This window comes from Thermothelomyces thermophilus, chromosome 7, assembly GCF_000226095.1.
Source record: "Thermothelomyces thermophilus ATCC 42464 chromosome 7, complete sequence".
Taxonomy (NCBI): domain Eukaryota; kingdom Fungi; phylum Ascomycota; class Sordariomycetes; order Sordariales; family Chaetomiaceae; genus Thermothelomyces; species Thermothelomyces thermophilus.
In genome coordinates, this window is record NC_016478.1 from 213995 (window position 1) to 357506 (window position 143512).

The 143512-nt window shown below is 42.8% G+C and overlaps 15 protein-coding genes across 15 annotated transcripts; 9 read left to right on the forward strand and 6 right to left on the reverse strand.

Annotated features, from left to right (window-relative positions):
• Nucleotides 1–1359: 1359 nt before the first annotated feature.
• MYCTH_15682 (uncharacterized protein) lies at nt 1360–1938 on the reverse strand (the record flags this gene model as incomplete). Its single annotated transcript, XM_003666473.1, has 2 exons — nt 1360–1608; nt 1702–1938. Coding segments are annotated over 2 exons (486 nt in total), but the record flags the coding sequence as incomplete, so codon positions are not given.
• Nucleotides 1939–3025: 1087 nt separating this feature from the next.
• MYCTH_97124 (uncharacterized protein) lies at nt 3026–3823 on the forward strand (the record flags this gene model as incomplete). Its single annotated transcript, XM_003666474.1, has 2 exons — nt 3026–3300; nt 3646–3823. The coding sequence occupies 2 exons, from the start codon at nt 3026–3028 to the stop codon at nt 3821–3823; spliced, it is 453 nt and encodes a 150-aa protein (XP_003666522.1).
• A 952-nt stretch (nt 3824–4775) lies between these two features.
• On the forward strand, nt 4776–5539 carry MYCTH_2311272 (uncharacterized protein). Its single transcript, XM_003666475.1, has one exon. The coding sequence runs from the start codon at nt 5009–5011 to the stop codon at nt 5462–5464; it is 456 nt and encodes a 151-aa protein (XP_003666523.1). The 5' UTR covers nt 4776–5008; the 3' UTR covers nt 5465–5539.
• An 81-nt stretch (nt 5540–5620) lies between these two features.
• Nucleotides 5621–7300, reverse strand: MYCTH_112699 (acyltransferase). Its single transcript, XM_003666476.1, has one exon. The coding sequence runs from the start codon at nt 7170–7172 to the stop codon at nt 5724–5726; it is 1449 nt and encodes a 482-aa protein (XP_003666524.1). The 5' UTR covers nt 7173–7300; the 3' UTR covers nt 5621–5723.
• Nucleotides 7301–10104: 2804 nt separating this feature from the next.
• On the forward strand, nt 10105–11875 carry MYCTH_2311275 (uncharacterized protein). The gene is made up of 4 exons (XM_003666477.1): nt 10105–10163; nt 10253–10360; nt 10448–10842; nt 10930–11875. The coding sequence occupies exons 1-4, from the start codon at nt 10146–10148 to the stop codon at nt 11474–11476; spliced, it is 1068 nt and encodes a 355-aa protein (XP_003666525.1). The 5' UTR covers nt 10105–10145; the 3' UTR covers nt 11477–11875.
• Nucleotides 11876–13632: 1757 nt separating this feature from the next.
• MYCTH_97120 (uncharacterized protein) lies at nt 13633–14482 on the forward strand (the record flags this gene model as incomplete). Its single annotated transcript, XM_003666478.1, has 4 exons — nt 13633–13664; nt 13706–13761; nt 13867–13968; nt 14175–14482. The coding sequence occupies 4 exons, from the start codon at nt 13633–13635 to the stop codon at nt 14480–14482; spliced, it is 498 nt and encodes a 165-aa protein (XP_003666526.1).
• Nucleotides 14483–14757: 275 nt separating this feature from the next.
• MYCTH_85595 (polyketide synthase) lies at nt 14758–23567 on the forward strand (the record flags this gene model as incomplete). Its single annotated transcript, XM_003666479.1, has 12 exons — nt 14758–14940; nt 15023–15170; nt 15226–15497; nt 15577–15919; nt 15993–16083; nt 16159–16229; nt 16308–16393; nt 16470–17082; nt 17182–17332; nt 17443–18416; nt 18516–22174; nt 22265–23567. The coding sequence occupies 12 exons, from the start codon at nt 14758–14760 to the stop codon at nt 23444–23446; spliced, it is 7773 nt and encodes a 2590-aa protein (XP_003666527.1). The 3' UTR covers nt 23447–23567.
• Nucleotides 23568–24930: 1363 nt separating this feature from the next.
• Nucleotides 24931–27396, forward strand: MYCTH_2311279 (uncharacterized protein). The gene is made up of 4 exons (XM_003666480.1): nt 24931–25478; nt 25554–26151; nt 26212–27051; nt 27114–27396. Exons 1-4 carry the CDS (start codon nt 25116–25118, stop codon nt 27167–27169), a joined length of 1857 nt encoding a protein of 618 aa, XP_003666528.1. The 5' UTR covers nt 24931–25115; the 3' UTR covers nt 27170–27396.
• Nucleotides 27397–28795: 1399 nt separating this feature from the next.
• Nucleotides 28796–30282, reverse strand: MYCTH_2311282 (uncharacterized protein). The gene has a single exon (XM_003666481.1). The coding sequence runs from the start codon at nt 30018–30020 to the stop codon at nt 28917–28919; it is 1104 nt and encodes a 367-aa protein (XP_003666529.1). The 5' UTR covers nt 30021–30282; the 3' UTR covers nt 28796–28916.
• Nucleotides 30283–33204: 2922 nt separating this feature from the next.
• MYCTH_2071628 (uncharacterized protein) lies at nt 33205–34726 on the forward strand (the record flags this gene model as incomplete). Its single annotated transcript, XM_003666482.1, has 5 exons — nt 33205–33621; nt 33864–34060; nt 34151–34366; nt 34437–34615; nt 34683–34726. 5 exons carry the CDS (start codon nt 33205–33207, stop codon nt 34724–34726), a joined length of 1053 nt encoding a protein of 350 aa, XP_003666530.1.
• Nucleotides 34727–36366: 1640 nt separating this feature from the next.
• On the reverse strand, nt 36367–40352 carry MYCTH_2311285 (uncharacterized protein). Its single transcript, XM_003666483.1, has one exon. It carries the CDS (start codon nt 39609–39611, stop codon nt 36444–36446), a length of 3168 nt encoding a protein of 1055 aa, XP_003666531.1. The 5' UTR covers nt 39612–40352; the 3' UTR covers nt 36367–36443.
• Nucleotides 40353–41583: 1231 nt separating this feature from the next.
• MYCTH_2084256 (uncharacterized protein) lies at nt 41584–43490 on the forward strand. Its single transcript, XM_003666484.1, has 2 exons — nt 41584–41987; nt 42061–43490. The coding sequence occupies exons 1-2, from the start codon at nt 41753–41755 to the stop codon at nt 42993–42995; spliced, it is 1170 nt and encodes a 389-aa protein (XP_003666532.1). The 5' UTR covers nt 41584–41752; the 3' UTR covers nt 42996–43490.
• A 1282-nt stretch (nt 43491–44772) lies between these two features.
• MYCTH_2311288 (uncharacterized protein) lies at nt 44773–47153 on the reverse strand. Its single transcript, XM_003666485.1, has one exon. The coding sequence runs from the start codon at nt 46835–46837 to the stop codon at nt 44867–44869; it is 1971 nt and encodes a 656-aa protein (XP_003666533.1). The 5' UTR covers nt 46838–47153; the 3' UTR covers nt 44773–44866.
• A 2224-nt stretch (nt 47154–49377) lies between these two features.
• MYCTH_2311289 (uncharacterized protein) lies at nt 49378–50333 on the reverse strand. Its single transcript, XM_003666486.1, has 2 exons — nt 50162–50333; nt 49378–50073 (listed from the first exon to the last, which is right to left on the reverse strand). Exons 1-2 carry the CDS (start codon nt 50176–50178, stop codon nt 49614–49616), a joined length of 477 nt encoding a protein of 158 aa, XP_003666534.1. The 5' UTR covers nt 50179–50333; the 3' UTR covers nt 49378–49613.
• Nucleotides 50334–50654: 321 nt separating this feature from the next.
• Nucleotides 50655–57450, forward strand: MYCTH_109377 (uncharacterized protein; the record flags this gene model as incomplete). Its single annotated transcript, XM_003666487.1, has 6 exons — nt 50655–50696; nt 50731–50872; nt 51015–51057; nt 51175–51259; nt 51630–56759; nt 56822–57450. 6 exons carry the CDS (start codon nt 50655–50657, stop codon nt 57032–57034), a joined length of 5655 nt encoding a protein of 1884 aa, XP_003666535.1. The 3' UTR covers nt 57035–57450.
• Between the last annotated feature and the right edge of the window lie 86062 nt (nt 57451–143512).

Here is a 143512-nt window from a genome sequence, read left to right on the forward strand (position 1 = left end):
TATAGTTACTATAAGGCTAGTATATTATAATATAGGTAATTAATATATATATCTTTATATTTATAAGAACTATAGGTATAATAATAGTAATAGGAGCTAGTACTAAAATAATTATAATATTTACTGAAAGAACGTCTTACTAGAGCTAACTATATATATATTCCATAAGGCACCTTATAAAGCTTATTAGCTTTAATATTACTATATTTAATTAGCTTAAATAATCTAGATACAATTAATAGAGCGCTAGAAACTATAATAGAGTCGCTATTAAATTAACTAGAAGAAGCCGAACTATATAAACCTACTTAAATTGCCGGAATCACTAGAAAACTATAAAACTAATAATAAAATCAATCAAATAGAGACAATAGGAATACTTATAGTCTAAAAGCTTTAATATATTTACACTTTCGAGGTATTATAGGAGTAAGAGTTAACCTACTAGTAGTTATAGTATTTATAGTAGGTATACCTAATAAGTTATCTATTAATTTAAGTATAAAAGGCATTATCCTATTATTACTATAATTAAAACTAGTAATATTATTATTATTATGGTTATAATAGCTATATTTAATCTATAGCTTTAAAGGAATCGCTCTACTATACTTAACTCTTTTAGACTTCTAAATACAGAAGGTAGGCCCTTAAAGGAGCTATCAAGGTAAGAGCGACAAAGGATATAATACTAAGAATAGTATTACTACAAAGTGTAGTTAAACGACTACCGTGTTTAACTAGGGGGTGTGTCGGAAGCTGTAGAGCTTCTAAACGTATTAGCTATATATTTGCTATAGCTGTATAAGGCTGTTTAACGCTTTGGCTAGTCCCTTTGTCTATAAATACTACTCTTTTTGTCTCCTTTGTAGATAGTTTTAACAAGGCACTCTTTTCCTTCGTATAGCTACCTACTGTAGACTGCTTTTAACGCTCCCGGAAGCTCATCACTGCGTTTGGCAAGCCTTCATGAAGAGGGCCCCGTTGGGAAACTCCCCTGGAGGAGAACCCTGCTCATTTGCCTGATGTAGCCTTCGCAGGCTCCCTCACTGGGCCCTCTAGCGTGGGCTAGTTGGTTGTGACTTGTTCTTCGACGTGTCCCCTGCCCACTTCCCCTTCCTCCTCCTACTCCTTATCGGCCAGTTGGTATCTGCAGAACCAGAGTCACCCTCGTTTTTCCCCTCGCAATCTTCCCTTTTTCCTCTCCCCACCCTCCTTTCCCGCCTCCTCCTCCACCGCCGCCGCCGCCTCTTTCGCCTCGCAACTTTCCCGGCACCGTCCGTTCTCACTGATCTGTTGTGTCTCGTCATGCACTTGACTCGCTAAAGAGGCCTCACTTTTACTTGGAGGACGTATCCTGCGCTTGACGAAGGCTCTGTGCAGGCTATGAAGGCACTCCGATGGGAAGTCACAGTGGAGCGAGCAGCTATACTGCCCCGAGACGTACATATTCTCCTTGCGGCGCCTCACTTGCTTCACCGTGGCCCTGGAGAGTGGTTGCCAGGCAGCGCTCCGCGAATCGCAGTCGTTACCCGAGCGGCTTTCCGTGTTTACTAAACCCCACGTTGCAAAGGTGTCATGGTCGATCGTCCCGTCATCGGAACCTCTCTTCCTCTTCCCAGAGCCATTGATACTTTCACGCCCTGGGCCTGCCATGTTGGCCAAGTCCGAGAGCGTGTGAGCATCCCGAGTGGCTGCGACAAAGCGGCGGTATGAGCCCCAGACCGCCCAGCCAGTGTAGTCAAACTCGGTGCTACAGTATGATGAATCTCTCCCCTTCTGCTTCTGCCGCCGCGTTTCTGGTTGTGATTTCTCAAGTGTCGTTGGTGTGCAGAGATAGTGGCTGCAACCCAGGCACCGCCGAGTGGCAGCTAGGGGATACTTAGATCCGCACTTGTGGCACGCCCATGTCCATGGATATGGGATCAAGGGCGGCGGTAACAAATTCGAGAAGACGGATGGAAATGCAAGGTGGGTTTCGTGGGTTGTCGATTGCGTGGAGTATTGTTGTGTTGAGGCTGCTGAGAGTGTGTCGCGGCCCTCGTTAGAATGATGCACGGCGTTGGATTCTGTCACAAGCATAGCCGAGCGGCTCCCGGTATCACCCTGGTGTTCTTGCTCTGGCCGGGGACTTTTCGACATGTATCTGCCGCCCATGGTTCTCTGAGCATAACCGAACACGAGTCGAAGTCAATGAGTAGAATCGACAGCGAGGATACACAATAAAGGTCGTGTGTATGTCCCCGGAGTGCCTGCGGCATTGACATTGAGCCCGAAAGCGAGGCCTGGTTTCAGCCTATTAAGTACACAAGATCTTACTAGAGTCATTGTGAGAATATAGAACAGGTCAATGGAAACAGTAATACTCTTTGTTCCAAGGAAAGAAATCTGCCCATTGTCCCCGTTCTTTTTTGTTGCCAGATCAAAATAGCACCGGTAATCCTCGGGCACATTAAGACAAAGCGTTTCTTAAGGAGAAAGGGAGCCTTTATATCGGGCACAACATTGTTCCAGGCGTCACCGAACCCAGCGACCTCGATCTAGCCACCCACCCACTTCACCATCCATTTAGGTCCGAGGTCAAGACATTCCCGGTTAGAGTTGTCGACCGATCTCGAATAGTATCAGCATTGAGGCGAAACCGAAGCGTACCTGGGGTAGGTACCCAAGCAATGTCCGTTGGGAACAATAACAGTAGCCATTGAATGCCTGCTGAAGCTCTTGGCACCTTGATGCTCGATTAAAGTACCCGAGTTTTTGCAGGATACGGCATGTCTAATTAAGTTAACTCCGTAATACCTTGTGACATGTCATGAAAAGGCTAGCGGAACCCAATAGTATGTAAATATTATTCGCTGATTCCTTCCGTGTCCCACCATCGAGAATCTAAATACTTGATCTACTGCAGTGCAAGATTCGGCGTGCACTTGGTTGCTGGTTAATTATGTGGTGGTATGCAAGTTGGCGGGTTGGCCGGTGGCCGCTTCACCCCGCGTCCCGACCGGCTTGAGGAATGCTAACAAGAATGCAGGATCTCATTCTGCTTGTCTTCAACCTCGGTATCTTGACCAGGGTCCTCACGCTGATGTTCACCAACGTGTCGGCCCCTGGTTGTGCCGAGCTCGGATGCACGTCCTTCGCCGACATTATCGGAATCCTCTTGGCCATATTTGGGGGCATTTTTATGATGCTCGGTTACGGCCGGACCCGTGAATGTGGCACCGATGACTGCGATGCTCTCCGCTCCTACCCGGCAGGCCCAGCCCGAGACACGGCCTCGTTCTTGCTGTATGCTGCTTCGTGAGTCATATCCTTGTGGTTTTACTTTACTTCAGCCCATGTCCACTCCATCCGCTAATCCTTCAGTAGATGCTTGACTTTCCTTTCAGCAGTCCATGGTTTGGTCCGCTGCTATATGCAACGGGAGCATCAGAGATCCTAATCCATCGGGAGTCTTGATTGTTCTGTAAGCTAGTCATACCAATAGCTTTCTCCACCGATAAGGTAATAATACTACTAGGAGTACTGGTTATTCGTGTGGCCTTTCACTCTGCCGACTCTGAAGTCTGAAAGGAAAACTCTAACATAGTTAACGCATCTTGCTCCCTGTCATATTCCTAGCTGGGTGCTGTCTGTGCCTATTAGTGGCCACGAAACCACCACTCCCCCGGTATCAGTGCCGACACGGCCCTATGGTACGCCCTTCGATACCACCAACAACTTGGTTGCGGTCAAGGCAATCACCGTCTGGGTCGACAGTGGACATGGAAACTACGGTAAAGGGACCGGATTAAGTCCATTTAGGTCGAGTAGACTCCTATGAAGGGAGATGAGACGGGCAGCCCTTGCTAGTAGCTCTTACTCGGTCAGCTTTGACGAAAATGATGAAATGGCCTCGCCTTTTCCATGAACAGGTGACAGTGCGGATAAAGGTGAGCTGAAGATGACAGCGAGTCTCACGCTTGCTAAACGGGGAAGGACTACAACACCTAGGTACCTAGGGAAGGAGCGGGACAGAACAGAAGATTAACAACGTAGGCAATGGCATGCTCCTTGGCTTGATTGGAAGCTACACTAACTTCAAGTTCTGAGTATGAACTCCCTTCCCTCGGAGCGGGACTGGAGGAAGATTGGGATTGAGGTCAAAGATTCTTTATAACTCCGAGTCTCGATAGTCCCACTTAACAAAGACTGAAAACACACATCTGCTATAGGACACTGAGGTAGTAGCCGTGTGCTCCGTTCCCGCTGTGGGTGTCAAAGTTCGGGACTTGTTGCAACTTAGCATGCCCAGCACAGAGTGACCAGGAGAAGGGTTCCGAACTCATCCCGTTGTTGTTGTTCAGTCTTCACGGGACCCAGGTATCTTCCCGCTTTCCCGTCCCATGCTATCTCTCCGCGCATCAACTCTATGCAGCATGCACTGAGCGATGCCTCCACGGCGTGGAGCTCTCTTATCATACGCGCGGTTGCCGCGCTCGGTGATAGGTCCGGCATGCTTGAGTGCATTGCCGATGGCCACTAAGAACTTGAAAGAGGAACGGACCTTGAAGGGAAGGGACCCGTCCCAGGCATGCTGCGCGGGCCCCTCGACTGCCGCCAAGCTGCCGAAGTGGTACAGGGTATTCCTCCTACCCCTCAATGCAACCACATTCCGCCCTGAACCACCGGCACTTTACTAGTTAGTATAGGTAAGTTTCTTCCCCAAGACAGGTACTAACAAGGGTCCCTGCCTATAACACCACATTAAGAAACAAAAGCGTAGAAAACAATACTAGCGCTAGGATTTTACTTGGTACTTTGTAACAAATGCCTGGGAAGCTTGGGAGTTTTTCCGTGTCGCCCCGGTCGGTACCTGCCTAGGGGGAAAAAACTTTGGCTTGCAACCATAGTAAACGGCCAGCCTTCTCCTATTACTCCTATACTAGCACTTACTCTCCACCGACACACCCACTCCACAATCACCCGAACCAGAACTCCTCATCCGCTCTTAAAGCAAGCACGGACAATGGCATCCCCCCCGCCCGAGGTCGCGGAGCGCATCCGCCACAAAAAGGTGCAGTACACCCGTTTCGCCGACACCAAGCAGTGGAGCAAGTTCGACACCATCTTCGTGCCGGACGCGACCTTCAAGTTCGTCGACGAGGACGGCAAAGTGGTCACCACGCCGGACGGGGCCGTCCCGTACGAGTGGACGTCGCGCGAGTCGTGGGTGGCCTTCTTCGAGGCGGCCTTCGCAAGCCTGCAGGTCATCCACCTCGTCGGCCCCGGGGAGTTCGAGCTGGTCGGGCCGGGCGAGGTCAAGGCCGTGTTCACGGTCATCTACCACGATGCACCCAAGGGGAAAGGGACGGGGCCGCGTGAGACGGGCGGGGGGCATTACTACGAGACGTGGGTGCGCCAGGGCGGGGATTGGTTCTGTAAGGATTTGTTCATGCAGAGGATTTACCACCACGTCGTGTAGAAATGGTGGGTTGCGTTAGGTCTTCCTTAGCGGGATGCAGGTAGTACATACAATACCAGCTTGTTGATGTGTTTTTTTTTGGGGGGGGGGGGGGGGAGGTGGCAGTATGATAGGCACGGTCCATGTTGTCATGGGATGAGAAAGGAGAAGAGAGGAGGTATTTAAAAAAGTAATATCGTCAAATTCATCAACTCATAGCGTCCTTATCTACACGGCAACTCTCTCTCTCCACAACATCCCAATCCAACTGAACAAGTTATTATGCACCCACCTTGCCGGCGTCCTCGGCGTCGATGCCCCTGTACTCGAAGTATTTCTTGAACTCGGCGTCGTTGATGAGGTCCTGAGCGAGACGCTTCTCGTAGGCGATGGAGAACTCCGGGCCCTCGTTGGAATCCGGGTTGTTGTTGCGGGGCGGGTAGATGATGATGACACCCTCGGTAACGCGGTCCAGCAGGTGGCGGTACGTCAGGGGCGTGGCAAAGCCAAAGTCGGCCGAGACAATATTGGCGTCGCGGTGGTCGGTCTGCAGGATGGACATGGGCGGGTGCGAATCGATGCGGATGTTGAGGCTGGTCTTGTCGCGCACCATGGCCACGGCGTCGAGCGTCTTGTCCAGGTTCTCTTGCGTCACGCTGTTGGTCAACTGCCGGATGTACGAGGCGAGCTTCGACAAGGGCGCGTGGAGGATGTCGTCCACGGTGAGCTGCGGCACGGGCGCCGTGTTGGACAGGGCCGCATACATGACGTTGTGCTGGATGCGCGGGTGCACCTTGGGGCTGTGCATGCGCCGGCGCATGTCGACGGCCTCGGCCCAGAAGATGTGCGACGCCGGGTCGGGCTTGAAGACGGGGACGCGCAGCCGCGTCAGCGTGCGCCAGATGAAGGCCGAGAAGGCGTCATACGTGGAAATCCACGAGCCGTCGTCGGGTGCGGCCAGCTTCTTGAGCTCGGCGGCCTTGCTCTTGGGCAGGTGGAAGAGCAGCGACTGGCCAACCTTGTGGTCAGGATGGCGTTCGGCCGGCGCCGGGCCGTCTACCTTGACCTCCTCCGGCACCTCCTTCTTGGTAAGGCGCGAGAGGTCGAGACAGGCAGGGTCCCAGGCCGGGAAGGCCGTCTTGGTGAGCGCGGCGCGGCAGTTCTCGGCCAGCTGGTGCGTGAAGCCGGCCCAGCCCATCACGTCGTTGGCGTAATGGTGATGGTGCATGTTGAAGACGAGCCCGCCGCGCACAAAGTTGGCCTTGAACGCCGACACGACGGGCCGGTTGTCGGGATGCGCCTCGGCCTTCTCGCCGTACGTCATCGGCGGCACGCTCCAGGTGTCGAGGTCGCCCAGCGTCACCGCGCTGTAGTTGGTCCGCTCGATGTCGTCGATGGACGGGTACTTGGCGGCATCCTCGGGTGCATCCAGCCACTGCACGATGAAGCGCACCGTGCTGTCCTTCTTCTTGACGAACGAGTGGCCGCCCCCGGGATCCTTCTCGATGGTGCCGACATAGTGACGAGCCTGGCTGAGCGTCCGCTCGAGTCCCTCCTTCAGGGTGGCTGCCGCCTTCTCCTTATCCGCGTCATCGAGTCGGAAAAAGAGGGCGTAGTTGTTGTATGTGCACGCTGTCAGATAGTCGAGCGTCGTCACCTTGAACCGCTCCTCCTCCGGGTCGTTCTCCCAGCCAAATGGCCGGAGCTGATAGACGTCGGTGCGGGGCATGGTTTAAACGTCTGTTGTCAGGTAACCAACCAAACCAGGTCTGATGAGCGAAATCGGGTATCGATGTGTTCCTTGTTGATGAGATGCGCTGTGCTTGGGGGTCACACCGTCACTTGGGTGATGGGCGTCTGGGAGATAACGTTTAAGCTTCTCGCTGGTGAACTCTTGATGAACTCCCGGTGCTCCCTGTCCCTTCATCAATAAGATGTTCGCTCTCATCGGCGCTCCTCATCTCCTCCGTCACCTCCTCCGCAATCGCATGAATTTGGAAGGGGGGGGATCAGCGGGTCTTCGAAAAGCAAAGCCGAGGGGCTGGAAATCCCCCTGTCGAGCTGCCATCAGCGCAGGCAAAAACCGCACCATCCTGTGCATTGGCGTCGCGGGCATAGACCCCAGCGTTACCATAGGATTGCGCGAAGAAGGAGAAATACTACACTACCGTCCACTGCAGTGCAGTAGGTCGTGCAGGGGAGGAAGGACAACAAGTGGCTGATAGGCTAAATCGGCCACCGCACAATGCCACAAACCCCTAAAATTATGCGAGGGTCGGCGTCGGCGGTCGCTGGCAGAGTCTGGCACGTGAAGAATGGGAGGTGGTATTTCTCCTTCTTGGCATGCTTGTGACTGGCGAGGAGCAGTCGGGACAACACGAGAGCCGAGACTCAGCGGCCCGTGAGAGTCCGAAAGCCCCTATTCCATTTCATCTGACTGCCTGGCCAGAGGCGCTCCATGAAGTTGTACATACATACATAGTTACTGTGTAGTTCGTCCCGTGTACGCCATCCTCCTGCTGCTGACACGACAGTCCGGCCTATGTACACCTGGTGCACTTATTAAGATAGAGTCACTGGTGAGTTGCCGCTTCAGAGACTTGGTGAGTCGTCTGCTCGCAGCTCACCTCCACTGCCTCGACTGCCTATCATGTTGTCCAGTCGTGCAGTGAAAGCGTCGAGGCTTCGAGGCAGGGGCAGGCTCCACATAAGCTCCAGACAGGGTGGGACGGTGGACCAGTGCCTGTCATCTCTTCGCTAGTGCCTGTCTTTACATAGTAAGGCCAGGGTCAGCAGCAATTCATTCATCAAGCAGCATCACACCGAAGAGCCAGCTTCTTCACCAGGAAGTCTCGTAGATCAATTGAATTTTCTTGCAATTGCTGTGTTCTTTATCATCTCGTCTTGAACTAGTCCTTATACCCGTTCACCTGTTTCTGGGTGCATCTACCTTATGTAGGACTGCTCGAAAGCCCTGTGGAAGCGCCGAGCCAACAAGTAGTTACTCGGGAACTTATTCCCGCACCGTTAGCCCCGGGCCGTTCCCAGCCATCCGTTGTCGTCGTTCGACATTAACTAGCCGACCCTCCAATCGGAGCCTTCCGCGCAACCTACTCGCGCCCACTCGTGATACTACACTACTGTCTTTTGCGGGGCATGCCCCGACCCAACTCTTCTCGTGTGCTGTGGTATGGTAGCTCAGAGGGTAGGTACCAGTACGACGCCACCTCGAGGGCTACGCGGCAACCCAAAAGTTCCGCCACTCACATTTGACCTGCGTCTCCCGATCTGAAACCTTCTGACGTGCTTCCATCGCGAACCGAAAACATGGCTCTCAACCGCTTCTAAACCAGTCCCTTACTGTATTATACAGTTAAAGCGGATAATCCATAATTCAACACAGTCTCAGCAGTATTAACGTTAGAGCTACGGCACACTAGAAGTTTCATCAGCCCAAGAAGGCCCGTTTTCCTTATCTTACTTGAGGTAACTAACTATCGGTATCGAACTCCCAGACAAACTAGGGTTAGATTGTCCGCTTCGTACCTCATTGCGTGATTGGGAGCCCCGGACATTCAGAAACCTTAACTACTGTGTAACTGGCTTGTTTGTTTGGAGACGAAGCATTCCTTGCATATCCAAGGGGATGGTAGGTGCGTTGATCGTTTCTCCAAAAGTGAAGCTCTTCGTTGAAGGATTCGTTGAAGGATTTCACCCCCTGGCTCGCCTGGACCGCTCCCCGTCCCGCTGGCCAGTTGTGGTCAGTCCCGACCGAGGGGCGACCGAGGTGTGCGTTCGTACTGTGTAACTTCGCAGTAACAACCCCAAACCGGAAACAGGACAGGATCGACAGGACAAGACGGATTAACCGGGAGGCATTCCGCATTGAACAGAGGCTCGAAGATCAAACGGTTTCGTGCCGAGAAGCTGCATTCATCGAGAGATTGAGAGAGCGTGAGGGTGGTCTAATAGTTAGGATCTGTACCCTGCATTTTCGAGTCGTTTTCGCTTCTGTGGGGTGACATCCCAGGTCGCAGGACAGGCAGTTATCTGTTGTGATGCAACGTCATGAAAGATTGCAAGGAAATCTGAGGTGGCATGTACGAACTGTAATCCGTACAGTACATATCATGAAGAATTAAGGGGAGGGGGGGGGGGGGCAGCTCCGAGGGTGCTTTGTTGGGAACATGCAAATTTTACTCTACTTTTTCTCAGACTTTGGATATAGTTATAGATCATTCTCGACTAGCCTTCCCATCTACTCCCTTGAACCTGGTTCTCGCCTCAGACTGCCGATGGGCGCTGCCCTTTATCACAGAGATCCCGGGTGTTGAAGTTGGCCGTGTAGTGTTTGCATCTCCGCAGGACGGGCTGTACCAGCAACACCAAGCACACCACACACACATACACACACACACACCTAAGCCGCCGCCATGGATCTCGACGGACCGGCCCTCGCGCCACCAGACGGCATCGTCCCTAACTTCGACAACCCGCCCAACCAGAACGGGCTCGCCCAGGGCGTGCTCGGCGCCACCGTCGCGATCGCCACGGTCTCACTGGTCCTGCGACTCTACGGCCGGTTCTACCTTTTGAGAAAGGTCTCTCCCGAGGATGGTATGCGATCTACTCTTTTGCCACTCATGCAGCCGGCACAAGATGGAAAGTTCACCTTAGCTAACGCAAGACATTTGATGCAGTCATGGTCATACTCGCATATGTTCGTTCAACAACAACTGTGTTCTGGAGTTTGCTATTCCGGCAGTGGTCATTCTGACAATTTTTACCTTTGTTTTCCGTCGTCCTTAGGGTGCCTTCTGTGGCGCAGTAAACTCCACGTTTGCGTTCGTCGACACTCCGGGGTATTTTGTGCACCAATGGGATATCCGCCTGCGAGATCTCATCCCCACGAGTTATGTAAGTGAGAGCGTGGGAAACGAGAGAGAGAGACGGAGAGAGAGAGAGGCGGAAGACAGATGACTGACAGCTTGACGGCCACAACAGCACGTCCTCGTCTTCGGCGTCTGCTACTCCTTTGTGCTGCCACTGCTCAAGGTGGCCATTCTGATCGATTGGTGCCGCATGTTCGTCCCGCACGGCTCGTCGACCAGGAATGCCTTCTGGTGGGGCTGCGTGGTGATCAGCTTCGTGCAGATCGGCGCCGCCGTTGCGACCATCATCGCCCTGAACCTCCAGTGCATCCCGCACCAGGCCATCTGGGACTTCACGATTCCGAACGCCAAGTGCTTCAAGTTATATCACCTGCAGGTGTCCTCGGCCACCATCCAGCTCGTGTCCGACGTTGCCATCTTCCTGCTGCCGCAGCGTGTCATCTGGAAGCTAAAGATGTCTTGGAGGAAGAGGATGGGTGTTTCGGTGATTTTTGGTCTTGGTTTGCTGTGAGTACCACCCACTGTACCCTTGGCACTTTGCTCGGTGCTGCCGCTGGGTTGTTGCTAATCACTGCTTTTCTTCCATGCAACCAGGGCCTGCGTTTCGGCCGCTTTCCGTCTCGCGACAACCATTGCATACGGCGAGGCGCTGGATGCCATCTACGCACTCGGTCCCTTGGTGTTCTGGGCCACGGCGGAGATGGCCTGCGGTTTCTTCATCGTCTGCATCCCTTGCTTGCCCAAGATCCTACAACAGACCGGCGTCCTCCGCAAGATGAAGAAGGCTCTGGGCATGTCGACGGGCCCGACGGCCAACTCGGCACAGGCTGGCTACCACACGGGGGGCAAGTCCGGGAATCGAAGCCGGGGGCCCAAGGTAACGAGCAGCTCTGCACAGGACTCGTACTACAAGCTGGAGGAGGACGGTATGGCCATGAAGGATCTCAAGTCCGAATCGACGGAGCACCTGCGCGAGGACCAGCAGGGCGGCAAGCTAGGCGCCCCCCGTGGTGCCGCCGCCATCACCCGCACAACGCACATCATGGTCACCGAGGACCAGCGTTCGACGAGCGACGGAGGTAGCAACCCGGACATGAACATGTACAACCAGCAGAAGGCGCCGTGGGGTGGCTACCGGTGAGACAGGAACGGACCCACGAAGACGCCGCGTGTCGATGGGCCGACCTGCTTGTCAACCTTGGCGCTGGGGGAACGCGAACCCATGGAATGCTTGGCAGTGGTGATTTTGTTTGTGGACGACACGACAGGGCCCTATTGTCCCAACTCACCAACAAGGCACCTGTTTGTCGGTTTGTCGTCTCGTCTTGTACAGTACACTAACGTTAATATCCCTGTCTATTCGATCGGCTCGAATTACCTGGCTCCCGGAGTTATGGAAGGGGACAGAAGGACAGAGCTCCCTGGGCTGGTAAAAAGTACTGTAGCTTATATTCATTTGTTAGCCATACCGGATATGGCTGAAGGCTTGCTGCGTATAATGACATGATCCAAGATAATCAATGGGAACTGATTCTCCTCGAGCCCCGCCGTACCCAAGACCGTCGCGATGCTGACTTCTCAGATTCCCATCACGTTACGGTGGTGCCACTCGAAAGAAGCGAGGAACCGAAAGAAGCGAGGCGGGGTGCCATCCCTGCTTCACCGCGGCAGGGGGGGAGAAGGAGGGGTTCCAGGGGCCCAAAACCTTCCGTGAGTTCTGATACGAAGGATCGCACCAATCCGCCGGAGTACGAATAATTAGGTACTGTGTTCGGCAGTTGCAGCTCGTCCTCCCAATCTTACGGATACCACCTACCTTATAGCATACACAGTTCAATCGAGCGAAAATGCCCAAAGAGGCCTGGTTTGCGAAGGTACGCAGCAAGAGATGCAGGCTTCGGTGAGCCAGGTCAGAGATGACTGCCTATCTCTGTCCTGCAGCAGACCGTCATGGTTCATAACGGTAAATAAAGGCTGCCCGCCCGAGTCCCGGCGACGCTACTTTTAGCCGACCAATCAGATACTGCTTTGCGGGTCTGAGCCATCTTGGAGCTTCGAGAGCATGTTGGAGAAGGCAGATGTGGCTGATCACCATTGAATTGTGTGTCTCGGCGAGTATATACTATAGTGTACAAGATGAGGGAGCCAAGCTATGGAGAAGTGAGCTGTGTGTGAGAGGGCTTAATAAACCGAACGGTTATTAGGTAGACCGTGGCACAGCCGCGCAGGGACCACGAACGCCTTTTATGTCAAACACTGCGGTTCCGGTATCCGTATTGTTGGATGTTCGTCTATTCGAAAGTGGAGGTTTTAACTTTTAAGGTTCCGCTTATTGTGGCACGGGAAACGTGACTAAGGATCCCAGGATCTCATAGTGTTTCTGATTTTAGACATAACCCACTAAAATCAGTGGTGGGATTCTGCGCCGTGTATCGAACTCTGCGCTACCAGATCACGCAGATTTACTTTTCAACATAAAAGTGGACTAACGGCCTAGGGATAACCCAACACCGTTCCCAGGGTGTGGACAGTGGGTGCAATATAGAAAGTCAAAGTCCAGGTCCATGGGCGCGAAGCTCCAAGCCGTTAGTCCATTTCCATTTTGGTGGGAAATCAACGGTAGTTATTTAGCTACGAGCTACTAGGTAATTCATCTCAACTCGATGATGTAACGAGCAATCGTCCCTAATCCGCGCCTAGCCGCAGACTCGTGGGAACAGCTGTATGGTCACATACCTGATAGTTCGAAACCACTTACCAACTGACCTTCATGACAATGCCTGATTGTTATCAGTACGATAGTCTCCACTCTCCAGTCAGATGGTTCAGGGTCACTGTTTGGGCCGCGAGATGGGAATGGAAACATAGATGGCCGAAGGAAGAGCTTGCTCCAGATATACTGGAGCCTTCGTTCCTGAGTGAGACGGGGAAGAGAGACAGAAACTATATTAATTAGTAGTAACGTAGCTCATAGACCGACGCCAACATCCCTTAATCAAAGCAAAGCTCTTCCGTGCAAGCTCATCCAGCCGGACTCGTTCGATCTTCCTTATACAATCCTACCAGTAAGTTCCAAGCTCTCGGCCCGGTCATCTAACCATCTTCTTGCTCACCGACTTTCGCCATGTGCACACTGAACGTTGTGGAATACGCAAAGACTGGGGAGTGCGAGGTGGCAGTTGAGCTTTGTACTAAGTCACAGCTTTTCAACTCAGGCGTGCTCTGTAAAAAGGCGCGGGAGGATATAAGATTCTAACTACATACAAGGCGAAGTACAAGGACAAATATAGGCAGATCATGGCCGGAGGCTCGAGGAAGTCGATGACCAAGTAAAGTAGCGGTAGCGATGTGAATGAGGACAGCGGTGTAGGCGGGTCCTGCCGCAAAAACCAACGTTGGGTATTTACGTCCGTGTGCGTGTACGAAGTATGTGTGTGCAATACGGAGTACGTACTCCGTAGGTAGTTACGGAATCGTACGAAACTCAAGCTTCTCCACCGCCAGACATTGCAAGATTGATCAGGTGAACAGGTCTGTGGCCCAAGTGGATGGCCGGGGATGGTCTCTGGAAGGAACAGAACCCGGGCTCGCTTGGAACCTATTGTGCCGCGTTCCCCCGCGACGCCCCTGTCGGTGAGTGATTTTGCGAGCTCAGTAATGTAACACTTGGCCGCGGACTTTTTTACTCCATTACTGCACGGCTCGTGACTCGTTACTTGACAGAGACGACGCAGAGGCTGGGACCCCAAACAAGGGAAGCTCTGTTCTAATATGCTACATACCTGGTAAACACAGGTACGGACCTAGTAGTACATAGTACGTATGTACGTATGTACTAGTGACAAATGTCCGGAACACAGACCAACAAGGCCAGGACAATGGCACACGGAACCCTCGCTCGATCGATGGCCCACATAGGCCTACAGAAAAGGAGAGGATCTGCAGGTACCAAGAGGCCGATTACGACAGAATCGATATGCTGGGGGCCAGACTGGGACCGGGACAGTGGAAGCGAGTTTCCGACCGTCCGCGTCATCCAATTACAGCGAGGAAGGGCTCCGACACCGCGGACAGGGTAAAGTCTACCGGGGAAAGAATGTTGGAAGGTGACAACGCGCGAGCATCTACACCTCCTCCAGGATTCTGAATCCTAGCGTTGGTACGTGGGTCCTGCGCCAAAAAAGCCACTGGCGGCAAGTACCGCGCTAGGATTCAGAATCCTGGAGGAGGTGTAGTGTATGGTATGTCGAGATCATGCTACACCGTACTAGGTAGTTGCGGTAAGCAAGAAGCTTAATAAAGTAGGAAGGGTTGGAGAAGACTGCACCTCGCCGCGCGGACTCGTACTTTACTCTGTTTGTACTAATTACTAGTACTAGTACTCTCCAACTAAGAACCCCTAATAAACCAAGCCTCTTCAAGATGGATGAAGCAAAGTACAGCGGCAGAGTGGGAGACCAGCCAGACGACATCGCCATCGTGGGCTACGCTTTTAGACTGCCCCAGGATGTGGATGACGATTTCACCTTCTGGGACGTGCTGCAGAAGCGACGCAATCTGAGAACGGACTGGCCGGCATCCCGCATCAACGCCGATGCATTCAAAGTGAGAAGCCCCCCAACGGGGTTGGGTTCGCTTTTCATATCCCGGAGCCCCAAAAAGTGCTAACATCTCATCACGACTGCAGTTCCACCATGGCAAAGGCGCGCATTTTATCAATGAGGACTTGGCCGCTTTTGATGCTCCCTTCTTCTCGCTCACGGCCAAGGAGGCCGCGGCCATGGATCCGATGCAGCGCTGGACCCTGGAAACCTCATATCGGGCTTTTGAGAACGGTGAGGGTGAGCTTTGAATCATCACCAGAACTAGATCACTGATACTGGACCTTAGCTGGAATGCCGGCAGAGGCCCTCAGAGGCTCCCGCACTGCCGTGTTTTCGGCCTCGATGCTGGAGGACTACGCAAGGATGACGGCCATGGACCCGGACAACACGGAGAGAACAGCCGTGACGGGCAGCACTGTTGCGTGCGTCATTCCGAATCGTGTCAGCTGGTATTTCGACCTGCGCGGTCCCAGTATCCATGTGAACACGGCTTGCTCCAGCGCGCTGTCTGCAGTAGATATGGCTTGTAAGAATCTGCAAGCAGGAGATTCCTCGTGTGTAAGTGCCCCCGTCTTCTGGCTTTTGTCTCTTCGCTGCATGCCCATGCTGAACTGAATGGTACTAATCTTGGCCGAAGGCGCTCGTAACCGGGGCGAACCTGCTCCTCGACCCCGGCGTATTCCAGGTCCTGTCGAACGGCGGCTTTCTGTCTCCGGACGGCGTATGCCATAGTTTTGACCACCACGCCAACGGGTACGCCAGGGGCGAGGGATTCGTTGCTTTGGTGCTCAAACCGGTGACCGCAGCCGTAAGAGACGGCGACGTGGTCCGCGCCGTCATCCGGGCTGTTGGCTCAAATCAAGACGGCAACACGCCCGTGCTCACGCAGCCTAGTGCCCAGGCTCAAGAGGACTTGATACGGCATGTCTACGCGCGAGCCGCTCTGCCGTTTGATCAGACGCGCTACGTCGAAGCCCATGGTGAATAAAAATGCCTCGTCTTCTGTCAACTGTTTGCTTTCGGTCCCTGGCTAATAGAGAGGAATCAACGCAGGGACGGGAACTCGAGTCGGTGATCCCATCGAGGTCCGAGCCATTGGCCGGGTGTTCCGAGACTTCCGCTCAGCGGAAGAGCCCATGTTTGTGTGAGTCTTCAGCATTCATCCCCAATTTCCGTGCATGTTTCCCTGTTCTTCCCCAGCTAAATAATAGCTCTGCAGCGGGTCCGTGAAAGCAAACGTCGGACATCTAGAAGGCGCCAGCGCCTTGGCCAGCATTGTGAAGGCCATTCGTAAGTGCCCCTTTACAAGCTATCTCTAAGCTCTAACAAGGTACCTCGGGCGACGGTAGGCTGACCTTTATCCCGTAGTGATTCTCGAAAAGGGAATCATCCCTGGGCAGCCGCTCCTCGAGAAGCTCAACCCAGACATTGACGCTGACATGCACCACATCATGGTATGTATTACTTGATTCTTCCTTTTTATCCTCATGCATCCAGGCTTCAATGGGCTGACTGCATCACCACTACCAGGTCCCCTTGGAAGACACAGTGTGGCCAAGCCCGGGGCTTCGTCGGATATCGGTCAACTCGTTTGGTTTTGGAGGATCCAACTCCCACGCCATCCTGGACGACGCATTGCACTACATGCAGGAAAGGGGCCTCCGTGGGAATCATTGCACTGTTTCCGATCCTCTCGTCTCCAACAACACAGATGTGCAGGCGCGCGCTGTCAACGGAGTAAACGGAGAAGCCACCAGGTTCCCGAAACTTCTGGTGTGGAGCGCCGCTGACGAGGGGGCACTCAACCGCATGATCCAGGCATACGAGTCCTATTACGAGGACAGAGTCGCTGGTGACCCCAGCCAGCTCGACAGACTGGCCTTCACCCTGGCAGCACGACGGAGCCGCATGCTGTGGAGGGCCTTTTCCATTGTTAACGATGGCGCAGAGACGACGAGCCTGACACGGCCCAGCAAAGCCACCCGGAGTTCGGCTGAGGTCGGCCTGGCATGGGTCTTCACCGGACAGGGCGCACAGTACGCGCATATGGGTTATGATCTTTGCCGGTATTCCGTCTTCCGCCGGACGCTGGAGCAAGTCGACGGCATATACCGCGGCTTGGGCGCGGAATGGTCATTGTTCGGTAAGAGAAGAGACCCGAAGCAACATTGCTTTACTTGACACTAGCAGTACCAGTAGTCGCGGTTGAGCTCCGAGACTGTAGACTAACTTGCGATGACAGACGAGCTGCGTAGCTCCGAGAACATTGATAAGCCTGAATACAGCCAACCGTTGACCACGGCGGTACAGGTGGCGCTTGTCGAGTTGCTGAGGAGCTTTGGCGTCAGCCCTAAGGCTGTCGTCGGTCACTCCTCCGGGGAAGTTGCGGCCGCGTGAGTACTAACTAGCCCTGAGCCCCTGAACTCCTGTGTGCCATGTACCCTTGAGGTCATCGGCGTGTCTACGAGCGGAACTAGCTGACTGCTTTCCCACATCTACACAGCTATGCCATTGGCGCCTTATCTCTGCCATCGGCCTGCAAAGTTGCCTTCTTCCGCGGACTGCTGGCCGGAAAGTTGCGCGCCGCAAGCGCCTGTACCCCTCAGGCCATGATATCCGTAAACCTCTCAGAGGCCCAGGTTCCAGATTACCTCTCCAAGACTGAGTTGTCAACGGAAAATGCGCTGTCATCGGTATGCGTCGCCTGCGTCAACAGCCCGCTCAACTGTACCTTGTCGGGCCCGGAGGCAGCCATCGACGCGATCAAGGCGCAAGCCGACAGGGACGGCATCTTCGCACAAAAGCTTCGGACTGCGGTTGCTTACCACTCGCCATCCATGCTTGCCATTGCAGGCGAGTATCTGACATTGATGGGACATCTCGAGGGCGCTGCGGCCTCGAAAGTCTCCGGTGGGATCACAATGATGTCCTCGGTCACTGGGAAGGAGGTCCGGCCGACCGAATTGGCCAAGCCACAGTACTGGGTCAGCAATATGGTGTCGACGGTCCGCTTCTCCGACGCAGTGCGCGCACTTCTCGACAAATTCGATTCAACCATCACGGACTTAGTCGAGGTCGGCCCACACCCAGCACTGCGCCGCCCCGCACGAGACACGGTGGGCAAGGAGCAGCAGATCCGGTATGCCGGTGTCTTGGACCGGTCCCGTCCAGCAACCGAGACCATGCTGGAGCTCGTCGGCCAGCTCTTTTCCTTGGGGCACGCCGTGTCCATACCCTCAGTCAACCACGAGAAAGCCAAGCCGGCTCCCCGGCCCCTCGTCGACTGTCCCGCGTACCCATTCGACCATTCCCATCGCTACTGGGCCGAGTCGCGTCTTAGCCGGGACTTCAGGCTGCGAGGGACGGTTCAGGGCGAGACACTGGGAATGCGCGCGTCAGACTGGAACCCGTTGGCGCCAAGGTGGAGGAATTTCCTCAGCGTTGAGTCCTCGCCTTGGCTGGGACACCATAAAGTATGTGTAACAGAGGTGCACATGTGTGCATATGTGACTCGCCGTGCGATGTGCGTAGTACTAACAGACGGATTCTAGATCAGCGACACGGTGCTTTACCCAGCTGCCGGCATGCTCATCATGGCCATCGAGGCGGCGCAGCAGCAGACGGCTCACGGTGACCGCACAGTGATGGGTTACCAGCTAGAACAGGCCAACTTCCTGAACCCGATCATTGTGCCAGAAGCGTGGGAGGACAGGATAGAGACGCAAGTGCAGCTGCAGCCGGCGAGGAAGAAGGAGAACAGCTTCGATGTCTCCATATTCTCATACTCCTCCCGCGGCGGGCAGTGGTCCGAGTGCTTCCATGCCCGGATCACAGTGGAGTACCAAGGCGAAGGGGCCGAGGGAGAGCACAAACGTGTCGCCGATGAAGCCGCGCGGACCCGCCAGGCGGACGCCGAGAGACGTTGCAGGCTGCCCCTCGACCCGGAAGTCTTTTACCGTGACGCGTCGGAACACGGGCTGCAATACGGAGACTGGTTTCAGCTGCTCCGGGAGATCCGCTGGGACGGCCGGAAGACTGCCGTGGCGCGAGTCGACTTGTCGAGACAGAGATACCGGAGCGAGAGCCTGGTGCACCCGGCCCTGCTCGACACAGCCTTCCACGTGCTGCGCGCCAGTGCGGGCCAGCAGCCAGCCGCCAACGTCCCTGTTCGTCTGGAAAAGGCGTGGTTTTCGGCCACGGGCTGGCAGCATCCCGGCAATGGTGAACTTAGGTGGTTGGCCACTTCCAGTCGTGCGATCCGTGACACTGACAGGCCTAACCGCCTTGGTGAAGATGGCACTCTCCAAGCGCTCGCAGCGGATGGGACCGTCCTATGCACCATCAAGACGGCCGTGACAGCGCCCGTCTCCAAGACTGCAGAAGGGGAGAAAGGAAACAAGGAGAAGAAGCTCCTGTACAGCATGGAATGGAAGCCACAGCTGAGCCTGCTCGAGCCGGAGCAGCTGGCACGCGTGTGTCACGTCCATTTCTCCGCGCGGGACGAGACGGCGATCGTGAGCAACCACGCCAAGCTGTGTGCCGCTCTGGACCTCGCCGCCGTGCGCACTCTCAAGCACATGGACCGCTCGAAGATACCAAAGAACCACCTCCTCCGGCACGTCGATTGGATGGAACACCACGTGGCCACCCTGCCCGCGGCGCGGAGGCAAGAAGGGGAGACCATCAGCGACGCCGACCTGGAGACACGTCTGCGCGAGGTCGAGGAAGTGCTTCCTGCGTGGAAGCTGTACACGGCGTGTGCGCGGCAGCTGGGCAGCATCCTGGCCGGAGAGGCGGACCCGCTGCAGGTTGTTTTCGAGTCGGAGCTGGCCAACGTGTTCTACGCCAACCTGTTCCTGAACCTGTGCGCCGACGGGCGGCTTGCCGCATTCTTGGAACTCGCATCCCACGAGAACCCGGCCATGCGCATCCTCGAAGTCGGAGCCGGCACGGGCGGCATGACCGGCCACGTCCTGAACGCGCTGCAGGCCCGCGAAGCCCGCACGGGGGCGCCCAGCTTTGCCGAGTACAGGTACACGGACATCTCGCCCGTCTTCTTTGAGCGGGCCCGCAACCGCTGGCCGGATCTGCACCAACAGGGCCGCATGACCTTCCAGGCGCTCGATCTGGATCGGCCGGTCGACACTCAGGGCCTCGAGGCAGGTTCCTACGATATGATTATTGCCGCCAGCGTGCTGCATGCCACTCCGTACCTGGAGGCCACCCTGCGCAACGTGCGTACCGCGCTGAAGCCCGGCGGCCGTCTCGTGCTGGTCGAGGTCATCAACCCCGCCGATGTGGCCACCAACTTCATGGCCGGCCTGGTGCCCGGTTGGTGGGTTGCCCAGGAGGAATGGCGACCGCACTCTGCGGCGATCACCGAGCCCATGTGGGACAAGCTGCTCCGCGCCAACGGCTTCTCCGGGAATGACATGCTGCTGCGGGATTACGAGAGCGAAGAGTGCCACATCATGAGCGTCATTGTGTCCACGGCGCGGGAGCCGGCCAAGATGCAGAACGGTGTGTCAGAGTCAGAGTCTGATAAGCCCAAGCGCCGTGTTGTCCTCGTCGTGGATGAAACGCCGTCGGACCAGCAAATGCAGCTCGCGGGTCTCGTGGGCGGCCTGCTCGGCCCCGGCTCCGGCTCCGGGTGGCAGACGCCCACAGTTTGCCCATTCGCCCGCGACGAACTCTCTCGTGCACTCACGGGTCTAACAGAAGACGACGTCGTGATCTGTCTCGTCGAGGTCGACAACAGACCGCTGCTTGCCAATCTCTCGGAGCAAAGCTACGCGTGTCTGCAACAGCTCGTCAAGGGCGCCCCGAGACTGCTATGGGCGACGGCACCGAGTGCGGCTGACGATCCGCTGGCGGCCCACTACGGTGCTGTGCAGGGCTTTCTGCGCTCCATCCGGGCCGAGCAGTCGAGCAGCCGGTTGGTGAGTGTGGCGATCGAGGACTGCAGCGATGACGCGACGTGTGCGGATTTGATTGCCCGGGCATTCCGGGCCGCATTCGAGCCCTCGCCACCGTTGGGCGTGGCATCGAAAGAAGTCGAGTATGTCGTGCGCGACGGTCTGCTGATGACGGGTCGGGCTGTCGAGAACGTGGCTGGGAACGAGGCCCTGCGATCCCTCTTACAGCCGCACACCCAGAAGGTTGCGTGGGCAGACGCCCCGGCATTGCAGCTCCCAATGCACACCTCTGGTAACGACGAGCTCCTGTCGTTTGTCCAGGATATCACACATGACCCCGAGGCGGAGATCGGCCCCGACGAGGTCGAGATGGAAGCTAAAGCGTGGAGTCTCAGTCAAGACAGCCTTGATAACGTAGTCGCAACCCGGATCTCGGACGACGACTCCCTCGGAACCGACGAGCGAATGCCGCGGTCTGGCACCGGCTGCGCCGGCATCATCACGCGGGTGGGCCGCAACGTCGACAAGTCCCTCCTCCGGCCAGGCCAACGCGTCTGCATGCTGCTTCCACCGGGCGAAGGGATGCGCAAGTACACACGCGCCCACCACACGGCCGTTACCAAGCTGCCGCCTGCTGGCAACCTCTCGTTTGAAATCGGCGCAGCCTCCCTGGTCCCGGCCATGACCGCGTACCACGCCCTCATCGACGTCGCACGCCTGAGGCCGGGCATGACGGTGTTGATCCACCACGCAGCCGGCGCCACGGCACAGATGGCTGTGCGTATGGCAAGAGCCCACGGTGCCAGCCGCGTTCTTGCTACTGCGTCATCGCCCAAGGAGAAGCAGTTTGTGCTCGACACCTTGGGTCTCCCAGCCGAAGACATCTTTCTCGCCCGCCCGGCTGCGGCATTCGCATCTGGAGTGAGAGCCGCAACACAAGGAGCAGGTGTTGACGTCGTCTTCAATAACGCCTTCCTCGGCGATGACGCGCTGCTAGCTTCGTGCGAGTGCTTGGCACGGGGCGGCTGCTTCGTGGAGGCTGGCCGCGCCAACCTTGACTCGGGCACGGCACTGCCCATGTCGGTGTTCGCCAAGAATATCTCTCTTTCAGCTGCCCACTTGAGCGACTTGAGCCACGATGCTGTTGCTGGGCTCGCCGCGAGGGTCATGGAGCTTTTGGACCAGGGCAGTGTCCAGCCGCCCCAGCCGCTGCGCGTGTTTGACGTGTCTCAGGCCAACGAGGCTGTCAAGCATGTCAAGACTACTGAGGCGCTGGGGGAGTGTGTCGTCATCCGCCCAAGAGATCAGGACATGGTTTCGGTGAGTCTTTTCCGTGTCTTGCTATTCTGCACAGGCATCAGTGCATTGTGAACACGCTACTAACCAGCTTAATCTTCGCTTTGACAATAGTACCACGAAAAGGAAGAGCGGAACTGGATGTTCGACCAGCGGGGGTCGTACCTCATCGCGGGAGGATCCGGCGGCCTGGGTCGGGCAATCGTCCGATGGATGGCGGACCGCGGAGCCAAGCACATCATCATAGCGTCCAGATCCGGGGCCACGTCGGAGGCTGCTCGCGACCTGCTGGCTGATCTCGGAGCTAGGGGTGTCAACGTGGTGGCAATGCAGTGCGACGTCTCCTCCGAATCAAGCCTCGCAGGCATGCTCGAGGAGTGCACTCGCCGCAGCATGCCGCCGATCAGGGGCTGCATCAACGCAGCCATGGTCCTCCAGGACGCCATCTTCCAGGACAGCATGACCTTCGCCCAGTGGGATCTCACCATGCGCAGCAAGGTGCAAAGTTCGTACAACTTGCACCGCCTCCTGCCGCAAGAGCTCGACTTCTTCGTCCTCCTCTCCTCCCTTGCCGGAGTGGTTGGGCAGATGGGCAGCGCCAACTACGCCGCCGGCTGCGCGTTCCAGGACGCACTCGCCCGGCATCGCCTCGCCCACGGCCAGCGCGGCCTCTCGCTAGACATCGGCTGGATGAAGAACATCGGCATCATCGCCGAGACGAGCGCATACCAACGCCAGCGCCAGCGGCTCGAAGACATGCAGCCTATCGACGCCGGCGAGCTCCTCGCAGTACTAACGCTAGCCCTGGACCCGGCCCTCCCGCTTCCGATGCCACTCCACGCCCAGCCGGGGCAGCTTCTTTTCGGGCTGCGGACGCCGGCCGATCTGTTGGCTCAGGGGCGTGCGGTGCCTGCCCTGCTGGAACGCCCGCTGTTCGCCGCCTTTTCTCACCACTCGACTTCCGTTACGGCGGAGTCTTCCCCGTCTTCCGTCAATGCGAGTGCGCCCGATGACAGCGTGCTCTTCCGCCAGGCGGCAGTCGGGTCGCGCGAGCGCTCGATGATTGTGCGGCGGGCCTTGGCCAGCAAGCTCGCCCGCGCCATGTTGATCGCACCCGAAGATGTAGAGCCGACCAAGCCGCTGTCAGCATATGGTGTCGACTCGCTTATGGCCGTCGAGCTGCGGAATTGGTTCGGAAAGGAGTTCGGTGCCAACGTGGCTGTCTTTGACATTATGGGAGGAGTGCCCATCGCAAAGATTGCGGAGACGGTTGCTGCGAAGAGCACTTTGAAGTAGGATAGACTGTGGTAGATTAGGGACAGTGTTGAATTGGGATTGCGCGCAGACTGTCAGGACTCTGAGTCGATGAGCCACAGCGACGCCGACCTCGGGAAGTGGACAGGAATAGATTTCCATCAAACATCCAACAGGGAAGCAGTGATTCAAGAGCGTTGACAAAGCAACGAGTGCACCGATTGAGCCCCGGGACAAAAGCTGAAAGGACGGTGATGGTGCTTGGCCTTTGCTAGTTGGAATGGGAAGAACGATCCCTGATCCGGAAACTTGCACCCAAACCGCTCCGTCTTAGCGGGCTTTTCCCGACCGTTCCGAATTTAAAATCGTACTGTCAATCCTTCTTCAGCAGGTACTGTATCCGTACACGAACCCTTCGTGCTTGGCGCTGCAAGTTGCAACTTCTGAAGGAACTTGGACTCGAAGGAAACAGAAAAGAATGTCACGAGGATGCGTCAGGTAAGAACTCTGGCGCAGTAGCTTGCAGAGGTCGGGTCGGATCAAATAGTAACCAACCTCAGCTGTTACAATCGATTTCTACAAACGCAGTCACATGTTGTTTAAAACTGAAAAAAGAAACTGCGGCTTACCACCGAAACATCGGGCACAAAAAGACTCTCGAACTGAGGAACTGTTTAAAAAAAAAAAAAAAAAAGGCGAAGCTCCTCCAAGAGTCGGTAACCAGCTTCCATCCGAATCAGTTGGGGCAACTATCCGCGGTGACGGGTGTCTCCTGTACGCGCATCATTCCCCGTTAACGTTACCCCTTTAGAAGCGCTCATCATCGGAATATGAACCACACTCCTTCCCCTGTCTTGGGCACGCTTAAACAAGGGTCAAAGTACCCGCGACGTAGTCATGGGGCAAGACCAACCCGCATTAGGAGTCATAGCACCAATTCTCAGCTGTTGCAGCGTGATCCTGCCCCAGGGATTCCCACAACGTAACGCGTTTGTCCGTTTTTCGAGCGGATCGAGCCTGTTTCGGTCTGGGGGAAGCAGCAACGGGCACCCCCTTCGGGTCGCGCGTTCGGGGCGAGAATCAACAAGGTGGATCTCGTACACAAAAAAAGAGGTAGCGCTAGCATCTGACCGCCTCCCGCTTCAGCTCTGTCGGAAGCGCACCTACCAACCAATTCCACTTCCTGGACCGCGCCCGCAATTGCCTCCTCTCCCAAAACCTAAGCCCTCCATTCCCCCATTCTCCCCATCGCCCGAACCCCTGGGCCCAATACGCACCATCTTCACGACATCCATGAATTTGAGGACGACGTGATGACATAGAACAGTTTGATACGGCCATTCAGCTTCCGTTTTCCCCTGTCTCCGCCTCCTGGAGACGCCCCTGGTGCTGCGCTGTGGAGAGCTTTTTGTTCCTCTTTTTTTTTAACTCCATCACGTCTGCAACCTTTCCTGCATTGTCAAAAAACCACGCCTCTCCCCACTCGAGAAATCTGCACCTCAATCTTTTGCATCGAGACGCGGCAGCCGACACCAGAACCCGGATTTCTGAGACGCACGGCCTTGGCTTGAAGCTGCAGCTGGCTTCTGCCTGACCCTCTCTCAACTCGGGTTCGAACTTCAGACGAGTCCGGCACGGCGCCTGTCCCTGTTTAGCTGGGCCTCGAATGCAAGCGACCGCGAGCCTCAGCTAAGCGAAGGAAAACAAAAACATGAATCAGCAACCGGATCTCTACTTCCCCGCCTATGCGATGAGCGCCTCAAACCGTTCTCCCCGTTCCTCCAGGCCGGGATACAACACCACTACCGGTCATCCCGGCATCAACCGTTTGGAGCAGCGGCAGATGGATCCCGCTAGCCAAGCGCCTACGGGCCTCTTTTCGACGGACGATCGGTTCGGCTCGTACGACAGCAACGCCTTCAGGCACAACCGGCTACAGCCCTCTCCGGGCTTTGCCGCGGACAACTTTGTGGGAAATTCCCAAGCATGGGCCTACAACTCCGGCGCAAGCACCGTGACTGGGGCGCTAGGCGAGGGGAGGCTCCGTGCAGGCGCTCGTCGAGCACTTCCCCAAGTTAGTCTTCCATAACCCGTTCCTCTCTGAACCCCAGATGGGACGCAGCCGCTTGCTAACACCGTTACCACCTAGGAGTGGACTATGCCCGAGCAACCTGGTCTTGGAAGCCAGTCGCTTCCCCCCGTTCCTTCGAGCCAGTATCCTACCGTGGGTAGTTTCAACCCCAGCATGGGCCTCATGAACGGCGACGGAGGGTTTCATCCCGAACGGCATGGCTACACGTCCAACATGTACGATCCTCGCCCTGAACCAAAAACGCTGGGCAGCGACTTGATTCCGACCGCCATCGTCATCAAGAACATCCCGTTCAACGTGAGGAAGGAGATGCTGACCAGCATCATGTCCGAGCTGGGGCTGCCGCAACCGTACGCATTCAATTATCATTTCGACAACGGAATTTTTCGCGGCCTTGCCTTTGCCAACTTCCAGAGCCCGATCGACACGCAAACCGTTATTGAGCAGCTGAACGGATACGAGGTGCAGGGCAGGAAGCTGCGGGTTGAGTATAAAAAGATGCTGCCTGAGCATGAAAGAGAGAGGATCGAGCGGGAGAAGCGGGAAAAGCGCGGCCAGCTTGAGGAGCAGCATCAGCCGCTGCCTCTACACTCTCAATCCTCAATGCATTCGCTGAATGCCGCACAAACCTCACGGTCGCGAAACTCGCCGCTGCGTAAGTATTCTAGAGAAGCGCCTGCGAGTGGGGCGGATACTGACCATCGCGCGGCCACAGGGGACGTGGATTTGAACAATCCAGATACGCTCAGCTTCTACACTGAGTTAATGCTGTTCAAAAACGATCCAAACCGCGAAATCATTGTCTTCCCAAGCACCATCACTCCCCAGCAGCGGCGCACCGTTCACATTCTGGCCCACAACATGGGCCTTGAGCATCGGTCCGTGGGCGAGGGACAGCACAGGCAGATCCATGTCCTTAAGGATACAGGTGCCGCGCCAGCCATTCACATGCCTCCAGGTGTCTCTGCCGATGCTCACCGTCGGGGTCTGAGCCGCGCCGCCACCATCGACTTCGCCGAGACGCGCAGTAATGCACCTGGACAATACAACACTCTCGGAAGGCAAGGCCGTCACGGTCCGACTCTGGAGATTCCCGACAGTCCCGACGGCGGTCTGAATGCGTTGCGCGGCGTCAAGTCGTTTGCTGATCTTCGATCTTACACACCGAGCCCTTCCTTGTCCACCGCGTCGGGATACCCTCAAGGAAGCAGTGTACACGCCCCGAATGTGGCTCAGTATGGCGAGTACAGCGCCAGCCTCGGTCAGCCCAGTGCCCTCACGACCCCGACGACTCCAGGCACCGCATCCAATAACGATCCATCCATGCTGATCAATGAGCTCGGCTCGCTGAACCTTAACGAAGGGCCCTTCAATGGCAACCGGCTTCGGCCTCGCGAGACCCCGGGCGCGATCGGAAGCCAACGCCCCGGCTTGAACGGCACTAGCACGCGCAGCGTGCCTGAACGTCAGCCCCACGGGCCTGGCAGTGAATGGGGCGAGAAGATTGGCTTTGGGGGCCGAGGCCGAACAAATGGTCATATGCAGCGAAGCAGTGGTGAGTTGGCCAAGTATACTCACCGATGCTCAGGAAGCTTGCAGACTGACCATAGCATGTAGACTCGTCTGACAACGGCGTGCGTACCACGCCCTCTTCGGCATCGAGGTTCCAGTAGTGTGGATTTCCGTCGTATCCCATGCTGCAGCAACCATATCCGGTGACACCGACCCCGAATCCGCAAGAGCCCCCAGGTCCGGGTTCTTTCGGCCCTGCGTCAGCATGCTCGCACTTGTTCGTCACCCTCCTTCGCGCAATCCCGAGATGACTACACACAACCTCCCGCGACCGGAGCCGTATGCACACGACGCGTAAGAGGGGTCGTGGTACAGTCGAACGGCATTCTGTCACGCCTACCTCGACTTTTCCACCGCACTCTTCCTAGGTTCCAAAACATACCTAAAATGCATTGTAATATCTCTTTTCTTTTTTTTTTCTCTTTTTCTGTTGTTGCTGTTGTTGAAAAGAAGCGATCGGCGCTTTTACTTCCTGCCCCCGGCCGTTTTTTTCTCGTTCTCAGGCCGGGGTCCTCCTTGTCCTGTTGGTTCAGACATACGAGAGTCGATCGACAATGGGGGGAACGCATCGCTGTGCCCTCGGCGCACTTTGCCTACTCCAGTTCACCGAAATCTATCGGTCACTTTTTCCTTGGGTGAAGATCTTTACCCTCGATGATGACGACGGGATGCAGCTAAAAGAGATGGATGGAGATAAAGAAGTTGGGTATACAAGATTCGCTAAACCTCGCATGGGCAACCATCTACTCCGAGGACCTGGCCATGGTTTGGAAAGCATCTGGCTGCACTTCCACCCAGGGCACAGCCATACAATAGGCTTGCTGCCGCCCTCTCACCGCCTTCGGGCCCAATCTGGGCTTGTCACACCGGCGGCCGGACCGAAAGATTTCACCAGCAACGCGCGCCAGTCCTTACGAATGTTACGGTGTTACGATGTCACGTCCTAGATGGCTATGACAACCTCTGGCGGGCCTCATCACGGTTGCCAGCCCGCCTACGAGGACTTAAGAAAGAAAACTCACAAAAAAAAAGACACAGCGGCGAATGAAAGTCCCGATAATACCGCCACACCGCCACCTCAGTCTTTTCGATTCTGCACAACACGTGTTGACAGTGTTTGGTCTTGCGTTGAACGCAGCAGCCAACGGGGGAACGGTGAAGGAGCAAATTCTCAGACGGGGGAAAATACAAGACCTTTTTGGTTTGGAATCTTGGTCGACACATCAACACACCACATGATTGCATATTAGGATGACCTTTCTAGGCCGGCAACTTCGGAACACACTTGTACCTCTTAATATATCTACTGTTCTCGAGTAATGTACTGGCCTGGGCTGTAGGATCAGAGTCCTCTGGTTTGCTTGATCTTCGTGGGTCGGATGATGTTGTCAATGCCGTTTGCTTTAGAGAGAGCTCTTGGCAGCCGGTTTTCTCTTCTCTGTCTTCCCCTTGGCCAGGACTCGGCCTAATTAGACAGTGCCAATGTTTTTGATAACGGGTCATTTCCAATAGGCTATGCTGTAGCGGTGCGAAGTGGGAATGAAACAGCATCTGGATAGACCGTGGTGAGGAATTGCGAGCCTTTGCTTCACTTGTGTTCCGCATATCCGCGACTTGTACTTTGTGATGGAGGAAATCCTTGATGGGAACTGAGAATGCCCACTACGTTTACTAAAGCTCGCAAGTTATCGATCCCCTCGAGTCGAAAAGGTTATCTACGGGGCTTGGGTGAGTGATGAGGACGTCCTGTGGTGGAGTCCACAAACTGCTGATTGTGTAAGATGCGCGTGCTGGCGGTCATGGGAGGGGAGATGGCCCGTCTCCGGGACGAGATGCGGCCACCAACAGCTACTGGAGGAGCTCGTGTTTCCCGGATGTCTTGAGGACATCGTGCACCGCCCGTAGCACAAGGGGATGCAGACTCCGGGGGGCTGCCACGAAGCCAAAGTTGGCCTTAAGTTTTCTCCCCGCGGTCAAGTCGATCTCTTTGCCGTGGACGTCGGTGATCATGCCGCCGACCTCTTCGAAGAGCAGCATGGCGCCGGCGTGGTCCCATATCTTGGCGTAGCGATCCCTCTTCCTGTACACCCAGACAGTCATGTTCGCCGCTCCCATCGCCATGACGGCCCATCGGGGGACCCATCCCAGCAGGTCGCAGCCCGGGAACGGGACCTTTAGCTGCTCCGCCACCCGTTCGTGCACCGAGTCCACGCCGGAGTCGAGCAGAGCCCAGCAGGTGACGGAGCGGAGATGGTCGGGAGACGTGGCTTCGTCAGCGTGCCGGGGGAGCTGCCGAGGTTGCACGGCGCCGGCATCTCCAAACAGCGGCCGAATGTGGGCGCCATGACCCCGGACGGCGTAGAGAATACATCCCTTCCCAGTCGGGTCGACGGAGCGGTCGGTCACGGGAGCGGTGGCATCGACGGAGAGCAGAGGGCAAGCCACGACGCTCACGACCTGACGGCCCGCCTCGAGGAGGGCGACGTTAATGGCGTATTGCTCGTGGCGGATGTAGGTCTTTGTGCCGTCGATGGGGTCAAATACCCAGATCCTGGTGGGACCGGCGGCGCCCGGCGTCAGGGTGGTGCAAGAGTCGATGGCGTCGCAGAGGTCGTCGGCGTCGCGAAACAGGGCGCTGGCTCCGCACTGGGCGAGGACGGCGAGCACACGGGAAAGCAGCCTGCGGTTCTGCCTCAGCTCGTCGGCCGACTCCTCGCCGACGAAGCCGTCGGCGGGAAAGGCATTGCCGAGAGCCCGTCTAAGGAGGGCCTGGATGGCGAAGTCGGCAACGGTGACGGGGCTGAGGTCGTCTTTGACGACGTCAAAGGTCCCGGACGCGGCCTGGTCACCCCGAGCGGCAGCGGCAGCGAGGACCTCCCGGCTGATCTGAGCAGCCGTCTGTATGGCGGCAGTCGCTGTCTCGAGCTCGCGGCGGTAGCAGTTGTCCATCATGAAAACCGCTGTCGTCCTCCTTTGCTTATCCCGATATCGGCAACGACCTCTTCCTGTCTGCTCGTCGGCGCAGTAGGCCCAACAAATACCCTAAAGGTGGTAGATCCCGAGTGAGTAATGCCGGGGGTTGAAATCTCGCTGATGGACACGAGATCTCGGATAGGCTGTCTCATATTATGTGTTGACCCTTTCTTCGACATGTGCTGGGTGGGTTCGAGAACACCGAGGACTGGTTTTATCTCGGGACCATTCCTCAGGTACCTATAGGTACGGAGCTCATGGGTAAAAGTACACTGTAAAAAAACTGTACCTCTATGTAGCCCATTGCTGCGACTTGCATGGGGTCAAAGTTTGCTCCGCAACTGGCCCCACCCAGAGCCGGAGAGAATCCCAGATTTCCAATCAACAACGTCGAGATTCGGTTTGTATGGTCCAGGGCCAACGAATTCCTTTTAAACCAAAAAAAAAAAAAAACTGAATAAATAAGAAACAAACAGAGATTCCAACCCGAGCAGCGTGTTGAATTTAGAGGTGATTGAACGATATGCGGTACCTGAACAGGTGGCGCACCGCATTCTGATTGTCTTCGGCCTCCTTGTGCTCAGAAACGCTGCCTTCCTATTTTATAACTCTCAGCAGCGTGCCTTGGCCCGGAGTATCCGGGAAATCCTTCTCTCCAATGACGATGGGACAACCTTGTCGGCTTCTTTCAAAAAAAAGGAGGGAAGTAGGAAAAGCACGAAGAAAATATCGTGACGGCAGCTAATTAGAGGAACTTTTGATTCTCTCCTCTGCTTCATCCTGTTGTTTATCCGTGTTGGCTAGTGTGGGTGGATGATGGATACCTTATGAACGGGGTTTCTGCTGCGATGATTATGCTTGCTCTCTTGACCCCATTGGAACTCCCCGCTTGGAAAGAATTACGCAGGATGAACAAAATCTACAAGATGAAAGGAAGGAACGGACAGAACAACGGAATGACACGGGATGATGACATTGCGAAGGAGATGGACGATCGTGGTGTCAAGACAGGAAACAACGGCGCTGATGAGGAGACCTTGGAAGAGAGAATCATAATTAATTCTTAGGACGCTATCCATTCACGATCGCTTGGCGAAAATGTTCGAAAACTGTGGCAGTCACATGGATGGGTTCGGCTTTCTCTCGTCCGTCCCCCCTCGATTCTCGCCTGGCAAGACTCGAGAGTGCAGCCAAGGAGGCTAATATCAAGGTGCGTGAGTTCGGCTTATCACGGTCCACGGCCAAGGCTAATAATATGTACTGGAGGGGGATAAGACAGTATCGGGAGCGGAATTTGGCCTTCGGCTGATGGAAGCCCAAGAGTGGGCCGCCGGAAATCGCCCTCATGTCTGATCACTCGATTGCGAATGACAAATCCTCCCAGATAGAATCACATATTAAAGCTGACACAAAAGCGTGTATGTCGAAGGATTGACCTGGCGCTGATCAGAGCGGCAAATGCCCTCCTGATAAAAGACAGCCAGCCGTCAACCATCAACCTGCAGCGGCATCAGCACTAGTTTGGGGGGGTGTCTATAAGGAGGGTGAAAAAAAAAGGAGTAAGAAATGAAATTATCTAGAGAGGGGGTGGGAAGAGAGCCTACCAGGAGAGAGCAGAGGGTGGGAGAAGCGCCCTCGTCCCTCTCTCCTGACTCCTGGCAGCAAACAGCGCGACTGTATTGCAGATATTTCCACATACAAAAACTCCAGTTGACAGCAGAGGAAGGATCAAAGAAGGATGGTGCGCCGAATCAAAGAGCCATTGTTAAGTCCCCATCTGCAACCCAGAGAGGAAAGCATCAATACCTAAGTCAACTAGGTATTAACCCACGCTGTCTAGTCCATCTCCATAAAGGTGGAAGGAGTCCCGGCCACATCATAGGTGATGTCAGTCACTCCGCAAGCACGGCAGCCTCTCAAAGCCTCGTAGGTGACAAGAGCATCGAGTCGTGGGTGGTGCAATCACCCTATAATCGAATACTAGGGCGGCATTGCCAGCACAACCAATGCCGCAAGTCTGCTCCTGGTATCGAAAAATCGTCGGTTCTCGGCTGACGGCTACCACGCTGCCATGTTTCCGTATCGCCACTCTACCGACACGAAGCCCCTGTTATATCTGATTGGCTATATTCTCGAAAGGGCCGATACCATGGGCAACCGAACAACAGAACGGACAGGCGTAGATGATGGGGGGTCGTGTCTGGGGGTGCCGCGTCTTTCCCGGCTCCAGGCGGGCACAGAGCGAGCCACCTCCACGAAACCACGCCTCGACCTATCGTGTCCTGTCTACAAGTATAGTACATCTCCGACCTCCCCCGGTCAGAACGACACCCGGTGACGGCGTGACAGGTGGCCCCCCACCCCGCCGGCGCGCCGAGATGCCAATAATAGCCGGCACTGAGCCAGTCTCTACGTCACCTTGCCGGGGCTTTGCCGCTCGGGTTTTAATCAAACATGTGCGCGTGCTGCAGCTAAGGAAGGCGACGAATGGGGTCGGGGAGACTTGGGCAACACTGGGGATATTGGGGCTCAGGGGTTTTTGCATGGGACTGCTTTTACCCGGAAACCTTAAACAGGAAAGTGTGTGGCGTTGTTGCACGCGCCCGGGCAAGCTGCTTCTTCCGGAGCTCCGGCAATTGTTTAGAGAAGCGGGCAAGGGGGGGGGGGGGGGGGGGCTCCAATAACACCTAGGGCGAGCTCAACACCAATCGTTGATATTATAGCCATATGACAGAGAAGTTTTTCGAACTTGTTCCGTAACATCGGCAGATATGACTGCTTGGGCACCCAAGTGATCTGCGCCTGGCTCAAACCAGGTCACCGCCATCTCTGGTTCAAGGCCAGGGCCAAAGGGGGGGCCGCATGGGTGTACGGAACAAGACACTGGCAGCTAGGAAACGAGGTCCAAACAGTATATATATAAAGCGTCCCGGGACGACATCGTCCGTTCTGATCGGCCTGGTTTCTTTGCTGTCCACCATCTCTCCGTCGTCTTGCCAGCGTCTTCGTGCCATTGGCCTTCCTCCGTTTCCTCGAGCTGTCTTTAGACTAAAAGCACCGACTCCATCCCACTCTCGGAGAGAGAGCAAGAACAAACCAAGCCAAAGAGCCTAGGAGTTTGAAACCAAGAAGAGAAGGATCTTAGGGAAAAATAAAGGTCAAGATGCATCAGTGGGCTTCCCTCGCCGCCGCGGCTGCGCTGCTGGCCAACGGCGCCGTTGCGCAGTTCAACATGCTGCGCTTCGCCTGCTCACAGCTGGTCGTTGACCGTGTCGACCCCTTGGTCAACCCGGGCATGCGCTACACCCCCCATCTTCATCAGATTGTCGGCGGCAACTCGTTCAACCTGACCATGACGCCCGTCGAGTACGACCTGGCTAAGCGGTCGACCTGCACATCATGCAGCTTCAAGCAAGACAAGTCCAACTACTGGACCGCCGTCATGTTCTTCAAGCACAAGAACGGCTCCTATCACCGTGTCCCACAAGTTGGCAACGGCGGACCCCAGGGCCAGCTGATCAACAACGGCGGTCTCGACGTCTACTACATCCCCAGCGGCAGAGTCACAGCCTTCGCGCCCGTAAGTAGACAAATGAAGCTGAACCCCCAATAAGTGAGCCAAAGAAGAGAGAGAGAGAGAAAGGAGGGACCCGAGAAGGAAAAGGGATGAGAGATAAAGGAAGAGAAGAAGAGGTTATCGAAGAACGAAAAAAAAAAAGGGGGGGGGGGTGCGGAGATAGAGAGAGGGAGAGAGAGGGAGGGGGGAGGGAGGGAAAGGAGAGAACAATCAAGGAATTCCAGAGACTGACACATCTGCCCCAGGGTTTCCGCATGCTCGCGGGCGAAGCGGCCAACACCGATGACAGCAAGGTTCCCCGCGGCAACATCTGCCACCGCTGCTGGACCTCGACGAACGAGAACCAGTTCGTGGGCGGCGCTCCTTGCACTGGCAGCGACACTGTTGGGATCCCCCAGGATCCGAGCTGCAAGATGATCCGCCAGACAATCATCTTCCCTGCGTACGCACAAGCCCCTTCTTTGATCTCTGTCTCCATGATGCTTCTCGTGACATAGAGCGAGTGCTGACGGCCAGACGCGGCGCTCAACAGATGCTGGGACGGCCAGAACCTGGACACCCCGGACCACAAGTCGCACGTCGCTTACGGCAAGGGCTCTGGAGCGACCGGTGGCGGCTCTTGCCCTTCCACTCACCCCGTTAAGCTACCTCAGGTCATGTACGAGATCATGTGGGACGTCAGCGCCTTCGCCGACCGGAGCATGTGGCCCGAGTCCGGCCCGGCCTTCATCTACAGCATGAACCTTGGGTGAGTTTCTTCTTCCGGACGCCCGCTCCAGGCGCATATCATACGAACATCTCTAACCTTGACCTCACAGTGGCTCCGCCGCCCACGGCGACTACCTCTTCGGCTGGGAGGGCGACACTCTGCAGAGGGCCATGGACAACGGCTGCAACCTCAACGCGGACTGCCCGTCTGCCGGCCTCACCGCTCAGAAGCCCGAGGAGTACAACGCCTGCACCATCCAACAGCAAGCGCCCGAGCCCGTCGATGGCTGTAAGTCATACCGAGCAGGCAGGGAAAGATAACAGAACAAGACACTGACACGCGCTCGCTTTTACAGGGCTCGCCTCCATGCCCATGGGCGAGATGGCTGTGCGCGCCTAAACCCACCAAAGCATCCACGGTCAGATGGAAGCCCAGGAAAGGGGATGAGGTGGGGGGAGAGAGGGAAGGAGGAGGGACGCCGAGATTAATATAGATTGCCTCCCCGCCCCCGGACCGCCCAACTGGCCGGAAACTTACAACGAGCCCCCCTTTTCCCCGGCCGGCAATTGTTGAAGCCAAACAAACGCCTATCTGGCCCTACCTTTTTTCATTTTCCACTTTGTTAGTTTTGTTTTCTGGTCTCTCCACGGAAGGGTGTTCGTTTTCTGTTCAATCTCATAGCACACCTCTCCCGGTAGACCATTACCGAATCTTGTTACCATTGCACCTCGGCGATATCTTGCACGATTCCCTAACACGTCATTCTTCCGTGATGTACCCGACTCAGATGTTAGCAGCCCGTCCATGTTGTTTATATCAAGGAGAGCATTGTTTCTTCCTCACCGTCCGCTTCTTCCCAACGTATCCATCCATCACTGTCTTTGAACTAATTAGCCGCCGGCCGTGTACCACCCCCGTTGCCCATGTTGTGTCTAGACTGCTGATCTACTTGGCCAAGTATCGATGAATGCTAATTAGTACGTGCGATTACATTGGCAGTTGCGACAGGTAGCACTGTTCGACTGGAGCAACGGAACTTGCAGGTCCGATTGGGATCATAGGAACAAAACTCTGCTTGCCCAGCAGCAGCCAAAGTACATACCACACCGCTGCCTGGTTTCCGGTAGCCAGAAGTCCTGTCCGAAAGACGACGCACGAGACTGCCAAGGCTGCATTTTAATATACCGCGTATTGCAATGGCAATAGGCGGCAAACCTGAGAGGTCTGCTGTGCCCCCTCGCTGGCCAGGATATGGGGCGGAAGTGCAACATAAGGTACCATGCCAGCCTGTAATTATATATCGAGCTTGGTACGGAGGTAACGTGCAGTATGTGCACTACCAGGGAAAAAAAAAGGTGGTCACCATCCGTCAGCGAAATCCACGTGCCAGATAGATAGAGTGGTAATACAAAAAAGATCAAGGGAAAAAAGGGAGAAAACGGAAACAAAGAGATCGGCGGCGCTCGGCGGCACTCTCCCCGTTGTTCTAGAAGACTGCCAATCTATTCTGCCTAAATCTCGCCCGTTCTTGCCCGCAAATGGATCGATGGGGAAACTTTGCAAACCTTGAGCAGCCACCGACCATTTTACGTGTGAGCGGACGCTGGATTGGAATTGAAGATGCAACGGTTTCAACTGAGACGGACCGAATAATCCACCAGTCACGGCACCGCTCTTGGGCACACCGTCAGACATGTATGTATGTACATACCTTGTTTTAAAAACCCCCCTCGCGATAGGCCACGAATGTGTAACAATAACAAAGGGAGACGAGGAAACAGAATGGGGAGTGTTAATGATTTGACTTTACAAAATCAATTAAAAACAAAAAGAAGAAGGAGAAGAACAAGAAGGAGAGAGAGAATTACTCGGTCAAGAAAGCCGAAACCAGACTGTACCGACTGTACGGGAATTGAATATATGCCACACCGCGTCCCGTTTTGTATAACCTCTCATATTTAACGTTACTGGCCTGCCCACCTGCCCTCGACCAACCCAAAACCATGGTCTATGTACAAGCAAACGAAAGAGTCAATCTGCAATTACGGCTAGCCTACCCCCAATAAGCAACAGCAAAGCTTCTCATCATGACTTAATATTGATACCCCACAGGGTCTCAGTATGCCGGCCCGGAGAGGCCCCTTCCAATGGTTTTGAAATTATAGCTCGTCCACTGACCATCCGTCCCCAAAGTGTCAAACCGGCTCACCCCTTTCTCAGGGTCGTCCAGGCTGGTGCCGAAGCCACTGGAGTAGAAACCGACAATGACGACCATGTAGCTCAGCAGCAGAATGCTACCCTTGAAATAGTTGCTCTTGCCTTCGCCGTACATGTAGCTAAGGAGGAACACGCACAGAATTACTGTCACCATATCCCACTGGGGAAAGAGCAAGCTGAAGGTGTACCGTGCAACGTCCTCGGCCGGGATCCTTTGCGGGTTGACGGCCGAGAAGAGCACCAGAGCGGGAACCTGCAGAAGGCATACCTGCAGAGCATAGGCGGATCCAATCTCCATGGAGAGGGCAATATTGCCGTTCATGGCGAACGAGATGGCGTTAAGGAACTCGGTAGTATTGGGTACCAGCGCAAACAGCGTGATCCCGAGGAATTTCTCGTCGATGTCAAAGCTCTCGAGCACAACGTCGACCGTGTCCACGAGGATCTCCGCGATGACGGCATACAGCACGGTCGCACCCATCAGGATGATGGAGCTCTTGAGTCGGCTCCAGTTGGGCGCATCATGGCCGCCATGGCTGTCTGCCTGTGCGCCTGTCGGCCCTGCCCCATCGTCTTGCCCGGGAATGAAAGCGCCGCCGCGTGCAGTACCCGAATGACCCCCCGAGGTTGGGTGATGGGCCGCCGTTGAGATGACGCCCGGCGGGCCTCGTCTGTGGCCTTGGACGTTCCTAGCAGCAACGGTTGCGGCAGTTGCCGCGATCTCGGCGACTTGGTGGACCAGGTTGCTATTTTGAGCTTCGGTAAGCCCGGGGATGCTGATGGTGGGACCCGTGGCCTCGGTGGTGCCGTATCCAGCGGGCTTTGGCGGAACAACGTGAGGCGTGCTGTTGGCCCCGCCGCCTAGAAGTGGTGTGTCTTGCCGCGTCTCGTCGTCCGGGAGGGGGGATTGGCCAACCTGCCGCAGAGACTGGCCAAGTATGCGCTTGTACAGGTGCGAATCCCGGATGTCGGTGGCGCTGGCCTCTCCGGTAGATGGGTTGCCTAACGGCCGAGGCGTCTGGTGAGGCATGTGGTGTTCCTCGTGCTTCTTCTCCTCTATTTCCGCGTTCCAGATAACAGCGGCATGCGTACGCAGCGTGAACCAAAGGCCAATCACATAAGACATGAACAGCGTGCCAGCGGCAAGATAACAGTAGGGGCGCACCACCTCAATATAGAACCGGTCACTGAGAGCCGGAGTCTGCGAGAAGTAGCAGCGGCGACAATCCCGCAAGACCCCACCGCCAGCACCGGGCGTGCCAAAGTTCAAGCAATCCTGGCACGTCAGCTCATGGGTACCATATATCTGGTAGAAGAGGGTTGGGCTGAAGGCACCAATGACTCCGAATAGCAGCATGGTCGAGGTCACGCCTGCCGACTTTGAGTTGAAGCGTTGAGTCTTACGCTTGATAGCGCCAAAACACATCGACAAGCCCGGTAGGAAGAGTATGCCTGCAAAGATGCTGCCAACGATGCTGCCTTCAACGAGCTGGGCTTTGCCCTGCCGCAGGGCGACGCAATAAAGAAATACCTCCACAACGGTGGAGAAAAAGGCGTTGATGGCGGCGCCGAGACCCATCGATGACTGAGCCGAAATGGACGCTACTGCCTGGCCGATAAAGTAGGCGAGCGGGATGATGGACAGAAGGCCAGAGATAAAGAGAAAAGCCGGAGACGTGAGAAAGTTTTGCATGTGAAGGAGCCCGTCGAGGACGAGCCAGTCGAAAATGACAAAGCTTACAATGGCCATCAGGTTGATCAGGAAGATGTTGGTTCCGTCGACTGTGTACTTCCAGTACTTGCGTCCGACCGCCCGGTAGGTGCAGACCAAGATGGAAGAATGGGGTGCCGCGGGTGCCCGGGCGGAGGCGATGTCCGACTCGAAGGACAAAGCCAGCGGGTGGCGTCGAAGATGGGAGAATAAGAGCATTGTCACCTTGCCCATGGGGATGGTGAAAACCAGAAACCAACAGATGGCCGAGACGGCAAACAGAGAAGGCGTGATCAGGAAGTAGAAGAACGCGAAGAAAACGACGCGACCGAGGTTCCACTCTCCGCGCCCGAACAGCCTTCGCTTCATCCGCGGAAGATGGTCGTCAAACACCTGTCCGCGACTCCTGCCCAACAGGCTCTCCGTCTCGTCCGGCTCCGAGTCGAGGCTTCTCCGAGACCGCCCAACGATGGAGCGGTTTCTGTCGGGCCCGAAAAACAGACGCCCATATTCCAAATCACCGCTTTGCCACTGCTCATACTCGCTAATGCTCCGACCCTCGCCCTGATCCTCGTCTAGGTAGGCTTCTTGCTGCTCCAGTCGGACAAATTTGCCAAACGGGTAGAAAAGATATCCCGCCAGACCCCACAGAACCCGCCCATACTCCAGCCCGCCAGGAGCGGCGGCAAAGAGAAAGCATATGGCGGCACCTGTGAAGGCAATGAGGGCCATCCACCAACCAAACGCTAGCGTCCAGAGGATATTGAACAAAAGCAGCCAGGTGCTGACATGACCGCCAGGCGAGGAGTGAATGTCGCCCTCGGCGTTCTTCTGCACCGAGCGGCTCTTCTTGTATAAGGCAGGCTTCCATAACCTGATGCCAAATGGGTGTGTCTGATTGATTGCCTGTTGACGATCCTTGAGCGTGAAGCTCTCGGCATCGCTGATGTTCCCGTCATCGTCCACGGGCATCGTGTCGTCCGGGAGGTTCGCCTCGAGTGCGCCTCCTCCGGTATCGTCTTCAATACCGCTACTGGCTTCAGGAACTCGGTCATCAGGTCTCTTGTTCGCGGCATCATCATCTTCGTCTTCTAATTCGTCGTCGTCGTCGTCGTCGTCGTCTTCGTCTTGACGTGAGTGGATTCTCGCGAGTGCGGGCGGAGCGCCAGCTCGCCTCCGGAGTGAGGTCGCGTAACTTTGTTGACGGACTGCCGCATCAGCCTCAACCTCAGCAATGCCGTCATCGACAGAGAAAACGCCTCCTCGGTGAGGACCTTGGGCGTTAGATGACGCGCGCCGCGTCATGGGCGGTTTTCGCGGGCGTGGCCGCGGAGTTCCTTGGCTGGACCGCGGCATAGCTAGGTCAGCAGCTGGGGACGGGTCTCCGTCGGAGCGCAAAGGGTTTCCAGCATTTGGGTTACGGGTTGAATCTGCAGAGTAGAAAGAACGAGGTCAGCCGACTTCCGCGCCCTTGATGATTCCAAAACAACCACAATGCCAAGCGCACGTTGCGGGGCCGTTGATCGCTGGTACCCACTTTCTGGCCTCCGCCCAGCATCAGCCGACTGGAGGACTTCGGATGCCCGATCATCGCCCTGAACGGCGGGGTTGAACTGTGAAGGTCGTCGGGTTTCTCGAGGAGGGAAATCAGTCGGCGGCTCGTGGCCAGCGCCAGGTGAGTCCATGGCGGTCGGAAAGAAGATGAACCGCGGGGTAAGACGGCGATACGAATGAAATAAGTCTGGTCGAAGCGAAGTGCGTTCGGGGGGTCTGGTCCAGATGTAGCTCGACTCGACGTTTAACGCGGGAGGCTAAAACCGGAAAGAACGCCGTTGTGGATGAAAATCACAGCGGGTTCATGAGGGCATGGAAGTTGCACGTGCCCAAGTTAAGTGCACTCGGCGTTGGCTCCTTTCGCGGAGCCGTTCAAGAACAAGGCGCGATTGGGCGCAGGCGTGGTGGTTTTGGGAACACCGTCTGCGCGGAAGTCTTCAGCGGATAAAGAAAACCTAAAAACATGAAACATGGGGAGTTTTGCTGCTGGATGGTGCTCGAGTCCAGTTTCCCAGCGTGGACAAGCAATCACTCGGAAATAAGGCAACCCTTGGAAAGCAGGAAAGTGGCGTGCTAGGCAGCTGGGATCGACCCTGGGATCACAGAGAGATACGCCTCCTTCACAGTCGAACAAATGCAACGGTTCTTGTAAGACCACAGCCAGAAGGTTCCATATAAAAATCGTACAGTGCTACAGGTCAATTGTCCGTCGAAGAAAACCACCTGAACTGGGTGAAGGTCATACTTCCTGCTGCCCTTATGCATCTTTCTCGGTCGGGGTTATGACACTGCATAAACGGACTAAGCACTATCCGACACGCGGGGCTGCGGTGCTGCGCTGTAGCAGAACTGCACTATCAGGCAAGACAGCTGCAGCTGATGCGGCCAGGGTGGGTCGCGTGGGGACCAAGACAACGAAATACTGGGCATGTGCCGCCAATGAGGGTGGCGGTGCTCATCGCAGGGAAGGCGCAGGAAAGGCACAAACCTCCTGTCGGACACCCAATGTTGTTGGGCGTTATCGAGGGCAGCGTGACATTCAGAAGCTCCATAACTACCTATCGGCAAGCGCGGACAAGTTCGTTTCGTGCCCGGAGTAAGGGAGGGAGTCTTAGTACGTTTAGGGCATGGCAAATACCATGGTGCCTTATCATCAGCTTCGTCGAACTTTTCCCTATCTCATCGAATGACAACCCAGACCACCGAAAGTAGGTAGAAATGATGGGCGCGCCGGTGCTCCCTCAGGTATATTCGCAATATAGCATAGTCAAGAGAAAGATCTAAAGACTCTACTGGCAAAGGAACGCGCGGCAAAATAGTGGATGTAGCCTTGGGCAAACACTCCCTTTGTGGGCCGAAGAAATAAAACAGCCTGGCTATTTCAGCTGGCTTCTGAGTGTGGTGCTGGCACCAGGGCGAGTAAACGCCATCTGGCCAAGCCTAAACGTAATTCGAAACGCGATAAGCTTGCTTCTCGTGTGGACTTTCTTGTTGTGTTTGTAGCGCACGTTCATACACTGCACTGCGCGGCTATTTAGCCCGGAATGCTGCGAATGGAATACTTCGGTGCGGTTTGGCGCAATGACATCACTGCAGCCCGCTGTCGAGCTCTTATCAACCACTGCCGATAACGATCCAAAGGAAGCGCCAAGTCACGTGGATCAGTCGTACCGAACGAAGCTGCTCCGGTCCAGGCTCGGCGAGCGCTAGAGCCACGCTGTGAGCTGCATTGCGTGGACCTGCGCTGCCTTCGACCTTGCCTCGTCGATTTCCAGCCCACAACACAACACGACTCGCCACAACCGTTCCTCTTCTGCCCGCGTAGAACGACACCGTCATCACCCCGCTACGGCACTTCCTTGCGTCCTTGCGGTCTTTTGCGGGCAGCCTGTAACCTCCCAGGACCCGATCACTCTTCATCGCCGTTGAGCGACGCCGCCACCATGGCGCTCGACAACTACTACCACAACAAAATCGAGGCTATGCAGCTCGAGATCCTCAAGGGTCAAGCTGTTCTTCGCCGCCTTGAAGCCCAGCGGAACGACTACAACTCGCGAGTACGGCTGCTGAGAGAAGAGCTGGGCCTGCTGCAACAACCAGGCTCGTACGTCGGCGAAGTGGTCAAGGTGATGAGCACCAAGAAGGTTCTTGTCAAGGTACACCCGGAGGGGAAATACGGTATGTGTCCCTTTGCTGCCACAATTTTTGAATAACGATCCCTCGTGTGCTAATGCTGTCCGTTTCCATCAAGTGGTCGATGTCGCCGACTCTGTCGACGTCTCAAAGCTCACCGTCGGCAAACGCGTAACTTTATTATCCGACTCGTATAAGCTCGAAAAGATCCTTCCCTCGTCAGTCGACCCACTCGTCTCCCTCATGATGGTCGAGAAGGTGCCCGACAGCACCTACGACATGATTGGTGGCCTGGATCAGCAAATCAAGGAAATCAAGGAAGTCATCGAGCTGGGTCTCAAGCATCCCGAGCTGTTCGAATCGCTCGGAATTGCCCAGCCCAAGGGAGTCTTGCTTTATGGCCCTCCCGGGACCGGGAAGACCCTGCTCGCCCGTGCCGTGGCTCACCACACCGACTGCAAATTCATCCGTGTGTCTGGCTCCGAGTTGGTGCAAAAGTACATTGGCGAGGGTAGCCGTATGGTTCGCGAGCTATTTGTCATGGCACGGGAGCACGCGCCTAGTATCATTTTCATGGACGAGATCGACTCCATTGGCTCGTCCCGCGTCGAAGGCTCCTCAGGCGGCGACTCCGAAGTCCAGCGAACCATGCTGGAGCTTCTTAACCAACTTGATGGTTTCGAGCCGACCAAGAACATCAAGGTCATCATGGCGACAAATCGGCTGGATATCCTAGACCCGGCTCTTCTACGGCCCGGCCGCATCGACCGCAAGATCGAGTTCCCCCCTCCAAGCGTCGAGGCCCGTGCCGATATTCTTCGCATCCACAGCCGCAAAATGAATTTGACGCGTGGCATTAACCTTACCAAGATCGCTGAGAAGATGAACGGTTGCTCTGGCGCGGAGCTTAAAGGCGTTTGTACTGAGGCTGGAATGTATGCCCTGCGGGAGCGGCGCGTGCATGTGACACAGGAGGACTTCGAGCTTGCCACAGCCAAGATTTTGAACAAGCACGACGACAAGGAGGTGTCTTTGGCTAAGCTTTGGCGCTAGTTGGTGAAATGGAAGGGCGCCGGCAGCAAGATTGGTGGGCACTCAGTTTATACTGCGCTGCGCTCTGCGATGTTGGGGCTTAGCCTGATTGCTTGTGGATGAGGAGACTCTGCGTTGCTCTGTCTCTGCCAAAATGATCTGATCTCACCGCGTCGCTGCCGCCGAGCTTACAAGATCGTGGCGGCCCTGACCAAATGTGAAATGAGGCGCATTATGTACAATACGGAGTCGTGATTTATATCCAGCAGACGCGGCAAAATGAGAAGGGAGTCACCTGTCGACTGATTCCCATTCGTCTCCTCCCCCTCTTGCGCTAGGTACTCCGTCTGATTAGCCAACGCCTCCATCTCCAGGGGCTGTCAACACTGCAATTGTGTGGGCCGCCATCAAACACGGAAGATGAGAAACCAAATTGCCAGTCCATTGCTCTTGCTGTCCTCGCCGTAATATAGTTGTCTAGGTATCATCGAAAACACAAACCTGTCCCCCCTCTCGAAAATCCGATGGATATCCACTTTATGAGACGAAACGGAGCAACGTCCTCAACCGATGCAGCCCCGGGCTATGTTATGGACGTAAACCCTTCCAACTAGGCCTCTTTAACCATGCCATGTGTAGCCCTTTTCACTTGCTAAGGCTGTCGTTTCACCAGTCGTACCCAAACTTGTGCATCAAAGGACCCAGGTTTTGTGCCGTCAACACCAGCAGCACCTTCTAGTACGCTAAGCTTCCGCTTCTCTCTCTTCCTTTGGCATCGGTTCCGCCACCGCCGTGCTCTTGTATCCTCCGTATCCACTCTAGTACCGTCTCGTAACAAAGCACAAATTGCCGCAGGCTCTGTACCATGCTCAGCCTCTGGCCCCTGAAATCTTCAACCGTTTGCGCAATCAGATCCAGGCTGTCGTCGTCGAGCCAGCTTGTGTCAATTTCGTAGCTTTGCTCCGGGGGTCGGGACTGGTCAGCCGTCAAACGGTCAGAATTCGCCGCACCACCCATGCTGACATGCTCGCTCAAGTCGCGATTAGGTGTGCTCGACTGGGCACTGCAGCTTGTCCCATTCTTGGATTGGGCTAACACGTGTTGTCTTTGGCGCTTTAGCATGTCGATGACGCTGTCGACGGTGCAAAACGCTCCCGTGCGGCCGCAGCCGGCGGAGCAATGGACCAACATCGGCCTAGCATGTTCCCGCGGGTCGGGCCCGTCGTGCCAATTCAGCGACAAGGTCTCGCTCCCTTCTCTCTTCAGACTGGCAGCGCTACCTCGATCGGAGCCGGGCTGCGTAGAGGAGTTGCTCGCCGAGTCGGGCATGACGTCGCTATTTTGGCGCGACGAGGGTGCCGAGGCGGGCGTCCTGGGCACATCGAGAGGGGGCGCGCTGCGCTGCATAATATTTGCCAGTTCCACGAGTGCGAGGAGATGGCTGGGCTGTGCCGGGGCGCCAAAATCTGGCCAAGACGGGTAGTGAAGCTGTGTAACCTCGCGAATAGGGGAGAAGGGATGGGCCGCGTGGCTGAGTGCAAACTTGCGGATGATGACATATGGTGTTTCGATAATCGCGGGCGCCTGTGGGGGAAACGTGAACTGGTTGGTCGTTTGCGTCCCAGAGTCGACCTCGGTCGTCGTCTTCGCACGCCGCCGGGGTCCATCCGCCACGGATGGATCAGGAGACGATCTCTCGGTTGAGCCAGCCGAGCCGTCCATAGCTGCGGATGGCCTCCGCTTGTCCAGATCGAGCGAGACCTTCTTCTCCGACAACGCGCGCAGTCTCATGGGGCCGAAGTCATTACCTTTCCAGTAAGGATGGCATTTCAACTGCCCACCTTCTGACTCGGCCGTCAACATGACGATGACCCGCACATCATTGTCCCAGACTACAGACCAAAAGTCCTACGGGACGAAATTAGCGGCCGCTCACTAGGGAAAGCGCCAATGCCTGGAGTGGGAAGGTTGCGGATGCTCACCTCAAAGGTAGCCGGGAGGGGACCTTGGCTGGCGATGTAGCGCTTGTAGCTCCGCTTGGCTTGCAGGTGGCTCGCATTCACGTAGTCACAGGCGCCTTCCGGGCGGCCCAAGAGCTTCACCCTAGCATGTTCGAACGGCAGAATATCCTTGTACCTGTTCTTTCCCCCTTTTTCAATGCCCGACAATTGCACCTTGGTATTTTTGGTCTCGGATCCTTCTCGAGCATCCGCGGGCTTGGCCACAGAATACGCTTCGCGCATGCGCAACTGTTCTGTGCGTTCAATGTGCAGGAACTTGTCCGATACCCTCTTCCCATGATCCTCAGATTCGGCCGCCTCGCGGAGCCACCGTGGAAGGCTGGCTGGAGCGAGGCCCGACGGCACATTTACGTCCATTTGCCCAACGCCATCCACTAAATCCTGGTTCTGGCGAATATTATTGAAGAAGGGGTTCGCAATCTCATTCGTGTTAGGCAGAAGTACTCCGCCAATCACCGATGGTAGATTGGCCCGTGAACTACCCGATGCTAGCCCACCTCCGAGCGACAGGCCAGGAGACGGACCGCCCGAAGAGCGGTCGATAAGACCTGGGTATGCTGCTGCGAACGCGTTGAATCCTCCGCGCAGGATGCTGGCAGGGCCCGAGTAGCCCTCATTAGTGAATTTCTTAATCATGTGCACAGCCGAAGAGGCATCCCGCTGGTCGAACGAGGCAGCATCGTATACGACGAGATGTCTCGCATCGCGCCACCTGGAGAATTTCTCTTGGTTGTGATCCCCTTGAAATGTTTGCTGCAACTTCTGCAAATTGAACGTCGCCCTCTTCAACAAGGTCGTGGGAATGCACAGGTTCAAGGCGCCACGCACCCTCGACTGCGCAAATTGGGCCGAGACTCTGAGATCTAATAAGAGAATCTGCTCGTCACCCTCTTCTTCCAAGAGGTCCCTCAGTTGTGCGGGGGTTATCATAGAGGGTCCGCCATTTCCTGGTGTCTGGGGTGTAATAGTCGATTCAGTCTTTGTGAGCGGACTCGGTCTCTCCGAGTTCGCCCTGCTGCTGGCTACCGGCTGCGGTGATAGCCGACCCATCGCGCTGGAAATATTAGAGCTGATCGCCACCCGGTTGGGAGAGGCAACGGGTGACTGGGCTGTCGGCGGCGAGAAGTCGCGGCTGTCCATGGTGGGAAGTGAAGGCCGGTTCAGCGAAACAGCGGAACTCCGCTTGGAGTCGGCAGATACATATGCGGAATCTCGTTGCACATTTTCAGGCTCCTTGGAACGCTTGTCACCGGAACCATCCGCTGAGGCAAACGACGCGGTGGCTAGACGAGACGGTCGCAGAATCGAAATATCCGAACCATCGCCCCCCTGGGTGTGCCACTTCGAGGGGCGTGGCCGCTGCAGGGTGGGCGGGGTTGAGGCCAATGGTGTCTGCGAACTGCCCGCCGAAGCACCAAAGTGGGAGGCTGACAGGCTAAATGTGGCCCTCGCATGGTTCGCGTCAATCTGTCTCCGGAATGCTTCGAATTCGGGGTTCGCGTCCAGAGGAAGCTGCTTGGGAATCGCTGCAGCGAATGACTTTACTAAAGACGATGGCGAGCTCCAATGTTCTCGCGGAACCAAGCACGAGTCGCGCGGGCCACCGTTAGAATCCACGGCCAATCCAAAATAGTTGGGGCTCGGGGCTCGGCCATCCTGGGTAACTCCCCGTGCGGTTCCCGGAGAGAGTTTCGGCGGGTATGGCTGTCCGGCCGAGGTTGGCAGTCGCGGCGGGGACAAAGGAGAAGTCGCTGGCTTCGCGTTCATGTATGACTGAGAACCGGAGAGGGCCTGAGCAAGGCCCCGAGGGCTCACCGCCGGCACGGGCCCGGGGGTCGTCATTGTATAATACGAGGGTCGATCGTTCGTCCGATGCTCCGAAGGCATGACGATGGCAGTGGCGTGGCGGGCGAAGGAACGTAACGGCTCGTGTCGGAGATGGCTCTCGGTTCAACGGCCGTGGATATTTTGGGGACGGATTGTCTTGGGCGCAGCCCGTCATAGACCCCCCATATTGAGTCACTATCGTGGGTCGTGAAAGTGTTTGTGAGTGGCCGGAGGTGCCAAAGTTATCTCTACCGCAACCGCGGTTTGCGCTCGAAGGTGCTATTAAACGGTGTCAAAAATCTGACGAGCGGAAAGTTGTCTGGTGGTCAAGTCATCAGCGCAGTCTCATCGTCGGCAGGGAGATGGCCGTGCATAATCGTCAATACGTTGTCGGGCGGTCCGATGATTCGGGTCCTGGCTTAAACTCGCCGTCTTCAAACTTGTGGAGATTTGTCTTAGATTCAGGTGGAGCAGGGCAATGACCCCTGTCAGTGATGTCGCCTGGCCGAGTCCTCCGCGGGGTGGAATCTCGGATGGCCAAGCACAACACAGCAGCGTACTCCTGAGATAGTGGACAACACTAAGAGTAGTTCTTTGCCTGCTCACAGCTCTTGGTGCCACGACGACCGCCGGCGGTGAAAACTGGTAAAAGAGAGATGGTAGAGCAAGACGTGTCTTCGAGCACGTCGCCAGGGATTGATATGCTTGAGCGGGAAATTTTGCGAAATGTCAAGATCCAATCTTGGCAAGTTACTAATAAGTAATGAAGGTACGGAGGGTACGAGGTAGGGTACGGAGGAGTTGGTGTAGTGTGCTAGTACTCTCGAGGCGCGCTTGGTAAGAGGTGGACATCCGACAAAGACAATTGGGAAGGCGGGAACGTTACATGTTCCAGTGAGTGTTCAGGAAGGCGAAAACGCTAGCGCGCACGCATGGGGGAGAGATGGGAAACGCTGATGTCAAGATGCGCAGGGGGAGCGGGTGCCCAAGGGTTCCAGCCTTCTCAAAAGGGAAATGATCTTCCAACCCGGAAATGGCACGCGGCGGGACTTTAGCTGCCTGGTGCCTGGACCCGTTGACCCCACAGTGACCTCACCAGCGGAGTCCCGAGGCGTTTAGTATCAACCACCGCGTCGCGTAGCGTCCGGAATATAGCCGAGTCCGGAGACACCTACTTCTACTCGAGGTGCCAGTACTAGCACTGGCGTACTCATGCGCACTATTCTGGCTACTAAAGAGTTAATCTCGTGTGTACGAGACTTTGAACTCCGAGTTCGTTGGCAGCTGTGATACTTGTGGTGGCGGCGCAAAGACCCGGCACTCGAAGTGTGGAAAGCTTAAAGCGATTGATCAGCAAGCCCGCTTCAGAAAATATCGCGAGGTGCCGTGTTCATCGTGCACTCGTTGTGCGAAGCCTCAGGTACTGTACATTACACTGCGAATATTCTAATGGATTTCGTGCTACCCTTGGATGCGGAGTTGCAGTCTCTTGGAGTCATTAAGGTAGTACGGTACTACGCTCTAAGTTAGTGTACTACGGAATAATGGGCTTTGGGTCAGCGAAGGGGCCAAGCAAGTACTGTACGCAGTACTTTGTACGTAGTTGCCAACCCCGAAGTCGAGGCTTGTCGCTCTTGAAACAGCACAACTACTCCGTACTAATCCGTACAGTACATTACTCGGGTAGTTGGACACAGCAAATAATGCATACACTCCGCTACAGATCCGTACTAGTACATATTACACAGCCAGGGGAGGAACAATGCGCCATCCGTCATTCAATCCCAAATCTCGACCCACTAGCCTTGTTCACTTTGTTTCTTTGTAAGTTCAACAAGCTTAATTCTCAAGCGATCCGAGGAACCGTTAGGGGAAGAATTGCAGTGGTCGAAGGATATGCGGCAGATGGGTGAGAATTTCTCCTCGTCAACTCATATTTCCGTGCGCAAACAGCCAAATGAAATCCAAGCCTACTACTAAGGTACAGTACGAGGTGTACCAAGTAATCCGTACTCCGTATTCATCGGATATATACCTTATATAATCCACACACTAGGCGCCTTTTAGGGCCCTGGCTACTACCTCTTCACACTTGTGGAGGAGGCAAGGGTGCGTCGTCAGGATCCGGATCTTGTTACCGTTTTCCCTGCGCGCACTAGCCAACCACATACCAGCCTTACAGTGTACGGAAGAAGGAAAACACGAAGTTAGTAGTGTGACCTGAATTCGATGTCGGGATGTCTACCATTTGAGACTGACTACACTCTCCTGATCGCTTCACTTTTCTTCGGTATACCCGTCGATGTTATGTCATGTACAGATGATATTACGAACAATCGACATGCTTGTTCAAGTTAGAAATGAGCGGAACAACGAGCACCGCAATCAGTGTTCAATTTCGACTGCTTCGAGGAATGGAGCAGTCACATCTGCATCCCTTGCGGACAATGCTTTGAAGTGGGAAGCATTACTTTAACTAAAATGCCATGAGACGGATATATTTTTTCCGTGGAGTCCGGGATTCGCATTATTAACGATAGGTAACGCAGGCGACATGGATGCATGCCTCTCTTTTGGGTAGGAAAACTACTCGAGGAACGTTTACATTATCACCATAACTATGTACTTTAGAATTTTTCCCAAGCAGCCTTTTGACGGGGTTCAGGATCATGCCGGTGCTGCCAAAAAAAACCATCGGTTGCATATCCGCTTCTGCGCTTGCTGTGGTTGCAACGCAATGCCCAAGCCCAACCCATGATACTAGCTGCAACCCGCGATACCAGCAAGCTGGCTACAAGCGGATATACAAGTCCAAACAGTCGATCCGCCATTCTCTCCGCCCAAGAAGGCTCCGCAACCATTCCAACCCAAGCCCTGTCCACTCGACTTTGGCTCGTGTGGCCTGCTCTGTAACAGTCGTTGCCAATGCCCCGGCGGTGGTCTTAAGCATCTCGCCGACTACAGCCGAGACTGTGGCGTGGAGATTCTCGGATGCTTCGATGTTGCTTGTCACTTCACCCCCCATCCCTGACTGAGGCAAGTAAATATGGCTTGCCGCGAGGTTTGGCTGGAACCAGTTGCTGCCAACATCGAGAAAACAGCGGTCGGACCAGTTACATGAGGTCAGGAAGAGTATGAGAAGGAGGAACGAGCAGTAGAAGCATGGTCGATTGAGGAAGTAGGTGCACAGGAAGAAGAGGAAGATGAAGGCCGGCGAAGCGTTTGTCGGGATGAACAGCAGCGGGAGCCAACTGCGGAAGAAGACACAATCAGTCAACACTTCATCACACAGCCTAGTATTTTCTCCAAAGCATGGAAGGAGAAGTCGATTCTGCCCACCTGCGAAGACAAAACATTTCGGTTCCCAAAGGTCGTAGTAGGGAGGTCAACAAGGCATCAAAAGGCCGCGAAGACCCAGCAATTTCCCTTTCCCTCAAAAAAGAATCGGTGCGTTGAAGGTGCAAAACCCAAAAGAAGAGTGGAAACGGGTGGGGGATATTCTGAAGCAGCGTTGCAAGTGCGGTTGGCTTATGGCGCGGAGCGAAGAGACGTCGATGCCGATGCTGCGGGACGTGCGGATCAGAAGAAAAACCCAGGGGGCAATATCTTCTACCAGTAAAGCCTTCGATGGCTGTCGGACTTCAGTCTTGAATACTTCCGATGTCCTCACATAGGATAAAAAGCTATATTGACCCGAGAGCGGTGCCCATTAGCCCAGGTTCTGGTTGCGAAGGCAATTCTTGGGTGCGTTGAAGTGGGATCTGGCCGTTCGCGATTACCTAAGCATTGGGATCAAGCCCGACACAATCCGACACGTACATGTACTGTGTACATGACCATTCTATGTTGCACTTGTGTTATGTTCTTGTGTAAGGTACGCGTCGGGCCCACTGTAATCCGTACCTTAGCGTTTACCCCGCCTGAGCCTGCCAGAAGCCGAGCCCCACATCACTACGAAGTGCCGAAGCGATCTGACAAGGGTCACGCAAGGCGCTTTTCGGTCCTGCTCTCCAGGTTCCTCAAGTGATGTTCAAGTATACGAGTGCGCCGGTGAGATTCTCATATATAGCAATTCTTGGAAAAAGAGGTTGTGTCTGAGGCATCACGTTTGCCTGGCGTTTAAGCAATACGTCTAACTCGAGGACCTTGCCTTCGATTTCATGACTGACTATCCATAGGACCATAACTAAAGCATGGTGCTACTTCGATATCAGCAAACTTGAAGGGGAAAGAAGGTATGGACAGACTTGCCTCCAGCTAAGCTGTACTTCTGCTGTATACGCTGAGGCCCAGTGTGCGACTCCATGCCAGCAATATTGGCGTTGAAAGTTATCTACTAGGACGCACTGCAGGATAAAGAGTAGGATCGCTACGGACATACCACCTCTACATCCGAATAATCGACATATTGCAACCCGATTTGGATTAGGCCCCTCTGTACGTGTTTGGTTCCTGGACTGAAATCAGGTGGGCTCCGCGGTTGCTATAAGCAAGAAAGAGAGATCACCAACTCGCAACCCAGTAACAATCTACAGCCTTGGGGGCGCTTTTTTTTACTAACTGCCGCTTGACTTTCTTTGGTGCTGTATGCCGTTCACAACAGACTTGCACCTGCCCTGGGTATGCATCATATCGTGAGGTTCCCATTGGGCCCTGCTGAGGTTGAGTATCGAGCCTGCTTGGTGCCGCTACGCGCCACAGCGACGGACACGTGTAGCCGCTAAACTGGAGCACGGGCCATGCAATGCTCCCAGCCGCCTCGGCCGCTCGCGTTATAATTTTCTGAAGCACCTCAACCATTGAACAGGCCAACGGGCCAGGCAAATCAACGCCTGCTGCGATTTCTCTTTTATCTGACGAGCAGCAGCGCCACGAGGCGGATTTTTCTTTTCTTCTCCTCATTAGGATATCCGGTCTCTGGGCGGTTATCGGTGGATTGCAGACACTGGTCTTTCATTATCCATATCCTTCTGCAGGGTCCCCGATCGCCGTCACTTATCCGTCATCGTCTGTTGGCGACCTCCGCGATTTTTTCTCGGGCAACCAACCTGCCACCGTCACTGCTGCGATTGAGGCAGTTTTAATCTGCATCGACCCGCAACCCCGATCATCACAACGACCCCTGGTCATGTCCAGTTACGGCATGCCTGGCGGCGGCGGCTCCGGGGAGTCAGAAGCGAACCCAAAATTTGAATCGCTTCTCGCTCAGCTCCGCCTCCAGTCGTCGCCCAGCCCCGGCCCTGGCACAGGCTCTGGCCCCGATTATTCCGGCCAGTTCAACTACCATCACGGCCACCAGTCCTTCTACGCCCATCACTCCAATTCCGACTCCCCCAATCTTCCGGGCCATGCCCAAGAACCCATGGATTCGCCGGCCTTTCTACCCGAAGCTCCCACGCCGCCTGTCGCCTTCTCTCACTCCCAGTTCCCGCCCGGAATCTTGAATCAGATGGCTGCCGCCCGCGGTGGCGCGGCGGCGGGTGGAGATGGTCGAACCGCGCACTTGCTGAATCTCCTAAAGTTCAGTGGACAAGGCAGCTCTGCGAATCCGCACCAGTCTGCATCACACGAACCGCCGAAAAGCTTTGCGTCCGCTCCGATTGCAAGTCCAGTTATCCATGCGCCCGCTCCGGCAGCTGCCGATCCCACCGGCCTGCTTGCTGCTCTTATGAAGGGCAACCTGCAACCCGAGCCCCCCAAGCACGAGCCCAGCTCGTTGTTGTGGAATCGAGCCTCGCCACCTTCAGATACTCAGCAGTATCTGCTTAACCTTCTTAATAGGCCTAAGCCTAGTCAGCGCGACACTGAAGAACCCGCCGAGTCGAATCTGCTTACCCCGCCGCCTGCGACCGACGATCCCAAGGATAACGAGAGTTCGCATGGCGGTCGCTCCGCAGAGCCTACGCTTGTGGGAACCTTAGCCTCGCGCTCCGAGTTTGACTTCGAGACCAAGAATATCGAGTCTCCGCCTCCAAAATTTGACTCGACCCCGCATTCTCAGCTCTCGCAGCAATCCGGCCTGAGACAACCCGGTGTTTTCGGCCATTCAGACCATTTTGGCAATCTTCCCGCGGCATCCCCTGCTCACCATACTCCAAAGTCTTCGACTACACCCGGAGCCTCTGGTTCGACTACTGGCAGTGGCCATGCCCCCCCTGTTCCGACTCAGAATCTCAAAAAGCCAGACTCTGCCCAGCCATCCCATGACGAAAACCGACCTCTCAGCGATCACGGCGCGATCGGTAGCACCGAGCAGGACAGGCCCAAGCCCGAGCACCCCACCTCACCACCACAACAAAGCAACATCTCCTGGCCTTCCAACAACAGCTCAGCCGTGTCAAATGCTGTCGGTATACCGCCAAGCACGGCTGCTGGTGCGGAACAGGGGCACAGCGAAGAGACCAAGGAAAGCGTGGCAGACGCCGTCAGTGGCCTAGCCCAACAGGTTGACCGTGAAGCCACAGAGGCCTTGACCCGCGCCGAACAGGAACAGGCCAAAGTCGAACCTAATCACAGCTCGGAGCACACCGCAATCACTGAAAAGCACGAGGAATATCCCAAGCCATCTCAAAGTGTTTACTCAGCGGCCGAGGATAAGTCTCCTAAGGAAGAGCTCTCTCTGAAAGAGGATACGGCTTTTTTCAACTCATCACTTGCTCAAGACTTTGCCCAGGGGCACAGGGATAGCGGAGATGACTCGGCGCAGGCGGCTCAGGGCCCCGTGGCTGACAGCTGGGAAAGCGCGGAGGCCGAGGAGGTCGTTGTAGGCGAGGAAACGGCCGCCCCTGTAAAGGTGTTCAACTTTCCCATGAAGCCCTGGATCACCATTAGCCTGCAGGAGATTGACGATTCACGTCCTGTATTCCGCGAAGAGGCTATCCTTGACATCGCCCGTCTCAAGAAGGACTTTGACCAGATTGACCGCAACCTTGTCTCAGCGTCTGAGACCTACATGGCTTATGGTATGTCTAAGGCTGGTGGACTGCGGGTGATTAGGCAGGAGGATGGCAAGGATGCCAAGCTCTTCACCGACACCAAGGATCGCATCTTTAACGTCGCTATATCCACCTCCCCATCTCACCAACATCCCCAGGAGGCTATCATCGGCACAGGAGTCAGCGGGACGGTGTATTGGGTTCAGCTCAAGACTGGCGATCGTGACCACCTGGAGGATGCGCATCCGGAGCAGTATGGCTTCGCTCTCCCGCCGATTTCGACTCAGGAGGGCGGTGATGCACCTGGCGGTGTTCTTAAGACGCGCGCCCGACCCTCCGCAATGCGTCCCGAATTTTTCGCTGTCGGCAGGGGCAAGTCCATCAACATCATCTGGCCCGCCTTCATATTTGAGAACGATCTGTTCAAGAACGGGCACGATCGCGTCGTCGATACCGAAAAGCTTTTGAAGCAATGCTCCCTGAAGATTAACACCGGCAAGGCTGGAAAGGACTTCATCTTCAGTCAAGATGATACACTTGTTGTCTCCCTCGACAAATCCGGGCGAGTCAAGTTCTGGGACGTCCGCGACCTCACCGCCATTAAGGAGGGATCGGACCCACTACATCCCATGCCGGCGCGGACATCATTAGAGATCAAGGAGCCACTCATGACCCTGACCACCACGCCCGAGGGCGAGAAAGCATGGCCGACGTCGGTATTGCTGCTGGATAAGTTCCGACCGTACCAGAAGCGTGCAGCCCTGAGATACATGATTGTGGGCATGAAGCAAAATCACACCCTTCAGCTGTGGGATCTCGCTTTGGGCAAGCCGGTCCAGGAGTTCAACTTCCCACACAACAAAGAATCCGATGCCGTCTGCAGCGTCATGTACCACGCACCAACCAGCATGATCGTTGTAGGGCATCCTACTCGCAACTCGATTTACTTCCTCCACCTTTCGGCCCCCAAGTACACGCTAAAAAATCTGTCGCAAGTTGACTACATCCAGCGGCTCGTCGCTCAGGATTCATCAATCCCGCAGCCGGAATCTACGGCTGTGATTAGTGGTATTCGGGAGTATTCGTTTGCCAATAAGGGAGTGCTCCGCAGCCTCAACATCCTCGAAAACCCGGCAGCTTCTGGAGACGGTGAGGAGCCCACGCTCTTCGAACTATATGCAATGCACTCCAAGGGCGTTACATGCTTGTTCATTAAGCAGTCTGAGCTGGGCTGGACGAAAGATAACAAAGTCCTCGCTCCCGTCGATGCCGTGGAAGTTGGCTTGGCCAAGATTTCGAAGCTTGTTGCACCGCCGCAGCCGCAGCCGCCCGATGCACACCACGTCAGCGGTTCCGGCGAAACTGCCGCAACTCCGCAGATACGGATTGCCACGCGTGGTGGTAAGGACACCATGACCAAGACTGCATCGCCTCAGGGCGACGACAAGAAAGGGTCAGATTCAACATCTCCGCCTAAGTTCGAGCGCAAGGAGGACGTTGAAATACCCGGCCCAGCACCGGAAAAAACCGAGAAGAAGGGGAGAAAGAAGAAAGCTGCCGCTGCCGCCGCCGCCGCCGCTGCTGCCGCTGCCGCGGCTGGCGACCAGTCAGTTTCGAACGGTGCCGTCGAGGTCAATCGGGCAATTTCGCAAGGCAAGGCCAAAAAAGACGCTCGCAACGCCGATTCGCCAGCTGATGCGGCATCGAGCAAGCCTGCCAACGATCTTGCCTTCACCTCAACAGCTTTCCAAGAACAACTCGACGCTGTTGTCGGCAAAATGGAGTCGCGCATTGTGTCCAACCTTTCAGGTCGTTTTGACGCAGTCTTCAACGACATCTTTAAGCAAATGCAAAAGTTTCAAGATAACCGCGATTCGGCCTTCGCCAGCAACCAGTCGGCACTCTTACAGATGGTGGCAGACGTGCTCAATAACAACACTGAAGCAGTGTTGAAGAACCTGATCATCGCACAGATCAACAATAACGTCATTCCTTCAGTCCACAGCGCCATTGACAAATCTGTGTCTGAGCAGCTCAACGCCAAATCGATCACCCAGGTCAATGTCATGCAAAAAGAGATCCAGAAGCTTCTTCCTAGTGCTGTCAACCAGGCCATGCAGAAACCCGAGGTCATCAGATCGATCTCAGATAAAATTTCGCACAGCATCAATGGTCAAGTGGAGGCGCAGATCGCCAAATCACTCCACGCCCTTGCGCCTACCATAGCCAAAACAACGGCTCAGAACGTGCACCAGCGCATAATGGAAGATGTCCGGATTCGGATCAGCGAGGCATTTGAGCAGCTCGACCAACGTCGTCGGGCTGAGGACGCCAAACTAGATCGACTTATTGCTCAAACCCAGGACCTTTCCAATGCCATCTCATCACTGACTGCGTCCCAGACCCAACTCCAACAAGAACTTGCCGCTCTAAAGCAACATATCCACAGTCAGAGCCGCGAGAGAACTTCGGTTGCCGAAGAACATGGACGTGGCCATCCTCATTCTCACAGTGCTAGTGGCTCCCACGGCCTGTCAAGCGTCGAATCTCGGGAACTTGTCAACTATCCCTCGCAGCAGCAGCACCAGTCTCCTGCCTCGCACCAACAGCCGGTCCAAGCCCCTTTTTCGCACCCACATCAGCACCAACACCAGTTTGGAAACCAGGAGGGCCAGATGGCATTTGCCCCGCTTGGCCGCGAAGACCGTCAGAAGATGGAGCTGGACAATTTGATCGAGACGATCGATGGGCTGATGCGGTCCGGTAACTATGACGAGGCCATGCTGCGCTGGCTGCATTCGGGCGACAAGGCCGAAGAAATCTTCCAGCAGGTTCTTTCCAATTACAACCCAATCTTCGTTCGGGATCTACAGCCTTTGATCCTGCTTTCCGTCGGCGCAACTGTGTCGGTCGATCTGAATCGCAATTCCCAGAGGTTGATGAAGAAGGTCAACCTCTTAGAGGTTGTCATCTACGCATTCAACCAGAATCTTGGGGCTTTGGTTCGTGTTATCTCTCTGTCTTTGCTTTCGCACTCGCACTAACCCACTCCGTTTTGTTACAGGATGACCAAGTCCGGGAAGTGACACCTAAAATCATGAACATCTTGAAGACGAGGATTGAGCAGCTCTTCCTCGAAATTAGTCGGATTGCGCCACATGACCCAGCTCTGAAAACGCTCTCCAACATGAGTCAAGTTGCTGGCCGTGTCGCCGAGACCGTGCAAATGCGTCACGGCCCCATGCATGCGCCTGGCCATGTAGGCGTCCCCTATTAAGCGGCTGCAATCAATCTGATGATGATAGACAATATGGCTCTAGGATGTTTGAGGTGTTTGCTCTGATTGATACCCCGGTCGAGCATGGCGGTCTAAGGTGGGCTATGTGGGATAATTTCGGATGGTGCGGTCTAGTGCGTTGCGTCAGTTGATTTGCTCTGCCTATCACCGATCAGCTGGCAGTCAACTTGTGCTTAGCGATCGAGTAATTAGGATGGTTGCTGAGCGGGATAATCCCTTCTTTCCTTAACCATTTCGCGTCTCTTCTTTCTCGTCATTGGTACTTGGTGGCATTGGCACATTGTTTGTCATATACAGATTACGTTTTAGTTATACGTCGTGTTTGGCCTCAAGTGGACTATCTATGTATAGCTAGAGTTTCTTGTTAGAATGAGCACAGAACCTGCCTTGTTCACATGCGACTATCGTCTAGTGAGACTTGGGCTACCTGCTCGTTTGCTAGGCCTGAGTGTCTCGAGGCCGTCCCTGAGCAGAGTGTTGTCGAAAGTTATAACACTATGCTATATCAAGGGGTCTCAAAACGTACTATGTAAACATTGGCTTAGATTTCTACTAGAACTCGTGCAATTCCTAAGGGGCAGCTAATGTTATTAATATAGTGCCTTACTATTAGTTATACTCCTAGTACCTACTTAATAACTAGATCTTAATAGCTAGTAGCTATAATATAAATTAGTAGCTCTTTATATTTACTATTCTATAAATATAGCCCTAGAAGCTCTTAGAAAACTAATTAATTCCTTAGTTATTATAACTTATAGTATATTTATATATTGAAATAAAAAGCTATCTAACTTTATACTTTCCATTCTAAGATAAAATATAATTTATCTTAATATTAATACCCTAACTTATAAGGTTTTAAACTTTTATAAGCCTATTAAACCTAGAGGCAAGCTAGAAAGCCCTTTAAAGGTACTTATAAAAGCCTAATATAAGCCCTTTAGGTAATAACTAAGGCTTATTAAGTTAGTACTAACACTCCTAGGAATAGTTATATGTCTCTAAAACTAAACCTCTATCTAGTTAAGTCAAGAGGAGTAATAGCTTAAAGTATCTAAGGCATCTATATATCTATAGTTATAATAGATAAGGCTAGTCTTTTAAAAGATAATAATAATAGATATAAGGGTAATAATAATAATACCATTATATGTAGATATAAAGTAGTCTACTTATACTAAAAAAGATATCTAAACTTATAAAAGAAAGAAAAAATATATTATAATTATAAACTTATCTAAACTAAATAAATATCTATTATATTTATATTTTTACTTACTTATTCTATTTTTATCATTCTTATTATTAGCAGAGGTTTTTATCCGGCCTATTAGGCATGGTTTCCTTTATATATAACTAGAGAGGCTCCGGCATGCTTATTAGCATAGCGGTATAGGACTAATAATAATCATAATAATAATGATATTCTTATTATTATTATTAATAAGTCTAATTTTATACTATTATATTAATAAGTTACAACGTACTAGCCTTATAGCATCTATAAATAAGTATATAATATTTTATTTAACTATCTTAAGGTAGGAAAAAGGGAAGAATAAATATAGGAGTTATAGAAGGAGGAGCCCTTTATATAGTAAGTATATATATATTATATTAGGGGCCTAGTTAGGCTCTAGGTTAGACCCTAACCGGGCCCTAGCCGTACGCCTTATAAACGACCTACTCTTATAGACTAATTATATATACTTAGGTAGATTAAGTAGGTCTAGTCTATAGCTAGGTAGGTCTAGGAGGCTAATAACCCTTATATAGGCCTATTCTAATAAGGAGCTCTAGGCTTTCATTAGGCCCTAATACCTTTATAAGCCTTCCTCTATTAAAACTAGATATAAGGGGTTATTATCTAATATATATTATATCCTGTTATTAGCTTAGTTAACCTTCTAATAATTGCCTTAACTAGCTACTAAGGCTAGTTCTATAGCTTATAGCCTTCTTTATAAGGCCTATAAAGGGGGTAAACCCCCCTTATAGCTCTCTTAGACCTACCATTAGGCCATTACTCTTACTATTTCTAGGGCTATAGGCTTTAGCTCTTAGCTCTTTATCTCCACATTCTTCCTTTAAAATCTCTAGCTAAGCCTATTATAGGCTTATTAGATAAGGCTTCTTACTAGGACCTAGGGAGCCCCTAGGATAGCCTTAGGCTATAGAACTAGCTAGTAAACCTTAGCTTTAAAGTTAGCTAGCCTCTTATTAAGATAAAGGTTAAAGAATAGTACCTAGGCTTTTATTTTAAAGTACTAGATAGGGATAGCCTTATAAGGCCTAGTTATTATTTAAAAGGCTATATATTATACCTTTAATAACTCCCTAACTATTATAGGCCTAGGCTCTACCTAGGCTAAATAATACTGGGCCTTACCTAGTAATAGACCGGACCTACCTAGTAATAGACTAGACCTACTTAACCTACTTAAGTATATATAATTAGCCTATAAGACGTTTGTAGGTTATTTGTAAGGCATACGGCCAGGGCCTGCTTAGGGCGTAACCTAAGGCTTAACTAGGCCTTACTTAGGTTATATATATATATACTAGGTAAAAGGCACTCCTCTATATAACTCCCATATTCTTCCTCTTTTTCTTTCTTAAGGTAGTTAAATAAAATATTATATACTTATCTATAGATACTATAAGGTTAGTATATTATATTTTGACTGCCTTCCTATTAATAGTAACTCCCTAAGGGAGTTATTAATAATATAGTTATAATAGACTTAAAAGTATATAAGTCCTTAAGCTTGGTAGAATTATAGGAGCTTGTCTACCCCCTTTAAGTAGTAATAATATAATAGAATACTACAATCGATACCCTTTAGGTATCCTAACCCTAATCTATTTTAACCTTTAAGTCGGCTAAAGTACCCTTTAAAGCTTAGTAGCTATAGTAAAAATACCTCCTAATTAGATAATCTTTTAATAATAAAAGGAACTCTTTATAGTCTAGAAGAATATAATAGAATATATCCTTATTATTATTATTATTATTATTAGTCCTATACCACTATACTAAGAAGTATATTAGAGCCTCTCTAGTTATATACAAAGGAAATTATACCTAATAGGCCAGATAAAAACCTCTATCCCGCTTTTAACGCCCTATCTAGAATACTAATATACTATAAAAAAAAGGAGAAGTAGCTAGAATAGCCCTATAGAGGCCTTACCTCCTGGTCTAGCCTCCTTATAAGGTAGTATTCTAGGAGCCTCCCTAGGTCTATTAGCTACTATAGAACCCTCTGCCAAACGATAGTTATAGGCCTCTATACCCTATAAAACGAGGTATAGGTCCCTTCATAACTATATTTCCTAGGATTCCTATATTTAGCTTCTTAGTAGGTTTAGGCACTAAATAACTAGGTACTTTATAGTTTCCCTCCCTTAGCTATAAGTATAGTAGGGGGTACTAATCCCTAGGACTTAAACCCTAAAAAGGAAGTTATAGAGGCTAATAGCCCCTATATAGGCCTATATTACTAGGGAGCTCTAGGCCTTTATCAGGCCCTAGTACCTTTATAGGCCTTCCCTTATAAAAACTAGGTATAGGGTGTCCTTATCTAATATATATTATATTCTCTTACTAGCTTAGTTAGCCTTCTAACGATTGTTCTAACTAGCTACTATAGCTAGTTCTATAGCCTATAGCTTCCTTTATAAGGTTTATAGGGAGAGTAGACCCCCTTTATAGCCTTTCTAAACATATTACTAGACTTTTAACCTTATTATCTCTAGGGCTATAGGCTTTAGCTCCTAGCCCCTTGCCCTAGCCCTTCTCTTCTAGAACCTCTAGCTTAGCCTATTATAGACCTATTAGATAAGAGCCTTTATAAGGACCTAGGAAGCCCCTAGGCTAACCCTAGCCTATAGGAGTAGCTAGGAGAGTTTGGCTTGAAAGTTAGCTAGCCTCTTATTAAGATAAAGGTCGAAGGGTAATATCTAGGTTTCTATTTCGAGGTACTAGATAGGGGTAGCCTTATAAGCCCTAGTAACTACTTAGAGGGCCTTATATTAGGCCTTTAATAGTTCCTTAGCAGGGCCTTCTAGCTTACCCCCTATTATGGAAGTTTAAGGCCCTATAAGCTAGGGTGCTATAGATATACTTAGTATAGACCTTATAAACCTATAGGAGGCTAGGGCCCTAGGTCTTTATAATAAGCCTAGTTAGGGTAAACTCCTAGATTTCTAGCTTCTTAACTACCTTTATATAATAAGGGCCTTATTATAACCTCTAGTCTAGCTAGACCTTAAGGAATCTAGCTAACTTTAAAAGGGCTATAGTAGTAGTACCCCCTTTAGGCTATAGGAGCTCTAGTAGTTATAACTATTATTTCTAGCCCCTATTAAAGTAGATAAGTTTATACTTTTCTAGGGCAAAAGCTATACCTTAGGTCCTTACCTACTATAGGTAGGCCTTCTAAGCCCTCTATAGCGAACTATTATAAGCCTCCTTAGCCTTCCTAAAGGCTAGAAGGTTAGTATTATTAATAAAGCCTATTAAACTAACTATAAGGTAGGCCTAATAAATAGCCTAGTAAAGAGAGGCTATATAGAAGATAAATTATATAAGGGAGGGATATAACCTTTATAGGACCTTATCCTTTATTATTATATCCTTTATTTCCTAGCTATTAAAGTAGAAGATAGCTACCTTATCCTATAGCTACTCCCTAACCTAGACTACTATCTACTTTAAGAAGCCCTAGCTTTATAAAATAGCTAGTAGCTAGGTATAGTTAATAGTATCGAAAGCCACTAAGATATCGAGCTATAGGAAGGAGGTAGCTACCTTATACCTCTAAGCTTCCTAGACCTAAGCTATAATAAGCTAAATAGCTAGTTCTATAGACCTATATTCCTAGTTACCTATCTACTTAGCTAGTAGAAGCCTATAAGCCTCTATAATAGTTATTACCTTCTAGGTAATTATAATTTCCAATATCTTACTTACTATTAATAGGAGTACTATAGGCCTATAGCTACCTAGGGTAAAGTAGGCCTATAGGGGTTTACCAGGTTTATAGAGGACTACTATCTTAGCCCTTTTAAACTAGGCTAGGAAATAGCCAAGCTATAGGCTCTCTAAGGCTAGTATAGCTAGTATCTGGTAGAGCGGCTGCCTATAGGCCTTTAGTAGACCTATAGGGAGGAGGTCCTCCCCTAGGGCTTCTTATAGGGCTGCTTTGGCTAGTACTGCCCTAACTTTATCTATTATAACCTCCTAGCTTATTTCGAACTTCGGCTCCTAGTTATCGTTTAGTTCTAGGTTGTTAATATCCGATAGGTCTGCTTCCGGGTTTGGAAAGAACTTATCGGCCAGTGCTTTAGCCTTCTACTGGTAGGTTATAAGCCTTCCTTCGAAGGCCGGGAGCTTTGGAGGGTTAACTGGTAGGTAGCTTTGTAACCTTGCCTATTGCTCTAGCCTCTATAATAGGTCCGGCCGGTTGGTTGCCTCCTATAATATAGCTCTCTAGCTCTTGGTCTTTGTAGCTGTAATGAATATATCCTTATAGTTAATAGGGATTTTATTAGCTTTAATTATAACTAATAGGTCTTTATCTAGGGAAGCCTTATATACTAGGTATAGACCTAAGTTATAGCCTATTATAAATCTATAGGCCTAATAATTAGGTATAACTCAACCTAATTCCTTTAATATCTTAAGAGTGTCTTCTTTAACCTCTATAAGAAGATAATAGCCTTATTAGAACCAGAAGTCTCATAATAGAGGGATAATAAACTATTCTCTACCTTTATTATTTAGTTTAAGGCTAAACTATTAAAGGTAGATAACCTCCTTTAGAATAATAAGATATACCTAATTAAATTATAATAATACCTCTAAAACTTAAATATATAATAATGAGATAAGGAATTCCCTAGGATAATTATATAATAGCTATTAAGAAATATTATAAGATTACTATAGGCCTTAACGCTCTTTAGCTTAATAATAAATACTAATAGATATAAAGGTAGTAGGTAATATTTAAACTATAAATAGAGAAAGATATAGAAGGAGATATATTAATAACTAGAATTAATATATCTTATATTAGCCTATGAAGGAAGGGACCTAATAAAGATAGGATAAGAAGGTATAAAGGTAATACCCTATAGGTAAAATAGGTTAGCTAAGAAGTATACTTACCTTAATAGGTAGCTAAAGTATATATCTAATATAGATAAAAGGGTCATTTTATTACTAAGTATAATTTCGCCCCTACTTTAAGGCTAGTATATTATTATTATTATTTGTCCTACACCGTTATGCGAACAAGCATGCCGGAGCCTCTCTAGTTATATACAAAGGAAACCGTGCCTAATAGGCCAGGTGAAAACCTCTGTCCCGCCTTTTAAGGCTAGTATAATAGAACTAGTTAAGAATTGATATTAATACCTTAGAGACTAAGGATTAGAAGGAAGATAATACCCTATTCAATAAAAAGGATAGGGAGTAACGAAAAGAGTAGTCTCTGAGCAAAGTCTTATAAGAGGGCTAAAAGACTATAACTACCTAGAAGATAAGTTTATAAAGATTAGTAAAAGAATAGATAGACCTCCCTTTCTTATTTTAATCTTCCTTAACTCTACTAGCTTTATAAATGTTTAAGTAGATAAGAAATATTCTAATTATAATACTATTAGTAAGAGAATATATTAGAAGCTTAGAATTAAATGGATAAGTTTCCCTATTATATATACCTTTAATATTATAATTAGGCTATATTTAAACTAGAACATTCCTTAGATAACCTATATTATAATAGATATTAATAGCTAAGAGAGCTAGATTATATTCTATATAGTTTTATAACTTATATATAATATTATATTAGGCCTCCTATAGATATAATATTAAAACGTTATACTAGATATATATATAGGTATTTATAAAATTAAATTATAACTAGGATTATTTATCTATAAGATCTCTTTATAGATAAAATGGATAAGAATCTTCTAAATTATAAATATAGTCTTTATAAATATAATATAGAAGATATAGAAAAAGAAGACTTCTAATACCCTCCTAATTACTAATATCTAGGAAATAATAACTATCTTAGAAGTAAGATATTAATTTAATAAAGAAGATATAAAAATAGAGGTACCTAATTAAAGCCTAATATAAAGTTAGAAGTTACCTTACTAGATAAGCTTTATAACTTTACTAACTCCTTTAATAAGGAAAAAGCTAATAGACTTCCCTTATATTATAATATAACTAATTATTATATTAAATTAAAGGAAGGCTTAGATAGAAAGATTCCTAAGCTCCTTTAGAGGCCTCTCTATAATATATTATAAGATTATTCATTAAAAGTCTAAAAATAAGTTATTAACTTACTAGATAAGGGATAGATCTAAGCTAGCTCCTCCTTAGCTATTACCCTTATCCTCTTAATAAAGAATATAGATAAAGGATAGAGGTTCTATATTAATTATTAGATATTAAATAAAATTATAAAGTAAGCTTAGTACCCCCTTTTACTTATTAAAGAGATACTTTACTCTTTAGCTTAAGCTAAGTAGTTCATAAAGCTAGATATCTAGATAGCCTTTTATAATATCTAGATTATAAAGGGCTATAAGTATTTAATAGTATTTTAGATCTAGTTTAACATATTTAAATAGCTTATCTATTACCTCTTTAGACTTATAAATATATCTATAACCTTCTAATAATATATTAATAATACTCTTAGCCCAATATTTAGAGACTTTATAATAATATATCTTGATAATATCTTAATCTATATTATAGATAATAAGAAAGACTATTTAAAATAAATAAAGGATATACTCTAAAGGTTATAAAAAATAGGACTTATATTAGACCTTAAAAAGTATATATTTATTATAAAGGAAGTTAAATACCTTAATTATATTATAAAGGTAGGTATCTAAGTCTACCTAGACCCTAAAAAACTAGCTACTATCTATAAGTAAGACATACTACAGAAGGTTTAGGGAGTATAAAGTTTCCTCAGGTTTATAAACTTCTATTAAGACTTTATTCCTAACTTCTCTAAGTTAATTATACCCCTGATATAGTTAACTTATAAGAATACCCTATTTTAGTAGGAGACTAAAGAATAAGAGGCCTTTAAAGCTCTTAAGATAGCTTTTATATTAGAATATATCCTAGTATAATAGGATCTTAAATAAGTAATAGTACTTAAGGTAGATTACTCTAAGATAATACTAAGAAGGTATTTATCCTAATAAAGAGAGGATAAGATCCTATATCTTATAGCTTATTATTTTATAAAACTAATCCTAGTTAAATAGAATTATATAATCTATAATAAGGAATTACTTATAATTATCTTATACTTAAAAGCCTAATTAGCTAAGCCTTATAGTATTATTACCCCCTTTTAGATCCTAACTAATTATAAAAACCTTAAATATTTCTCTTTACCTTATTTAAATAGTAAATAGTAAACCTAATAAGCTGAAATACTCTCTCCCTTTAATTTTAAACTTTATTATTAACCTAGATCATAAATATCTTATTCTAATACCTTATCCTACTATAAATAAGACTATCCTAAAGATATATAATATATAGTATAACTCCTTCTTACTATCTAGATAGATATAGTAGATACCTTAATATTATCTAAAGTATCTTATTTATTGAAAGGGAATACTATTTTTATTAATAGATAGCTTATAACCTTATAGGATAATGGAGTTATTAAAGATAAATATTATATATACTAGCTTTAAGCTATCTAAGATAGAGCCTAGAAATTTCTAAAGGAGGTAAATATAATATAGACCTAGATTATAGATTACTCCCTTAATATATAGGGTACTCTCTAGTTCTAGGGTAGACTTTAGCTTCTTATATAAGAGCGACTTACTATTACTATCCTGTAATATATCTATAACTCCCCTATATTAGGTCATCTAGGGAGGAATGAGTTATTTAAAATACTCTAATAGGACTACTATTAGGACTTTATATCCCTAGATATAAAAAGGTTCATAAGGAACTATTATATATATCGAAGGGCTAAGGTTTTACGTTAACTATAATAAAGACTCCTCTAGCCCCTATATATGATTAACTACTTCTAGAAATATATTTCTATCGATTTTATAATTAATCTCCTTATATAAGATAAGAGGTTACCCTGGTACTTTATAGTAATTATTAACCGGCTGTCAAAGTACGTTTAACTTAAGGCTATATATCCTTTATAGGAGCTAAAGTATATATACTCCAGTTCTAGGATATATAGTAATACTTTTATAGATTTCTAATATAAAATACTAATTATAGTTTAGACTAGCTTAACTAGGTTTAGACTACTCTCTATAAGACTATTAGAATTGAATAGCTATTATTAATAGCTTATTATCTATAGATAGATAAAGGTATATAATATATGAATTAGAAGATAGAGACTATCCTAGAGATTATAGTCTCCTTTACTTAATATAACTAGCCTAAATATCTATTAATATATTAGCTTATAATTACTAACTATAAGTTGAGAATAACTAGGATAAATATAAACTACCTCTTCTATAGCTATAATATAAGCCTAATATAGTTTACTAACTTATTAGATATCCTTACTTTAACCTTATGGAAGAGTTACTAGCTTCTTATACTATCTGAGAGAAGGTATAGAATAGACCTAGGCTACTATTGTATATATAATAATGATATTAGTAAGAAAACGCTAATTATTCTTAATACCTAGCTAAGAAATTTAAGGTAAGGGATAAAGTATAATTATCTTTATATAATATTCAGACTAACTACCCTAGCTATAAACTTAACTAGGTTAATACTAAATATAAGGTAATTATAGTATTAATATTACTAATAGTAACTCTAAATATTCCTTATAACCGCTACCTTACCTTCTATATTAACCTTATTAAGTATACTATATCTAACCTATTACCTTTATAATATATATTAGATTCTTAACTAGATCTAATATTAGAACTCTCCTAAGAGGGATTACAATAAGAAGAAAAGAAAATAGAAGTAATCTTTATAGCTAGAAATATAAAGGAGAGACGAAAACAATATAATATACTAATAAAATAAAAGGGATATAACACCCTAACCTAGGAGCTATTAGAAAATCTAGAAAATACTATAGCACTTAACATATTCAAGTAAGAGTAAGGAGATATATATTATAATGATAGACTAATTATAAATAGGAGGTAGGGAAAGGTATATAAGTAAACGATTTAGAGTTTTTATATAGATAGGTAAACCTAGGGTAAATAAGTAATAGATATATTATAGATATACCGATAGACTAATAATAAAAATAAAGATATAATAACTAGTATATTATATACTTACTTTATAAGCTCTTCCTTAAACTTATCCTCCTCCTCTTCCTCTAAAAGGTTAATAGGCTCCTTATAGTTATAAACTAGGTATACTATATAATTAAGAGGTAAGGAAGAGTAATAGGTATAAGAATAGCTAAAGTCAATTAATATAGGTATAGGGTATATAGAAGTATATAAATAGGTATAGAAAGTAGGTAAGGGCATATATAAGATATAGATAATAAGGGTAGTATTAGTATTAACTAAAGTTAATATATTCTTATATATATATTATATTATATCTAGTATAGTATATTATCATTTTATATTATAATATAGTATATAAGCTACCTAATAATATATAAGGGTGGCAAACAAGCTTAATAGTAGACAAAGGAGGTTTAAGAGGCCTAGAAGAGGGCTAAGGAAGCAGAGAGGGCCTATAAGGGCACCCTAAACCCCTATATATAGGAGGTACTTTGGCAGGCCCTACAGGACCAGGCTAAGATTATTACGGCTACGAAGACCAAGAGCTAGAGAGCCACATTATAGGAGGCAACCAACCGGCCAGACGTATTATAGAGGCTAGAGCAGTAGGCAAGGCTACAAAGCTACCTACCAGTTGACCCTCTAAAGCTCCCGGCCTTCAAAGGAGGGCTTATAACCTACTAATAGAAGGCTAGGACACTGGCTAATAAGTTTTTTCTAAACCTAGAAGCAGACCTATCGGATATTAACGACCTAGAATTAAATAACTATTAAGAGCTAAAGTTTAAAGTAAGCTAGGAGGTTATAATAGATAAAGTTAAGGTAGTATTAGCTAGAGTAGCTCTATAGAAAGCCCTAGGGGAGGACCTCCTCCCTATAGGTCTATTAAAGACCTATAGATAGCTACTTTGCTAGATATTAGTAATATTAGCCTTAGAAAGCCTATAGCTTAGCTATTTCTTAGAATTAATATTATAGGACTAAAAAAAAAGCTCTCTTACATCTTTACGAATACCCTACCAAAACTTACGAAAACTACCATCGCTGGAAAGCTCTCGAAAAACGCTATCTAACGGTACTACTTTCAACCGCGCGCGAGCCGTTGTAGGTGTGTAACAGGCATCGTAAGCATTGGAACTAGACCCGACTACAATCCGACCGCACCTCGTACGCCCGTCAAAATTTTTACTACACAGACTACCTAGCGCCCCTAAATGTAATATTAATTTAAAGCCTACTACTAAGCTACCAAGTAGGGAGGCCTATAGCTTTAAACTAATCAAAGGGGGGCCTACTATAGGCCTACCTTACCCTAGATATTAAGGAACTAAGGAGTCTTATTATATAATTAGTCGACCTTATACTAAGCCTTGAATAGGGTAAGGTATAGGACCTTACTAATAGGTTCCTATTAGGCCTTATAACTATTATTATAGGCCTAGTTCTAAACCTATAGAAACTTATAGCTAAGGAAATTAAAAAGGGGCTAAAAGAAGCCTTTAAGGTTACCCCTTGCCCTACCTAGGTATAGGTAGCTATAGGCTTATAACAAGAGGTAACAAGCCCCTAGGGAGGCCTACTATCGGCTAAGGCGGTACCGTTATAGGCCTTACGGGAGGTCACGATACGGAATACAAGCCTATAAGAAGACCTTAAAGCCTAAACCCTAGCTAAGATAGTCTAAGTAATTAATAGGGCTTCTAGTTACCAGGGAGCCGTTACGGCTAGGAAGCTCCTAAGTAGGGATATAATAATAGTCTTTAAGGATAAGGCTACTAAGGATTAGTATTCGGTTAATAAGCGATAGGTAGCTATAGCCTTTGGAGAGGAGGCTAGAGAGGTTAGTAGGGCCTATAAGCTAAAGGAGTCTAGAAGGAGGAGCTATAGGGGGTTAGTAAACAAGACTTCAAAGGGGCTATAAGCCTATACTTGATCAAAACGGTCAAGTTCCGGCTGCTAAAGAGCCTATAGAAGAAGTAGACTACGGTACTCCTAGGCCTATAGGACCTTAAAGAGGCCTAGAAGGCTTATAATGAAGGGGTAGTCTAGGATACCTAGATATTAGACTATAAGCCTTATTGGGATGCTCTAGAGCTAAGGTAATATTATAGGTGCTAGGGCTTTAGCTATACCTAGCGGTATTACTAGCGGCCGGCCTATTATAGCCATTATAGTATAAAGGCCTATAAGGAGGGGGGGAAGGCTAGGGAGGCCTAGTACCTTACCTACTCTAACTAACTCCCTTATAGGTATATAGCCTATAAGGGCCCCTATATAGCCTGGTATAAGGGCTACCTAAAGAAAGTCAAAGCCTAGGAAAGGGCTAGGGAGGCCTACTAGTATAGACTCCAAACCTTCTAACTACTAGAGTAACTATACTAGAAGGTAGCCTTTAAGTTTAGTAACTAGCCAGAAGATGATAACTACTATTAAACTAGGGCTAAATGCCTCTATAGAAGGCCTACCCTAGCCTAATAGGTAGCTAAGAGCGCCCTATTCGATGCCCGATAGACCTATATCTCCTTTCTATAACCTAGAATCCCCTCCTTTTTATAACCGGCCAAGGGGGTAATAATTATAGAGCTAACTACTATACCCTTGGCCTCTACTCTAGCTACCTCAAATGTAAATTAAGATCCTTTAGTAGAATACCTAAGGTAATAAATAGACCCTTAAGGTCCTACTAGAGGAGGCTAAATATAACCTACTAGCTATTTAAGAACCATAGATTAACCGGTTTATAGGGTTAATATACTACCTCTAGGCTTTAAAATACTACCTAGTTTATAAGCCTAAGAGTAGGGTAGCTATTCTAGTAGCTAAGCGCTTCCTAGTTAGCTAGTAGGACTATTCGATAGAAGAAAACTAATATAAGGTAACCTTTCTAGCCCTAGGAAAGAGGGGGTTCGAGCTCTAGTTAATCTATAATAACAAAGGGAAGTAGGCCCTCTTATAGGACCTGCTAGCCCTACCTTGGCTAACCTACCCCCTAGTTCTTATAAGTAACTTTAACCTCTATTACCTAGTCTAGGACCTATTTGACAGGCTTAGCCTAGGGGCTAGGGACCTCCTTAGCCTTATAGACTAATAGGACCTCGACCTATATATGCCCTATAGCTAGGTCACTAGGGCCCCCTAGGGGGACTAACATAGCCGGCCTTCTATAATAGACCTATTCTAGGCCTTAGCTAGGCTAGAAGTAACCTATAGGGATATTGTAGAATATAGGAAATCTATCACGGATAAGTACATAGACGGCCTGGCAGGCTGCAGCCAGGACACGGGACATTCCGACAGCCAATCACTTGACGGACCAATCAGAAGAATATCACTACCAAGACTAAGGTCTTCACTAGTAATAATAACATATCACCGTCGACAACGCGGAATCACAGAGTAAAAGGAGAAATGGTACTAGTAATAACTATTAAAGAAGGACAGATAATTATATATATATAGCTAGCTAATCACTCGTTATAATAGACTCTAAGAGTTTACTAGTAATAGCAACCTAACCTATAATTACAAATACTTATACTAAGCATTACTAACTATTGTAAGAGATAACCCTAGTATTATTATAAACCCTTTAGCTTCACCAAATCCCTTAGACGACTTGTATACTTGTCCTGCTTAGTTTACCTCTGTCTAAACCCTTTAGAAGAAGTCTAAGCTAGGTTCGTCACACGTTGCTATTACTCCCTTTGTTCTATTATGGCTCAGAACGGAGGTAATTTCGACCTCGACATCGACATGGCTACTAACGTCACGGCCGAACAGCTGCTTGCCTAGCTTGGTCAACTCTAGCAGCGGATTCAGGAGTTGGACTAGAGAGACAAGGTTGCTTAAGCTCGGATCAAGGAACTTGAAAACGGCGAAAAGCACTTGTAGAAGCTGGTTAACGAGGCCTACGCCAAAATTAAGGCACTCGAAGGTACTAAAGTAAGCCGTATTAAGATCGAACTACCTAGTAAATATAGAAGAACTAAGGAAGATCTTGTAGGATTCCTAATAAACCTCCGATCTTACTTCCGGCTTAATGACGATAAGTTTCTAGATAATAAAGCTAAAGTCCTTTATATAGCTATAAGACTAGAGGGTAAGGTACTTAGATAGTTTAAGCCTATATAGAACGACTATTTTATTAAGGAAGATAAAGATAACCGAGATATATTTATATAAGTAGTTTTTCGATCCTATGACTATTTTAAAGAAGAGCTTTAGAAGGTTTTTAACGACAAAGATAAGAAGATTTATATATAGGAAAGACTTGCTAATCTCTAATAGACTAAGTTAGTAGCCTCCTATACTATATAGTTTAGATAGAATATATTTAAGTCTTAGCTTAATAATAAGGTATTAATATAACTATTCTATAATAGCTTAAAGGAAAAGGTTAAAGATAAGCTATATAAGTATAACTAGCTTAAGACCCTAGATAAATATATTATATAGGCTATTAGAATTAATAATTAACTCTATATACAAAAGTAATAGAAATAAGGTCAGATAAACAGAACTATAGTCAAGGCTAATAACAAGAAAAAGTAAGTATATATTAGCACCTTATATAGGATATATCCTAGAGCTATAGATATAGATATAGCATAGAAGTAGGATAAGAAAAAGATAATCAAAGACAAGTCTAACGTTATCTACTATAACTATAGAAAGAAAGGATACTACAAACGAAAATATCAAAGCCCGAAGAAAGAGTAGAAAGCAGTCCCTAGAAAGGAAATTACGGCTATTGACAAAACTACTAAGGATATTATCGAAGTAGTAGCTACAAGCTATAAAGATAAGGACAGCGATATAGATAGTCTCGGACACGACGGCGATAGTAAAGACAAACAAGCACCGTACTCCGAACTAGTCATGGTGGACCTAGAGATAGGTCTTGCCGAATAGGACACGGCGGGAGAGTATATACTACCAATTTCGATTCTCCTAGCCCTGAGGCAGTGGGGTTTTATAGTTATATAGAGGTAGGATAGATTGTAGACGACTGATACCTAAGGAATCGAAAGACCTGGACCTAATGTTCTATTCCTCTAGGAACAAATCGAATAGTATTGTAACAAAGTTTTCCGGCTTAATATAGAACTATATAAATAGGATAAACGCTTGATTTAACTTACCTAGTAGAGTAATAAGATAAGGGACAAAATAAGGGAACTCTAACGTATTATAGAAACTATTAGAGGGGAATACCCTATGATATACGATAGGTCTGATAGCTATACTAAGTATTTTGACGATTAGTAACTTAGCTATAATATATGGAACCCTAAGTACTAGTTTATATATACAAACCGTAGAAAAGATAAATATATATAGGAAAACTACTAGAAGAAATACTCCTACCTTAGCATTAGAGTACCTATAGTCTATATATAGTAGGAAGGATTTAGAAAAGAATTCTAATACCTTCTAGGCGACACTACACGACTATACCTGCGATATAAGGCATATATATAGGTGCCTTGGTTCTAGTATATAGTATACAAATGCCGATATTACTTTTATGACAAATTCGAAAATAATCACTAGCCAACCTAACAAGGAAATGAGGATAGAAGCCTCTGCCCTATAGAATAGGTCTATGATATAGGAAACAGAGCGGCCGAATTGCTCTAGAAAATCGAAGCCTGCGATCTAGAAGGCATTATAGTAATACTAAAACGAGCCTAGCCTAGGTACTGTAGAACAGGACGAGATATATAGGACTCGTGCCAAAGTAACGACTACCTCTATTACGCGGACGAAAAGAAATCGCGGATCTAAGAGCTTCAGATGAAGCTATAGTACGTACAATGGAAAGCAGAATAGACCTAATAGTAGGAAGCTACTAGTACTCAATGGCTTATAGAAATAAGTACGATCGACAAAGCTACTATTAGCCAAACAACCGAAGAGGTTAGTACTAACCTAGGAAATGGGTTAAGGCCCTTCGAGGGGCCTGAAAACCATTAACACCTATATAGCGGCGAGTAGTAACGTAGTATAGGAGGAACTAGCGTAAGAAACCACTATATCGAGACCTCCTAGCAGAAACATAGGAAATCGCTGTAATCTTTAGACGACAGCAGTAAGACAAGCGACTATAGATAATAGTATAATAGAGATAGCATGAAATGCTTGTACTAGTAGACAGTAGAGTAGAGATAAACCTGATTTTGCCGACGCTTATAAATTAGCTATAGATACCCTAGAGAATAAAGCAAAAGTATAGCATAGTCAAAGGGCTATTTCCAATATAATAGATATATAAGGAGACCGAACTAATCGATATTACTATAGTAGGGAGAACTATAGTAGTCGTATTTAGTATTATAAATATAGGTAATAATAAAGATATAATATTAGGATTACTATAGTATAAAAATTATAACCTAGATATTAGCTAGAAAAATAGTAGCTACCTATAACCCTAAATGGAGTTGTATTTGACTAGCAAGATAGGGAGCGTACAAGGATCACGAGCAGACAATGCTCAAGGAAAGGCATATCCTATAGATCTACTATAAGAGACGAATAGTAGTAGGTAGACTACTATAGACTCTAGAAGAAGCGGTATAATAACACCAACATTATAATAAGAGGAACGAGCTAAACCGCCGATAGCTATTCTCTCCATTGACAAATACGGAGCACTATAACTAGAGCAGTAGGTTAAGACAAGAGAAATTGCTAATATCGCTATAGATAGAACCAAGTTCGTATACTATTAGAAAACCGAGAAACGAGACAAGACTAGGAAAGTACTAGAGGAATACGAAGAATACCTAGCATTCGAACCGAAGCATCTAGAAGGATTACCGGAGCACAGCCTATAGGATCATAAGATCAAGCTTAAGGAAAGAGCATGACTAAAGTTCTTTAAGATTTACTATACGAGCTAGATATAGAATGAAGAACTTAAGCGATACTTAGAGGAGAACCTTCGAAGAGAATATATCTGCCTGTCAATATTGCTAGTAGGCTACCTAATCCTATTTATACCTAAGAAAAACAGAAAGCTATAGTTATATGTCGACTATTAGTAACTTAACGAACAGACCGTGAAAAACCGATACCTGTTACTGCTAATCTCACGGCTCCGAGATTAGTTAGCAAGAGCCTAATATTTCACGTGTCTTGACTTGCCATCGGCCTATAACTATATATAGATCAAAGAAGGCGACGAGTAGAAAACGGCCTTTAGGATACCCTATAGCTACTATAAGTACCTCGTCATGCCATTTAGACTTATAAACGCGCTAGCAACGTTCTAAGCCCTAATTAATCAAGCTATCTACCCCTTTCTTAACAAATTTGTAGTATATTATCTTAATAATATACTTATCTTCTCCAAGACAATAGACAAACACTAGAAGTATATAAGAGTAGTACTAGATACGTTATATATGTATAAGCTATTAGTTAATAAAGAAAAGAATAAATTCTATATTAGGAAAATAGTATTTTTAGGATATGAAATATCCCTAGGACAAATCCGGATAGAACCCTTAAAAGTTAAAGCTATCAAGGATTAGCTACAACCGATATTAGTCATAGAAGTACGAAGTTTTATTAGGTTTACAAACTTCTACTAGATGTTTATTAGGAACTTTAGAGCAATCGTACAACCTTTGTACAAACTTACTAGGAAGAACGCTAAATTCTAATAGGAAGAGTAATACGAGCAAGTATTTATATAGATCCGTGACGCTATTACTAAAGATCTAGTATTAGTATTGCTAGACCCTAAAAAGCCATTTGAGGTAGAAACGGACGCTTTAGACTATGCCATCGGAGGATAGTTAGGACAACGAGACAAACAAAGGAAGCTATACCCTATAGCCTTCTTTTTAAAGAAGCTCAATAGACTACATCTTAATTATCTAATCTATAACAAGGAACTACTTACGATTATCGAAGCTTTTAAGGAATAACGACTATACCTTAGTGGCACGATCGAACTAGTATAAGTATATACGGATCATAAGAATTTACGGTACTTTATAACGATAAAGGAGCTTAATAGACGACAAATACGATAGGTAGAATTCCTTATAGAATTTAATTTTGAGATCTGCTATAAGAAGGGCAAAGAGAACGTATAAGCAGATGCCTTAAGCCGACGAATAGATCATATAGAAGGATAAACAGAAATAACGCCACTGTTATTTAAGGAATAAATAGATGGAACGCTATATCACGAAACGTAGATACCTATAGAAGATGACCTACTTGACTCGTTCCTAGAATATTACGTAATCTTTCGAGAAGAAAGGACTAATAAGGCATAGTATCAAGTAATACCTAGACTAGTAGTACCTAACGGAGTGGAAGAAAAAGATAGGAAACTCTAGTACCGAGGCAACGCGTATATTTACAACGGGGATTAATAGCTACAAATGATTTAAGAAGTCTATAAATCGAAACTTAGAGGATATAAAGGAGTCACGAAGACTATCGTACAAGTCAAAAAATACTACGACTTTCTATAGTTAATGACACGAGTTAAGGAAGTCATATAGAGCTGTGACATCTGTAATCGAAGCAAAACGGCACGATATAAGCCGTATAGGCTACTTCAGCTACTGCTAACAGCTAACAAACTATAGAGTTTAGTTATAATAGACTTTATTACGAAACTGCTAGAATCTAAGGATACGGCTATAGGGGTAATCTATAATAGTATTCTTACTATAGTAGATCGCCTAACTAAATAGGTATACTTCTTTCCCTATAAGGAGTCCTAGATAGTAGAACAGTTAGTAGATATAATCTATTAGCAAGTCGTATTAGTATACGCTTAGCTATAGGAATAGATTACTAATAGAGATACCAAGTTCGTATTAAAGTTCTAGCAAGCGTTAATATAATAATTAGGCGTCAATAGCAAGCTATTAACGGCATATTACCTACAGACTGACAGATAAATAGAGCGACTAAACCAAGTTATCAAGTAGTACCTCTATTCTTACGTTAACTACTAGCAAGACGACTAGGTCATACTATTACTAATAGTATAACTTGCTTACAATATAACGCTAATAGAAATAACCAAAGTTATACCATTCTTCACGAACTATAGATATAAAGCAGACCTTAGGCAAGGACTAGAGGTTATAGTGCTAAGAGTAGTAGTTAAAGTAGAACAAATATATATACTATATAAGAAGCTCAAAAAAGAACTCGAGTTTGTCAAAACCAAAATAAAGAACTACTACGACAAACATAAGCTCGAGGGACCTCGCCTAGAGAGGGGAGACAAAGTCTACCTAATCGTACGAAACCTATAAACCAAACGACTAAGCATAAAGCTAGACTTTAAAAAGGTCAGACCTTTCATTATCAAAGAACGAATTTCGACATCTAACTACTAACTATTATTACCGCCATCTATACGATTATAGACGGATGTTTTTCATATTTCACTTCTCGAACTAGCGCCGAAGAACGCCGAAATCGCTATAAACATCAAAGCAAAGAACAAAGAGGAAGAATAGGATATCAAAGAAATTCTAGATTTATATATTATCAATAAGGAACTATAGTATCTAGTTAAATAGCTTAATTTTAGACTAAAAGATAACTTATAGGAACTAGTCAAGAATTTAAACTACCCTAAGAAACTAGAATAGTTCTACTAGTAAAACCCGGATTAACTAAAGGAAAACCTAGGACAGAACTAAAGACGGCGCCCTAGTCAATAATATTGACGGCATCATTAATCTGTGACAAGGGCATAGTAGGCGCCTCTTACCGCTCTTACCGCTTAACCTCCTCTAACTCGTCTAAGGTCAACAGACCACGCGCCACCATATCGGCACCTTTCTCTACTAAAAACTCCTTCTATTAACGAAGATGCCAGAGCCGCGCAAGCTTTTCGGATAACTTGTGCTAGGCTTCTTCTAGACGGTGTTAGGATTTATCTAGCTTAAGTTTAGTATGACGTTTAGTATCCTTGATACGATACTACTCTTAGAGAATACGATCTACTAGAGCAAACATTAGGAATTATATTCAAAAAAAAAAAAAGAAGAAAAAAGAAGACGTGCTTATAAGAAGAAAGTAATATACCAGAGCTATTATAAGAATAACCTTGACAAATATAGGCTTCGTAATACTTTGTATACGCGATTATTTTGCAGACAAGGCCTTACGACACGTACCAAGAGCAAGGTATAACGACAAAACCGTTCTTAGCAATATTTTAAGCAAGGGAAGTATAGTAATGTACAGAATGTAACTTCCGTTTCTCTATCGGCATTTTGTCAACATGGTAACCACAACGTAGAAATAGGAAGAATATAGTACTCACAAGCGAAGGGTTGTTAGCGCTATTTGAAACAGCCTAAGAGGGCTTTCAGGTCGAAAGCCTTAAAGGAGGGGCATCGTATCACGGATAAGCATATAGACGGCCCGGCAGGCTGTAGCCAGGACACGGGACATTCTGATAGCTAATCACTTGACGGACCAATCAGAAGATTATTATTGCCAAGACTAAGGTCTTCACTAGTAATAATAATATATTACCGTCGATAACGCGGAATCACGGAGTAAAAGGAGAAATAGTACTAGTAATAACTATTGAAGAAGGATAGATAATTGTATATATATAGCTAGCTAGTCACTCGTTATAGTAGACTCTAGGAGTTTACTAGTGATAGTAACCTAACCTACAATCACAAGTACTTATACCAAGTATTACTAACTATTATAGGAGACAACCCTAGTGTTGTTATAAACCTTTTGGCTTTACCGAATCCCTTAGACGACTTGTACGCTTGTCCTGCTTAGTTTACCTCTGTCTGAACCCTTTTAGAAGAAGTCTGAGCTAGGTTCGTTACAAAATCTGACTATTACCTATAGGCCCTGAATATCTCCCTCTAGGGGACTAATAGACCTATATTAGCTAGTAAAGGATAGGACTAGAAGAGTCTAAATAAGGAGGTTATATAGGCTAAGGTAGCCTACCTCTTACTCTAACTTAGTAAGTAGGTATCGGCCCTAGCTAGGCCTATCTTCTAGGGCCTAGGGGAGCTTCTATAGGCCTTTAATAGGCTTATAGAGGCCTTTAAGGAAATAGTTACGGTCTTGGCTCTAGTAAAGAAGGCTGGTATAGGCGGTAAGCGAGCTCGATAGTAGATAAAGGAGGTTCGAGAGGCCTAGAAGAGGGCTAAGGAGGTAGAGAGGGCCTATAAGGGTACCCTAAACCCTTATATATAAGAGGTACTTTAGTAGGCTCATAAGATTAGGCTAAGATTATTATAGCTATAAAGACTAAGAGCTAGAGAGCTATATTATAGGAGGTAATTAACCGGCTAGACCTATTATAAAGGCTAGAGTAATAGGTAAGGCTATAAAGCTACCTACTAGTCAACCTTTTAAAGCTTTTAGCCTTTAAAGAAAGGCTTATAACCTACTAATAGAAGGTTAAAGCGTTAGCTAATAAGTTCTTTCCAAACCTAGAAGTAGACCTATCGGATATTAACAACCTAGAATTAAATGACTACTAGGAGCTGAAGTTTAAAGTAAGCTAGGAGGTTATAATAAATAAAGTTAGGGTAGTACTAGCTAGAGCGGCCCTATAGAAAGCCCTAGGGGAGAACCTCCTCCTTATAAATCTACTAAAGGCCTATAGGTAGCTACTCTACTAGATATTAGCTATACTAGCCTTAGAGAGCCTATAGCTTAGCTATTTCTTAGCCTAGTTTAAAAGGGCTAAGATAGTAATCTTCTATAAGCCTAGCAAATCCCTATAGGCCTACTTTACCCTAGGTAACTATAGGCCTATAGTACTCCTACTAATAGTAGGCAAGGTACTAGAGGCTATAGTTACCTATAAGGTAATAGCTATTATAAAGGCCTATAGGCTTCTCCTAGCTAAGTAGATAGATAACTAGGAATATAGGTCTATAGAGCTAGCCATTTAGCTTATTATAACCTAGGTCTAGGAGGCTTAAAGGTATAAGGTAGCTACTTTTCTTCTATAGCTTAATATCTTAAGGGCTTTTAATACTATTAATTATACCTAGCTATTAGATACTTTATAGAGCTAAGGCTTCCTAAAGTAAGTAGTAGTCTAGGTTAGGGAGTAGCTATAGGATAAGGTAGCTATCCTTTACTTTAATAACTAGGAAATAGAGGATATAATAATAAAGGCTAGGGTCCTATGTAACGAACCCAACCCAGACTTCTTCTAAAAGGGTTCAGACAAAGTTAGGTAAAGCGGGACAAGCGTACAGGTCGTCTAAGGGATTCGGTAAAGCCAAAGGGTTCACAATAACACTAGAGTTGTCTCTCATAGTAGTCAACGATGCTTAGTATAAGTACTGTAATTATAGGTTGCTATCACTAGTGAACTCCCAGAGTCTACCGTAACGAGTGACTATCTATATATATATATAATCCCAGGATCACTCTTCACTTAGTGATCCTTTGCTGTTAGGATTACAGCTATATTAGTGATCCTATGATGTATAGATTACTTTGCTAAGCGTGATCCTTTCCTAATTGGTCCATTCGTGCCTGCTGTCCTATTGGCCTGCCGAGAAAGGCAGCTTAGGCAGCGTCCTATATATATATTTCTGTGATATAATGCCTCTCCTTTAAGGCTTTCGACCTAAAAGCCTATCTTAGGCCATTTTAAATAGCGCTAATACCCCTAAGTAAGTTATATCCTGTTTTTCCCCTTTTTCTTCTATATATTACTAATAATATGCCTTATATAGTGAAGCGTTCGATAAAAAGGTCTATAAAAACCGAGGAGCGTATTGCCCTAGCTACTACTATTAATAAGCTAGGGTTTAAAGTGATGCCTTATTCCTATTGTTTTTCTTATAGCCTCTATTGCCGTATAATAGAGAGCTCTTCTTATTATAGTGAATACATTCGTCATAGGAGGTTATATAACGGTTCTAAGGTTCCAGTCTTATCTTGTCTATGTTCCCTTATTAGTATATTTTTCCTATACTAACTTCTATAGTGTCCTATATTGTAGACAAGTCAAAGCGCCTCGACCAATTAGAACAAGATGCTAAAGAGGCTCTCTATACCAATCGCGATTCGTTAGTAAAAGTGTAACGTCATCTAGACAAGTCTCTAGCTCGTTTAGACCGTATTCGTCGTTAGAAGCGATCGTTGTTGTCTCGAGGGTCAGAGATGGTTCGCCGGGGTCTTACGTCTTTAGATAAATTAGAAGAGGTAGGGTAGTAGGAATCGGAGGCGGTTCTAGGTATATAGCTTAATGGTAGTATTAATGTTGTTAACTAGGGTGCTGTCTTCGATTCTATCCTGGTTTTGCCTTTAGTCAATCTAGGTTCTGCTGGTAGAACTGTTCTAGTTTCTTAGGGCAGTTTAGGTTCTTAACTAGTTCCTATAAGTTATCTTCTAATCTGAAATCGAGCTATTTAATTAGATACTATAGTTCCCTATTAATAGTATATAAATCTAGAATTTCTTCGACGTCCTATTCTTCTTCTTCGTCCTTTACTTCGATATTTATAGCGATTTTGGCATTCTTTAGTGCTAGTTCGAGAAGTGAAATATAAAAAACATCTATCTATAGTTATATAGATAATAGTAACGATAGTTAGTAATTAGATATCGAAATTCGTTCTTTAATAACGAAAGGTCTAACCTTTTTAAAGTCTAGCTTTGTACTTAGTCGTTTGGTTTGTAAGTTTCGTACGATTGGGTAGACTTTGTCTTCCTTCTCTAGGTAAGGTCCCTTGAGCCTATGTTTATTATAGTAGTTCTTTATTCTAGTCTTGATAAACTCGAGTTCCTTTTTGAGCTTCTTATATAGTACGTACATTTGTTCCGCTTTGACTACTACTCTTAGTACTATGACCTTTGGTCTTTGCCTAAGGTCTACTTTATATCTGTAGTTTGCGAAGAACGGTATAACTTTAGTCGTTTTTATTGGCGTTATATTATAAGCGAGTTATACTATTAGTAATAGTATAATCTAGTTATCTTACTAGTAATTAACGTAAGAACGGAGATATTACTTAATAACTTAGTTTAGTCGCTCTATTTGTCTGTTGGTCTATAGGTAATATACTATTAATAGCTTACTATTAACGCCTAATCGTTATATTAACGCTTACTAGAACTTTAATACAAACTTAGTATCTCTGTCGGTAATCTATTCTTATAGCTAAGTATATACTAATATAACTTGCCGATAGATTATATCTACTAACTGTTCTACTATCTAGGACTCCTTATAGGGAAAGAAGTATACCTATTTAGTTAGGTAATTTACTATAATAAGAATACTATTATAGATTACTCCTATAGCTATATCCTTAGATTCTAGTAGCTTTATAATAAAGTCTATTATAACTAAACTCTATAGTTTGTCAGCTATTAGTAATAGCTAAAGTAGCCTATATGGCTTATATCGTACCGTTTTGCTTCGATTATAGATGTTATAGCTCTATATAACTTCCTTAACCTATATCGTTAACTATAGAAAGTTATAATATTTCTTAACTTATATAATAGTCTTTATAACTCCTTTATATCCTCCGAGTTTCGACTTATAAAGTTCTTAAATCATCTATAGCTATTGATCCTAGTTATAGATATATACTTTGCCTTAGTACTAGAGTTTCCTATCTCTTTCTTCTACTCCATTAGGTACTAGTAGTCTAGGTGCTACTTAGTACTATACCTTGTTAATCCTTTCTTCTTAAAAGATTATATAGCATTCTAGGAACAAGTTAAGTAGATTATCTTCTACGGGTGTCTACGTTTCGTAATGTAGCGTTCTGTCTGTTCGTTCCTTAAATAACGGTAGTGTTATTTCTGTTTATCCTTCTATATAATCTGTTCGTCGGCTTAAGATATCCGCTTATACGTTCTCTTTGCCCTTCTTATAGCGGATCTCAAAGTTAAATTCTACGAGGAATTCTGCCTATTATATTTGTCGTCCGTTAAGCTCCTTCGTCGTCGTAAAGTATCGTAAATTCTTATAATCTATATATACTTATACCGGTTTAATCATACTACTAAGGTATAGTTACTATTCCTTAAAAGCTTTAATAATTATAAGTAGTTCCTTATTATAGATTGGATAATTAAAATATAGTCTATTAAGCTTCTTTAAAAAGAAGGCTATAGGATATAGCTTTCCTTATTTGTCTTGTTATCCTAATTGTCCTCCGATAGCGTAGTCTAAAGCGTCCGTTTCTACCTCGAATAGCTTCTTAGGATCTAGTAATACTAGTACTAGATCTTTGGTAATGGCGTCGTAGATCTATATAAATGCTTACTTATACTATTTTTCCTATTAGAATTTAGTGTTCTTCTTAGTAAGTTCGTATAAAGGTTGTATAATCGCTCCAAAGTTCCTAATAAACATTTGGTAGAAGTTTACAAATCCGATAAAGCTTTATATTTCTATTACTAATGTTAGTTATAGCTATTCCTTAATGGCTTTAACCTTTAAAGGTTCTATTCGAATTTGTCCTGGGGATATTTCGTATCTTAGAAATACTATTTTCCTAACGTAGAATTCGCTCTTTTCCTTGTTAACTGATAGTTTATATATATATAGCGTGTCTAGCACTGCTTTTACATACTTCTGGTATTTATCTATTATCTTAGAGAAGATAAGTATATCATCAAAATAATATATCGTAAATTTGTCGAGAAAGGGTCGGATAGCTTGATTAATTAGGGCTTAGAACGTTACTAGCGCGTTCGTAAGTCCGAATAGCATAATAAGGTACTTGTAATAGCTATAGGGTATCCTAAAGGCTGTTTTTTACTCGTCGCCTTCTTTGATCTATATATAGTTATAGGCTAATGGCAAGTCAAGACACGTAAAATATTAGGCTCCTGCTAACTAATCTCGAAGCTATAAGATTAGTAGTAATAGGTATCGATTTTTCACGGTCTATTCGTTAAGTTACCGATAGTTAATATATAATCGTAGCTTTCCGTCTTTCTTAGGTATAAATAGGATTAGGTAGCCTATTAGCGATATCGATAGGCAGATATATCCTCTTCGAAGGTTTTCCTCTAAATATTACTTAAATTCTTCGTTCTAAGTCTAGCTTATATAATAGATCTTAAAGAACTTTAGTTATACTCCTTCCTTAAGCTTAATCTCATAATCCTATAGGCTATATTCTAGTAATCCTTCTAGATATTTCGGTTCAAATACTAGGTATCTTTCGTATTCCTTCGGTACTTCCCTAGTCTTATCTTACTTCTTGGTTTTCTAATAGTATACAAACTTAGTTCTATCTATAGCGATGCTAGCAATTTCTCTTATCTTAACCTACTACTCTAATTATAGTGCTCTATATTTATTAATAGAGAGAATAGCTATTAGCGATTTAGCTTGTTCTTCCTATTATAACGTCGGTATCGTTATACCGCTTCTTCTAGAGTCTATAGTAGTCTGCCTACTATTGTCCGTCTCTTGTGGTAGATCTATAGGATATACCTTCCCCTAAGCATTGTCTGCTTACGATCCTTACGTACTCCCTATCTTGCTAGTCAAATATAACTCCATTTAGGGTCGTAGGTAGCTACTATTCTTCTAGCTAATATCTAGGTTATAATCTTTATACTATAGTAACCCTAATATTATATCTTTGTTATTACCTATATCTATAATACTAAATATGACTACTATAGTCTTCCCTATTATAGTAATATCGATCGGTTTAGTCTCCTTATATACCTATTATATCGGAAATAGCCCTTTGACTATACTATGCTTCTGCTTCATTCTCTAAGGTATCTGTAGCTAATTTACAAATATTGGCAAAATTAGGTTTATCTCTGCTCCACTATCCACTAATACAAGCATTTCGTGCTATTTCCATTATACTATTATCTATAATCACTTATCTTACCGCTATCGTCTAAAGATTATAGCAATTTCCTATATTTCTACCGGGAGGTCTCGATATAGTAGTCTCTTATGCTAGTTCCTCCTATACTACACTACTACTCGCTACTATATAGGCATTAATAGTTTCTAGACCCTTCGAAGGGCCTTAACCTGTTTCCTAGGTTAGTACTAACCTCTTTGGTTATTTAGCTAATAGCGGCTTCGTCGATCGTACTTATTTCCGTAAGCTATTAAATGCTTACGGCTTCTTACTATTAAGTCTGTTCTGCTTTTCGTTATATATGCTATAGCTTCATCTAAAGCTCCTAAATTTACGATTTCTTTTCGTCCGTATAATAGAGGCAATCGTTGCTCTAGCACAAGTCCTATGTATCTTGTCCCGTTCTATAGTACCTAGGCTAGGCTTGTCTTAGAACTATCGTAATACCTTCTAGATTACGGGCTTCGATCTTTTAGAGCAATTTGGCCGCTCTATTTCCTATATTATAGACCTATTCTATAGGGTATAAGCTTCTATCCCTATTTTCCTATTAGGTCGGCTAATAATTATTTTTAAATTTATTATAGAAGTAATATTAGTATTTGTATATTATATACTAGAACTAGGGCACTTATATATATATCTTATATTAAGGGTATAGTTATATAGCGTCGCCTAAGAGGTATTAGAATTCTTTCCCAAATCCTTCCTACTATATATAGACTATAGGTACCTTGATGCTAAGGTAGGAATATTTCTTCTAATAGCTTTCTTATATACGTTTGTCTTTTCTATGGTTCGTATATATAAACTAATACTCTAGGTTCTATATGTCGTTACTAAGTTACTAGTCGTTAAGGTACTCGGTATAGCTATTAGGCCTATTATATATCATAGGCTATTCTCCTTTAATAGTTTCTATAATATATTAGAGTTCCCTTATCTTATCCCTTATCTTGTCGCTCTACTAGGTAAGTCGAGTCAAGCATCTATCCCGTTCGCGTAGTTTTATATTAAGCCAGAAAACTTCGTTACAGTACCATTTAATTCGTTCCTAGAGGAATAGAACATTAGGTCTAGGTCTTTCGATTCCTTAGGTATTAGTTATCTATAATCTATCCCGTTTCCATATAACTATAAAACCTTACTACCTTAAGGCTAAGAGAATCGAAATTAGCGGTATATACTCTCCTACTATATCCTATTCGGCAAGACCTATCTCTAGGTCTATAGTAACTAGTTTAGAGTACGGTACTTGTTTATCTTTACTATTACCATCGTATCTAAGACTATCTATATCACTACCCCTATCTTTGTAGCTTATAGCCGCTATTTCGATAGCATCCTTAGTAGTTTCGTCAATGACTGTAATTTCCTTTCTAGAGACTATCTTCTACTCTTTCTTTAGGCTTCGACATTCTCGCTTATAGTGCCCTTTCTTTCTATAGTTATAATAGGTAACATTAGACTTGTCTTAAGTTATCTTTTTCTTATCCTGCTTTTATATTATATCTATATCTATAGCTCTAAGGTACATTTTATACAAGGTACTAATATATACTTGCTTTTTCTTATTATTAGCCTTAACTATAGCTCTATTTATTCAACCTTATTTTTACTACTCTTATATATAGAGTTAATTATCGATTCTAATAGCCTATATAATATATTTATCTAGGGTCTTAGGCCGATTATACTTATATAGCTTATCTTTAACCTTTTCCTTTAAGCCATTATAGAATAGTTATATTAATATCTTATCATTAAGCTAAGACTTAAGTATATCCTATCTAAACTATATAATATAGGAGGCTACTAACTTAGTCTATCAGAGATTAGCAAGTCTTTCTTATATATAAATCTTCTTATCTTTATCGCTAAAAACCTTCCGAAGCTTTTCTTTAAAACGATTATAGGATCAAAAGACTGCCTATATAAACGCGTCTCGGTTATTTTCATCTTCCTTAATAAGGTAATCATTCTATATAGGTTCGAACTATCTAAATACCTTACCCTCTAATCTTATAGCTATATAGAGGACTTTGGCTTTATTATCCGGAAACTTATCATCATTAAGCCAGAAGTAGGATTAGAGGTTTATTAGGAATCCTATAAGATCCTCCTTAGTTCCTCCGTATTTATTAGGTAGTTCGATCTTAATACGGCTCGCTTTAGCGCCCTCAAGTACCTTGATTTTAGTATAAGCCTCGTTAACTAGTTTCTACAAGTGCTTTTCACTGTTCTCGAGTTCCTGAATTCGAGCTTAAGTAGCCTTATCTCTCTAGTCTAACTCTTAGATTTACTAATAGAGTTAACTAAGCTAGGCAAGTAGCTATTCGGCTATAATATTAGTAGCTATATCAATTTCGAGGTCAAAGTTACCTCCGTTCTAAACTATAATAGAATAAAGGGAGTGATAGTAACGTGTAACAAACCTAACTTAGACTTCTTCTAAAAGGATTTAGACAAAGGTAGGTGAAGTAGGACAAGCGTATAGGTCGTCTGAGGGATTCGGTAAAGCTAAAGGGTTTATAATAACACTAGAGTTGTCTCTTATAGTAGTTAACGATACTTGGTATAAGTATTATAATTATAGGTTGCTATTACTAGTGAACTCCTAGAGTCTACTATAACGAGTGACTATCTATATATATATATAATCCCGGGATTACTCTTTACTTAGTAATCCTTTGCCGTTAGGATTATAGCTATATTGGTGATCCTATAGTGTATAGATCACTTTGCTAAGCGTGATCCTTTCCTGATTGGTCTGTTTGTGCCTGCTATCCTATTAGCCTGCTGAGAAAGGTGGCTTAGGTAGTATCCTACATGTATATTTCTATGATATCCTATAAGGGTTACCCCTCTCCCCTATACTTTTTATCTACTATATAGCCTCTCTCTACTAGGCTATTTACTAGGCCTACCCTATAGTTAGTTTAATAGGCTTTACTAATAATACTAACCTTCTAGCTTTTAGGAGGACCAAGGAGGCCTATAATGGTTAGCTATAGAGGGCCTAGAAGGCCTACCTTTAGTAAGTAAGGACCTAGGGTATAGCTTTTGCCCTAGAAAAGTATAAGCTTATCTACTTTAATAGGGGCTAGAAATACTAGTTATAGCTACTAGAGCTCTTATAGCCTAAAGGAGGTATTACTATTATAGCCCCTTCGAAGTTGGCTAGATTCCTTAGGGTCTAGTTAAACTAAAGGCTATAATAGGGCCCTTACTATATAAAGGTAGCTAAGAAGCTAGAAACCTAGGAGTTTACCCTAACTAGGCTTACTATAAAGACCTAGGGCTTTAGCCTCTTATAGGCCTATAAGGTCTATACTAAGTATATCTATAGTATCCTAGCCTATAGGGCCTCGAACTTCTATAAACCTACTAAGCTAGGGGGCAAGCTAGAAGGCCTTGCTAAAAAGCTATTAAAGGCCTAATATAAAGCCTTTCAAGTAGTTACTAAGGCCTATAAGGCTACCCTTATCTAGTACCTTAAAATAGAAACCTAGGTACTACCCCTTGACTTCTATCTTAATAAGAGGTTAGCCGACTTCGAAGCTAAACTTGACTAGCTACTCCTATAGACTAGGGTAAGCCTAAAGGCTCTTTAGGTCCTTATAAGGGCTCTTATCTAATAGGCTTATAATAGGCTAAGCTAGAGGTTCTAGAAGAGAAGGGCTAAGGTAAAGGGCTAGGAACCAAAGCCTATAGCCCTAGAGATAGTAAGGTTAATACTCTAGTAGTAGATTTAGGAGGGCTATAAAGGGGCTTTATCCTCCCTATAGGCCCTATAGAGAAGGCTATAGGCTATAGAACTAACTATAGTAGCTAGTTAGAGTAACTATTAAAGGGCTAACTAAGCTAATAGGAAGATATAATATATATTAGATAAGGACCCCTTATATCTAGTTTTTATAGTAGAAGGCCTATAAAGGTACTAGGGCCTAACAAAGGCCTAGAGCTCCCTACTAGTATAGGCCTATATAGGGGCTATTAGCCTTTATAACTTCCTATTTAGGGTTTAAGTCCTAAGGGTTAGTACCTCTTATTATACCTATAGCTAGGGGAAGGAGACTATTAAGTACCTAATTATATAATGCTCGAACCTACTAAGAAGCTAAACGTAAGAATCCTAGGAAATATAGTTATAAAGGGACCTAGACCTCGTTTTATAGGGTATAAGGGCCTATAACCATTATTTAGTAAGGAGGGTTCTATAGTAACTAATAGACCTAGGGAGGCTTCTAGAATACTACCTTTTAAAGAAACTAGACTAGGAGGTAAGGCCTCTATAAGGCTATTTTAGCTATTTCTCCTTTTCTTTATAATATATTAGTATTCTAGATTAGGCATTAAAGGTAAGATAGTATAATATACTAGCCTTATAGCATCTATAGATAAGTATATAATGTTTTATTCGACTACCTTAAAGAGGAAAAAGAAGAAAAATATAAGAGTTATATAGAGAAGTACCTTTTAACCAATATATATATATATAACCTAGGTAGGGCCTAGTTAGGCTCTAGGTTAGGCACTAACTAGGCCTTAGCCACATATCCACCGGACGAGTTACAAATAAATAACAAACACTCTACAGACCCGTAAGGCATATATAAGTAGGGTAGGGTAGGTCTATTCTAGTACCCGGGTAAAGCCTAGGCATTATCTAGCCCAGGTGTAGCCTAGGCCTATAATATACCACCCCCCCCTTCTCTTTTCGCGGTTACTAGGCCGACCTGCCCTATATCCTGCCCCTATATCGGTCCTACGAGCGGGTCCCGTACCTTCCTTCCTTTGTCGCTATGACAATGTGACCTATATATATAATGGTATATCGAGTGTAAATAGGTAGCTGTTTGAGTTTAGATAAAAGCTAAGCTCCTTCCCTTTGTTATTAGAATAATGTAACCTATATATATAGTAGTGAGTTATATATATAATAAGTAGATTGCCTAGGTCTTATATATTCCCTTACTATCTTCCTCCTAGTACCTATAAATACCCCTTTCTCTTCCTTCCTCCTCCTAATTCTCTCTCTTATAACTAACTTTCCTTTTCCTCTATACCCTCTAACTACCTTTACCTCTTATAACTATACTTATTACCTATACCTTTATTATACCCTTAAGTTTTTTTTTTTTTTTTTAATTAGTATCTATCTAATATATTAATAGCTACCAGTTTACTTAATAGTAATAATAGTAGTTATTACCTTAGTAGTAATAAGAATAAAGATTACTATATAAGTTTTCCCTTTCCTATATTAATTTATAGCTATTATATATATATATAAGGTATAGACTAACTCTTTATTTTATAGTATAAGAATGTTAACCTTTCCCTTAATAGGTATACTATTAAAGGTAACTCTTCTAATAAGAAGTTTAAACTATAGCCTAAGAAGTAGTAATATTACCTACTATATATTAACTAACTTCTAAGAAGTAATAAGGTTAAGTATATCTAGGGTTAAGGTACTTCCTATATAATATACTATAAGAGCTATAGGAGCTATATTTAGGATCTATAGCTTTAGGCTAATAACCTCTACCTATATATAGGTATTAAGAAAATCGTAAGTTATTATAATACTAGTACTACCCTTGCCTCCCTTACCTACTATAAGACCGCTAACTAGGGTACCTATTACGTTATCCTAATACCTAAGTTCTCTATATTAGTACGTTTGTTCTCCGTACTCTTTAAGGCTACCTAGTCTAACCGCTTGCCTAGATAGGCCGCCTTCGCCCCTACCTAGGCTATAAGTTCTTACCATTCTAGTAACGACTTTGCCCTAGTCACTACTACTACTACCCCTAATATACCTACTTGCTACGGTAATATTATCTAGCCTACCACCGGCCCTAACCCTACCTTATAAGCTACCGGGCAGCTTATACGCTATACTATAGTATAGAACGATAGCATGCTATACTAGATATAGTATATAAACGAGAATATGTCGACTTTAATCGATACTAATGCTACCCTCGTTACCTACGTCCTAGGCACGCTATCGCCTACCTCCTATACCTACTCTAGTACCTCTATATACCTTACACCCGTGCCGATCGACTTCGGCTATTCCTATACCCGCTGCTCTTCCTTGCCTACTAAGCACGTGGTATACCTAGTCCGTAACCGTAACGACCCTACCCTTACCGCTATAACTATTATTTTAGAGGGGGAGGATAAGGAAGAGGAGGTTATAGAGTAAGCGTATTATACGCTAGTTAGTATATTTGTTTTATTTTTATAATTAGACTATCTCTATAGGTACGTCTATAATACGGTCGTAACGTATCTATGACGTGCCTACCGCTCGTTTGCCCTAGGTTTACCTACCTATATAAAAAATTTATATTATTTGCTTTTATACTCTCCCTTACTTCCTATTTGTAACCGGTCTATTATAGTAATATATATCTCCCTACTCTTATTCAAATGTATTAAGCGCCTTAGTATTTTCTAGATTTTCTAATAGTTCCTAAGTTAGGGTATTATATCCCTTCTATTTTACTAATACATTACGTCGATTTCCTCTTCCCCTTGTATTCCTAGCCGTAAGAATCGCTTTTACTTTATATTCTTCCTATAGTAGTCCCTTCTAAGAGAGTTCTAATACTAGGTCTAGTTAGAAATCTAATATATATTATAAAGGTAGTAGGTTAGATATAGTACACTTAATAAGGTTAATATAGAAGGTAAGGTAGAGGCTATAAAGAATATTTAAAGTTACTATTAGTAATATTAGTATTATAACTACTTTATATTTAGTATTAACCTAGTTAAACTTTATAGCTAAGGTAGTTAGTCTTAATATTATATAAGGATAGCTATACTTTATCCCTTACTTTAAATCTCTTAGCTAGGTATTAAAAACGATTAGCATCTTCTTACTAGTATTACTATATATATATAATGGTAGCCTAGGTCTATTTAGTGCCTTCTCTTAGGTAACGTAAGAAATTAGTAGCTCTTCCTTATAATATCAAGGTAAGAGTATCTAGCAAGTTAGCAAACTATATTAAGGTTATATTATAATTATAGAGGAAGTAGCTTACGCTTGTCCTAATTACTATCAAGTTACAATTATTAATTGTAAGTTAATATATAGGGAGATATTTAGGCTAGTCATACTAGGCAAAGGAAACTATAATCTATAGGATAGTCTATACTTCCTAATTTATACATTCTATACCTCTATTTATTTATAGATAGTAGGCCATTAATAATAGCTGCTTAATCCTGATAGTCTTATAAAGAGTAGTCTAAAACTAGCTAAGCTAGTCCGAACCACGATTAGTGATAATTTATATCGGAAATCCGTAAAACTGCTACTATATGTCCTAAAACCAGAGTATATATACCTTAGCTCCTATCGAAGATATAGCTTCGAGCTAGACGTACTTTGATAGCCGGTCGGTGATTACTATAAGGTATTAGGGCGAATTCTCGTCTTATATAGGGAGATTAACTATAAAATCAATAGAAATCTATTTCTAGAAGTAGTTAGCAATAGATAGGGGCTAGAGGAGTCTTTATTATAGTTAACGTAAAACCTTAGCCCTTCGATACGTATAATAGTTCCTTATAAATCTCTTTGTATCTAGGGATATAAAGTCCTAATAGTAGTCCTACTAAAGTATTTTAAATAACCTATTCCTCCCTAGGTAGCCTAATATAGGGGAATTATAGATATATTAAAGAATAGTAGTTATAAGCGGCTTCTATATAGGAAGCTAAAGTCTACCCTAGAACTAAAGGGTACCTTATATATTAAGGGAGTAATCTATAATCTAGGTCTATATTACGTTTACCTCCTTTAGAAATTTTCGGGCCCTGTCTTAGACGGCCTAGAGCTAGTATATATAATGTTTATCCTTAATAACTCCCTTGTTCTATAAGGCTATAAGCTATATATCTATGAAAATGGTACTCCCCTTTGGTAGATAGTATATTTTAGATAATAACAAGGTACTGGTCGTATCTATCTAAATGGTAGGAAGGAGTTATACTATATACTATATATCCTTAGAGTAATCTTGTTTATAGTAGGATAAGATATTAGGATAGGAAGCTTATAATTCTAGTTAGTAATAAAGTTTAAAGTTAAAGAGGGAGAGTATTTTAGCCTATCGAGCTTGCTATTTGCTAATTAAACGAGGCTAAGAGAAATTCTAGTTCTAATAAGGCTATTATCTTCTTTCTTATGGAGATTAAAAGGATACCCCTAAGATATTAGAGGAACTAGGTTAGATTATACCTAACTACTAGGCCTATGGATTTATAGTAGGCCGTGACTTAGGTCTATACCTAATATATAAGGTTTCTTTAGATAAAGACCTATGAGTTGTAATTAGAGCTAATAAAATCCCAATTGGCTATAAGGATATATTCTATTATACTCTTCTATACTATAAAGAGTTCCTTTTTACTACCGAAAGGTTATCTAGTCAAGAGGCGCTTCTATTATAGCTCTTAAACTATAAGAGGTACTCTAGCCGACTTAGGGGTTAGGATAGGTTAGGTTTAGGATACCTAAAAGGTATTAATTATAGTATTCTACTCTATTATAACTAATTAGAGGGAGTAGATAAGCTCCTATAATTTTACTAAGCTTAAGGACCTATATACTCTCGAATCTCCATAATTATATTATTAATAACTCCCTTAGGGAGTTACTACTAATAGGAAGGTAGTTAAAATATAATATACTAACCTTATAGTATCTATAGATGAGTATATAATATTTCATTTAACTACCTTAGGGAGGAAAAAGAGGAAGAATATAAGAGTTATATAGAGGAGTACCTTTTAACTAATATATATATATATATATAACCTAGGTAGGGCCTGGTTAGGCTCTAGGTTAGGCCCTAACTAGGCCTTAGCCACGTGTCTACCGGACGAGTTAGGAACGAGTAACAAACGTTCTATAGACCTGTAGGGTGTAGGTAAGTAAGGCGGTGTAGGTCTGTTTGGTGCCTAGGTAAAGCCTAGGCATTGTCTAGCCTAGGTGTAGCCTAGGCCTATAATATATTATAATAAATATAGGCTTGAGGGTCCTTACCTATAGAGGGGAGATAAAATCTGCCTAATCTTATAAGATCTATAGACTAAGTATATAGATAGAGTACATTATTAAATAGCTAGACTTTGGTCTAGAAGATAACTCTTAAGAACCTATTATAAACCTCTACTACCCTAAAAGGTTTAAGGAGTTCTATTAAAGGAACCCTAACTAACCTTAGATAACTTAGTAACTATAGTAATACTAGAAAAATAACAACTAGATAATACATTAGCTCTTATAAAAAGAAGAAGAGAAAAGAAGATATACCTATATAATTTAGCTAAATACTAAAATACTTAGATATATAGGAACGTAAGTAAGAATCGAACCTATAACCCCTTGTTTAAAACAAGTACACTTTATAAACTATACTATTAGATTATTTCTAAGAGCCTAAGCCTATAGTCCTGGAGATAGTAGGAGTAACAGCCTAGTAGTAGGTCTAGGAAAGCTATAAGGGGGGCCTACCCCCCCTATAGACCCTATAAAGGAGGTTATAGGCTATAGAGCTAGCCTTAGTAGCTAGCTAGAACAACTACTGGAGAGCTAACCAGGCTAGTAGGAAGATATAATATAGTGGGATTTAGAAAAGTATTTGCCTGCTTTAACCTTAGTAATCTAGTTCTAAATTACTACCCCTCTTTAACTTTAATAACAACTACGCTAACTTTTCTATCTTTAACCTCCTCTTTAATACTATAAAACGGCTCGTAGACTAAAGACTACTCGCTAGGAACTTATAGAAGCCTAGAGATCCCTAATTTACGGCCTCTATTTAGCTAGATTAAAAGGAGGTACCATTGTAGCCCGAACCAGCTTATCGATACAAACTATTAACTATACTATGTTAAAAGTTAAATGTAACCTTACTAATAGAGCCAATAAGCTATTCTAATCAAAGCCTAGATCTAGAAGACCTTTTAAGTTAGATAACCAAGCTATCTAGTACCTTCTATAGTATATAAGAACTAAGCAAATAGATACTCTTAAATCACTTATACTACTCTACCCTAGGGTACCTAGTTAAACCAACTCGAATATATCGACCAGATCTTTATACCATACTTCCTTCCTTTCTATAACAAGATAAGGTAAATATATAGCTCTAGGGTATAATTATAAGAGGATAGGGCAATATATTACTATAAGGGGTTTGTTTAACTATTAAAGAGCACTACCAAAGTTTAGCTACTTTAGTAGCTAATATAAAGCCTAGACCTTAGTCTAATTAAATATCTAGCACTAGATAAAGATAAAAATCTCTAATAGGCAGTATTAGATTAAGATAATAGCTTAGATAGCTATAGTACTATAGGAAGTCTAGAGCTAAATATCTATTAAATTCTAATAGTCCCTCCTAAAAGCTTCTCTTGCATCTTTGCGAATACCCCACCAAAATATACGAAACTACCATCGCTAGAAAGCTCTCGAAAAACGCTATCTAACGACACCACTTTCAACTACGCGCGAGCCGTTACAGGTGTGTAACAGGCATCACAGGCATAAGAACCAGACCCGACTACAATCCGACCGCACCTCACGTACCCGTCAAAATTTTCACTGTACAGACTACCTAGCGCCCCTAAACGTAACGTCAATTTAAGGCCTAATGCTAAGCCACTAAGTAGGGAGGCCTATAGCTTTGAACTAATCAAAGGGGGGCCTACTATAGGCCTACCCTACCCCGGATATTAAGGAGCTAAGGGGTCTCGTCATATAACTAGTCGACCTTATACTAAGCCCTAAACATGGTAGGGCATAAGACCTTATAGATAGGCTCTTATAGGGCCTTATAACTATTATTATAGGCCTAGTTCTAAACCTATAGGAACTTATAGCTAAAGAAGTCAAAAAGGGGCTTAAAGAAGCCCCTAAGGCTACCCCCTGCCCTACCTAGGTATAGGTAGCTATAGGGCTATAATAGGGGGTAATAGGCCCCTAAGGAGGCCTACCGTTGGCGAAGGCAGTATCGTTATAGGCCTCGTAGGAGGTTACGATACGGAACGCAAGCCTATAGGAAGACCTTAAAGCCCAAACCCCGGCTAAAATAGTCTAAGTAATTAATAGGGCTTCTAGCCGCTAGGGAGCCGTTGTAGCTAGGAAGCTCCTAAGCGGGGGTATAGTAATGGTCTTTAAGGATAAGGCTACTAAGGATTAGTATTTGGCTAACAAGTGATAGGTAGCTATAACCTTTAGAGAGGAGGCTAAGGAGGTCGGTGGGGCCTATATAGTCCTAGCTAAAGGAGTCCGGAAAGAGGAGCTATAGGGGGTTAGTAAACAAGACTTTAAGGGGGCTATAGGCCTATACTTAATCGAAATAGTCAAGTTCCGGCTACTAAAGAGCCTATAGAGGAAGTAGGCTATAGTACTCTTAGGCTTATAGGACTTCAATAAGGCCTAGAAGGCCTATAATGAAGGCGTGGTCTAGGATACCTAGGTACTAGACTATAAGCCTTATTAAGATACTTTAGAGCTAAGGTAATACTATAGGTATTAGAGCTTTAGCTATACCTAGTAGTACTACTAGTGGCCGGCCTATTATAGCTATTATAACGTAAAGGCCTATAAGGAGGGGGGGAAGACTAGGGAGGCCTAGTACCTTACCTACTCTAACTAACTCCCTTATAGGTATATAGCCTATAGAGGCCCCTATATAGCCTAGTATAGGGGTTGCCTAAAGAAGGTTAAAGCCTAGGAGAAGGCTAGAGAGGCCTACTAATATAGACCCCGAACCTTCTAACTACTAGAATAACTACATTAGAAGGTAGCCTTTAAGTTTAGTAGCCTCCTAGAAGATGACGACCATTATTAAACTAGAGCTAAACGCCCCTATAGAAGGCCTACTCTAGCCTAGTAGGCGGCTAGGAGTGCCCTCTATAATGCCTAACAGACCTATATCTCCTTCCTATAGCCTAGAGCCCCCTCCCTCTTATAGCCGGTCAAGGGGGTAATAGCTATAGAGCCTATTACTACCGTGCCCTTATCCTCTACTCCGGCTACCTCGAATATAAATTAAAATCCTTTAGTAGAATACCTAAGGTAATAAACAGGCCCTCAAGGTCCTATTAGAGGAGGCTAAATATAACCTATTAACTATCTAGGAACCATAGATTAACCGGTTTACTAGGTTAATATACTACCCCTAGGCTTCGAAATATTACCTAGTTTATAAGCCTAAGGGTAAGGTAGCTATTCTAGTAGTTAAGCGCTTCCTGGTTGGCTAGTAGGACTATTTGGCAGAGGAGAACTAGTATAAGGTAACCTTTCTAGCCCTAGGAGAGAGGAGGTTTAAGCTCTAGTTAGTCTATAATAATAAAAAGGAGCAGGCCTTCTTACGGGACCTACTAACCCTACCTTGGCTAACCTACCCCCTAGTTCTTATAGGTAACTTTAACCTCTACTACCTAGTCTAGGACCTATTTAATAGGCTTAGCCTAGGGGCTAGGGACCTCCTTAGCCTCATAGACTAGTAAGACCTCGACCTATATATGCCCTATAGCTAGGTTATTAGGGCACCCTAAGGGGACTAACATGGCCAGCCTTCTATAATAGACTCATTCTAGGCCTTAGCTAGGCTAGAAGCGACCTATAGGGATATCGTAGAATATAGGAAATCCGACTACTACCTATAGGCTCTAAATGTCTCCCTCTAAAGGACCAAAGGGCCTATATTAGCTAGTAAAGGGTGGGACTAGAAGAGCCTAGACAAGGAGGTTATATAGGCCGAGGCGGCCTACCTTTTACTCCGGCTTAGTAGGTAGGCATCGGCCCCGGCCGGGCCTGTTTTCTAGGGCCTAGAGGAGCTTCTATAGGCCTTCGACAGGCTTATAGAGGCCCTCGAGGAGATAGCTATAGTCTCGGCCCCGGTAAAGAAGGCTAGTACGGGTAGTAAACGAGCTTAATAGTAGACAAAGGAGGTTTAAGAGGCCCGGAAGAGGGCTAAGGAGGTAGAGAGGGCTTATAGAGATACCCTAAACCCCTATATATAAGAGGTACTTCGGCAGGCCCTATAGGACTAGGCTAAGACTATTATAGCCGTAAAGACCAAGAGCTAGAGAGCTATATTATAGGAGGTAACTAACCGGCCAGACCTGCTATGGAGGCTAGAGAGGTAGGCAAGGCTATAAAGCTACCTACCGGTCGACCCCTTAAAGCTCCTAGCCTTTGAAGGAAGGCTTATAACCTACTAATAGAAGGCTAGAGCACTAGCTAATAAGTTCTTTCCGAACCCGGAAGTAGACCTATCGGATATTAACGACCTAGATCTAAACGACTATTAGGAGCTAAAGTTCGAAATAAGCTAGGAGGTTATAATAGGTAAAGTTAAGGTAGTACTAGCTAGGGTAGCCCTATAGAAAGCCCTAGGGGAGGACCTCCTCCCTATAGGCCTATTAAAGGCCTATAGGCGGCCGCTTTACCGGATACTAGCTAAACTAGCCTTAGAGAGCCTATAGCTTAGCTATTTCCTAGCCTAGTTTAAAAGGGCTAAGATAGTAGTCCTCTATAAGCCTAGTGAACCCCTATAGGCCTACTTTACCCTAGGTAGCTATAGGCCTATAGCGCTCCTACTAATAGTAGGTAAGGTGCTAGAGGCTATAGTTACCCGAAAGGTAACGGCCGTTATAGAGGCCTATAGGCTTCTCCTAGCCAAGTAAATGGGTAACCGGGAATATAGGTCTATAGAACTAGCCATTTGGCTTATTATAGCTTAGGTTTAGGAGGCTTAGAGGTATAAGGCGGCTACCTCCCTCCTATAGCTCGATATCTTAAGGGCTTTTAACACTATTAACTATACCCGGCTACTAGCTACTTTATAGAGCCAGGGCTTCCCAAAGTAGCTAGTAGTCTAGGTTAGGGAGTAGCTATAGGATAGGGTAGCTATCCCCTACTTCGATAGCTAGGAAATAGAGGATATAGTAGTAAGGGCCGGGGTCCTATAGGGGTTACCCCTCTCTCCTATACTATTTATCCTCTATATAGCCTCCCTCTACTAGGCCATTTGCTAGGCCAGCCCTATAGTTAGTTTAATAGGCTTTGCCGATAATACTAACCTCCTAGCCTTTAGGAGGGCCAAGGAGGCCTATAATAGTTAGCTATAGAGGGCCTAGAAGGCCTACCTCTAGTAGACAAAGACCCAGGGTATAGCTTTTACCCCGGAAAAGTATAAGCTTATCTACTTCAATAGGGGCTAGAAACAGTAGTTATAACTACTAGAGCTCCTATAGCCCGGAGGGGGTACTACTACTATAGCCCCTTCGAAGTTAGCTAGATTCCTTACTTAGGGTCTAGCTAGACTAGAGGCTATAATAAGGCCTCTACTATATAAAGGTAGCTAAGAAACTAGAAACCTAGGAGTTCGCCCTAACTAGGCTTGCTATAAAGACCTAGGGCCTTAGCCTCCTATAAGCCTATAAGGTCTATACTAAGTATATCCATAGTACCTTAGCTTATAGGGCCTTAAACTTCTATAAGCCTACTAAGCTAGGGGGTAAGCTAGAAGGCCCTACTAGGGAGCTATTAAAGGCCTAATATAAGGCCCTTCGAATAGTTACCAGGGCCTATAAGGCTATCCCTATCTAGTACCTCGAAATAGAAGCCTAGGTATTACCCCTCGACCTCTATCTTAATAAGAGGTTAGCTAACTTCGAAGCTAAACTTAACTAGCCGCTCCTATAGACTAGGGTAGGCCTAGGGGCCTCCCGGGTCCCTATAAGGTCCCTTATCTAATAGGCCTATAATAGGCTAAGCTAGAGGTTCCGGAAGAGGAGGGCTAGGGCAAGGGGCCGGGAGCCGAAGCCTATAGCCCTAGAAATAGCAGGGTCGACGGTCTAGCAGTAGGTTTAGGAGGGCTATAGAGGGGGTCAACCCCCCCTATAGACCCTATAAAGAAGGCTATAGGCTACGGAACTGGCCGTGTTGGCTAGCTAGAGCAACCGGTAGAAGGCCGACTAAGCCGGTAGGAGGATATAGCGCGTGTCAGACAAGGACCCTCCGTGCCTAGTTTTTACAAAGGAAGGCCTATAAAGACACTAGGGCCTAACAAAGGCCTAGAGCTCCCTACTAGTATAGGCCTATATAGGGGCTATTAGCCTTTATAACTTCCTTTTTAGGGTTTAAGTCCTAGGGGTCAATACCCCCTACTATACCTATAGCTAGGGGAGGGAAACTATAGAGCACCTAGTTATATAGTGCCCAAACCTACCAAGAAGCTGAACGTAGGAATCCTAGGAAATACAGTCGTAAAGGGACCTAGACCTCGTTCTACAGGGTATAGGGACCTATAACCATCGTTTGGCAAGGAGGGTTCTACAGTGGCTAATTTTACAGTGGCTAATGGACCTAGGGAGGCTCCCGGAATACCGCCTCGTAAGGAGGCTAGACCGGGAGGGAAGGCCTCTATAGGGCTATTCTAGCCACTTCTCCTTTTCTTTATAGTGTATTGGTACTCCGGATTAGGCGTTAGAGGCAGGATAGAGGTTTTTATCTGGCCTATTAGGTACGGTTTCCTTTGTATATAACTAGAGAGGCTCTGGCATGCTTATTAGTATAGCGGTATAGGACTAATAATAATAATAATAATAATCTGTTAAATTCCTGGTCAATTTAGCTATAGATATAAAGAAAAGAATAGACCTTTTGGCTTAATCAAACGTGACCTAATTAACTACTAAAGTAGCCGTAGTTGTTATATCGATTTAGTAAAAGTTTAGCCCTGTTTTGCATGTTCTATATATCTTTAAAGTTAGAGGGTAGAAAAAGCTGGTAGGCAAACACTTTTCTAACCCTACTATATATATTATATAAGGACCTCCTATATTCAGTCTTTATAAAGGAAGGCCTATAAAGGCATTAGGGCCTAATAAATGCCTAGAGCTCCTTACTAGTATAGGCCTATATAGGGGCTATTAGCCTTTATAACTTCCTATTTAGGGTTCAAGTCCTAGGGGTTAGTACCCTCTATTATACTAATGTAATAGCTAGGGGAGGAAGACTATAGAGCACCTAGTTATATAGTACCTAAACCTACTAAGAAGCTAAATATAGGAACCCTAGGAAATTTAGTTATAAAGGGACCTAGACCTCGAGTTATAAGGTATATAGGCCTATAACTATCATTTAGTAAGGACGGTTCTATAGTAGTTAATAGACCTAGGGAGGCTCCTAGAGTATTAGCTTATAAGGAGGCTAGGCTAGGAAGTAGGGCTTCTATAGAGCTATCCTAGCTACTTCTCCTTTTCTTTATAATATATTAGTATTCTAAATTAGGTATTAAAGGAGGGATAGAGGTTTTTATCTAGCTTACTAGGTATAGTTTCCTTTATATATAATTAGAGAGGCTCTTATATATTTATTAACCTAATAATATAGGATTAATAATAATAATACTAATAATAATAATAATAATAGATTATTTCATTCATTAATATTATAATAAAGAAACTAACTTCTAAGCCCTCAAATTATAAAGTAAAGAAATATCTAAAATAGTATACTAATCTAAGATATTAAAAGTGCCTAATAATTATATATACCTAATAAAGGCCTATTCTATAATATACTAGCCTTATAACATCTATAGATAAGTATATAATATTTTATTTAACTACCTTAAAGAGGAAAAAGAAGAAGAATATAAGAGCTATATAGAGGAGTACCTTTTACCTAGTTTATATATATATAACCTAGGTAGGGGGCCTTGGCTATATATTTACTAGACGAGTTACGAACGAGTAATAAACGCTCTATAGACCTATAGGGCGTGGGTAAATAGGGTAGGGTAGGTCTGTTCCGGTGCCTAGGTAAAGCCTAGGGATTGTCTAGCCTAGGTATAGCCTAGGCCTATAATATATTCTTCTAATATTAGTAAAGGAAGGTTAGATTCTTTCTCTTTAGCTAAATAGGCTATCCTATAATAAAATACCTTATTACTATAGTTATAAAGGAAGTATTACTAAGAGTATAAACGAGATAGATGTCACGGAAATATATATATAGATGCCGCCTAGACCACCGGCACAAACAGGCCAATCAAGCCAAAGGAACAAGAGGACCAATTATAACATAGGAAGCATAGTGATTACTACACTCACTAGCGATCAGGGTAATCACTACCATACGATTACTCATGATCACCATGATCAGGAGTGATCACTAGGATTATATATATATATAGATAGTCACTCGTTAGGTAGACTCTAAGAGTTTACCAGTAATAGCAACCCACAATTATAGTACTTATACCGAGCATCGCTAACTACTGTAAGAGACAACTCTAGTGTTATTATAAACCCTTTGGCTTTACCAAATCCCTTAGACGACCTGTCTACTTGTCCCGCTCAATCTACCTTTGTCTGAACCCTTTTAGAAGAAGTCTAAGTTAGGTTTGTTATATGTTGCTATTACTCCCTTTATTCTATCATAGTTTAGAATAGAGGTAACTTTGACCTTAATATTAATATAGCTATTAACGTTATAGCTAAATAGCTACTTACCTAGCTTAGTTAACTCTATTAGTAAATCTAAGAGTTAGACTAGAGAGACAAGGCTACTTAAGCTCGAATTAAGGAACTTAAGAATGGCGAAAAGCACTTATAGAAATTAGTTAACGAGGCCTATACTAAAATCAAGGCACTTGAGGGCGCTAAAGCGAGCCGTATTAAGATTAAACTACCTAATAAATATAAAAGAACTAAGGAAGATCTTATAGGATTCTTAATAAACCTCTGATCTTACTTCTGGCTTAATGATAATAAGTTTCTAGATAATAAAGCTAAAGTCCTCTATATAGCTATAAGACTAGAGGGTAAGGCATTTAGATAGTTCGAGCCTATATAGAACGACTATCTTACTAAGGAAGACAAAGACGACCGAGACGCGTTTATATAAGTAGTCTTTTAATCCTATAACTATTTCAAAGAAGAGCTTTAAAAGGTTTTTAGCGATAAAGATAAGAAGATTTATATATAAGAAAGACTTGCTAATCTCTAATAGACTAAGTTAGTAGCTTCCTATGCTATATAGTTTAGATAGGATATACTTAAGTCTTAGCTTAATAATAAGGCATTAATGTAATTGTTCTATAATAGCTTAAAGGAAAAGGTTAAAGATAAGCTATATAAGTATAATTAGCCTAAGACCTTAGATAAATATATTATATAGGCTATTAGAATTAATAATCGACTCTATATATAGGAGTAGTAAAAACGAGGTTAAATAAATAGAACTATAGTTAAGGCTAATAATAAGAAAAAGCGAGTATACCTTAGTACCTTATACAAGATATACCCTAGAGCTATAGATATAGATATAATATAGAAGTAGGACTAGAAGAAGATAACTAAAGATAAGTCTAATATTACCTACTATAACTATAGAAAGAAAGGGCACTATAAGTAAGAATATCAAAGCCTAAAGAAAGAGTAGAAGATAGTCCTTAGAAAGGAAATTACGGCTATCGATAAAACTACTAAAGATATTATCGAAGTAGTAGTTACAAGCTATAAAGACAAGGGTAGTAATATAGATAGTCTTAGACACGATGGTAACGGTAAAGACGAATAAGCACCATACTCCGAACTGGTCACTATAGACCTAGAGATAGGTCTTGCCAAATAGGATACGGCAGGAGAGTATATACTGCCAATTTCGATTCTCCTAGCCTTGAGGTAATGAGGTTTCATGGTTATATAGAGGTAGGATAGATTATAGACAACCGATACCTAAGGAATCGAAAGACCTAGACCTAATGTTCTATTCCTCTAGGAACGAATCGAATGGTACTGTAATAAAGTTTTCTGGCTTAACATAGAACTACGTAAACAGGATAGACGCTTGACTTAACTTGCCTAGCAAAGTAATAAGATAAAGGATGAAACGAAGGAACTCTGACGTATTATAGAAACCATTAAAGGAGAATAGCCTATGATATATAATAGGCCTAATAGCTACGCTAGGTATCTTAATGACTAATAACTTAGTAATAACGTGTAGAACCTAGAATACTAGTTTATATACGCGAACTATAGAAAAGACAAGTATATATAGGAAAGCTACTAGAAAAAAACATTCCTACTTTAGTATTAAGGTACCTATAGTCTATATACAATAGGAAGGATTTGGGAAAGAATTCTAATACCTTCTAGGTAATACTATATAACTATACCCTCGATATAAGGTATATATATAAGTACCTTAGTTCTAATATATAGTATACAAATGCCGATATCACTTCCGTAACAAATTCGAAAACAATTACTAGCTAACCTAATAAGGAAATAAGGACAGAAGCCTCTACCCTATAGAATAGGTCTACAATATAGGAAATAGAGCAGCCGAATTGCTCTAGAAGATCGAAGCCTATAATTTAGAAGGCATTACGATAGTTCTAAGACAAGCCTAGCCTAGGTACTATAGAACAGGACAAGACATATAGGACTTGTGCTAGAGTAACGACTACCTCTATTATATAGACGAAAAGAAATCGCGAATTCGGGAGCTTTAGATAAAGCTATAGTATATACGACAGAAAGTAGAATAGACTTAATGGTAGGAAGCTATAAGCACTTAATAGCTTACAGAAATAAGTACGATCGATGAAGCCGTTATTAGCTAAATAACCAAAGAGGTTAGTACTGACCTAGGAAATAGGTCAGGGCCCTTCAAGGGGCCTAGAAACTATTAACGCCTGCATAACGGCAAGTGATAGCGTAGTATAGGAGGAACTAGTATAAGAGACCACTATATTAAGACCTCCCGGTAGAAATATAGGAAATCGCTATAATCTTTAGACAACGGTAATAAGACAAGCAACTATAGATAATAGTATAATAGAAGTAGTACGAAATGCTTGTATTAGTAGATAGTAGAGTAGAGATAAACCTAATTTTGCCGACGCTTGTAAATTAGCTATAGATACCCTAGAGAATGAAGCAGAAGTATAGCATAGTTAAAGGGCCATTTCTAACGTAATAGATATATAGGGAGACTAAACTAATTGATATTACTATAGTAGGAAAGACTATAATAGTCGTATTTAGTATTATAGATATAGGTAATAATAAAGATATAATATTAAGGTTACTATAGTATAAAGATTATAACCTAGATATTAGCTAGAAGAATAGTAGCTACTTGTAACCCTAAACGGAATTATATTTGACTAGCAAGATAGGGAGTATACAAGGATCGCAAGCAGACGATACTTAGGAGAAGGTATATCCTATAGATCTACTATAAGAGACAGACAGTGGTAGGCAGACTACTACAGACTCTAGAAGAGGCGGTATAACGACATCAATATCGCAACAAGAGGAACGAGCTAAACCGCCGATAGCTGTTCTCTCTGTTAACGAATACGGAGCACTATAATTAGAGTAGTAGGTTAAGATAGGAGAAATCGCTAGTATCGCTATAGACAGAACCAAGTTCGTATACTATTAGAAAACTAAGAGATAAGACAAGACTAGGGAAGTACTAAAGGAATACGAAGGACACCTAGCATTCGAACCGAAGTATCTAGAAGGATTACTAGAATACGGCCTATAGGATTACAAGATTAAGCTTAAGGAAGGAGTATGGCTAAAGTTCTTTAAGATTTACTATATAAGCTAGACATAGAACGAAGAACTTAAGCGATATTTAGAGGAGAACCTTCGAAGAGGATATATCTGCCTGTTAACATTGCTAGTAGGCTACCTAATCCTGTTTGTGCTTAAGAAAGATAGAAAGCTATAGTTATATATTAACTATTAATAACTTAACGAACAGACCGTAAAAAACTAATACCTATTACTACTAATCTTATAGCTCTAAGATTAGTTAGCAAGAGCCTAATATTTTATACGTCTTAACTTACTATTAGCCTATAACTATATATAGATCAAAGAAGGTAATAAGTGGAAAACGGCCTTTAGGATACCCTATAGCTACCATAAGTACCTCATTATACCATTCGGACTTATAAATACACCGGTAATGTTCTAAGCCCTAATTAATCAAGCTATCCGCCCCTTTCTTAACAAATTTACGGTATATTATCTTGACGATATACTTATCTTCTCTAAGATAATAGACAAACACCGGAAGTATATAAAAGCAATACTAGATATACTATATATATACAAACTATTAGTTAATAAGGAAAAGAGCGAATTCTAGGTTAGAAAAATAGTGTTTTTAGGATATGAGATATCCCTAGGATAAATTCGGATAGAACCTTCAAAGGTTAAAGCTATTAAGAATTAGCTACAACCAATGTTAGTTACGGAAGTATAAAGCTTCATTAGATTTACAAACTTCTACCAGATGTTCATTAGGAACTTTAGAGCGATCGTACGACCTTTATACGAACTTACTAAGAAGAATGCTAAATTCTAATGAGAAGAATAACATAAGTAAGTATTTATGTAGATTTATAACGCCATTACTAAAGATCTAGTACTAGTACTACTAGACCCTAAGAAGCCATTTAAGGTAGAAACAGACGCTTCTGACTATACTATTAGAGGATAATTAGGATAACAAGACGAATAAGAGAAGCTATATCCTATAGCTTTCTTTTTAAAGAAGCTCGATAGACTACGTCTTAATTATCTAATCTATAATAAGGAACTACTTACGATTATCGAAGCTTTTAAGGAATAGTAACTATACCTTAGTAATATAATTAAACCGATATAAGTATATATAGATTATAAGAATTTACGATACTTTATAATAACGAAGGAGCTTAATAGATAACAAATATAATAGGCAGAATTCCTCGCGGAATTTAACTTTAAGATCTGCCATAAGAAGGGTAAAGAGAACGTATAAGCGGATATCTTAAGCCAACGAACGGATCACACGGAAGGACGAACGGAAATAATACTACTATTGTTTAAGGAACGAATAGACGGAACGCTATATTACGAAACGTAGATACCTATGAAAGATGATTTACTTAACTCGTTCCTAGAATGTTACATAATCTTTCGAGAGGAAAGGATTAACGAGATATAATATTAAGTAGCACCCGGACTAGTGGTACCTAACGGAGTGGAAGAAAGAGATAGGAAACTCTAGTACCGAGGTAAAGTATATATCTATGACAGGGATTAATAGCTATAAATGATTCGAAAACTCTACAAGTCGAAACTCGGAGGATATAAAGGAGTTATAAAGACTATCGTATAAGTTAGGAAACACTACGACTTTCTATAGTTAATGGCACGAGTTAAGGAAGTCGTATAGAACTATAACATTTGTAATTAAAGCAAAACGGTATAATATAAGCTATATAGGCTACTTTAGCCACTGCTAATAGCTAATAAACTATAGAGTTTAGTTACGATAGACTTTATTACAAAGTTACTAAAATCTAAGGATATAGCTATAGGAGTAATCTATAATAGTATTCTTATTATAGTAGATCGCCTAACTAAATAGGTATACTTCTTTCCCTATAAGGAGTCCTAGACAGCGAAACAGTTAGTAGATGTAATCTATTGGCAAGTTATATTAGTATATACTTGGCTATAAGAATAGATTACCAATAGAGATACTAAGTTTGTATTAAAGTTCTAGTAAGCGTTAATATAACGATTAGGCGTTAATAGTAAGCTATTAATAGTATATTACCTATAGACTAACGGACAAACGGAACGACTAAACCAAGTTGTCAAGTAGTATCTCTATTCTTACGTTAACCATTAGTAAGATAACTAGGTCATGCTATTACTAATAGTATAACTCGCTTATAATATAATACTAATAGAAACGACCAAAGTCATACCGTTCTTCGCGAACTATAGATATAAAGCAGACCTTAGGTAAGGACTAGAGGTTATAGTGCCAAGAGCAGTAGTCAAAGCGGAACAAATATATATATTATATAAAAAGCTTAAAAAGGAACTCGAGTTTATTAAGACTAGGATGAAGAACTACTATGATAAATATAGGCTCGAGGGACCTTGCCTAGAGAGGGGAGACAAAGTCTATTTAATTATATAAAACCTATAAACTAAATAACCAAGTATAAAGCTAGACTTTAAAAAGGTCGGACCCTTTATTATTAAAGAACGAATTTCGATATCTAACTACCGACTATTATTACTATCATCTATACGACTATAGATAGATGTTTTTTATATTTCGCTTCTTAAACTAGTACCGAAAAACGCTAAGGTTACTATATATATTAAAGCAGAAGATAAAGAAGAAGAATAGGATGTCGAAGAAATTCTAGATTTATATATTGTTAACAGGGAACTATAGTATCTAGTTAAATGGCTTGATTTCGGACTAGAGGACAGCTCATAGGAACTAGTTAAGAACTTAAACTACCCTAAGAAACTAGAACAGTTCTATTGGCAGAACCCGGATCGGCTAAAGGCAAACCTAAGACAGAACCGAAAATAGCGCCCTAGTTAATAACGTCGATACTACCATTAAGTTACACGATAGCCCCCGATTCCTACTATTCTACTGCCTCTAATTCGTCTAGATTCGACAAACCCTATATAACTATATCTGCCCCCTTCTCTACTAGGAACTCTTATTATTTACAAACCCGAGTTAGACAGGCTAACGCCTTAGAAGCTTTATATTAATATTCTTATAATAAGGCTTTAGCCTCTTTCTCTTTAGCCTTTAAACGACATTGCTCGTGTATAATATAATCTACTACATTACGATTAGAGACGTGCCCTTATAAGGAAACAGGAACTTATAAGAAGAAACTAGAACGCTAGAACCATTGTAAGCATAACCCCGACGTACGTAAGCCTCGTAGCGATAAGATTTTTCAATCATTTTATATACTTGGTTATACTCTATATAATAGGAACATACTATCACTATAAACCCGTAATTAGAAATAAACTAAGCTAAACGCTTACGGCGAATAGACGCTAGGGATCTGTACGCGTCAGATAGCATAATTGATAGTATAAAGGGCGATAAGGGGCTAAGGAGAAAAACACGTATAAGGAATGCAAGGGATATTAGCGCTATTTAAAACGGCCTAAAAGAGGGCTTTTAGGTTAAAAGCCTTAAAGGGAGGGTATTATATCACGGAAATATATATATAGATGCTGCCTAGACTACCGGCACAAACAGGCCAATTAAGCCGAAGGAACGAGAGGACCAATTATAATATAGGAAGCATAGTGATCACTATGCTCACCAGTGATCAGGGTAATCACTACCATACGATCACTCACAATCACCGTGATTAGGAGTGATCACTAGGATTATATATACATATAGATAGTCACTCGTTAGGTGGACTCTGAGAGTTTACTAGTAATAGTAACCTATAATTATAGTACTTATACCGAGCATCGCTAACTACTGTGAGAGATAACTCTAGTGTTGTTATAAACCCTTTGGCTTTACCGAATCCCTTAGACGACCTGCCTGCTTGTCCTGCTCAATCTACCTTCGTCTGAACCCTTTTAGAAGAAGTCTGAGTTAGGTTCGTCATAATAGATAACTTAATACTTTAGCTAGAATATATTTTACTTCCTTTATATCCTTTACTATCTTCTCTTATTCTAATAAATTATTATTATTATTATTATTAGTGCTATACCGCTATATTAATAAGCATGCTAGAGCCTGTCTAGTTATATATAAAGGAAACCGTGCTTAATAGGCCGGATAAAAACCTCTATCCCTCTAATAAATTAGAAAGCACTATATTATTAGTAATTAGTTAAAGGCTATAGAAATTATAATACCTATGAGTATTAGCTATATTAGGACTAGTATACTTCTTTCCTATTTAAATATAACTAGAATACTTATTTAAACCCGTTTTTCCTATATAATACTTTTAAAGGTTTATAGTCTAATAACGGTTATAACATATAATAACTTTAGACCTAATATACTTGATCTTTATTTTAAAAGTATAGCATTTATATTTTAAATTATAGGAAGCCCTAGTTATAGAGTTAGTCATAGTAAGCAAGAATAATAGTCACTTAAGGTAAGAAAGGAACTTATAATATAGCTAATAAGTAGGAAGTATTAGCACTAAGCAGGTTAAGGTAGGGGCTTAGGTCTTTCAAGGATAAATTACATTAAGATAGGGCATCGTATTATAAACTAACTATATAATAGAACCTATTAGGGTAAGGTAAGAGCTCTATAGGCTAATTATCAACGGTATAAGGCTATAGGGTTATAAGATAAGGCAGACTTAAGTATCGCCTAGGATAGCTAGCAAGTTAGAGTAATAATAGTAGCCGTAGATAGATAGCTACTAGGAGCGATCTAGGATAGCTAGCAGTCACTAGCGAGCAGGAGCAAGCTACTAGGACACGTAAGATCATTTAATATATAGAGTAATATAGTCACTTATTCTAAAAGACTCTATAAGTTCTCTAGTAAGTAATGTAAGTAGTTGCCTATACTTCACAATATAAATACTGGCTTAAAGTACTTATTATAAATATCTTAGCTTTACCAAATCCTATCCTTATTTAGTTAACCTATAGAGCTAGGGCTTCCCAAAGTAGAACAAGATAGGGTGGCTATCCTTTACTTCGATAGCTAGGAAACAGAGGATATAATAGTAAGGGCTAGGGTCCTATAGGGGTCACCCCTCTCCCTTATACTATTTATCCTCTATATAGCCTCTCTCTACTAGGCCATCCGCTAGGCCAGCCCTACGGTCAGTTTAATAGGCTTTGCTAATAATACTAACCTTCTAGCCTTTAGAAAGGCTAAGGAGGCCTATAATAGTTAGCTATAGAGGGCCTAGAAGGCCTACCTATAGTAGGCAAGAACCTAGGGTATAGCCTTTGCCCTAGAAAAGTGCGAACTTATCTACTTTGACAGGGGCCAGAAATAGTGATTATAACTACTAGAGCTCCTATAGCCAGGAAGAGGTACTACTACTATAGCCCCTTTAAAGTCGGCTAGATTCCTAGGGGTCTGGCTAGACTAGAGGCTATAATAGGGCCCTTACTATATAAAGGTAGCTAAGAAGCTAGAAACCTAGGAGTTTACCTTAACTAGGCTTACTATAAAGACCTAGGGCCCTAGCCTTCTATAGGCTTATAAGGTCTATACTAAGTATATTTATAGTACCCTTACCTATAGGGCCTCGAACTTCCATAAGCCTACTAAGCTAGGAGGTAAGCTAGAAGGCCTTACTAGGGAATTATTAAAAGCCTAATATAGGGCTCTTCGAATGGTTACCAGGGCCTATAAGGCTACCCCTATCTAGTACCTTAAAATAGAAGCCTAGGTACTACCCCTTGACCTCTATCTTAATAAGAGGCTAGCTAACTTTAAAGCTAAACTTGACTAGCTACTCCTATAGATTAGGGTAGGCCTAGGGGCTTCCTAGGTCTCTATAAGGGCTCTTATCTAATAGGCCTATAATAGGCTAAACTAGAGGATCTAAAAGAGAAGGGCTAGGGCAAGGGGCTAGGAGCTAAAGCCCATAGCCCTAGAGATAGTAAGGTTAATACTCTAGTAGTAGATTTAGGAGGGCTATAAAGGGGCTTTATCCTCCCTATAGGCCCTATAGAGAAGGCTATAGGCTATAGAACTAACTATAGTAGCTAGTTAGAGTAACTATTAAAGGGCTAACTAAGCTAATAGGAAGATATAATATATATTAGATAAGGACCCCTTATATCTAGTTTTTATAGTAGAAGGCCTATAAAGGTACTAGGGCCTAACAAAGGCCCAGAGCTTCTTATTAATATAGGCCTATATAGGGGCTATTAGCCTTTATAACTTCCTTTTTAGGGTTTAAGTCCTAGGAGTTAATACCCCCTATTATATCTATAGCTAAAGGAAGGAAATTATAGAGTATCTAGTTATTTAGTACCTAAACCTACTAAGAAGCCGAACTTAGGAATTCTAGGAAATATAGTTATAAAGAGACCTAGACCTTATTTTATAAAGTATAGAGGCCCGAAACCATCATTTGGTAAGGAGGGTTCTATAATAGCTAATAGACCTAAGGAGGCTCCTAGAATACTACCTTATAAGGAGGCTAGACTAGGAGGTAAGGCCTTTATAAGGTTATTCTAGCCATTTCTCCTTTTCTTTATAGTATATTAATATTCCAAATTAGGTATTAAAAGGCAGGATAGAGGTTTTTATCTAGCCTATTAGGTATAGTTTCCTCTATATATAACTAAAGAGGCTCTAATTATAATATACTAGCCTTATAGCATCTATAGATAAGCATACAATATTTTATTCGACTACCTTAGGGAGGAAAAAGAGGAAAAATACAAGAGTTATATAGAGGAGTACCTTTTAACCAATATATATATATATAACCTAGGTAAGGCCCGGTTAGGCTCCGGGTCAGGCCCTAACTAGGCCTTGGCCGTATATCTACCAGACGAGTTACGAACGAGCAACGAACGCTCTACAGACCCGTAGGGCGTACGTAAGTAAGGCGGGGTAGGTCCGCTCCGATGCCTAGGTAAAGCCCGGGCATTGTCTAGCCCGGGTGTAGCCTAGGCCTATAATATACCCCCCCCCTTCTCTTTTCGTAGTTGCCGGGCCGACCTGCCCCGTATCCTGCCCCTGCGTCGGTCCCGCGAGCGGGTCCCGTGCCTTCCTTCCTTTGTCGTTATAATAATGTGACCTATATATATAATGGCGTGTCGAGTGCGAATAGGTAGCTGTTCGAGTTCAGATAAAAGCTGAGCTTCTTCCCTTTGTCGTTAGAACAATACGACCTACGTGTATAGTAGTAAGTTATACATGTAATAAGCAATTTGCCTAGGTCTTATATACTTCCTTATCGCCCTCTTCCTAATGCCTATAAATACCCTCTCCTCTTCCCTCTTCCTCCTGATTCTCTCTTCTATAATTAACTTTCCTCTTCCTCTATACCCTCTAATCGCCCCTACTTCCTATAATTACGCTTACTACCTATACCCCTATTATACTCTTAGAGTTTTTTTTTTAATTAATATCTATTTAGTATATTAATAGCTATTAGTTTACTTAGTAGTAATAGTAATAGTTATTACTCTAATAGTAATAAGAATAAAGAGTATTATATAAGTTTTTCCCTACCTATATTAATTTTTAGTTATTATATATATATATAAGGTATAGATTAACTCTTTATTTTATAATATAAGAATATTAACCTTTCCTTTAGTAGGTATATTATTAAGGGTAACTCTTCTAATAAGGAGTTTAAACTATAGCCTAAGAAGTAGTAATACTACCTATTATATATTAACTAATTTCTTAGAGGTAATAATGTCAAGTATATCTATGGTTAAAGCGCTTTTTATATAATATATTATAAGAGCTATAACAGCTATGTTTAGGATCTATAGCTCTAGGCTAATAACCCTTACCTATATATAGGTATTAAGAAAATTATAAGTTATTATAATACTAATACTACCCTTACCTCCCCTACCTATTATAAGACTACTAACTAAGGTACCTATTACATTATCCTAATGCCTAAGTTCTTTATACTAGTATATTCGTTCTCTATACTCTTTAAGGCTACCTAGTCTAACTACTTGCCTAGATAGGCTGCCTTTGCCCCTACTTAGGCTATAAGTTCTTATTATTCTAGTAATAACTTTGCCTTAGTTATTACTATTACTACCCCTAATACCCCTACCTACTATAATAATATTATCTAGCCTACTACTAGCCTTAACCCTATCCTATAAGCTACTAGGTAGCTTATATACCACGCTATAATATAGAATAATAATATATTATACCAGATATAATATACAAACGAAAATATATCGACTTTAGTTAATACTAATACTACCCTTATTGCCTACGTCCTAGGTACCCTGTTACCCGCCTCCTATACCTGCTTAAGCGCCTCTATATACCCTATACCCGTATTAATCGACTTTGGCTGTTCCTATACCTACTACTCTTCCTCACCCGCCAAGCACGCGGTATACCTAGTCTACGACCGTAACGACCCTACCCTTACTACTATAACTATTATTTTAGAGGGGGAGGATAAGGAGGAGGAGGTTATAGAGTAAGCACGTTATATACTAGTTAGTATATTTATTTTTGTTTTTATAATTAGACTATCTCTATAGGTACGTCTATAATATGGTCATAACGCGTCTATAACGTAACTATGACGTGCTTGCCGCTCGTTTGCCCTAGGTTTGCCTACCTATATAAAAAATTTATATTGTCTGCTTTTATACTCTCCCTTACCTCCTGTTTATAATTGGTCTATTATGGTAATATACGTCTCCCTACTCCTACTTGAACGTGTCAAGCGCCTTAGTATTTTCTAGATTTTCTAATGGTTCCTAAGTCAGGGTATTATATCCCTTCTATTTTACAAGTATATTATATTAATTTCCTCTCCCCCTTACGTTCCTAGCCATAAGGATCGCTTCTACCTTGTATTCTTCCTATAGTAGTCCTTCCTAGGAAAGTTCTAATATTAGGTCTAGTTAGGAATCTAATATATATTATAAAGGTAATAGGTTAGATGTAGCATACTTAATAAGATTAATATAGAAGGTAAGGTAGAGAGGCCTTAGAGAATATTTAGAGTTACTATTAGTAGTATTGGTACTATAACTACTTTATACTTAGTATTAACTTAATTAAGTTTATAACTAGGGCGGTTAATCTTAATATTATATAAGGATAGCTATACTTTATCCCTTACCTCGAATCTCTTAGCTAGGTATTGAGAACGATTAGTATTTTCTTATTAGTATTATTATATATATATAATAGTAGCCTAGGTCCATTCTATACCTTCTCTTAGGTAATGTAAGAAGTTAGTAGCTCTCCCTTGTAAAGTCAAGATAGGAGTGTCTAGCAAGTCAGTAAACTATATTAGGCTTATATTATAATTATAGAAGAGGTAGCTTATACTTGTCCTAGTTACTATCAAGTTATAGTTATTAATTATAAGCTAGTATATAGGTAGGTATTTAGGCTAGTCATACTAGGCAAAGGAAATTATAGTCTATAGCATAGTCTATACCTCTTAATTTATATATTCTATACCTCTATCTATCTATAGATAATAGGCTATTGATAGTAGCTATTCGATTCTAATAGTCTTATAGAGAGTAGTCTAAAACTAGCTAAGCTAGTCCGAACCGTAATTAGTAATAATTTATGTCGGAAATCTGTAAAACTGCTACTATACGTCCTAGAACTAGAGCGTATACGCCTTGGCTCCTATCGAGGATATAGCTTCTAGCTAGATATACTTTGATAGCCGGTCGGTAATTACTATAAGGTACTAAGATAAATTCTCGTCTCATATAGGGAGATCGACTATAAAATCGATAGAGATCTGTTTCTAGAAGCGGTTAGCGATAGGTAGGGGCTAGAGGAGTCCTTGTCATAGTTAACGTAAAACCTTAGCCCTTCGATACATATAATAGTTCCTTATAAACCTCTTTATATCCGGGGATATAAAATCCTAATAGTAATCCCGTTAGAGCATTTTAAATAGCCTATTCCTCTCTAGGTAACCTGATATAGGGGAGTTATAAATATATTAAAGGATAGCAATAGTAAGTGGTTCCTATATAGGGAGCTAAAGTCTACCCTAGAACTAGAGAGTACCTTATATATTAAAGGAGTAGTCTATAATCTAGGTCTATATTATATTTACTTCCTTCGGAAATTTTCAGGCCCTGTCCTAGATAGCCTAGAGCCGGTATATATAATGTTTGTCCTTAATAACTCCCTCATCCTATAAGGCTACTAGCTATTCGTCTATAAAAATAGTACTCCCCTTTAGGAGGTAGGATACTTTAGATAACATCAAGGAATCTATTGTATCTATCTAGATAATAGGGAGAAGTTATACTATATACTATATATCTTTAGGGAAGTCTTATTCGCGACGGGACAAGGTGTTAGGGTAGGACGCTTATAACCCGGGTTAGTAATAGAGCTTAAAGTTAAAGAGGGAGAATATCTTAGCCTATTAAGCTTGCCGCTTACTAATTAAACGAGGCTAGGAAAAGTATTTAAGGTTTTTATAGTTAATTAAAATCTAAAAGGGAGCTATAACACTATAAAGCTTGGCTAATTAGGCCTTTAGGTATAAGATAATTATAAGTAACTCCTTATTATAGATTATATAGTTCTATTTAGCCGGGGTTAGTTTTATAGAGTAGTAAGCTATAGGGTATAGGACCCTGTCTTCTCTCTACTAAGATAGGCACCCTCCTAGTACCGTCCTAGAGCAATTTACCTCGAGTACCGTCTCTTATTTAGGGTCCTATTACACGAGGATAGGTTCCGATATAAAGGCTATCTTAAGGGCATTAAAGGCCTTCTATTCCTTAGTCCCCTACTAGAACGGGGTATTCTTATAGGTTAACCGTATTAAGGGTTCTATTAGTCCGGAAAAGTTAGGGATAAAGTCTTAGTAGAAATTGGTAAACCCTAGGAAGCTTTATACTCCCTGAACCTTTTATAGTACCTCCTACTTACAAATAGTAGCTAGCTTTTCAGGGTCTAGATAGACCTAGGCCCTTACCTCTATAATATAGCTAAGGTACTTAACTTCTTTTATAGTAAATATATACTTCTTAAAGTCTAGTATAAGTCTTACTTTCTATAACCTTTAGAGTATATCTCTTACTTACCTTATATAATCTCTCCTACTACCTAAAGTATAAACTAAGATATTATTAAGGTATATTATTATAAAGTCTTTAAGTATTAGGCCGAAAGCGTTATTAATATATTATTAGAAGGTTATAGGTACGCTTATAAGTCTAAAGAGGTAGATAAGCTACTCGAAGAGGTTAAACCGGGTCTAGAATACTATTAAATATTTATAGCCCTCTATGATCTAGATATAATAGAAGGCCGCCTAAATATCTAACTTTATAAACCACTTAGCTCTAGCTAGGGAGTAAAGCGTTTCCTTAATAAGCAGGAAGAGGTATCGATCTTACTTTGTAATCTTATTTAGCGCTTGATAGTTAATATAGAACCTCTAACCTCTGTCTACTTTCTTTACTAAGAGGATAGGGGCAGCGGCCGAAGAGGAGCTAGCTCGGATCTATCCCTTATCTAGCAAGTTAACGACTTGCTTTTAGACTTCTAATAAATGATCCTATAGTATATTATAGAGAGGCCCCTAAGGGAGTTTAAAGATCTTTCTATCTAGGCCTTCCTTTAATTTAATATAATGATTAGCTATATTATAATATAAGGGAAGTCTACTAGCTTTTCCCTTATTAAAGAGGTTGGTAAAGTTATAAAGTTTATCTAGTAAGGTAACCTCTAACTCTATATTAGGCCTTAGTTAGGTGCCCTTATTCCCTATACCTTCTCTGTTAAATTAGTGTCTTAATTCTAGGATAATTATTATTTCCTAGATACTAGTAACTAGGAAGGTATTAGAAGTCTTCTTCTATACCTTCTAAACTATACCTATAAAGACTATACCTATAATTTAGGAGATTCCTATCTATCTCGACTATAAAGAGATCTTATAGATAAGTAATCCTAGTTATATCCCGATTTTAAGAATACCTATATATATATCTAGTTTGACCTCCTAGTATTCTATCTACAGAAGACCTAATATAATATTATATATAAGTCCTAGGACTATATAAAATGTAGCCTAACTCTCCTAGCCATTAATATCTATTATAATATAGGCTATCTAAGTAATCTTCTAATCCTATTATAGCCTAGTTATAGTCCTAAGGATATATATAATAGGTAAACTAATCTACTTGATTCTAAGCTTCTAGTATATTCTCTTACTAATAATACTATAGCTAGAACATCTACTATCTACTTAAGCATTAATAAAGCTAATAGAGTTAAAGAAGATTAAAATAAGAAAAGGAGGTCTATCTATTCTTTTACTAATCTCTATAAACTTGTCTTCTAGGTAGTCGTAGTCTTCTAGCCCCCTTACAAGACTTTACTTAGGGGCTATTCTTTTCCCTACTTGTTATCTTCTTTATTAGATAGGTTATTATCTTCCTTCTAATCTTTAGCCTCTAAGGCATTAATATTAGTTCTTAGCTAGTTCTACTATACTAGCCTTAAAATAAGGGCAAAGTAATACTTAGTAATAAAGTAACCCTTTCATCTATACTAGATATATACTCTAGCTACCTATTAGGTTATATATACTTCTAGACTAACCTATTTTACCTATAAGGTATTACCTTTACGTTTTCTTACCCTATCCTTATTAGGTCTCTTCCTCTATAGGTTAATATATAATAAGTTAATTCTAGTTATTAGTATATCCTTATCTATATCCTTCTCTCTCTATAGATTAGGTATTACCTACTACCCTTATATCTACTAATACTTGTCACTAAGCTATAAAGCCTTAAGATCTATAGTAATCTCATAGTATTTCTCGACTACTATTATATAGTTATCCTAAGGAATTCCTCGTCTAACCACTATATATTTAAGTTTCAGAGAGAGGTATTATTATAATTTAATTAGGTATAGCTTATTACCCTAAAGGAGGCTACCTACCTTCGATAGCTTAGCCTTAAACCAAACAATAAAGGTAGTAAACAGTTTATCGTCTCTCTATTGTAAGAACTCTAGTTCTGACAAGGCTACTATCTTCTTATAGGGATTAGAGAAGATGCTCTCAAGATATTAGAGGAACTAAGTCAGGTCGTACCTAACTTTTAGGCCTATAGATTTATAATAGGCTATAACTTAGGTCTATACCTAGTATATAAGGTTTCCCTAGATAAAGACCTATTAGTTATAATTAGAGCTGATAAAATCTCTATTAGCTATAAGGATATATTTTATTATACTCTTCTATACTACGAAGAGTTCCTTTTTACCGTCGAAAGGTTGTCCGGTTAGAAGACGCTTCCGCTACGGCTATTAAGCTTTAAGGGGTACCCTAGCTAACTTAGGGGTCAGGATAGGCTAGGTTTAGGATGCCCAGAGGGTATCGATCATAGTATTCTACTATTCTACTACTACTTAAAGGGAGCAGATAAGCTCCTATAATTCCGCTAAGCCTAAGGGCCTAAATACTCCTAAATCTACTATAACTACGTTATCGATAACTCCCTAAGGGAGTTACTACCGGTAAGGAAGGTAGTCGAAATGTAATATACTAGCCTTATAGCATCTGTAGATAAGTATATAATGTTTTATTCGATTACCTTAGGGAGGAAAAAGAGGAAAAATACAAGAGTTATATAGAGGAGTGCCTTTTAACTAATATATATATATATAACCTAGGTAGGGCCCGTTTAGGCTCCGGGTCGGGCCCTAACTGGGCCTTGGCCGCGTGTCTACCGGACGAGTTACGAACGAGTAACGAACGCTCTACGGACCCGTGGGGCGTGCGTAAGTGGGGCAGGGTAGGTCTGCTCCGATGCCTAGGTAAAGCCTAGGCATTGTCTAGCCCGGGTGTAGCCTGGGCCTATAATACTAGTATACTTATTAGTATAGTAGTATAGGATTAATAATAATAATAATAACTCCTTAACTTAGGAGTTACTAGAAACCTTAGAGAATACTAGGACGCTTAATACCTTTAAATAGGAATATGGGGATATATATTATAATAATAGGCTAATTATAAATAGGAGATAAGTAAAGGTATATAGATAAATAAATTAGAAGAACTATATAGCTAGGTAAACCTAGGGTAGATAAGTAGTAGTTATATCATAAGTATACCTAGAGAGATAGTCTAATTATAATAATAAAAAAAATATATTAACTAGTATATAGTATACTTACTTCATAATCTCTTCCTTATCCTCTTCCTCTTCCTCCTCTTCTAAGACGATATTTAAGGCTCTAGACGCAAGCTCCTCGTAGTTATAGACTAGGCATACTATATACTTGGTTAGGGAAACAGAGCGGTAGATATAGGAGTTATTAGAATTAATCGGTATAATAGGGTAGTATAAGGAGGTAGTAAAATAGGCCTAGGAAGTAGGTAATAGGGTACCTAGAATGTAGGTAATAAGGGTAGCATTAGTATTAACTAAAGTTAATATACTCTTATTTATATATTATATCTAGTGTAGTATATTATTATTTTATACTATATAGTATAGTATATAAGCTACTTAGCGGCCTTTACGATATAATTAGGGGTAGGGGTAGGCTAGATAATATTATTATAGTAGGTAGGGGTATTAAAGGTAGTAAGGCTAGTAACTAAGGTAAGGTTATTACCTAAGTAATAAAGACTTATAGCCTAGGTAGGGATAAATATAACCTAGCTAGGCAAGTAGTAAGATTAGGTAGCCTTAGACTATAGAAAATAAGTATATTAATATAGAGAACTTAGCTATTAGGATAATATAATAGGAATTATAGTTAATAATCTTAGGCTAAGTAAGAGAGATAAGGGTAATATTAGTATTATAATAATATATAATTTTCTTAATGTCTATATATAGGTAAAGGTTATTAGCTTAAAGCTATGGATCCTAGGTATAGTATATATAGCTAGTATAATAGGCTATATTAGAAGCGCCTTAACCTAGAATATACTTGACCTTATTATTAACTAGAAACTAATTAATATATAATAAGTAATAGTATTACTTCTTAGGCAATAGTTTAAACTCCTTATTAAAGAAGTTACATTTAATAGTATACTTATTAAAAGAGAGATTAATATTTTCATATTATAAAGTAAAGGGTTAACCTAAGGCCTATATATATATATATATATTAGACTAGGGCTAGAAGTTCTTAATATGACTAGAAGGTCATACGGTACAGTTTTGTTTTTCCGATTCTATAGAGCTTTATTATATATAATAGACATAAATAGGGGTTACCTATCTAGGGGCGCTAGGAGGAGAGATAAGGACAACAGATAGCTTTTAATACTTGTTTGCTCCGATAGATTTAAGTAATAGGATGTAGCTCTTCTTTCTTTTGTAAGTTATCTTTCTCCATGTAAGTAGACTCTTCTACGTCTATCTAGAGGGGTATTACTATCGTTACCCTCGCTACTATCGTCGTTACCGTCCGAATAATCAGACTTGTCTGCTATAATTATAAATACTTAGATACCCTAGACATTTTAAGCCGAAGGTCCTCCCTATCTAACTAGACAGAGGTTTGGTTCTAGAGGTACTAAGTGGTACCTTAGAGGGTTAGTACTAGCTTATATTTTTAGGGGCTTAATTAGGGAAGAGCTTAGCTCTAAGTCTAAACTAGATTATTAGACTATAAGTATAATAGGATAGTAATATTTACGATACAAGAGTAAAGATATATATATAGAGGTATATATAGTAAAACTATTAGGAAAGTAAGAAGAGTAAATATAGGTACTAAGAGATTAGTATATCTAGTAATAGGCTAGGAAATTACTCTTGCCCTAACGTAATAATACTACTAATAGAGATAATAGGAATTGTAGGACAATAAGTTTAAAGGAGTTTAATATCTATAATCAGGGGTCAAAAGTCCCGGGCCACCCTACCCACTTAAACGCGTTTCGCGACACCTACATATATATATCCTACCTTTTCTTTAACATCCTATAATTCAACGATATAGCCCTCAATCTATACGATTTTATACGCAAATTGATAGCAAACCACTAGCCAAACCAGGAATTAAGCCTATATATTCGAATGGTTATTTACAGCCTTACAGCTACTAACCAAAGCGAGCGGTCCCTGGCAACCCTCTTCGGCGTACCTCGACATGCCATCCACCACGCAATTGAACTATAGAAATCTAACCACACTTTCGACTCCCGACCTCGAAGTGGCCGTCTAGAGGTTCTTTCGCGTTCGGAAAAATGGTATATCATTTTGATGGTCAAGAAAAACCAACGTATAGCCTAGAAGGCTCTAATCAACGCGGTCAGGAAGAAAACCATTTGACAATGTCTCCGAGCCTACTATTTATATAAATGGTATACCAAAAGGAGGATTCCCTTGTCAAAAGAGGTAGCAAAGGATTGGTATAACTTTATACGTAATTAGCTTAAAAAGATAGATAAACTAATATAGGTAAGTTAAAGATAGTATATTTGTTCTTTTAGATATTTCTAATAATCTTATACTATCTTTTCTAATAAGTGTTCCTATTAAAATAATACTTTAAATCTGACTGCCTAGATATTCTATTTTCCTTCTAAGAAGTATAACTACCGATTTGTTAACTTAAAGAACTATACCTAGGCAAATATTACTATTATAGTATAAGGGGTAATATAGGTAGGTGGTTAGAGTGAGCTTATCATTATAGAGAGGGATCTTAACACTCTATACTATAGCTATATATCCTGGTCATACTAGAAGGCTTTAGAAGAGGGCCTTCTACCTTATTACGATAAGACCTGGCATTTTCAGCAGGATAACGCTCCTATCTATATATCCGAATCGACCAAATAGTAGCTCCTAGTATAGAAGATTTCCTAGATTGAATGGCCCGTATATAGCCCTGATTTGAACCCTATTAAACACGTATAGGCAACTCTCAAACGGAGGCTATATACAATGTTCCTAGATTTATAGAATTTGAGGCAGAACAGGCTAGATATTAAAGAGTTTCCTAAGTGCCTGCGGGAGGCGTGGTAGGCTATTAATCAGGGGGTAATTGACAAGCTAATCTAGGGAATGCCACGTCGGCTAGCCGTAGTCAAAAGAGCTAGGGGGTGGTATACAAAATATTGAAGCTTGGAACCAGGGCTACTATCTAATGTAAATAGTTTTCCTATACAATTTGTAGCTGTTAAGATATCCTATGTTAAAGTCTGGTGGTAAAACTGTAGGTGGCTGGGAAATGTGGGGATGGCCCTAGACTTGTGACCACTTACTATATATAGAGGGATAGAAACTCTGAAATATAGATTAGCGATGCTAGAACTATTTAGGATTTAGAAATAAGATTTTAGAGTTATATAGATATTAGAGGAGAGCTTTATAGCTATCCTAGGCCTAGTTACCTTAATACTAGCACTTACTAATAAAGGTATATATATTTATATATTACTACTCTTTAATAGTCTAATATAGATTTATCTTATTATTTTAGGAATTCTAAGTTTAGGGGTTAGAGTATTATTATTATAAGGTATCCCCTATTAGAAGGTTTAGGAATAGCTTTACTAGATATACTCTAAAGGGGTAAAAGTAGTAGATTAAGTTTACCTTTAATTTTACTAGTTATAAGAAGATTTAAAGGAAAGAAGGAAGACTTCTTAGATTAGCTACTTAGATAGAAGACTTATCTTTAAGTTATCTAAATAGGAAGGTATAATTAAGGATAGTAACCTTATATATCTCTCTTTTTATTAATTCAATAAATACCTTAATCGAAATCGCTATTTTTAATACCTCTTATATCTAGGTATATCAAAACCTTATTAGGAAGGATATTATTAGAATTACCTGAATTATTAGAGTTTAGAAACCTTACTTTAGACTTAGAAATTAAATATTATACTTAAGTAGATATTATAGTAAATAGACTTATTAAAGTTATGTAGGTTATATTCCCTTTACTAATAGATAAAGGATTACCTAGTCTCTTTTCTAATTATAATATCACTAAATACCTTAAGTATTTTATAAAGGCCTATAAGATCTTTAGTAAACATAATATTAATAAGATCTCTTACTTTAAGTAATAATATATAGATAACCTTTAAGAGATTCTTAATTAGTAGTTAGAATTAAAGAAAAAGGACTAGGCTACTTTTAAAGCTATTATCAAGGAATACTAAAAGTAGAATAACTCTTACTAGGAAACCTCTACTTAGGAGCTAGAACGTCTTCTAAATTCCTAGTATAGAGATTTAGCGAAGTCTATCTATAACTACCTAGAGTATATTAATATCCTATTTACCTAAGTACTATAGAAAAAGAAAGTAGTCTATTAGTTATTACCTATCTAGAAGGTATAAGATAGATTTCCCTTTACTCTTTAGATTAGTCTTTAGATCTATAAGAAAGGTAACTTATAGGTTAATAATATAGAATAGAAAGACTTCTATAACTTTATATAGGAGTATCTATATAAGGGAGTTAACGTTAGGTTAGTATATTATAAGTTAGATCTAAAAGGTAAGGAAGTTAAACTATAGATAATCTAAATTATTAAGAAAAGTCCTTTAGCTTCCTAGATATAGGAGAGTCCTTTAGGTTTATTTGTCTAGAGGGATACTACCTTTGATAAGATCGTTAATAGGCTTATAGATACCTTATATAAACTTCGGATTAATAATGGTAAAGTTAGTTATAAATCCTTAGATAAGGGTAGACGTTCTTATAACTAGATAAATAACCTAAGTAATGACGAGATTAAGGAGATTTAAACCTACCTATTAGATACTTAAGAGTCTTAATAAAAGAAGAAGAGTAATAGATTCTAGCTAAGTTTACCGCTCTAAGGAATAAGAAGCCTATTACTATCTATACTATATAGCCATTCTATAGCTATATTTCGATAGGTCCTATCTTAGACAGATAGTATAGAAACTACTATTAGAGTAATAAGAAGTGCTTATAGGAAGATATAATTAATAATAGCTCCTAAGACCCTAACCCTTAGCTTATAGGTCAGGCTGAATTCGACCTTAATAGCTAGCTAAAGAATATCTAGCTAGTAATATAGAAAAAGAGCTCTCTGATCTTAATAGCTTTAGATAGTATAGTTAGGGATTAATAGGTAGCTTATAAACAGGGTAAACGGCAATTATAGGTAGGGAATTAGGGGCTTAGGGAAAAGGGGTAAAGGTAGTATAGAAAAGGGGTAATTAGGGGTTTAGGTAGTAAAGAGTAAATAGAAGTAAAATTAAATAGGGTTAACTTATATTTCTATTAATAGCTCGAGAGTTAAAATCTAGGTAGTTTCCCTTTAGTTAGTTTGACTATAAGCTCTTACTATTACTATTATTACTCTTAGGCTTTAGATCTAGTAAGTTAGTTACCTAGTTATAGTTACCTAGTTTGGCTAGGAGCTTCCTCTTCTATTACTACTTCTTTAAGCGCTTCTAATAGTAAAGAACCTACTTCCTAATTCTAGGAGTTCTACTTACCTAGAAAATTATTAGATCTATTAGCTTCAAGCTAAACTCTATCCTACTTAAAAAACTTCTTGATATAGTTTATAGAATATAATATCTATATAGTTATATTATAAAGAGTCTCTAGGTAGTAGGTATTCCTATTCCTAACTTCCTAGACCTAGTATAGGCTATACTACTAGTATTAGAGTTTTCGAAACAAGCTTATATTAATCTGCTAGATATTATTATATACTAGAATAAGATCGCTTACTTTGACTTAGGTATTCTTAGCTCTAAATTTATAACTATAGGCTTTATTTTGGTATTTAGCTATTTTTTATCTAGCTTTAGTAACTTTTTTAGTAGTAACTTGTAGATTAAATTCTATATTAAATAGTACCTTAGTATAGAGTTCTAGTAATTATAGCTAGGCTTCTACTTGATTTTCTCTATCTAGTTAGATAACTATAAAATTCTAATAAAGAATTTATTAGATTAGAATATTATTTTCGATTAGGCTAATAGGATTATAGTTATAGATAAGTTTAAAGGGTAAATAGCTATAGCTATTCCGAATAGTAGTATAGTTAGTATATAAGATATAGGGAAAAAGCTATTATTAGTTCTTTCTAGTCCCTATAATTATCTTTACTAGGGTAGCTATAATAGGTATATACCTAGCCTTACTAATAATATTATTAGCCCTAGAGTTATAGGGAGAGATAATAATACGTTTTACCCCTAGTTCCTCTAGGATAGCTTTTATTTCCCCTTTAAATTTAGATCCCCTATTAATGACTATAACTATTAGGAGTCCCTAACGAAGGAGAATATTATAGTTAATAAAGTTCTTTATTACTCTAGCTGACTTATTAGGTAGGACTTCGGCTTCTATAAATCTTAAAAGATCGTTATATACCTTAAGGAGGAAATAGGGCTTTCCCTTCTAGTTAGAGGGTATAAACTAGATATCTAAGTACCATTTTATAAAAGGGATTAGAGAAGGTTCTAGATATAAGTATACCTCCTTAAATCTTTTGGTATCCTATACCTAATACTCTAGGTAGATATAAATCTATTTTACCACGTTAGTATATATTCCCTTCTAATAATAGTAATTAATAATTCTCTAGTAAGTAGCTTCTCTACCCTTATAGCCTATCTTATTATAATAGGCCTAGAAAATTTGCTACCTCTCTTCTTCTAGGGTATTTACTATATAGTAAGGATTCTAGGTATTATTTACTAGCTAAAGGAATAAGTAGTCCTTATTTACTGAATATTTAAGCGCTTCTTTTTCAAATAGACGTTACTACTAGTATAATTAGATACCTATACGTTCTTCTAGAATGGCTAAATACTATATAATAGCTCTAGAGTATTTAGAGTATCCTTCCTTGAGATTTAGGTCTATAGGTTTAGGAGAATCGCTAATATAGTTTTGTAACTTTAGCATTATTAGGTAGTCGCCCTTCAGATATATAGAGGTAGCTAAGTAATATTACTTATAGGCGGTATTACTAGGATTTCCTAGTTATAATAGTAACTTTACTAAGCTTAGCATTTAGGAAAACTATATTAACGTTTTAGAGGTATTTAACTATAAACTTCTATAACCTAAGGGCAATTTCTTCCCCTATTATAGTCAGACTATAGCCCCTTTATATAGATATTATCTAGGTAAATATAGCAGATATCTAGAATTAGGTTCTAGAAGATCTAGGTTATCGCTCGTTAAAACTAGGTAACAGAGTTTATTCTACCTATAGGGAGGGTATATATCCGGAAGAGGCTAATAGGCGTTTAAAAGGTAGTAAGGTCCCGGCTCTATTTATCAAGGCTAACTTAGTTATATCCGGAAAAGAGGTCTAAGAGAGAGATAACTTTATAACTCCTAAAGTCCTTACTAAATTCCTCTATAGCTAGCGGTATAAATGTATCCTATATAGTTTTAGCGTTAGCTTTCTAGGTATCATTAATTAGCCAGAGACTACCGTCCTTTTTAAGGATTAGGAACTAGTTATTATAGTAGCTCCTATAGCTAGGCTCGATAATCCTATACTAGATCTACTACTTTAGGAGATTAATAACCTTTAGTATTAATAGCTTTAGGATAGGGATACTCTTTAGTTACTATACTATATAAGGGATAATTTAGATAACCTAAAGGGAAATAATATTAGGGTAAATCTATCTATATTTAATGAAATCCTATATTGGAGTAGCCTTCTAGTTTTATAGAACCTATATAAAGAGCTCCTTCTCCTAGTAAGATAGAAAGCTTCCTATAGATATAAGTAGTATATTAAGCCATTTAGCTATAAGCTATATTCTAGGCTCTAGGTCCGAAAACCATAGTATAATAAGGCTATCCTACTCTAACCTAAACTTTATCTTACCCTACACCCTATCCTCCTAAACCTTATAGGAAAAAAAAAGCTTCTCTTACATCTTTGCGAATACCCTACCGAAACACACGAAACTACTATCGCTAGAAAGCTCTCGAAAAACGCTATCTAACGGTACCGCTTTCAACTATACACAAGCCGTTGTAGCTGTGTAACAGGCATCGTAAGCATAGAAGCCGGACCCGATTATAATCCGACCGTACCTTATACGACTATCAAAATTTTTACTATATAGACTACCTAGTGCCTCTAAATATAACGTCAATTTAAAGCCTACTACTAAGCTACTAAGTAGGGAGGCCTATAGCTTTAAACTAATTAAAGGAGGGCCTTTAATAGGCCTACCCTACCCTAGATATTAAGGAGCTTAGGGATCTTATTATATAATTAGTCAACCTTATATTAAGCCTTAAATAGGGTAGGGTATAAGACCTTATTAACTAGCTCTTATAAGGCCTTATAACTATTATTATAGGCCTAGTTCTAAACCTATAGGAACTTATAGCTAAGGAAGTTAAAAAGGGGCTTAAGGAAGCCTTTAAGGCTACCCCCTACCCTACCTAGGTATAGGTAGCTATAGGCCTATAATAGGGGGTAATAAGCCCTTAAGGAGGCCTATTATTAGCTAAGGCTATATTATTATTGGCCTTATAAAAGGTTATAATATAGAATATAAGCCTATAGGAGGACCTTAAAGCCTAAACCTTAGCTAAGATAGTCTAAATAGTTAATAGGGTATCTAGCTACTAGGGAGCTATTATAGCTAGGAAGCTCCTAAGTAGAGATATTATAATAGTCTTTAAGGATAAAGCTACTAAGGATTAATATTTAGCTAATAAGTAATAGGTAGCTATAGCCTTTAGAGAGGAGGCTAAGGAGGTTAGTAAGGCCTATATAGTCTTAATTAAAGGAGTCTAGAAGGAAGAGCTATAAGAGGTTAGTAAATAAGACTTTAAGGGGCTATAGGCCTATAATCAATTGAAATAGTTAAGTTCTAGCTATTAAAGAGCCTATAAAGGAAGTAGGCTATAGTATTCCTAGGCTTATAGGACCTTAAAGAGGCCTAGAAAGCCTATAATAAGGGTATAATCTAAAATATCTAAGTACTAGATTATAAGCCTTACTAAGATGCTCTAGAGCTAAGGTAATACTATAGGTACTAGAGCTTTAGCTATCCCTAATTGTACTATTAGTAGCTAGCCTATTATAGCTATTATAGTATAAAGGCCTATAGGGAGGGGGAAAAGACTAAGGAGGCCTAATACCTTACCTACTATAACTAGCTCCCTTATAAGTATATAGCCTATAATAGCCCCTATATAGCCTGGTATAGGGGCTACCTAAGGAAAGTCAAAGCCTAGGAAAGGGCTAAGGAGGCTTACTAATATAGACCTTAAACCTTTTAACTACTAGAATAGCTATACTAGAAGGTAGCCTTCGAGTTTAGTAGCTAGCCAGATGACGATAACTATTACTAAACTAAGGCTAAGCGCCCTTATAAAAGGCCTACCCTAGCCTAGTAGGCAGCTAGGAGCGCCCTATTCGATGCCTAATAGACCTATATCTCCTTTCTATAGCCTAGAACCCCCTCCGTTTTGTAACCGGCCGAGGGAATAATAGCTATAGAGCCTATTACTATACCTTTGGCCTCTGCTCTAGCTACCTCGAATGTAAATTAAGATCCTTTAGTAGAATACCTAAGGTAATAAATAGGCCCTTAAGGTCCTATTAGAGGAGGCTAAATATAACTTACTAGCTATCTAGGAGCTATAGATTAACTAATTTATAGGGTTAATATAGTGCTCCTAGGCTTCGAACTATTACCTAGTTTATAGGCCTAATGGTAAGGCGGCTATTCTAGTAGCTAAACAGTTCCTAGTCGGCTAGTAGGACTATTTAGCAGATTAGTGCCTAAACCTACTAAGAAGCTAAACATAGGAATCCTAGGAAATATAGTTATAAAGGGACCTAGACCTTGTTTTATAAGGTATAGGGGCCTATGACTATTGTCTGGTAAGGAAGGTTCTATAGTGGCTAATAGACCTAGGGAGGCTCCCGGAATACCGCCTTATAAGGAAGCTAGACCGGGAGGCAAGGCCTCTATAGGGCTATTCTAGCCACTTCTCCTTTTCTTTATAGTATATTAGTATTCTAGATTAGGCATTAAAGGCAGGACAGAGGTTTTTATTCGGCCTATTAAGTACGGTTTCCTTTATATATAACTAGAGAGGCTCTAATATACTTATTAGCATAGCGGTATAGGACTAATAATAATAATAATAATAATAATAAACTTTATCTTTTTAATAGCTTCCCCTAGGCGCTATTCCTATTAGTTAAGGTCACCATTAGGTACTAAACTATCGCTAAAGGCTGTATCTATAGGGTAAACTTTTCTAGCTATAGACTTTCATATAGTAAACGTCCGTACCTCCTATAACTCTTTTCTAACCTCTGATATAAGTTTCTTAAGCGTTTTCCATCTATCTAGACAGCCGAGCTCCTCCATTTTACCCTCCGTTCCCTAGTATCTCTGTTTTAAAGTGTCCTATCTAGTAAGACAAAATGTCGAAACTTTAATAAATATATCGATAAGAGGTAGATAAGAAATCCTTAATATTATATTAAAAATGGCTTTATTAGCCTAATTATTAAGAAATCTAAATAGAATTTTATCATTCTAAATATAAGTAAATATAGGGATAGTAGTAATTATTATAACTAGATATTAGAGTTTATCCTTTATAAGTTAATATTTTCTTTTAAATATTATTTTAACTATAATATCTAAGATAATTAATACTTTAATTAATTTATTCCTAATAATAATATTTACTATAACTAGATAGCTAATATTATAACTAAATATTAGGCTTATATTATAGATAAATAATATACTTAGTAAGATTTAATAATTACTAATATCTCTATCTAAAATAAAGAAATACTTATAGATTGAAATAGCCCTTAAGATAATTATATTAACTATTTCCCTAATAAACGGCCTATTATTATAAAGACTCTAGAAAATCACTATTATTATCTACATAGGGAGATAATATTTCTCTATTAGGCTAAGGGTAATTATATTATACTTAGATCTAGTATTAATTAGAAGGGGGTACTACCACTATAGCCCTATCAAAGTCGGCTAGATTCTTAGTGGTCTGGCTAGACTAGAGGCTATAGTGGGGCCCCCACTATACAAAGGTGGCCAAGAAGCTGGAAACTTAGGAGTTTGCCCTGACTAGGCTTGCCACGAAGACCTAGGGCCCTGGCCTCCTATAGGCCCGTAAGGTCTACACCAAGTGTATTCGCAGTGCCTTAGCCTACGGGGCCTCGAACTTCTATAAACCTACTAAGCCAGGGGGTAAGCCGGAAGGCCCTGCTAGGGAGCTATCAAAGGCCTAACACAGGGCCCTTCGAGTAGTTACCGGGGCCTATAAGGCCACCCCTATCTAATGCCTCGAAACAGAAGCCTAGGTGCCACCCCTCGACCTCTATCTTAACAAGAGGCTAGCCGACTTCGAAGCCAAACTTGACTAGCCGCTCTTATAGACCGGGGCAGGTCTAGGGGCCTCCTATGTCCCTACAAGGGCTCTTATCTAACAGGCCTATAATAGGCTAAGCCAGAGGTTCCGGAAGAGAAGGGCTAGGGTAAGGGGCTAGGGGCCAAAGCCTATAGCCCTAGAGGTAGCAAGGTCGACAGTCCGGTAGTAGGTTTAGGAGGGCTATAGAGGGGGTTAACCCCCCCTTTAGACCCTATAAAGAAGGCTATAAGCTATAGAACTAGCCATGGTAGCTAGCTAGAGCAACCGTTAGAGGGCTAACTAAGCTAGTAGGAGAATATAGTATATGTCAGACAAGGACCCTCTATACCTAGTTTTTATAAGGGAAGGCCTATAAAGGTACTAGGGCCTAATAAAGGCCTAGAGCTAGCTCTCTATTAGTATAGGCCTATATAGGGGCTATTAGCCTCTATAACTTCCTTTTTAGGGTTTAAGTCCTAGGGGTTAGTACCCCTTATTATACCTATGGCTAGGGGAGGGAGACTATTAAGCACCTAGTTATTTAGTGCCCGAACCTACTAAGAAGCCAAATATAGGAATCCTAGGAAATACGGTCGTAAAGGGACCTAGACTTCGTTTTATAGGGTATAAGGGCCTATAACTATTGTTTGGTAAGGAGGGTTCTATAGTGGCTAATAGACCTAGGGAGGCTCCCGGAATACTGCCTTATAAGAAGGCTAGACCGGGAAGGAAGGCCTCTTTAGGGCTATTCTAGCTACTTTTCCTTTTCTTTATAGTATATTAGTATTCTAGATTAGGTATTAAAGGAGGGACAGAGGTTTTTATCTGGCCTATTAGGTATAGTTTCCTTTGTATATAACTAGAGAGGCTCTAGTATACTTATTAGTATAATGGTATAGGACTAATAATAATAATAATAATAGTATTAATTAGAGTAAAGACCTTCTTACCCTTTAGATCTTTAAAGTTATAATATAATATTAGTAGTATATATATCTATATAAGTATACCTATTTAGATCTTCTAGCTAGTAGAGAATATATAGATTAGAGCCTAGAAAGATATTTCGATCTCCTTAGAGTTAAGCTAGTCTTACTATCTAGTAAGGTAATTACTCTAGAATCTATCCATTATAATAGCTTACTAGCTATTACTAATAACCCCTAGAAATACTAGAACTATAATTATAGATTTTTCTCCCTTAATATTACTCTATCTACCTAGATAGCTAAGGTATATCCTAACCTTTTATAATGTTCTCCTTCTTACTTATAAAGCTAGCTTATTAAGGAAAGGAATAGCTAAGCCCTTATACTTAATTACCTTCTAAGGACTCTTATAATCTTATTTAAGGAAAGTAATTAGTATATTCTTAAATACTAGGGAGATCCCTAAGACCTTATTAATAGTAAGTATCTTTACTTAAAGAGCCTTATTAACTAGGAAGAGTATATTATAGGTTATATTCTCATTAATTAATTTCTCTAATTCCCTAAAGTAAATGGTTTATTTTTATCTAGCTAGAGGGAGAGCTCCTTTGCTAATAGGATTAGTAACCCTCTTAGCTATAGTTATAACCCTTTAACTAGCTACTAGAGATTTAGCTCTTCTTACTTTTATATTCCTTTTCAATAATTAAATAGTTATTACCTTATTAGCTTCCTTTAGCTAGATAATATCTTATATTAGCTTATCTTCTATTTCTGTAAAATGGTACTTTATAAGGATAATACTCTATATCATAATTACTATATTACTATCCTTATTAGAAATATCTTTATTATTAACCTCTAACTTAATAATATTAAATTTAGGCTTATATTACTATCTAGTTAGACTATAATATATCTATTAATAAGTCCTTATAATTAGTAGTAAAAATAGGGTTATCTAAGACGTTAACGTTATCTATACCCTGCTTAGCCATATATATACCCGATTCGGCCAGGCCCATTTCCAGCAAATTTCATCAAATTAGAACATCCACTAGAGCAACCCAACTTTCTTAATTTTCTTCTAAACACCACTCTTCGACTCCTTTCGACATCACGATCACAATCACTGATAAGAAGAATCCCCCCGAGCCGTCGCCGTACCGCCAGGACGAAGACCAATATCGAGACCTCGAAACCTTCTATATTTTACTAGATATAAGTACTATATTATGGGGGCTTAAAGAGGGGGTAGTCTTTTAGGGTAATATAGGGTAAAGGGAGGGTAATAAATAGGATAATTAGTATCTTTGGATTATTCTGGTTTGAATGTAATAGATTTGGTACTTCTAGAGCTAGAATTGGTCGAGTTATTGTACTACTGTTTGTCGTGTTTTTGCTTGTGAATTGAGTGGCCGAATTGGGTGTATGGCCGAAAAGGGTATGAGATACGTTATCTATTTTATCTATTAAATAAGAGTACGTCTATATTACTTATAGTCTATCTAGAAATTGATCTCCCTAGCCTTAGTATAATTATAGATTAACTCTAGGGAAACTCTCTTAGTATTAATAAGGCGATTAAGGGAGGTTATAATCACTTCTAATAGGTATAAACCTTTAATACATTTAAGGAAGGCCTTATTAGTAATAAGGTTTAAATCTAGATAATACTCTTAACTATATTTCTTCCAATAGTTCTTAGTAAACTATTAATATAACTTTTAACTAGGAAGGTCTAGCTAAAAAGAGGTATAAGTATAAATAATATATTATTAAGTTCTTTAATTAGCTATAGTAGCTATATCCTTATTAAGGATTTTAATTTACCAGTTCCCTGAAAGATTAAGATCTCTCTTACTTAGCTAAGATCTACTTAAACCTAAGTCAATAGATAAGCCTATTATAGATATCCTTTACTAGGACTAGATATCTATAGGCAAAGTATATTTAGTTACTATAATAATAATAATTATAAGGTATAGCTAAGGTTAACCTTAGTTATTAACCTTTGGTAGGACTATTTATAGGCCTAGTATAGTACTAGATTCCTATATCCCTGATTAGCTCTTCCTCTAACTAGAGGGAGGAAGTTATTTTTATATATCCTTAAATATCTAGATAAATAAACTAAGAACTCAGGCCTAATAGGTAACTATAGTATAAATCTACTAGCTAAATAGACTATTATTATTCATTTCCATAAAAACTAGGTATAAGTATTTTACTAGGGCTCCCTTACATATATAGAAGAATTCTATATAGGTAGGAGCAAGTCTTAGGATTCTAAATATCTACTCTAAGGTATTAAGATTAAGGTTTAGCTCCTAGTAAATATATAAGACTACCCATATCTCAAGGTACTTAATAAAAAAGAATCTATAGTATAAAAGGAACAATTTATATTAATACTATATTAAGGCTACCTCTAGATAAGCTAAAGGTATTAAGGGATCTTCTAGATAGGCTACTCTCATTAGCTATATAAACTTAGGAGGTATAAGAAACTAATTATCCTACGTAGTTATTAAATCTACTAATTAGTTAGTTATTAAAGGAAGTATAGGCTTAGTATCCTTATTAATTTCTATATCTTCTTAGATAGAAGATTTATATCTCTAGTACTTAACTCTCTCGGTAGATATAATAGTTAAACTTGCTTATAGGAGCTTATGGCAAGTTCGAAGGGGAAGTAATATAGGAAGAAGTAGTACTAGCTAGCTAAGTAGAGGAAGACGATTATGAGTAAAAGTTAGTTAGAAGGGTAGAAATATAGGAAGAAGTTTAAAGAGAAATAAGGGATATTTATCCTTTAAATATTTAATAATTAAGGTACTAGAACTATTAGACTTCTATTTGAAGAAGGTATACCTAGGCTAGAATAACCTATTATATAATAGGTTATACTCCTTTATTATTATTAGATAAAATATAAGTTAAGATTATTCCCTAGGATTATAATAAAGAATAACCTAATTATATAGAGGCTAATATAGTTACCTATTAGATAGTACTAGATCTAGTAAATATAGCTTAGAATAGCTGGATAAGGAAAGTATCTAAAAGGAACTAGAAGGTCTATAAATACCCCTAACTTAACCTTCCTCTCCTCTCTCTATTTTATAACTAATAACTATAAAATATAAATCGCTAACTTATAAAAAACGCTAAATAAAATGTCTTCTCTACCTAGTTAGATAGCTAGATACTATTAGGTAAGTATTCTACTAAGCGATTCTTTTCTAAATGTTAATAGTCTAGGTTTTAAGCGATTCTATATAAGTCTTCTAATAGTAAATATATATAGGGATAACGTTAGAGAGCTAGATCAAAGAAGAAGAGAAGGATCGGTTCTTCTCCCTCTGACTAGAGGGCTAAGCTAACTAAGTATAGGACTACCTTTACTTCTTCTAAGAGAGGATCCTAAAATTCTAAAGCTCTTTCTTTGGTATCTCCTTATAACTTAGATTCTAGGGGAAGAAATTGCTAACTACCCTAGGAGTAATAATATTTAGAAGCTCTTTAACGAACCATATACTAGGCCTATTCCTTATCCTAGGGAAGTAGTAGCTAGAAGCCTAAAATGGCTTATAAGTCCTAGTCTTAAGATTAATAAGTAAATCATTAGTTACCTATTTCCCTTATATATTAGGCTATATAATTAGGGGAAGATATACTTTAGGCTATATTAGTATAATATTACTATAAGCCTATATAATAATAAAGGGCTTATATTAAGGAAGAAATACCTAAATAACTATAACCTTCTAAATATATTTTAATATATACTAGTAGCTTATAAGCTATATATTATTATTATTATTATTATTAATCCCATATTACTATACTAATAAGTATACCAGAGCCTCTCTAGTTATATATAAAGGAAATTATACCTAATAGGCCAGATAAAAACCTCTATCTGTTATAGGCCCAGGCTGCACCCGGGCTAGACAATGCCCGGGCTTTACCCGGGCACTGGAATAGACCTACCCCGCCCTACTCACGTACGCCCCACAGGTCTATAGAGCGTTTGTTACTCGTTCGTAACTCGTCCGGTGGACACGCGGCCAAGGCCCGGTTAGCGCCCAACCCGGAGCCTAACCAGGCCCTACCTAGGTTATATATATATATATTGGTTAAAAGGCACTCCTCTGTATAACTCTTATATTTTTCCTCTTTTTCCTCCCTAAGGTAGTTAAATAAAACATTATATACTTATCTATAGATACTATAAGGCTAGTATATTATATTTTGACTACCTTCCTACTAGTAGTAACTCCCTAAGGGAGTTATCAATAACGTAGTCATAGTAGATTTAGGAGTATACGGGCCTTTAGACTTAGTAGAATTATAAAAGCTTATCTGCTCCCTTTAAGTAGTAGTAGAATAGTAGAATACTATAATTAAGACTCTCTAGGCATCCTAAACCTAACCTGTCTTAACCCCTAAGTCAGCTAGGGTGTCCCTTGAAGCTTAATGGCCGTAACGAAAGCGCCTCCTAACTAGATAACCTTTTGATAGTAAAAAGTAACTCTTTATAGTATAGAAGAGTACGATAGAACACGTCCTTATAGCTAATAAAGATTTTATCGGCTCTAACTACAACTAATAGGTCTTTATCTAAGAAAACCTTATATACTAGGTATAGACCTAAGTTACAGCCTACTATAAATCTATAGGCCTAAAAGTTAGGTATAACCTGATTTAGTTCCTCTAATATCTCGAGAGTATCTTCTCTAATCCTTACGAGAAGATAGTAGCCTTATCGGAACTAGAATTCTTATAATAAAGAGATAATAAACCATTTACTACCTTTATTATTAAGTTTAAGGCTAAGCTATTAAAGGTAGGTAGCCTTATTTAGAGTAATAAGTTATACCTAATTAAATTATAATAATACCTCTCTTCGAAATTTAAATATATAGTAATTAGATAAAGAATCCCCTAAGATAATTATATAATAGTAGTTAAGAAATATTATAAGATTACTATAGATCTTAAGGCTCTTTAGCTTAGTAATAAATATTAGTAGATATAAGGGAGGTAGGTAATACCTAAATTATAAAGAGAGAAGGATATAGAAGGAGATATACTAATGACTAGAATTAACTTATTATATATTAACCTATAGAGGAAAGGACCTAATAAGGATAGGGTAAGAAAATATAAAGGTGATATCCTATAGGTAAAATAGGTTAGCTTAGAAGTATATATAGCCTAATAGGTAGCCAGAGTATATATCTAATATAGGTAGAAGGGTTACTTCATTACTAAATGTTACTTTACCCTTACTTTAAGGCTAGTATAGTAGAACTAGTTAAGAACTAATATTAATACCTTAGAAGCTAAAGATTAGAAGGAAGATAACGACCTATCTAACGAAGAAGATAAGGAGTAGGGAAAAGAGTAACCCCTAAGTAAAGTCTTACAAGGGGGCTAGAAGACTATAACTACCTAGAAGACGAGTTTATGGAGATTAGCAAAAGAATAGATAGACCTCCTTTTCTTATTCTAAACTTCCTTAACTCTATTAGCTTTATAAACGCTTAAGTAGATAGTAGATATTCTAGCTATAGTATTATTAGTAAGAGAATATATTAGAAGCTTAGAATTAAGTAGATTAGTTTACCTATTATATATATCCTTAGGACTATAACTAGGCTATAACTAGACTAGAAGATTACTTAGATAGCTTATATTATAATAGATATTAATAGTTAGGAGAGCTAGGCTATATTCCATATAGTCCTAAGACTTATATATAACGTTATACTAGGCCTCTTATAGATAGAATACTAAGAGGTTATACTAGATATATATATAGGTATTCTTAAGATTAGAATATAACTAGGACTACTTATCTATAAGATCTCTTTATAGCCTAAATAAATAGGAATCTCCTAAATAATAAGTATAGTCTTCATAGATATAATATAAAGAGTATAGAAAAAGAAGACTTTAGATACCTTCTTAGTTACTAGTATTTAAGAGATAATAATTATCCTAGAATCAAGGTATTAATTTAATAAAGATAGCCAAGGAAAAGGGGGTACCTAACCTAAGCCTAATATAGAGTTAGAGATTACCTTACTAGATAAACTTTACAACTTTACCAACCTCTTTAATAAGGAGAAAGCTAGTAGACTCCCCCTATATCATAATATAGCTAACCATTATATCAAATTAAAGGAAGGCCTAGATAGAAAGATTCCTAAACTCCCTTAGGGGCCTCTCTATAATATACCATAAGATCATTTATTAAAAGTCCGAAAATAAGTCATTAACTTACTAGATAAAGGATAGATCCGAGCTAGCTCCTCTTTAGCCGTTGCCCCTGTCCTCTTAGTAAAGGAAGTAGATAGAGGATAGAGATTCTATATCGACTATCGGGCGTTAAATAAAATTATAAAGTAAGATTAGTACCCCCTTCTATTTATTAAGGAGATACTCTATTCCTTAGCTAGAGCTAAGTAATTTATAAAGCTTAATGTCTAGGCGGCCTTTTACTATATCTAGATTATAGAGGGCTATAAGTATTTAATAGTATTTTAGACCTAGTTTAGCCTCTTTAAATGGCTTATCTACCCCTTTAGACTTATAGGTATACCTATAACTTTCTAATAATATATTAATAATACTCTTAGCCTAATATTTGGAGACTTTATAATAATATACCTTAATAATATCTTAATCTATATATCAGGTAGTAAGAAAGATCATATAAGGTAGGTAAGGGATATATTCTAAAGGCTATAAAAAGTAAGACTTATATTAGATCTTAAGAAGTATATATTTACTATAAAAGAAGTTAAATATCTTAGCTATATTATAGAGATAGGGGCTTAGGTTTACCTAGATCCTGAAAAGCTAGCTACTATCTATAAGTAGAAGGTACTATATAAGGTTTAGAGAGTATAAAGCTTCTTAGGGTTTATAAACTTCTATTAAGACTTTATCTCTAACTTCTCTACGTTAACCGTACCCTTAATATAGTTAACTTATAAGAATACCCCGTTTTAGTAGGGGACTAAGGAATAAGAGGCCTTTAAAGCTCTTAAGATAGCTTTTATATTAGAACCTATCCTAATATAATAGGATCCTAAATAGGAGATAGTACTCGAGGTAGATTGCTCTAGGACGGTATTAGGAGGGTGCTTATCCTAACGGGGAGAAGATAGGGTCCTATATCTTATAGCCTACTATTTTATAAAACTGTCCCTAGCTGAACGGAACTATACGATCTATAACAAGGAACTGCTCGTGATCATCTTATATCTAAAGGCCTAGTTAGTAAAGCTTTATAGTATTACTGCCCCCTTTTAGATCTTGACTAACTATAAAAATCTTAAATACTTCTTATAATAGAGAGATAATAAACTATTTATTACCTTTATTATTTAGTTTAAGGCTAAGTTACTAAAGATAGGTAGCCTCCTTTAGAATACTAAGATATATCTAATCAAATTATAATAATACCTCTCTTTAAAACTTAAATATATAGTAATTAGATAAGGAATCCCCTAGGATAATTATATAATAGTAGTTAAGGAATCTTATAAGATTATTATAGATCTTAAGGCTCTTTAGCTTAATAATAAATTTTAATAGATATAAGGGTAATAGATAATACCTAATCTATAGAGAGAAAGGGATATAGAAGGAGATATACTAATAACTAGAATTAACTTATCCTATATTAATCTATAGAGGAAAGGACCTAATAAGGATAAGATAGAAAGATATAGGGGTAATACCCTATAGGTAAAATAGGTTAATTAGGAAATATATTTAGCCTAATAGATAGCTAGAGTATATATCTAGTATAGGTAGAAGGGTTACTTTATTATTAAATATAACTTTACCCCTACTTTAAGATTAGTATAGTAAAACTAGTTAAAAACTAATATTAATACCTTAGAGGCTAAGGAATAGAAGAAAGATAATAACTTATCTAATAAAGAAGATAAGGAGTAGGGAAAAGAGTAGCCCCTAAGTAAAGTCTTATAAAGGGGCTAAAAGACTATAATTACCTAGAAGATAAGTTTATAGAGATTAATAAAAGAATAGATAGACTTCCTTTTCTTATTCTAATCTTCTTTAACTTCATTAGCTTTATAAATACTTAAATATATCATTATTTGTCCTATACCATTATACGAACAAGTATACCAGAGCCTCTCTAGTTATATATAAAGGAAACCGTACCTAATAGGCCAGGTAAAAACCTCTATCCTGCCTTTAATACCTAATCCCGAATACTAATATACTACCGAGAAAAGGAGAAGTGGCTAGAATGGCTCTATAGAGGCCTTACCTCCTGGTCTAGCCTCGTCATAAGGCGGTATTCTGGAAGCCTCCCTAGGTCTATTAGCCACTATAGAACCCTCCTTACTAATCGATAGTTATAGGCCCCTATACCCTATAAAACGAGGTCTAGGTCCCTTTACGACTATATTTCCTAGGATTCCTATGTTCGGCTTCTTAGTAGGTTTAGGCACTATAACACCAGGTACTCTACAGTCTCCCCCCCCTAGCTATAGGTATAGTAAGGGGTACTAACCCCTAGGACTTAAACCTTAAATAGGAAGTTATAGAGGCCGATAGCCCCTATATAGGCCTATATTAATAGGGAGCTCTAGGCCTTTGTTAGGCCCTAGTACCTTTATAGGCCTTCCTTTATAAAAACTAAGTATAGGGGGTCCTTATCTAATACGTGCTATATCCTCTTATTAGCTTAGTTAGCCCTCTAGCGGTTGCTCTAGCTAGCTACTATAGCTAGTTCTATAGCCTATAGCCTCCTTTATAAGGTCTATAGGGGGGGTTAACCCCTTCTATAGCCCTTTTAAACCTATTATTAGACTATTAACCTTACTACCTCTAAGGCTATAGGCCTTAGCTCCTAGCCCCTTACCCTTGCCCTTTTCTTCCGGAACCTCTAGCTTAGCCTATTATAGGCTTACTAGATAAGGGCCCTTATAGAGACCTAGGGGGCCCCTAGGCCTACCCTAGTCTATAGGAGTAGCTAGTTAAGTTTGGCTTCGAAGTCGGCTAGCCTTTTATTAAGATAGAGGTCAAGGGGTAGTACCTAGGCTTCCATTTCGAGGTACCGGATAGGGGTAGCCTTATAGGCCCTAGTAACTACTCGAAGGGCCTTATATTAGGCCTTCGATAGTTCCCTAGTAAGGCCTTCTAACTTGCCCCCTAGCTTGGTAGGCTTATAGAAGTTTAAGGCCTTATAAGCTAAGGCACTATAGATATACTTAGTATAGACTTTATAGGCCTATAGAAGGCTAGGGCCCTAGGTCTTTATAGTAAGCCTAGTTAGGGTAAACTCCTAGGTTTCTAACTTCTTAGCTACCTTTATATAGTAAGGGCCCTATTATAGCCTCTAGTCTAACTAGATTCTAAGGAATCTAGCCAACTTTAATAGGGCTATACTAATAGTACCCCTTTTAGGTTATAGAAGCTCTAGTAGTTATAATTACTATTTCTAGCCCCTATTAAAGTAGATAAGCTTATACTTTTCTAGGGTAAAAGCTATACCCTAGGTCCTTACCTATTAAAGGTAAGCCTTCTAGGCCCTTTATAGCTAACTATTATAGGCCTCCTCGGCCTTCCTAAAGGCTAGAAGGTTAGTATCATCGGCAAAGTGTCACGGAAATATACATACAGATGCCGCCTAAGCCACTAGCACAAACAGGCCAATCAAGCCGAAGGAATAATAGACCAATTAGGACATGATCACACTTGGTAAGAAATGATCCCAGCAGAGGATCACTAGCTCACAACATAAGCCAGGTAAGCCAATATAGAGGATCACTACGGCTACTAATAATCCTAGGATTATATATACATATAGATAGTTACTTATTATAGTAGACTCTAAGAGTTTACTAGTAATAGTAACCTATAATTATAGTACTTATACCAGGTATCATTAACTACTATAAGAGATAACTCTAGTATTATTGTAAACCTTTTAGCTTTACCGAATCCCTTAGACGACCTATATACTTGTCCTACTTTACCTACCTTTGTTTAAACCCTTTTAGAAGAAGTCTAAGTTAGGTTTGTTATACGTCGCTATTACTCCCTTTATTCTATTATAGTTTAGAACGGAGGTAACTTCGACCTCGATATCGATATAGCTATTAACGTTACAGCCGAATAGCTGCTTGCCTAGCTTGGTTAACTCTATTAGCGAATCTAGGAGTTAGACTAGAGAGACAAGGCTACTTAAGATCGAATTAAGGAACTTAAGAACGGCGAAAAGCACTCGTAGAAACTAGTTAACGAGGCCTACGCCAAAATTAAGGTACTCGAGGGCGCCAAAGCGAGCCGCATCAAGATCGAATTACCTGGCAAATACGGAGGAACTAAGGAGGATCTTGTAGGATTCCTAATAAACCTCCGATCCTACTTCTGGCTTAATGATAACAAGTTTCCGGATGATAAAGCTAAAGTCCTCTACGTGGCTATAAGACTAGAGGGTAAGACATTTAGATAGTTTAAGCCTATATAGAATGACTATCTTACTAAGGAAGACGAAGATGACCGAGATGTATTTATATAAGCAGTCTTTCGATCCTATGACCGTTTTGAAGAAAAGCTTTAGAAGGTTTTTAATAATAAAGATAAGAAGATTTATATATAAGAAAGACTTACTAATCTCTAATAGACTAAGTTAGTAGCCTCTTATACTATATAGTTTAGATAGGATATACTTAAGTCCTAGCTTAACAACGAGGCGTTAATATAATTATTCTATAATAGCTTAAAGGAAAAGGTTAAAGATAAGCTATATAAGTATAATTAGCCTAAGACTCTAGATAAATATATTATATAGGCTATTAGAATTAATAATTGACTCTATATATAGGAGTAGTAGAAATGAGGCTAAATAAATAGAATTATAGTTAAGGCTAATAATAAGAAAAAGCGAGCGTACGTTAGTACCTTATATAGGATGTACCCTAGAGCTATAGATATAGATATAATATAGAAGTAGGACTAGAAGAAGATAACTAAAGACAAGTCTAATATTACCTACTATAACTATAGAAAGAAAGGGCATTATAAGCGAGAATGTCGAAGCCTAAAGAAAGAGTAGAAGACAGTCCCTAGAAAGGAAATTATAATTATTAACGAAAATACTAAGGACGTTATTAAAGTAGCGGCTATAAGCTATAAAGATAGGGGTAGTAATATAAATAGTCTTAGATACGATGGTAATAGTAAAGACGAATAAGCACTATACTCCGAACTAGTTACTATAGACCTAGAGATAGGTCTTACTAAATAAGATATAGTAGGAGAGTATATACCGCCAATTTCGATTCTCCTAGCCTTGAGGTAGTAGGGTTTCATAGTTATATAAAGGCAGGACAGATCGTAGATAACCGATACCTAAGGAATTAAAAGACCCGGACCTAATATTCTATTCCTCTAGGAATAAATTAAATAGTATTGTAATAAAGTTTTCTAACTTAATACAGAACTATATAAACGGGATAGGCGCTTAACTTGACTTGCCTAGTAGAGTAATAAGATAAGGGACGAGATAAGGGAACTCTAATATATTATAGAAACTATTAAAGGAGAATAGCCTATAATATATAATAGGCCTAATAGCTATACTAAGTATTTTGATGACTAGTAACTTAGTAACGATATATAGAACCTAGAGTACTAGTTTATATATACAAACCGTAGAAAAGACGAACGTATATAGGAAAGCTACTAGAAGAAACATTCTTACCTTAGCGTTAGGGTACCTATAGTCTATATATAATAGGAAGGATTTAAGAAAGAATTCTAATACCTCCTAGGCAACACTATACAATTATACCCTTAATACAAGGCATATATACAAGTACCCTAGTTCTAGTATATAGTATATAAATATTAATATTACTTCTATAATAAATTCGAAAATAATTATTAGCTAACCTAACAAGGAAATGAGGATAGAAGCCTCTACCCTATAGAATAGGTCTATAATATAGGAAACAGAGTAGCCAAATTGCTCTAGAAGATCGAAGCCTACGATCTAGAAGGTATTACGATAGTTCTAAGACGAGCCTAGCCTAGGCACTATAGAATAGGACAAGATATATAGGACTCGTATTAGAGTAACGACTACCTCTATTACGCGGACGAAAAGAAATCGCGGATTTAGGAGCTTTAGATGAAGCTATAGCATATACGACGAGAAGTAGAACAGACTTAATAGTAGGAAGCTATAAGCACTTAATAGCTTATAGAAATGAGTACGATCGACGAAGCCGCTATTAGCCAAATAACTAAAGAGGTCAATACTGACCTAGGAAACGGGTCAGGGCCCTTTAAGG

Excerpts from the sequence above, each read along its gene's own strand:
- MYCTH_2084256 (XM_003666484.1), top strand. The coding sequence starts at position 41,753 with ATGGCGCTCGACAACTACTACCACAACAAAATCGAGGCTATGCAGCTC. Across the intron at positions 41,988-42,060 it reads ACACCCGGAGGGGAAATACG|TGGTCGATGTCGCCGACTCT; the intron begins GTATGTGTCCCT and ends GTTTCCATCAAG.
- MYCTH_2311288 (XM_003666485.1), bottom strand. The coding sequence starts at position 46,837 with ATGACGACCCCCGGGCCCGTGCCGGCGGTGAGCCCTCGGGGCCTTGCT.
- MYCTH_2311279 (XM_003666480.1), top strand. The coding sequence starts at position 25,116 with ATGAATCAGCAACCGGATCTCTACTTCCCCGCCTATGCGATGAGCGCC. Across the intron at positions 25,479-25,553 it reads CTCGTCGAGCACTTCCCCAA|GAGTGGACTATGCCCGAGCA; the intron begins GTTAGTCTTCCA and ends GTTACCACCTAG. Across the intron at positions 27,052-27,113 it reads TCATATGCAGCGAAGCAGTG|ACTCGTCTGACAACGGCGTG; the intron begins GTGAGTTGGCCA and ends CATAGCATGTAG.
- MYCTH_2311285 (XM_003666483.1), bottom strand. The coding sequence starts at position 39,611 with ATGCCGCGGTCCAGCCAAGGAACTCCGCGGCCACGCCCGCGAAAACCG.
- MYCTH_2311282 (XM_003666481.1), bottom strand. The coding sequence starts at position 30,020 with ATGATGGACAACTGCTACCGCCGCGAGCTCGAGACAGCGACTGCCGCC.
- MYCTH_112699 (XM_003666476.1), bottom strand. The coding sequence starts at position 7,172 with ATGCCCCGCACCGACGTCTATCAGCTCCGGCCATTTGGCTGGGAGAAC.
- MYCTH_2311275 (XM_003666477.1), top strand. Across the intron at positions 10,361-10,447 it reads ATCTCATCCCCACGAGTTAT|CACGTCCTCGTCTTCGGCGT; the intron begins GTAAGTGAGAGC and ends CGGCCACAACAG. Across the intron at positions 10,843-10,929 it reads ATTTTTGGTCTTGGTTTGCT|GGCCTGCGTTTCGGCCGCTT; the intron begins GTGAGTACCACC and ends CCATGCAACCAG.
- MYCTH_2311272 (XM_003666475.1), top strand. The coding sequence starts at position 5,009 with ATGGCATCCCCCCCGCCCGAGGTCGCGGAGCGCATCCGCCACAAAAAG.